General features: G+C 44.8%; 1 protein-coding gene across 1 annotated transcript; it reads left to right on the forward strand.

The window, feature by feature from the left end:
- Positions 1-11255: 11255 nt before the first annotated feature.
- Positions 11256-91483, forward strand: METTL16 (methyltransferase 16, RNA N6-adenosine). The gene is made up of 10 exons (XM_066599630.1): positions 11256-11342; positions 13487-13621; positions 15503-15702; positions 34441-34581; positions 49156-49271; positions 51752-51894; positions 59455-59524; positions 62771-62860; positions 83838-84005; positions 90665-91483. The coding sequence occupies exons 2-10, from the start codon at positions 13494-13496 to the stop codon at positions 91241-91243; spliced, it is 1635 nt and encodes a 544-aa protein (XP_066455727.1). The 5' UTR covers positions 11256-11342; positions 13487-13493; the 3' UTR covers positions 91244-91483.
- The last annotated feature ends 52696 nt before the right edge of the window (positions 91484-144179 follow it).

The raw sequence follows: 144179 nt of genomic DNA on the forward strand, positions 1-144179 counted from the left end.
GTGCGCCCCCCCCCCCCCCCTGCGATGAGATCGCAGGGAGACGTGTGGGTGTCATGTCAGCCGGGGGCTTACTGAAAGGCCCCAGGGCTGCCTTAGCAGACTGCCTATCAAGCCGTCCACGTTGGGTGGCTTGATAGACTGCCTGTCAGATTTCAGTATGATGTAATGCTATGGCATTACATCGTACTGCAGGAGCAATCAAAGCATATATATTTGGTATCGCTGCGCCCGTAAAGGTTTGATCTATCAAAGTAGTTCATTATTTACCCCGCACGGTGAACGTCGTTCAAAAAAATAAATAAATAAAGAACGCCCGAAATGCACTTTTTCAGTCACCCTGCCTCCCAGAAAAAATGCATTAAAAAGCGATTAAAAAAAGCCGTGTGTATCCCGAAATGGTACCAATGTCATTTTTGTTGCAGTTTGTGCGCCGTAGAAACAAGATGCAATCAGAGATGGCGAAATGTCTTTTTTTTTTATTTTTTATTTTACTCCACTTCAAATTTTTTAAAAGTTTTTCACTGTATAATATAGTAAATTAAATAGTACTATTGAAAAATACAAGTCATCCCGCAAAAAACAAGCCCTTATACAGCTACGTCGATGGATAAATAAAGGAGTTACATTTTTTACAAGAGGGAAGGAAAAAACGAAAATGGGGGGGAAAAAAGGGCCGCGTCATTAAGGGGTTAATGCTTAGAATTTATTATTCTACAGCATTTTAGCAGTTTTTAAATAATTTTTAACACTGTGTAACCCCTTTACGTATAAATTTACAGTGTCCTGTAGATTTATAATTTCATTCTCTTCTTCATCTGTCCTACCTAAAGGTGTTAGCCCATCTTATAACCTCCTGATAGGGCAGTGTGGCAACCAGTCAGACTTGGCACAAACTTATGTTATGTGTTCATAGTGTAGTACTACATTACATCTGCAATGACTGCTGGTGCTTTTGCTGACAGTTGTTGACTGGGGGATATTTTGAGCTATTTAAATTGTTCTTGTTTGATTGTTGTTTTGCAAACAGCCAAAAGTTTTTGGCAAATAAACCTAATTTGCAATGGAAGTGTAATCATTTTAATTGCAGCTGTAACTGTTGGATGACTATCATAACCCCTCGGCAACACACCGGCTGTCTTGGGTCATATTTGACTCAGATCTTTCCTTCACTCTTTATATTCGATCACTTGCTCGCTTATGTCATCTGTACCTCAAAAACATCTCCAGAATCTGCCGTTTTCTCACTGTGGAGACAGCAAAAACTTTTATTGTTATTTTTATCCACTTTTGGCTTGACTACTGCAACCCGGTACTGATCGATCTTCCACTCACTTAATTCTCTCCCCTTCAATCTCTCCTGAATACAGCAGCCAGGATTATCTTTTTGTCCAGCCACTACACTGATACCTCCGCCATGTGCCGGGCACTGTACCGGTTATCCGTCAAATATAGAATTCAATTCAAACTCATTACTTTCATCCATAATACTCTCCCCAGTGCTTCCCCTAAATCTCTTACCTCATCTCTGTCTACCTCGCTACCAGTGCTCTACGCTCTACTAATGACCTTAAGGTATCCTTCAGTGCCTAATATTCTTCCCCATCACTAGTATTTTTGTGCTTTCACACAGGAAGTGAATGGAGGTGGAGCAGATGGAAATCTCTTCCAGCTGCCGGTTTCCATTCACTGTAAACAGGCAGCCGTGCAAAGATTGAATGACCCCTGTTTTCAAGGAGCGAGAAGTTGCTTCTCACTCAGGTGCCCTGTTGGTGGCTGTGGGTGTGTGTACATGGTACAACTATCACCACAAATTGCTGTTTCAAGCCATTATTAGAATGATAATCACCCCCAATAAAGGTACCTTTAGACTAAGTTCCCCTTTGATCTGAACCTCCCACTCCCATTTTCAAGATTACCCCAGAGCTACACCTGTTCTCTGAAATGCACCACCCTAGATAATCAGTTTAATTTCTAACACTCACAGTTTTACCCCCGTCCCAAAAACACATCTTTTCATGGAGGACTACCCTATCCCCTAATCTAAGATTTACCCAGCTTCTACACTCCGCCTTGGAAATTTGACCCTCTTATTCACACTGTACCCCCCACAGAGTCTATTGCTCTTCTTAGGGTGGTTTCACATCTATGTTGGAACCTCCATCATTTGTATGCATTCCATAATGTGTTGGTGTGAACTGTGTCCTGTGCTGCTTGGATCATTTACCATTTTGGTAAAGTTAGGTCCTTAGCGTCCAGCGTTGGGCCGTCCCTATTGGGACGATCGCCCCGCTTGCAGGCAGGACTCCTAGGGTAAGTTGTCTTGAGTAGGAACCCACAGACAACGAGGACCCTTGTCTCAGGCTTAATTGGCTTGGCCAAAATATGAACCAATACCTTGTACCATATGCTGGGTGAGTGTTTTGGGTGTTTGTCAGTTGCTGTTTTATGTTTGTTTTCGGTTTTATGTCTGATCCACCCATCCGTTTATTATTGGACGCATGGGTCTTATTTGTTTGTCGTACCCATCTATTGGTAGGCAGACACCCCAGCCCTACCCTGTCCCCTTCTTTCGTTTGTAGGCGAACGCAGGCTCCTCTTGTTTTTGTCAGCTCCTGCGTCTAGCCACCTGTATAGCAAGCTTGATCGCCTGTCCTGGCTGCTGTAGTACCAAGTGATCACTGGGTCTCTTTGGGAGTCCGGGACGAACGTAACACCTACAGCTTTTTTGTTCCTCACTCCTTTTGTGCAAACCTTCTATCAGTTTAGTTCTATATTATATTTTATTTTGGGTGTGTTCCTTTGTAAAGAGCTGCGGAACATGATGGCGCTATACAAATAAAGATTAGAAGATTATTATTCTGATATTTATTTAATGTAATTGTTAAATTAACATTTACTATCAGTAAGTAATGCTGAATGTGGGGAAAATATTTTAAGACAGCTTTAATTAATGTAGAATGCTTATTGACAGGCTGGTATATACTGTATCTACTACAGACACCAGCAATAAGGCAGACATGGAAGTATTTGATCAACATTGAATAGGATTGCTAGGTTTAATTGGGGATAGCAATCAGCAGGGCAATAACCAATGGTCAAGCTGAGAGTGGCAGACGCTGCAACAGAAGCTCAACACCAGGGGCTTTATTAACAGACCGTTAAGCAGCTTTATGTGGCTAGCAGTTGGGCAGTCTGTCCCAGGTTCTGATGTAGTGGATCCCCTTTGTACTGCTTTACGCCAAAAAAAGGAAATGATTAAAAAAAATAATGTTTCCTTTCTTATTCTACTGGATGTTTTATAACACCTACTGTAAGGGGATCCGGCGGCTGAAGGCAAAGCAAAGCTTCAAATGTTGCATTTGATGCAAAAATGCCATGGCTGAGGTCTTTAGCCGATATATATGTAGATTTAAAAGGAAATGAAAGAGAAATCCACAGGATGCAGAGCTTCTAATACAGTACTAGTTCTGCTTCAAAAGCTCGCACAGCAAATACAAGACTTATGACAGTGATTGACAAGACGACCGCCAAATAGGATTTACATCATCTTGTACAAGTGGTGCCTACTTGAGCTGTTAGCATATATCATGGATCAGCAGGCTCAATTTCACACTTGCCCTTCAAAATGTTATAACCTTGTCCATGGTGGAGCAAAGAATAAAAACTAACTAGAAGAAATAGAAAAAACAATTAGCTCTGGTGCACAAGTATACACTAGTATTGGGGTTCTATATTGAGTGCTGCATGAATCACGTTCCCACTACACGCACTGAAGAGTTGCTGTCATGGAAAGTAAAGCCCGGGAAATGACATCCGATGGACTGCATGATGCAATTTATTTGAAATGAACAAGTCATATACTGCTATTGGAGGTATCACAATGCAGATTCAGGATATGATGCAGCAGAAGGAGTTACAAAGATATGCAATATCTATTTACAAACAAAGGAATAAAGTTGAGTAAGGTTATAATGGATAAGCGATTAAATTGTTACCGCAGAATCACCTGTTGCTAGTTATGACTAAGGCCGGGCTCACACGGGCCGATTTGGATTGCAGATTCCGTCATCTCCGTCTGAGCAGTAGATCTGTGGTAAAGCACAGGCATTGAAAGGCATGCATTTTTGCTTTTTCGTTGACACTCACGGATACAAATTGAAAATTCCGCGAGCGGAAGATAAATCGCAGCATGCTCTATTTTAGTGCAGATTCTGTGCGGATAGCCCCCATTGAAGTCAATAGATGCAAGTGTTCCATCGCCCATACGCAATTAACATTGCGTATAAGCGGCGGAGATGCTTGCAACTTCAATAGAAAAGCTGGAATGCTGGCTGGAGGGGAGAGAGAGAGCTTTTTTAACACACGAATGATACGCTGTGCATAGCGTATATCCGCGTGGGAAAAGGCTCACATTCGCAATCTTTTACAATTATTTTCTACGAATGATTGCAGGTCTTCCGCTGCGGTAATCCACATGTAGAATCCGACCCATTTGTGTGATCTCGTCCTTAGAACGGTTTCACATCTGCCTTGGGGATTCTGCTTTCCTGCTCTGTTTGAGGAGCAGGAAAGGGGAATCCCCACGGCCGAATGGTTCCATTTCTGGACAGAACCAAACAGCGCCGGAAGGACCACATGAGGTCCGCCCACTTATTGCACAGCTGCTTGGCTTTTGGGCGAAAGAAAAAGCGCTGCTTGCAGGAGCTGTTTGCAGAGCCCAGCCTGCAATTAATCACACGCCCAGCTCTGCACACAGCTTCATTGTTCTCACCATGGCTGCCTGCAGAATACAATGTTATCTGCCGCCTCCCATGGAGATAACAGCATGCGGTCTACTGAGAGATACTTTCTCACTAGCTGAATGATGGATTTTAACTTCACTTTAAAGTCATCGTTCAAACGAAAACTGCACGATGCCCGCTTTTCATGTAACAATTATCGCTTATTTTCGGTCGTTTGGACAGATTTTGAGCAATAATCGTTACACATAAATGGGCCTTAAAGGGGTTGTCCCGCGCCGAAACGGGTTTTTTTTTTTTTCAATAGCCCCCCCGTTCGGCGCGAGACAAACCCGATGCAGGGGTAAAAAAAACCAAAAACCGTCCAGTACTTACCCGAATCCCCGCGCTCCCGCGACTTCTTACTTACCTTAGTAAGATGGCACCCGGGATCTTCACCCACGATGCACCGCGGGTCTTCTCCCATGGTGCACCGTGGGCTCTGTGCGCTCCATTGCCGATTCCAGTCTCCTGATTGGCTGGAATCGGCACACGTGACGGGGCGGAGCTACAAGGAGCAGCTCTCCGGCACGAGCGGCCCCATTCGGAAGGGAGAAGACCGGACTGCGCAAGCGCGTCTAATCGGGCGATTAGATGCTGAAATTAGACAGCACCATGGAGACGAGGACGCTAGCAACGGAGCAGGTAAGTGAATAACTTCTGTATGGCTCATAATTAATGCACAATGTACATTACAAAGTGCATTAATATGGCCATACAGAAGTGTATAACCCCACTTGCTTTCGCGGGACAACCCCTTTAACCCTTTTCAATCCACTGTCTGACGTCTAAAGACATTACGATTTAAGGCTGTACAGCGCCGATGTTGGAAGACGTCCGTCGGGGTTCTCTTACTGCATATTGCCAGCCTTTCTGCTGTTGGAGCCTATCCAACGTGTCGCCTCTTGTAGTACTGGCTTTAGCCAGCAGATAGCGCCGTTGTATAACGGCAGAAAAAGAGTAAGATCCCTAGGAAAACCAGGATACAAATTGGATTGGAAAGGGTTAATCTGACTCCCCCTCTGGCATTATTTCACAAACTCCCTCTCCCTGCCAATGCCATTGTTTAGCTAATGTTGCTAATCTCACTCCCCCTCACATACACTTCTATAGCACTCTTTTTTCAGCTAGTTGCGTTTTTCAGTCAAAACATAGGTGAAGACCTATATTTTTGCACAGCCGGGAATTTTAGTTGCTGAATTTCAGTCACTGATGTCCTATCTTTTTAGGTTTGCATTAGTTATGAAACCATTGGCTAGCCTTATTAGAGCTAACCCCAATGTAACAAGCATTAGTTGTGGAGCAGGCGAACACAAGGCAGACTTGTTTGCTGACAATATTCCTCTCACCTTGACCAGACCTCTAACATCACTCCCAAATCCCACAAAACTATTAGACTCCTTTACATTGGTATCAGGACTAATAGCAAATTCAGATAAAACTGAGGCTCTACTGTATATCTAAATATCACCCCACAAACACAAAAACTAAGAGAACTCAACTTTGAGCTTCAAGCTCACTCGCACAAAATATATTTAGGGATCAAAATCACCCCCAACTTGGCCTCGCTTTATAAATGGAATTATCCTCCATTAATCACCGCCCTCAAGTCTGAAAAAGTGTGAACAAGTCAACCTATTATGGATTGGACGGATTAACTCAGTTAGGATGACTTTACTACCCAAAATTCTATATTTGTTCAGATGCCTACCCCTTAATGTCCCCATATCTGATATGCAAAATCTTCAGCAGGCTAGCTTCCGATTCACATGGAAAAACAAGAGAGCTAGAATTAAGCAAAATACAATGTATTACCATTGAAGAGTAGGTGGTCTGTCAGTCCCCAATCTACTAAAATACTATACAGCTGCCCAATTATCTCAACTTCCACCCATTTTTGTGGGAGCCATACCACCATTTTGGGTTGAAATAGAAGCCACCTTGGTGAAACTAAATTCAATTAACGCCATTTTTGAGACAAAAACCTAAATATTGCAATTGTTCAACTAGTAGCATCCCTAACATATCACTTATTTCTCATTTGGAGGAAAAACAAATTCAAATATTCATTAATATCAAATTTACCGCCTCTATTGTCTATTATCCCCAACCCAGCCTTCCCACCAAGCATACAACAAGGGGGATACTTGTGGTGGAGAAACATGGGCTATTCCCTTCTTCATCATTTTCTAATACAGAATAGGCTCCCCTCACCACAACAACTCAAATAAAACCTGTCGGTACCTGACCACTTATGGTTTGAACTGAACCAGATTTATGGCTTCATGCGTACCCTAACACCTAGTACTCAGACCAGATGCAACCCCTCAGCTTTTGAGAGATGATGTCTTTGGAACCTATTACTCCCAGGCCCTATTTCCCTTCTATATTCAATAATGGATCAATCCCAAGAAGGAGTCAAATTGCCATTTATGTTGCGATGGGAGGAGGAATTGAATAGCCCACTTTCCATGGAGCGATGGCAGCATTGTTGCAACTTCATATCAAAGAACAGTCATCAAGTCACTATGGCAGAAATGGTAGTGTTGTATCTTGTCTCCACTGGAAGTGTGGGTGGAGAGAAAGGTTTGTCCTGCTGCAGTACTATGCCACACCCACAGCGTGCGATTGGCTCCCTACTTCCAGGTAACTTCCCCGCAGCCCTCATCTCACCTCCTCGCTCCTGTCAGTGTTCCTTGCACTTTTCGGCTCCCCACTCACTGTCTCCTGTACCGATTGTCCCTGGCGGCCTCCCAGCAGCGCTGACATATGTTTGCTACACCACAAGATCATAGGTCAGTGCTTATTGTGAGGTCAGCACGGGACTCCCACGGCTTAAGGCAATATAGAATTAGACAGAAGATAAATTGATGGGAGGGGAACTGGAGGAGGGGAGTCCCAGCTGGTTTATAAACCAACTACTATCACCCATTTCTATACTGATACTTGCGGTTTTTCATATTATCTAAGGTGACCAGAAGTCCTGATTTAGGCAGGACACTCCTGCTTTGGGAGCCTGTGTCCCACTTTCTGCCAGGACCCTGGCAGGACAGCCATTTGTCCTGCTTTTGGGACGTCTGGTCATCATTATAGTGATTAACAGCTGGTAGTTCCGCAAGAGGAAAGAAGGGATGAGGCGCTGCTGCAGGTGCACACACTTCCTCCCACAGCAGTGCTGAGAAAAGGTTTTTATGCTGAAAAAGCCCCCCTCGGCTAATACTCGAGTGAGGTAAAAAAAAACAAAAAAAAAACCTGCAATACTCATGTGCGTCTGTGTTCCCGGCGTGGTTGTCTCCTCGGCGGTGCGGCAAGCTGCTTGAGACTTCTCCCTGCTATCATCTCCCTGTTCAGCTTTGAATTCCCACGCCATCAGCACTGTGTAGGTAAGCGCTGTGATTGGATCAAGCGCCAGCCAATCACAGCCAGCGCTCGATCATTCACAGCTATTCAGTGGATGACATCACTGAATGGCTGTGATTGGTTTATTGCTTTGAGCGCTCAGCCAATAACAGCTAGTGCTTAGCTATTCATTCATGAATAGCACTATCATAGCTATTAATGAATAAATAGCTAAGCACTATCTGAGCCCTCAGCTAATCAGCACAGCCCTTTCAGGAGGCGTGGATTATTATTATTGCAGAGCCAGACGGAGGACGTGTGTGAGCGGCTGATAGGTGAGTACTTTTTAAAAAAAAAAATTTTTAACCACTTATTGATGATTTTCCCCGAAAATCATACTGCAGGGTTTGCCAAAAACCACTGCATTCAATGGGACCGGCAGCAGCGCCAATCTCACTGAAAGCAATGGGATAGCATACTGCACTTCTGCCACAGCTGTCACAGCTGTGACAGAAGTCTGCGGTATTCTCCATATCTTTTCAATGGGGCTAGCGCTGCTGCCACTGGACCCATTGGAAAGACTGGCGATATCCCGGTGTCATCCTGGTTTTTTTCTCGCACTGCAAGGCGAGTTTTTTCACTTGCTCTCGCAGCGCAGTGGAGAAGAAAACGCCAGTGGGTGTCCGCCCTTACGCCTCTGACCATCCATAAACTACACGGACAGCACAGGACAAAAAATACGCCTGTGTGACTAAGCCCAAAGATTTTTCCATAAGAGTATGTTCCAGCAGGGTGTAAATGCTGTGGATTTTCTGCGTAAAATGTACAATAGTAGCATTGTGGATAAAAGTTAAAATCTCATTCGCAGAAAAAATCTGCACAAAATCCACATGGAAATTGACCTGCGCTGTGGATTTGAAATCCAATTAAGGCGGGCTTCAAATGGGCATACTTGTGCCCGCAAAATTTGCGTGTGCAATACGCAGAGAATAGAAACAATTGATTTAAATGGGTTCATTCACATTTACGCAGCAAAAGTCCCCATAAAGGATCAATATGCAAGGAGATGCGTGAAACGCTGCGAAACTCCGATGGAAAAAACACATCTGAAACTCATTAGACATTTAAATCTGTGTCTTTGTTTGCCGCGCGCAAATGAACATGCCTTGGGGGCTCAAAAGGTACAGTAAAATACACCGATGTGTGCGCAATAAAGTATCACAGATTACGCAAATACGCATATGCTTGTATGAAGCCGGCCTTAGGGCTTATTCAGACCTCCGTATATCGGCCGGGTTTTCACGCCCAGCCGATATACGCTGTCCCTCTCTGCAGCGGAAGGAGGCGGGACGGGACGGGAGCAGTGCTCTGAGCTCCCGCCCCTTGCTACTATTTGCAATGGGAGGGGGCGGGACAGGGTGGGACTTAGCTTCGCCCCCTTCCTGCCCCTCCCACTGCAAATAGTGGTGAGGGCTGGAGAAGAGCAGAGAGGGGAGGGGAGCTCAGAGCACTGCTCCCATCCCATCCCACATCCCCCCCCCCCTGCAGAGAGGGGCAGCGTATAACGGCCGGGCGTGAAAACCCAGCGGATATACGGATGTCTGAATGCGCCCTTATGCTGAGGCTTTCACCTTTTGCTAACTAAAATCTGCAGCATTTTCACAACTAAATCAGAAACAAAACGGCGCCATTTAGGCCGGTGTCACACAGGCGTATGCAGACTTATGCGCGTATTTGCGCAATGGGCGTTGCATATTTAGTCCGCATTTGTGAAAACATATTTGCGCTGCATATTACACACAGAAAATTGGCCCGGGCAATACACAGTGAATATATCCCACAGATTCCAATGAGTTCGTTCACATAAGCGTATTTTGCGCACACATTTTGTTTGCACAATAAAATACGCAGCACGCTCTATTTTTCTGCATATTTGCGCAGGAAAAAAGCACATATTGAGCTCGTTACACTAATTGCCCATTTCAATAAACGGGAGCATGGTTGTGCGTTTTTTTGTGCACGCAAAAGGAATAGTAAAACACACATATGAGCATGTAAATACGCAACGCACATTGTGCAAACACGTGGCGCAAATGCGAGCAAAGACTCTTTCGCCCGTGTGACATCGGCCCTACTGCGGGTTGTGCTGCTGCAGATGGGGGGGGGGGGGGACACATATGTTTCGGCTATTTTCACAAGGTGGAATTCAGAATTGAAAAATTCCACATGAATTCCGCCTCTAAAATCTTTGCCGCGTTTTTTCACAAATCCAATTGCGTAATTTGCCTTGTCAAGGAGCAAAATCTGTGCGCAGAATTCCAATGCGGAAAATCTCATTTCCATGGGCTTCCGCATCAAGAAGTGAAATGTCACTTCTTTTTCGTTTCCGTGTTGAAAATATGGATTTTGATGTGGATTTTAGGGTGGGAATTCCCGTGTAATTTTTCCGCATGTGAACACCCTCTTTGCGGACGCCCACACGATGCTAAATCCACATCGCAAAATGACAATCCGGACTCCCCTCATAACCCATCGCAGAAATCCGAAGCAGCGCCTTGAATTTCTGCTGCAGATTTGGATTTCACAATGTCGCCGATCCCCCACGGATCGCCCCACGCGTGCATATTTTTTATCAGTGACATTGATTTCAAATCCATGTGTGCGAAAATCCACACCTTATTCCATAGGGCGCAGATTCCCATTGAAGTCAATGAAATGCTAAAATGCCGCAGATTAACACGGAATCTACGCATAAAGATGTCCGAACCGCCAGAAAGAAACGTGCTGCTACTACAAAGTGAGGTGTAGCACGTCTTTCCTTGAGGCCTCAACATATCAAATTCCAAATGTCCTAAATTCACTTTTCAGCAATTAAATATTTAAAATGTATTAAACCTTGAAGATACAAAAAAAATGGGGTCCTACATGGAACATAAATATTAGTGTTTACACATAGAATTCCATTTTATTTCTGACCAATCAGTGAGACAGAAGCGAAGCCACTAATGACACTGCTTCAGTATGACATTGCTTACTGGAAGGATATGTAGATAAATCAATTTGCTGATGCAACATCCGAAAAACGCGATATGAGAAAGTTTGTCCCAAACTTCACACTGTACAGTACCTTCTCGGTCACGTGATGGATCGAGCTGCAAGTGTTTAGAGCCGCACGTGAGGCAGGCAGAGCAGAGAGCAGACACCGGAGAGAACTAGACGAGTCATGTGAGTGTGTAACGTCACCGCTGCACTAGAAACCGACGTCTCCGGCGGGCAGACTCGGTGCGACACTGATAGTTCACATCTGTACCCCCCCCCCCATGTATAATAGTAGTACAGTCCAAAAGTGGCGCAAATGCCCATAAAGCAGCCAATCAGAGTCCGACTTTCATTTCAGCGCAGGTTAGACCATGACAACAGTGATGTGACTGGTTGCTAGGGGCAACTGCTGGCTTCACTGTACTAGTTCTTCTTCATAGGGCGCCATGTGCTGCAAGAGGAGCTGCTACCCTACAAAAGTGTCATGTGTCAGTGTTTATTATGGCGCCCCACCGCTTCCCTAACTGGAGTGGGAGTTGTATTAACCGTTGTCCCTCTGGTTCTGGGCGCTATTTTTGGTTTTCCAAGATGGCGTCCGCAATCTTCTGACTACCTAACGGTACGTTCACACATAGCGGATTATGGTGGAGATCTGCGCCATGTGAACATACCCCGAGACCTCATTCACATAGGCATATGCGATTCTGGTCAATGATGAGCGCACCATTTTCACGTGTATTTGGCACGGAGGCTCATTTTTTACGTCCGTGTTACATCCATATTCATTGCTTTCTTCATGTGCGCAAAAAAAAAAAAACTAATGCAAGAAGGCCCAAGAAATGTCAGATTTTCACCCGCTGTCTCCTGGCATCATGGGGGGAAAAAAAAAGAAAAAACAGTGAATATTCGTGCAACTCCATATTTGCGGCAGTTTTATACGATTCCGCAGACTTTAATGGGCAATTTCGATCTGTGCCCAAAATAGGACATACTGTGATTTTTTTTTTTTGCGGATGTAATACGGGCAGCGTATACTGCCATTGAACGCAGTACAACACAGTCGGGAAAAAAAAGTATACGTAAAAATACACATATAGTGGAAAATGGTGATTTTTTTTCATGAACCAAGACGGCATGTGAATGTGGCCTTAGGCCTCATGTCCAGGAGTAAATTAATATTTAAAATCCGCAGCGTTTTTCCCGCACGCTGATCCGCACCCCATAGGGATGCATTAGACACTCGCAGGTAGTTAAATACGTGCGGATGTCATTTTTCCCCTCAGGCGCGGATCCGCGTGCGGGAAAAAATCTGGACATGCTCCATTTTAGTGCGGGTCTCCCACGGGAACGGCTCCCGCAGGCTTCTATTGAAGCCGTCCGGATTTGCGGAACACCCGTACCATAATTAGACGCACCTGTCCTGGACGCTGCAGGTCTCCCTTCCTTCCCGGCCGGATCTCCTTTCTTCGGCCCGGCGGATGTGCCCGGCTCATGCGCACGGCACGCAGCTGGCGTGCCGAGCAAATCCGCCAGGCCCAAAGAAAGAAGATCCGGCCGGGAAGGAAGGAAGAACCACAGCGTCCGGAGAGGTGAGTTTATTCTTATCTTTTGGCCTCATGTCCGCGGGGCAGGAGGGACCCGCTACGGATTCTCCATGAAGAATCCGCGGCGGGCCTGATTTTCCCCATGGACATGAGGCCTAAGGCACATTGTGCCTGTTTAGTCTGGGACACTTGCTGTTCTCTGATTGGCCAGTGCTGATCACATGAGCAGCCACGGCCAATTAGTGCAGCGATAGTTTAATACACTACTGGCGCACAGGGTGCGTTAGTGGTCAGAAGAGTTCAATAGCCATCTTTGAAGACCACAAATGAGCCCCGTAAGTGGTGGATCTGAGGGACAAAAGTGCAGAGGACCAACAGCAATGATAAAAGGTTCCCTGGACACAATTGTATCCTGGAATCCTCATGTGGCTATGATCAGGAGAGGCATAAGCTTCTGTCTGGGATTTTAATGGAATTCTGCAATGGAGCCTCCCAATGTCGATGTGAGCAAAGCCTAACCTGAGCATATGTGTGAGTGTAACAATAGGAGCCATTTGTATTTTAACCTCCCCCATCATCAATCAGACAGCATATTTACTCTCTGATTGTCACATATGGGTTTTTCCCAGAAAAAGAGTGAATTGATGAGGACTAGGTCATCTAATCACTCCTCTACAATGTGTAATCCCCGCAGATGCTGCAGTTATTGCTGATCTCTGCATTGTGATACATAATACATGTATATAGATTTATAATGTAAATGTATTTTGTACTCTGTCATTTCAGATAAGGAATGGCCCTTAATAAATCCATGCACCCAAGGAACCGCTACAAGGATAAACCTCCTGACTTTGCCTACTTGGCTTCCAAATATCCTGAATTTAAACAGCATGTCAACGTCGGCCTCTCTGGAAGACTTGGGTATGTGCATTCCTTCTCATGCCTACTTAATTTGATGCAAGAAAGAAGAGTTTACTTCTGGCAATGACTGTATTCACAAGTAATACTGCGTATGGACGATGTAATAAAAACCAGCAGTATTGTAATATAAATCTGAAACCTATACATACTGCGTTTCCCCGAAAATAAGACACTTTTTGCCCCAAAAGAGGTACAGTGTCTTATTTTTGGGGAGAAGGGGGCCTTATACTTACCTCAGCCCCCGTCCTGCGCCCTCCCATTGAAACAGTGGCAAGGGGCAGAGAAGAGAAGGGGGAGTTTAGTAGTCAAGCTCCCTCCCAATTCCCTTCTCCGGACGCTGTTATTGGCTTCCATAGGAGTCTAAGGCAGCGGCTGTAGTCTGACCAGGAACATAATTCCAGGACTATCCTTCCTGCCCAGGGTAAAAGCGCCCAGCCGGGCGCTTTTACGCCGCGGGAATACACCTGTGTGATCTGATGCATTGGAATCTATTGCATCAGATGGTAGCATATATCGGCCGGCCGTGAAAACGCTGGCTGGTAAATGCTTGTGTGAATAAGCCCTCGGGCTGTATTGCAGATAGAACTTTGGTTATAGTCTTGTCTTAAAGCTAATATTCTTGGCTTTCCAACAATCTTCAGTACGGCCTGAGATATTGCTATTTGAAGTCAGAGTTTCATATACCTGCAGCCCTCCCTTCTATTTTCAATCTTTATATTTGAGATTTGTTTTTGACAAAAAAAAACATATTAATCGGATCTCGCAGGACCGAGTATAACAAGTAGCACCTGAAATGATTAAAATAGCGTAACATTCAGAAACCTTACACGCCGGAGCAAGACCATTGTGTCAAATGAAATCTAGGCCTGTCTTATCACATGGTTTGTCTTAAGAGCACGTAGGCAACAAATGATTGTACCATGTCGCTGCAGGCCTATCACTGCAGAGAGAGAAAAAAGAGAGAATGTGTTGGTCACTGCTCCATGATAGAAATAGGGGTGGGGGAGGAAATAGGGGGATTCCTAGTTCAGATGTAGACAAGTACATTTTGTAGGTAAAATAAGGAAGGGAAGAATAAACATTTGCCTAAGGATGGGGTATAAGGGTGTAACAGGAGTACAAGATGGGAACGAGTAGAACCACTCCATAGTTGGTCCTCCAAAAGTTTCGGATCTAGGCGTAATGTCACCGCAAGCTTCCCACTGTCCAAGAAATCTGCATTTATGCAAACGGGGTCTCAAAGTCGCAGCCCTCACGTCTAAGGCCTCATGTCCACCAGGCAGGTCGGATTCCTTGGGCAGGAACCCACAGCGGAATCCCACCCTCTCGGCAGCGGCTCTTCTGCATCCCGGCTGGGTCTTCTTTCTTTTGCATGGCGGATGTGTTCTGGCGCACATGCGCAGAAGGAGTTTTTATTTTTCAAACTCCTGCTTTCCCACGGGATCCGTGGCACTTCTGCAGTGGCAACTGCGGGTGGCCAGCGGATCAGACTGCTTCCATTGACTTCAAAATGGAGCATGCTGCAATTTTGTTTTCCAGGATGAAAAGGTCCGCAAAACAAATCCGCATGCTTTAATTATTTTGCGGGTGCCCATGATTCCCTATTGGCAACTTGATTTGCGGGTGTCTCGTGCGGCTTCCGCAAATCACACCCACCCGTGAACATGAGCCCTAACCGTATTTCTACAGCCTGTATCTTGTGCTGCATTTTAGATAGCTTATATCCAAAGCTCAAAGAATCTTGTTTTTAAATCAAGTCCAAATGGAGAGTTCCATCAGAAATATAGCCTGAGATATCGCAAGTAGAATTTGAAAGAGGAAGTTCATGTGAGTTTTTGGGTGCAAATGTATGTATTTTTTTTATCTTTCCCCCAAATCTAGCTTGAATTTCAAGGACCCGGGAGCTGTCCGTGAATTGACCTGCACCCTACTGAAGGAAGACTTTGGTTTGACCATTGACATACCCCTGGAAAGACTCATTCCCACAGTGCCACTTAGGCTGAATTATATTCACTGGGTGGAAGATCTCATCAACTTCCACGATTCTGACAAAACAACCATCCGACGAGGGATTGACATAGGTAATACAGTACTTAGGTTGAAATTACAATTAGTCTCCTGGTATTTAAATAAATTGTCTAGGAATGGCATTAAATGGTGTCCATGAGTGCAGCCTTTGGAAACCCATCCTACTATGGAAAAACTCATATGCAGATTGGAGGGGAACTCTGAGAGGGCGGAGCCTAACTTTCCAGAGGCTGCACTGACAGGAGACAATTTATGCCATTCCTGGACAACCCCTTTAAGAATTGAACAGCTTTGCAATTGGTAAACAACAAGTCATACTCTATTAGATGATCACTGCAGGTGATACGGGTCATTTTGGGGGCTTTGCTCACTATTCCAGAGACTGGATCATCTTGTGTTCCTTTGACCTATGTATAGTGACTCTCATTCATGTCTCTTCCTGCTGTGCCATCTACACGGAGTTGCTGATGCTTCTACTTGCCCACCATCTGCTGCAAGAGAGGAAACTGCAGATCTATGTTGCTTTTGTTGAGTCGACAGTTGTTTCTAATTGATGATTAGCTGCACTAACGTGTTTGCTGGATCAGAATATGCCTGCATGCAAATGTTTGGATTGTTTTTCTACATTAAGCTTTAATGTTCTCTGATAGTTGTCAGAATTTCATGTCATTATATTACCAGGCCTGCTGTTTTGTGACACCGGTTTAAAAAAACAAAAAGATCTAAATTTGTAATATAACATTGTCAAAGTAACAACTAAACATTACTTTGATAGGACGGATGATAATAAAAGAACTGTGTTCTTCAGAATCATAAAAAGGGGTTATTCAGGTTTTTAAAACTGATGGTCTATCCCAGAGGTGTAACTTGAAGCTTCTGGTCCTCAATGCAAAACCTGTAACAGGGTCCCAAACTATATTACTTTATTCATACTACTAGGCTTACTATATGGGAAATATGGGCCTTATGGGCCCCCTAAGGCTCCTGGGCCCGGAAGCAAATGCATCCCCTATGGTTACGCCCCCGGTCTATCCTTAGGATGGGCCATCGACATTTGATTGGTGTGAGTCTGAATCTCCATACCCCTACTGATCAGCTGTCTAACCCCACTGATCTAATATAGGTGCCCTATCCTAAGCATAAGCCATCACATTTGAAAACCTGGATAACTGTTTTAAGGTCGCAACCAGTTTTGGCCTTGAGGACAAGGGCAATTTTTTTTTTTTTGTCTTTTTTATTGTTGCATTCCAGGAGACTTTATTATTTATTTATTTATTTTGGTGGTTAAACAAACAGCATTATGCTTGATAAATAACAACAAGCGTTTATATTATGTGTCTAATACATTTCTGTACATGGCAAATCTGGAAGCCATTGTTAGGCCTCCAGCCCCAATAGTAATGCATTGGCACCCTACAGTTGCATTGCGTTGGGAGTTGAAGGGGGGCAGTATCCTCCCTCTGTCTAACAATTTAGATGCCATAGTTTCTGTTGACAACGGCTTCTAAGGGCTCAACGGATTGAGATTAGGGCTAGCTCCGATCCTGGACTTTGCAGCAAAGTGTTAAGGATTAAGTAGGAGAGTCCGTAAAGTTAGAAGGAAGGAAGCCGGTGGGGACAAGTGAGGGGAGGAAGCCAGTGGGGACAAGTGGGGGGAAGAGGGGAGGAAGCCGGTGGGGACAAGTAGGGGGAAGAAGGAAGGAAGCCGGTGGGGACAAGTGGGGGGAGGAAGGAAGGAAGCCGGTGGGGACAAGTGGGGGGAGGAAGGAAGGAAGCCGGTGGGGACAAGTGGGGGGAGGAAGGAAGGAAGCCGGTGGGGACAAGCGGGGGGGAGGAAGGAAGGAAGCCGGTGGGGACAAGCGGGGGGGAGGAAGGAAGGAAGCCGGTGGGGACAAGCGAGCGGGGGGAGGAAGGAAGGAAGCCGGTGGGGACAAGCGAGCGGGGGGAGGAAGGAAGGAAGCCGGTGGGGACAAGCGAGCGGGGGGAGGAAGGAAGGAAGCCGGTGGGGACAAGCGAGCGGGGGGAGGAAGGAAGGAAGCCGGTGGGGACAAGCGAGCGGGGGGAGGAAGGAAGGAAGCCGGTGGGGACAAGCGAGCGGGGGGAGGAAGGAAGGAAGCCGGTGGGGACAAGCGAGCGGGGGGAGGAAGGAAGGAAGCCGGTGGGGACAAGCGAGCGGGGGGAGGAAGGAAGGAAGCCGGTGGGGACAAGCGGGGGGGAGGAAGGAAGGAAGCCGGTGGGGACAAGCGAGCGGGGGGAGGAAGGAAGGAATCCGGTGGGGACAAGCGAGCGGGGGGAGGAAGGAAGGAAGCCGGTGGGGACAAGCGAGCGGGGGGAGGAAGGAAGGAAGCCGGTGGGGACAAGCGAGCGGGGGGAGGAAGGAAGGAAGCCGGTGGGGACAAGCGAGCGGGGGGAGGAAGGAAGGAAGCCGGTGGGGACAAGCGAGCGGGGGGAGGAAGGAAGGAAGCCGGTGGGGACAAGCGAGCGGGGGGAGGAAGGAAGGAAGCCGGTGGGGACAAGCGAGCGGGGGGAGGAAGGAAGGAAGCCGGTGGGGACAAGCGAGCGGGGGGAGGAAGGAAGGAAGCCGGTGGGGACAAGCGAGCGGGGGGAGGAAGGAAGGAAGCCGGTGGGGACAAGCGAGCGGGGGGAGGAAGGAAGGAAGCCGGTGGGGACAAGCGAGCGGAGGGAGGAAGGAAGGAAGCCGGTGGGGACAAGCGAGCGGGGGGAGGAAGGAAGGAAGCCGGTGGGGACAAGCGGGGGGAGGAAGGAAGGAAGCCGGTGGGGACAAGCGGGGGGAGGAAGGAAGGAAGCCGGTGGGGACAAGCGGGGGGAGGAAGGAAGGAAGCCGGTGGGGACAAGCGGGGGAAGGAAGGAAGGAAGCCGGTGGGGACAAGCGGGGGGAGGGAGGGAGGAAGGAAGCCGGTGATGAGCTTTGGGAGGCCTTCAAGTAATGACAGAGAGGGTTCAGGAGGGCCTCTTTCTCTCAGCCTCTATGCACTTAGAAAATGGGACTGATCGCTGTGCTGCAAGAGAATGATTCATTCTGAGTGTATCTTCCATGTCTTTCAGCTTGTGTAGATCGAAGGGATGTTTTTTTTTACCAGGAGAAGCATTATTTATAACCAAAGATGTAGAGTAGTTCTAGCAAAACCTGCTTCTGCTTCTTTCCTCCTGCCATACAAGCCCAACATTCAGCTTAACAAGTAGCAGTAATAATGTAGTTTCACCAGCACTGGGAGAACACAACTAGTACTTAATATTAGTGACTCACAAAGGAAGCCCGATGGAGAGATAATGGCGTCCTCTTCTAGTGTTTAGGAGGGGAGGCAAAATGCAGCAGTCAATTGGGGGGATGCAAGCCTTATGGGCCAGTCCTCTTAAAACTGACCTAAGGTAACAAACTTAAGGTCAGCTTTTAGGATGGCTGTTGGGTGTCGGAGTATTTCCCCTCCAGCACACCGCTAGTGCCTGCAGTGCAAAAAGAAGCCACCTCTTCAGTCAGCAGCCACACAGCAAGTGCAAGTCTTGGAAACATGGCGGCAGCCTTTATATTATTGGACCAAACTCCATGTGGCTGGACAGGCACAGTAGACAGCCGGGATGTTTGGTGAGAGGGAGTCATCTACAGACACAAACAGGACTGATTGCATTTGCTGGGAATAGCTACAGTAGTCTAGAAACACGGCACAGCCAGGATCAAGATGGCAGCAGCTGTGGAGTCGCAAGGCCTTTCCATCAGTCGGTAAGCTTTGGAAAAATAGAAGTGTTCTTGTATCCACTGATGATGGATAGTCACTGAGGTTCAAAGGAACAGATGAAAATCTATTACAGGGCATGATAGTGCGGGTATAATGCAGGATTACTGAGCATTCCCAGGGAGCTCGGTCACTACACATCCACTCAATAACACCATGCCCCCTCTCTGCATTCACTTCCATGGGATTTTTGTGCCATTTTGTAGAACTGGCTTATATTTACGCCCAAGCTTTTGTTGCTGATTGTGTTCCCAACAGCCAAATCCCGATCTTACGAACAACCTTGGGTCCCGGTGCCATCATTGAGACCACATTGGTTCAGGGCGCAAACCTACCATCACCATGGCAACCAATCATGTACAGGAAAAATTTGTTGAAGCAACAACTTTTACTGAGTTCTAAGTTGTAAAAAACATCCTTTCTCTTCTCTTGTGTCCGGTCAGAGTGCGATTTGGAGGGGGGAGAGAAGCTTTTACACCTACATTTAAGTGGAATTCGTTTTTAACACTTTTCTGCCCGCCTCACATAAATGAATAGGCTAATTACGCACTGCACTGTTCCATGTGCTCTATTGGACGGCATTGCTCACTCCTGTGCACAGTACCACTGGCTGGCTTGGGAAGTTATGCCATCAAACTACTAGTGTGATAGTGAAGGAAAATATAATTTCATTCTCTGCAGAACTCCTGGAGAGAGCACTCCTAATAAACTAAAACGGAGGCCCTGTATTTGTAGCGCTATATTGGAGTCATATGTTATACAATGTACACATATTTGACCGCTTTGAGATGCTCCGAGCCCCGAAAGCGGCGGAGAGGTGTGTGTGTGTGTGTGTGTGTGTGTGTGTGTGTAAAGCCCTTCCCCGAACATCACTGCAGGGGTAGCCGGCAGCCCATTGCTTTCAGTGAGGCTACCGGCAACAACCGCTGTCCCATTGAAAGCAATTGGCACGGAGCTTTGTTCATGCGTTTTTCTGCGTTTTGCGCAACATGCATGCGTGCAAAACAACGCTCGTGTGAACGAGGCCTAAGGCTACGTTGGTGTTATTGTATCTTGACGTCTCCGGAAGCTATGGCTGTGACAGGGCTTCAATGGAGGAACGCCTCTGTCACACTCCTAGCTCTCGATAGGCTGCCAGTACCTCTCCTGTGCCCCCCTCCTTCCTCAGTGCCCCCCTTCTCCTGCTGTGCCCTCTCCTGTGTCCCCACCTTGCTCAGTGTCCACCCCCTCCCCCCTTCTCCTGCTGTGCCTCCTCGTATGTGCTGTCTGTCCCCCTTCTACCACTATCGGGCGTCCCCCAGTCAGCTGTCTATTTCCATCTTCCTGCGTAGCCGGGTATAGCCCCAGTTTCCCCCCGTTTTTTTTTTTTTTTTAACTGATCCACTTTTCCTAAAATCGGAAATCGGCAAAACAGAAGTGAAATGGAAAGTATTCCTTCCAATTTAATTTTTTTTGGAGTATTTACACAACAGATATGTTAAAAAAAAACAAGATAAAATTCTTTTTGCTTATCTGTTTTTAAGCATTTAAAGCAAATGTTTTCTTGTGCAGCCTACTGGACGATTGGAGCTTTTTCTTCTTCCCTTAGGATACCTGCATGGTGGTGGTGGTAGCTCTGCAATAAATGTGGCTCAGATCTCATCAGCAACATCATCAACTGTGAAAATCTCCATACAGATGTCACCCGTGGTCAGATGTGAGCCTAAAAGTCCAGCATTGCAAGGCAGTAGTGCTAACCACTGAGCCACCATGCTTTCTCTTTCTTCTCTGCTGGAGGAGAATGGGAAAAACAAAGAGAACACAGGAAGGCCATGTAGATGTTGCCTTTGGTCAAATTTGAACCTAGGACCACAGCGTTGCAAGATGACGTTGATGATGACTGAGCCATCAAGCTTGTTATGCCTTCTCTTTTTCCTCATACTCCTTCTTCCTCCTCAAGAGGAGAAGGAGAAGAAGAAAGTGAAGTGGGAGGAGGAACAGGAGAATAAGATCTCCTATTCCTCCTCTTCCCTCCTACATCGTCTTCATGCAAGAAAAAAAAGCAATGGAACCGCAAAATGGAAAGGGCCCTTTTTTATATACATAAGTATATCTGTGTGTATAATATTTGTTGGTTTTTTTTTTACGTATTTTTTTTTTCCTCCAGAGCGATAGATGTCTTATGCACGTATTAACATCCCAGAAAGTCAAAGTAAGCAAAACAGATTGTCAGGCAGGGCAGCTCTGCATCTGGTGAGAGTTAATGTGCTGTGTCTTTTATCATTGCGTGCTGCTTCCATTTCCCGTGATCCCCGCACTATTTTAGAGCATACGGAGTGCGAGGAGCACACAGCGCTGTGTATTGATTTGCATAATCTTGCAGTCTTTCCTGCTGTACAGTATTAGATAGAGCATTTGGCTCCTAAACCTCCCAAATCACAGTTCAGTGCCTGTGCCGAGGCAATGAAATCAGTCACGGAAGGGGCAGTGCCCCCCTTTAGCACAAGCAGCCATGTGTGAAAAGTATCCAGGTTGTGCGTCTGTGGAGAACGCCTGGTTTATGTGACTTCCACCTCTCATCCCATTTGCTGTGTCAGAAATGCGATGTCACCACATCGACTGTGACTGCGAATAAATTAATGAATCGCTGTCAACTAAGAAAATAACTGACTGCACAATTAACAATTCTTATATCATTGATCTGTTGCTCCAGACCACAACTGCTTTTTTTTTATTGACGGAGTTGTGTTCAAACAAGGTCACTGCCAGGGAATGTTTTACAGAAGGAAAAGGCTGATTTTTGTAAAGAATTGTTTTCTATTCTTTTTGTCTGGGACTTCCTTTTTTTTAATTTTTTTCTTCTAGCTTATAGGTAAAAATGTTTTTGCAAAATGTGCCTCACCTGTCTCTATACTACAACTATGATTTGTCTGGGGCAGTGTTTACTTTTTAGATGTGTTTTATAACATTTATTTTTAGTCTTGCGCTTTTTTTTTTTTTAAATCAAAGGTCTAAAATACTTTTTTTGCACTATACTTTTCCTGTATGCTACAGAAATCCCAATGGGAAGATGGAACAATGCCTCGACAGCGCCACCTATTAGAAGGTGGCATTCTTGCAAGTCAATGTCAGACCTTTTAGCAAGCATTGTATCAATGATTGGGGATATAAGCCAAAGTCAGACTCTTCAGAAAGAAAAGATAAACCATGAACAGACTATTTTTGGTTTTTTTGCCCCTCATCGGTGTGCAGTAGGTTGGTGGCATGGCTGGGTGAGAGGCCTTGACATGGGTCAGGAAGGATATGGTCTGGTCTCCCATTTGGGAGAGCAACTAGAAGTGCACTGATGAGGGGCAAAACACCTGAAACAGTCTGTGCATGGTTATCTATTCCTTAATATGACACCCACTCTACACACTTTTTATGGTGTTATTCCCCACTTGTTTTAATAGGGGTTGTCCAAGGCATACAAAGGGCATCCTAAGGCTGGGGTCACACGGGTCGTATTTCTGGCGGAAGTCTTACGGTTCTGCTGCACTAAGCCACGGGCTTTGGAGCGGCTTGGCTGCATGATTTTCTGTTGCGGATGGTGCTCCCATACGGCAAATCTGCCCTGTGTGAACCCAGCCTAAATGGTTCTCCATAGTGTAAAATAATAAAGCAGGCAATACTCTGGTTCAGGTATTCACTGGTTTATTATGGCTCACTTGGTGAGGGGTAATAAATAAATTACCTGAAAGCGCTTTGGAATACGTTGGCGCTATGCACATAATAGGATTTATTTCCTGCACTGAGCAGGGGGTTGGACCATATGACGCTGGAGGTCCCTTCAAATCCTACCATTCTATGATACTCGCTGCTCCCCACTTCCCGCTCATCCCCTGCCGCCGGCTGCTGGGCTCCTTGCTAATGCCAACTTTACAGGCGCAGTCAGCCTGAGCCGTCTCCAAAGAAGCTTCTGCAACTAATGACAGCGCTCAGTGTAATACTAAGCAGGAAACCTTCAAAGAAGATTGTAAAAGTAACTGGGCACATATAACAATATTATGTAGTGATTTGGGAAAACTCTTCATGCAGTGTTACTGTTAGCAGCTGGGAGAGGTAAGAGCTTGTCCTAGCAGTCAGAGTGGAGAGGGGAAAAGCATCCAAGTTATCAGGGGTGGCAGATCACAACAGCTGTACTCTTTATAGTGTTGATAGGGAGGAAAACAAATGCACGCACTCAGAATTGGAGTGAATCACATAGGCTGTGTAGAGAAAGGAAAGCTTCCACAGCAAAAGGGAAGGAATATAAATTCACATACTATCCAGCATCAGTGTCTGTCGACACCATGGGTTATAGAAGGGATGAAGCTGTGCTGATATATGAAAGCTAGTGATGGTAGAAGCATCCTGGACACGGAGACCTCCCATCCGGAGTGTATTACTGGGAGGAAGACGCCAATATGAGCTAGGTTTGAAACTAGAAACAGGTTCTAAACTGCATATCAGAGGGTCTGAAAATGAATCAAGGAAAATAGACTGCAGCCTGAAACGTAGTACAACATATTAATTCCAGCTAACCAATAATATATAATGATCTCCTTCTTGTGCATTATCATTCACTTCTGTTCACAATCATTCATCTCCCCATAAAATTCCAAAAGGAGAGGCGGTCCTAGAAATACTTCTGTAGATGTCCATGTTAGTGTCTATGTGGAAGTATTATAGATAAACACATATAAGTATCACCCCTCCCCACAGTAGTACTGCCTATATTGATGCCAATATAATGTTAGTGCTTATTAAAGAATATCTGAAATTACCTTCTTTGTAGCCTTTCTAGTATTGATCATAACAGAGAAATGGCAGTACACTCCTTTTGTGTCTTGACTTCGAGTGGTCCCCATTATAGAGGTAGCTACATTGTCACATTTCTGCTTCACTTTGTGTTTCTATCTTGCTTTTACACCTTGGCTGTTACATTTGTTCCTGCTTTTTGATTTAGATCAATTTACTCCTCTTTCCTCGGAATTTGGTGCATTAGATTCCCCCGTGATACTTCTTATTTTTGTTTCATGGCTGAAGTCTCCACATAATCCATCTGGCATCAGATTCCTTCCTTCTCCTGCTTGTCTACTTCATTTGGCTCCTTGCCCGCTGCTTCCCACAGCTATTCCTTGCAGGATAGAAATTAAACCGAATGTCAATGTGTGATGAGACTTGATGGGGGTACTACAGCTTACAGACGGCTGCTCCCCCCCTCCGTCCTCTCCTGACCACATCACAAATGTAACTGGGGCACACGTTTCCCCTTATAATACAGCATCATGCAATTGGAAAGCATTTGGTGAATAATTTATAATATTTTACTCATGAGAGAAATGTAATAGTATTGCTATTTTTAAAATTGTCACTTTGTCGGTGAATGTAGAAAAATTTGAGATCCAATGCAGACAAAAAATAAAGCAGTTGCCTGTAGCAACTAATTACATTGTAGCATCTACAGTACTTTTCTAAGGCTCCTTTATCGAATGCAGGCTGCAACACAATTACCGCTAGTTCAATTAAAGGGATTCTGTCACCAGGTTCATAAAGTTTGACTTGTAGACGAGCTCCGAGGCATGGAGGCGGGTTTTTCCTCGCCCCAGACTGATAACACTTTCCCCATTTGTATACAGGGAGAGAGCTTTAACTCTAATATGGGGTAATAATATGTATGTAGATCCGCATCGTCTGCAAATGCAAATCCATGTTAGAGATCCAAGACTGGATAATAGATTTTTTGCTACAGATTATGTAACATTCTGACATATTTCCTGGGTTTATTATGTTATGTGAGCATGCACAAAGGTTAGGCTATCGGTTTAGAGAAGGAATCCGGATGGGGATTTTTTTTGTGTAGGTTCTGTCCTTTTCAATGGGAAATCTATACGCGGAATTCCCGACACAGACGCTGTGTCGTCAAGAAGTGACCTGTTATTTCTTTCCTGCACGCAGATTGGAAAGTGTATACAGAGCGGATTGCCGCCATTGGAGGTAAAGGGATTTCCATCAATCACTTCCATGGCAAATTAATGACAAGATGGAACAGACCGTTAAGGTATACCCTCACTGCAGCGCTCCTGTCCCATCTGATATTGGGCATGGAGAGATACTACTGCTCGCTGGGTGGTACACTTGTCATGGCCGCCATACAACACCCAACGAATGTTGTGCACAGGTCCTTTTAATTAGAATACAATAGCAGTCACTATACAGTTGTCTTGACAATTGTGCCACCTAGCGTACAGTTGTGTTTCCATGTCCGTTATCAGATAGCATGGGAGTTCTTCACTTTTTAGGTATGCTTCAAAATGTGTTTTGATCATGTCAAGCTGACACAGGTTCATGACCTACGGTCCATTCACATGCGTATATTTTCTGTTCTTATTCAATCCATATATGGGTTCTATTCACTTGTTACGCAAAAAGACTGTTGTTTCAATAGCAAAAATGTAAAAATCGCCTCACATTTGCATAAAAATGGTGTCTATACGTGCAAAAGCGATGCAATGTTTTTTTTTTTCCTCCTTCTTTATTCACTCATAGGAAATAATAGGCAAATGTTCTGCAGAATCACAGAGAAATAGCATATTCTGTGATTTTTTTTTTTTTGCGACAGAAGTTGCCCCAGTAAGTATACCCATGCAAATAATTGGTTCTATTACCGTGCAAGTTTTATGCATCTTGCAACACAGGAAAGTTGCACGAGAAAACAAATCCTTAGGCTTCATTCACATGAGTGTATATGAGCCACGCTTTCACGGCCGGCCAATATACGCTGCCCATCTGATGCATTGGTTTACGCCAGCCAGGAAAGATAGTTCAGGAATTATGTTCTGGCCGGAATACGGCGGCTGCCATAGAGTCCTATGGGAGCCTATGGCAGCTGCCGGAGAAGTGTGTCTGCTAAACTCCCACCCCTTTCCCTCCTCCTATGCGCCCCCTGCCGGCTGTTTGCAATGGGAGGGGACGGGACGGGAGTTAGGAGAAGTAAACGGTGTCAGGTTTATTTGGCAAGGTGGCCCGAAGAAGGAAATAAAGTAGCTAACCTGTCTAGTAAGTGGCAACAAAATTCTGCCCCATTTTTGCTAAATTCAGATATACATTGTTCAGCTCTATTGATTATCCTCCCGGAGTATTTTTCAATTGATGATCCAAAACACGGGGTAGTTTTATCAATTAAGGATGTGCTTTTAGTAAACGTCTTGCATCTTGTAATCATCTCTTGTTAAAAATTGTGAAAATGCGGCAACGATGCCCCAGCAATGGAGATTAACTTTTAACTCTGTGGCTTTGATTAGCGCTGCAGCAGGTGAGCAGCCAAGCAGGGCTATCCTCAGCCGCAGACAGCCTCTCCTTGTACAGCGCTCAGGACCAGGCAACACAGGATTAATCTATAGAAACACTTAGTTCTATGCGGCGCGCGGGCTTCATTCAGTCTGTCAGTCATGTGTAATTACACCGAAAATAGTTGAATTATAAACCCCTTGAACACAAGTGGGCTGATAATTGATTTTTTTTATATGCATGCCTTAAGCATACTAATAATTAATTGTACAGGCAACAGTTTGCATAGATTTAGTACTGACACAATAACTGCTTGGATGTGAATATATTTTATTATATATAACCACTTTTTACAGGATTTTTGAAGGTTATTAGGTGTCAGGCCGGTTGCACATTTGGTTCGGAACCTCCAGGCGGAGGATCCGTTTCAGGAGCGTCTGTGAATACCAGAAGAAAAAGCGCTACATGCCGCGCTTTTTCTTCTGTCCAAAAATTGGGCTGAAAGTGAGCGGACCCCATTATAGTCATTGGGGTCCATCCGACACAGTTTGGTTCCATCCAGAGACTGAACCATTCAGTCGCAGGGATTCCCCTTTCCTTTACCCTGAACGGAGCAGGAAAGCAGAAACCCGAGCGCAGATGTGAAACCACCCTTAGTTATTTAGTTTGCTGCTATAGTTCCACCAAATCAATAGAAGAACTTGTTCAGACTAAGGCCGTACTCACACCAGCATGTCTGATTTCAGTGCTTCGAAAAACGGACCAATTTTAATGCGCGTATGACCATGTAACATCTGTATGTGTTGCGTGTGTCCCCCTTTTTTTTTTTTTTACATCCATGTGTGTCATCTGTTTTTTTTTTTTTAAACGGAGTGCTCACAAAAATCATCTGTGTGTGCTCCGGTGTTTGGCGCACCCATTTTCTTGAAAAAGTCATCTGAGAATTTGGACCAGAATATAACATGTTGTGTTTTTTTTTTTTTTTACAGTCGCTGTAAAACGCACACATCTGTATAGTCCCATTGTCTGTAAAGGCTTTGTGCAGTCATTTACAAATACGGTCAGTGCTCTGTCCTGAAAATCACTTGCATGTAGAAGTCCTAATGATGATCCAATGCTAGTGAGCACTATAGAAACTTCCTGTAATTGCTAAAGGCCCATTTAGACACAATGATTCTCGCTCAAAGTTTGCTCAAAGCCGCCTTTTGAGCGAGAATCGTTGGGTCAAAATGCACGGACATTGTGCAGTTTTCGGGCACAATTTTTTCCTCGCACAATTCTAGTTTTCTTGAATTGAACAATGAACTCTTATCAGCGGTGCAGCCTATTATCACAGTCGGCAGCGCTGATAAGATTCTTTCAGCTTGTGTCCCACTGGTAGTTCACAGCAGGACAGGAGCTGTATTCATGGGGAACAATACAGCTGTCTGCTTATGCAAAACAGCTGTATTGTTCGCTGAGCGATAGCCCTCTCCGCCTGCATAGCTCTTAAGTAGCTTCTTTTCTACTATAGACTATGCAAAGATGATCGCTCAAAACTGTCACTGAAACTGGCATTTGAGCGATCATCTGTTAGTGTAAATAGGGTCTAAGTCTTTATGCTATTCTTTCACAGCTATTTTCTTACTTGATATCTGAATAGACACCACAATTGTAGAGTTTATAAAGCATCAAACAGGAAATTTAGTTCTATAAACATAAAAAATTCTGTCCGGGGTCAGTAGGGGAGTATTGCCTGCAGTCGTTCTCCAATCCGTGAGTTTCTGGCCCTGTTTTTACCCTTCCAAGATGGCTGCAGCAATTTTTTAACTACTGAATGCACCTTGTGCCCTGCTCTCTGATTGGCCATGTGAGCAGCACTGCCCAATCAGAGAACAGGTATAGTGTATTGACAGTCTTACACTACCAATGCACTGTGGAGATTAGGTAGTCTGAAGATTACGTTGGCCATCTTGGATGCCTGACAAGAGAACCTGGAATCGGCAGATTGGAGAGACCCTAAGGAAGGACAACTGCAGGTAATATACCCTCCTCTGGCCCTGGGACAGAATTTTGTCCTGAAATCGGAGGGTCGCTTTAAATATTTCTGTCATTGGTGTCTGTTTAGATAGACTGCGAACAATTGCTGGAACTGAAGGACTGGATCTGTTGGAAAGCGAGGTGCCCCTTAGATGTCGGTCAGCTTCGGGGTTCATGCATGCTTCATTATTCTGGTCTTGTTGCTATTTCTATGAATGAAGTTGATGGACATTTCAGTCCCCTCTTTTTCTTAATTGGGATCACTATCAACGTCTATTGGCGCCATGCCAGAGCGTCTCACCCCTTCCTGCTGGCGATCTGTGGTGGTCTTGGCTCATGGCTCTTGTGACATGTGTCAGAAGACATGATGGTTGAGGCGGCACATGTCCGCTAACGGAGCTGCACTGTAGTTAAGCTTTATGTTTAATGTTTCTGCAAATTAGGAATTGAAATGTGGACTTTGCTTCATCTTTCTCAAGGAGCCGCCCTAATCATACAGAGCCGTATTAACTAATGAGATCTCTTCCTGGGCCTTCCAAGGACGTATCTGCTGCTGCTTTTCGCTTCCCATAGACTCGTTTATTATTATTTTCAGCCCAAACTCCCTGCTGTCTATTGATTTTTTTCTCCCTCATTAATTGTGGGAACATCATTTTATTTTCTGAGAGTTAATACATTTCATTACTTATTACGTTCGGCAATATAAGTTTTGTTTTTTCTTGTCCAAAAAGTTTTAACGAAGTTACATATTAATCAGATGTTAAATTAGTAAATGTGTTGATTAAGAGAGAGTTAGCGGAGCCGGGTTATCTGTAGCACAGTCAGCGTGAAGGCAGATTAATGGAGCGTAGTGAGCAGCTTTTCTCCATGCTGTTTCCTTCTTTCTAGAAGGGAAATCCTGGAAGGTCGTCTCTTCCTTTGTCTGTATGTCTTCTGAAAAATGACACTGCTGTAACGGCTATAGCTCCGTAGTCCGTGTTAAACTTCCAGTTTGAACGGTATTTTTTCAATTCCCTTTTCTGCTGCAGAATATGATGAAGGTGCAAATGTTATCAAAGCAAATACCCAATATATTGTCTTCAGAATTCTGAAGGTTCTATCAATATGACCGAATAAAAATAATGTAACCACTTTTATATTTAATAGTTCATATTTGCTTACTGTGCTAATTATACTATATCAGGTTTTTCTGCTTTGAAAGATGTTTTGCTTCTTCCATTTTATTTTTGTTACATTTTTGGAGGGTGCAAGTATGGCGCCCCTCATGGACGACACAAACAAAACAAGGCGTAATTTAAATCCTCAAAGGATCAATTTAGATAATGTGTCATAATTCGAGATGACCGAGTATACTGGCTAAGGCACATTACTCGAGCGAGTAGTGCCTTAGCCGAGTATCTCCCCGCTCGTCTCTAAAGATTCAGGGGCCGGCGTCGGTGACAGGTGAGTTGCGGTGGGGAGAGAGGGAGAGATCTCCCCGCTCTCCCCCACCGCTCCCCGCCCCCCGCCGGCCCCCCGAATCTTTAGAGACGAGCGGGGAGATACTCGGCTAAGGCACTACTCGCTCGAGTAATGTGCCTTAGTGAGTATACTCACTCATCTCTAATCATAATACCAAAACGTAGTTAACACAAATTTTAAGCAGGGCAATCGCTCGAATAGGGGTAACCCCACGTCAGGAATCCAGGGGGCCTAATCTGTCCCTGGATGGAAGGCAGAGAAGAAGGTTAAATACAGAAGGAAAGGACTATAGGATAACACTGTTTAAGCTACAGGTAAATAACCACATGTACCTAGCTGATAGGAAACTGTGACTTCACCACCTCAGGGAGGACAATAACTGGCGCCCATGTAGAGGCGGACCTGGGACCAATCCACTGCAATTATGGCTGATTGGCAGGCTAGGGAACACACCTCCTTGTCAGCCAATCAGTCCATACACCACAGGAGATGTTGTAGCAGTTGTGAAGAAGGGCACCTTATACACTGAGCCCACTAAGGGATTTCTGACAGATGACGCCAATGGGGCCTTCTGCAGTGGCAGGTAGAAGACAATCATCGAACCCAGCACCGATTGACAGCGCGCATGCTGCAAAGATGTCAGTACATGGGACAGTTGGCATTGCGCAAAAATTTTTATAAAATTTTCCTTGTGTTTTTATAAATAAATATGTCCACATATGCATTTAAAACCTCCGTGAGTCTTTCGTCGACCTTTCCAGTATTTTTTATGATAATGACAGTCTGCAGTGCTAATCCTACCGTCAGAAATGCCTGACATACCATTACCCAGTCTCGGGCAATGAATGGCATAATATTGTTGCCAATATGCCACATATCTCTACCGTTATTCCATACATATTTTCACAATTATTGTAAGAGTACCCCCCTTGCTACAGCGTAAAATGTAACGCTCATACCGGTACACACACACCATTTTTTGCTTTGGAACTGCAGCATGCCCATATGTTATTGAGCTTAATTGTGTTAACAATTAGTGAGACATATTTAATCAACTTCTAATATCCAGATGTGTATATTAGGTTGTATAGTTTCCATTATTTCAGACATGGATATGAAATTAGGTACCAGTAGAGCTTTTTATGCTGCTTGGAAGACAATATTTCAATTTTGGCCCTCAGAGGAAGTACCAACAGGATCTTTGTGGTTTTCTCAACTTCTAATTACTATTAAAATTTACACTTTGTTTTATTTCTCCTTAACCCATTAGTGACCACCCATATGTGCTTTCACGCCATGGGACATGTCACACCTAGCCCAGAGCAGGATGATGTCACCGGGGGGCCGCGATATCCATGTGTATGTAAAGTTAAAAAAAAGTTTGAAAAAAAACATTAAAGTTTCTTCTACCCTCATGGATCGTATCCATGAAGTTAGATGAAATTACTTACCTACGTTCTCCTGGATTTGTCTCCCAATGGGATCTTTATCTATGGACCTTTCTCCAGCTTCTGCACATGTGCCCCTCGACAAAATGGCGGACGCATGTGCAGAAGTTGTGAATTGCCTGGGAAATTTAAAATCTCCCTTTTCCTGGCTACCCCCCGACGGGGGGCTGCTGTATGCGTTCCCTGGTCACGTGATTGCCGTTATCAAACGGATAACGGCAATCATGTAAAGGTTAAAAAAAAGAAAAACAGTTAAAGGGGTTGTCCCGCGAAACAAAGTGGGGGTATACACTTCTGTATGGCCATATTAATGCACTTTGTAATATACATCGTGCATTAAATATGAGCCAAACAGAAGTTATTCACTTACCTGTTCCGTTGCTAGCGTCCTCGTCTCCATGGTGCCGTCTAATTTTCAGCGTCTAATCGCCCGATTAGACGCGCTTGCGCAGTCCGGTCTTCTTCTTTTCTAAATGGGGCCGCTCGTGCCGGAGAGCGGCTCCTCGTAGCTCCGCCCCGTCACGTGCCGATTCCAGCCAATCAGGAGGCTGGAATCGGCAATGGACCGCACAGAAGACCTGCGGTCCACCGAGGGTGAAGATCCCGGCGGCCATCTTCACAAGGTAAGTAAGAAGTCACCGGAGCGCGGGGATTCAGGTAAGCACTATCCGGTTTTTTTGTTTTAATCCCTGCATCGGGTTTGTCTCGCGCCGAACGGGGGGGCTATTGAAAAAAAAAAAAAACGTTTCGGCGCGGGACAACCCCTTTAAAGATCCACTTACCTAAACCCTCTGGCGTTGCCCACGCTGGGATCTTTATCCACGGTCCTTCCCTGGCTTCTGCACATGTGCCCATCAGCAAAATGGTGGCCGCCAGCGAAGAAGTGAAGGAGGGCCTGAGAAATTTAAAATCCAAAGGTACCCGAGGGCCCAGAGCAAAAACCGGGGGCCGTGGTGAACCATTAGCAAATTGTATAAAAGGGTAGCGATCTACCTTAGGCCAGTCTCACAGGACTGGATGCGTTTCATCCGCGGTAATTCGCAGATCAATCAAATGCACTGGATTACACAATTCTGCTCACATTAGCCATTCGGAATTACTTAAAACAGAACGCAGCATGTTTTTTTTATACATTGCGTATGGGCTGCAGGTATCCACGTCATCGCTAAGCGTTCGTAGTTAACCCTAAGGGAGGGATTATTTTTAGAGAGTCAATTTTTTTTTCTGTACGAGTGTGCAACAAGGCCTGGAATTTATTCAGTTATGCCCTGAAATCCAATGGGTGGTCCCTCCATCATAGGCCAAGCCATGTGTCCTATAAGTAAATAGGGGCTACAATGGGGGTATTGCCAAACACAAAAGAACCAGTGCTATAAAATTTGGGGTGCGTCGCTCCAATTTTCTCTGCTTGAAACTCAGAAACTGTTATGATAGTGACATTAATGAAAAACATTTAATTTTATTTATTTTTCACATATAATTTATAATAATTTTTGCAAAAAACTGTGGGGTCAGAATGATCAGTATACGCCTAGATGAATTCGTTAAGGGGGTCGAGTTTTCAGAATGTGGTCAATTGTGGGGGTTCTCTATCGTTTTGGCAGCTTGATGGCTCTATAAGTGAGCGATGGGGCCTGGAATTTATTCAGTTCTGCCCTGAAAACCAGTGGGTGTTCCGTCCATTATGGGCTTAGCCATGTGTCCTGTAAGCAGATTGGGGCCACAATGCGTATGTTTCTAAACACAGGACAAACAGGGGTATCCATTTTGGGGTGCAAGTCTTCATTCATTTGTGCTGTACAAAAAAAAATTTTAATGACACAATTGCCAAAAAAATCATTTTTTCTTTCTGGTTTGCTTAGCTTTATTCAAAAACTATGAGGTCAAAATATTGATTTGACAAAATATTGATTGTGACGAAAGTCGGCATTGTGCTTCGTCAGAATGGCAATTAGTCAAATTATTTAGATTGATTGCCTAGCCGTACTCTAAGGCTTGGGGGGGTCACATGGGACGGAATTCCAGCACCGAAAACCCGCAGCTTCAAAACCAACGGTCATCGGCATTCCGCTGCGACTCTCTCTCCCCATAGAGAGGATAGTGGCCGCTGCGGAAACGACAAAAGAATTGACAATTCCGTATTTGCTTCAGAACTGAATTCCTCGCTGCATGTCAGTGTTTTTTTTTTCCCTCTTTCCTTCTTATTCGTGCTGCTCTCCTTTTTTATTTCCTGACCTACTTCTAGATTCCTTGTTAATTTTTGAAAACCCTGGGGCGGTTCCAGGGGCTGGGGTATAAGCCACCCCAATGCTTTCATTTTACGGAATGGTTAGTATTCTTTACACTTCTCCTATTTGATATTCTATGCCAGTGCTGGTATTTATGTCCTTTGCTTGATGATCATGATATAATTGTTTTAATATTATGTCTATTGTCCCCCACCACCCCTCCCTAGTTCCCTCTTGTTCCGTCTCAGTTCTTAAATGAAATAAGGAATTTGAATATAAAATAAAGAATAAGATGGGTAGACCCAGCATCGAAATTGAAGGGTTAAACAGCTCTTCTTATTTATAACCCGTTCTAAGTAAAGCTAGTTTTTGAATCCTTGGATTTTGGTTCCAGATCTACCTGCATATTCCCAATGTATACGCAAAATTGGTATGAATGTAGTTTTGTTGTTTTCTGACTTTTATAGCTTTATGGTTCTTGTTCTTTTGTCTTTTGTTAAAACTTCAAAGTCTTTTTTTTTTTTTCATTGATATTTTTATATTCACTCAGTAGGTCCACACAAATAGAATGTGAAATGTTCTGTTGTCCACAGGTACCGGAGCATCCTGCATATATCCATTACTAGGGGCCACTCTGAACGGCTGGTATTTCCTTGCGACGGAAGTGGATGACATCTGTTATAATTATGCCAAGAAAAATGTTGAGCAGAATCACTTGGCAGATCTCATTAAAGGTATTTATCACTCACTCTAGATTGTCACCATCTTGACTACAGTTCAACAATGACTTAGTTGTTTGTGTGTTCTTTGCCAAAAAATGCATTTTATCCTAATTTTTAAAGGCTATAAGGGACTAGCTTAAAGGGGTGGTCTCGCGAAACCAAGTGGGGTTATACACTTCCGTATGGCCATATTAATGCACTTTGTAATATACATCGTGCATTAAATATGAGCCATACAGAAGTTATTCCACTTACCTGCTCCGTTGCTAGCGTCCTCGTCTCCATGGTTCCGTCTAAATTCGCTGGCAGCTTGCTTTTTTAGACGCGCTTGCGCAGTCCGGTCTTCTCCTTTCAGCACGAGCCGCTTCAGTGTGCTCCCCGCTACAGCTCTTCTGCGCATGCGCAGACGAGCTGTCACTGCTCGGGAGCGCGCTGAAGCGGCCATTCTGCACCATCCTCTGTTAGAGGAAGGTGCAGAAACTGGAGCTGCCCAGCGGAGAAGACCAGCCCAGCCCAGCCCAGCCCAGCAGCCCCGAGAAGCCTCCCAGGTAAGTGATGGGTCGGGGGGGGGGGGGGGGGGGGCTGTCGCTGCGCCGGGGGGGGCTGCCGCTGCGCCGGGGGAGGCTGCCGCTGCGCCGGGGGAGCTAGCGCTAGGCCGGGGGGGCTGTCGCTGCGATGGGGGGGGCTGTCGCTAGGCCGGGGGGGGCTGCCGCTGCGCCGGGGGAGCTAGCGCTAGGCCGGGGGGGCTGTCGCTGCGATGGGGGGGGCTGTCGCTAGGCCGGGGGGGCTGTCGCTAGGCCGGGGGAGCTAGCGCTAGGCCGGGGGGGCTGTCGCTGCGATGGGGGGGGCTGTCGCTAGGCCGGGGGGGGCTGCCGCTGCGCCGGGGGAGCTAGCGCTAGGCCGGGGGGGCTGTCGCTGCGATGGGGGGGGCTGTCGCTAGGCCGGGGGGGCTGTCGCTAGGCCGGGGGAGCTAGCGCTAGGCCGGGGGGGCTGTCGCTGCGATGGGGGGGGCTGTCGCTAGGCCGGGGGGGGCTGCCGCTGCGCCGGGGGAGCTAGCGCTAGGCCGGGGGGGCTGTCGCTGCGATGGGGGGGGCTGTCGCTAGGCCGGGGGGGCTGTCGCTAGGCCGGGGGAGCTAGCGCTAGGCCGGGGGGGCTGTCGCTGCGATGGGGGGGGCTGTCGCTAGGCCGGGGGGGCTGTCGCTAGGCCGGGGGAGCTAGCGCTAGGCCGGGGGGGCTGTCGCTGCGCCGGGGGAGCTAGCGCTAGGCCGGGGGGGCTGTCGCTGCGATGGGGGGGGCTGTCGCTGCGCCGGGGGAACTAGCGCTGGGGAGCCGGGGGCTAGCGCCGGTTACCTGCTGTCTGGTCGGCGGCTGCGGGGCGTCTGGTCGGCGGCTGCGATGCGTCCGGTTGCCATGGAGACACAGCTGGCGGCGTCTCGGGAGCGCGCACGTCGGGCTGCAGCGAGCGACTGGGAAAGAACCGGCGGCCATCTTGAGGAAACTTTTATAACTTGCTGAAACGCTGGAACGGTAAGTACGAACCAGCTAGAAATGTCATTTACAGGGGGGCTTAGTAATGTATGTTTAATGGGGGGGACTGGGCAAAAAAAAAAATTAACTGCTTCCTCGAGACATCTCCTTTAAGTTTTTAACAGAGCAAATACAATATGCAGTGCTTGGTGTTTCTTTTAGGCCTCCTTCACACGAGCGACATGGCATCACCATGATATCATAGTGCTAAAAAGTCGCACGACGTTGTAGCACCACATGCGAGGATTTTCGGGAGGGGTGGAGGGTTTGAAATATAAGCCCTACCTGGAAAATATGCCCTAGCTGCAGGGGAAAAATTTTTTTTAAAGGATACGTAACCTTAGAAGCGCTGTTTGGGGTTCTGACGCAGCTTCTTCTCGGTCCCCGGCAATCATCTTTTTGATTTCTTCTGGCTGAGGATTGAAAAATCCCTGCCCCCTGGAAGCGCTTGCTGTGATTGGCTGAGGCTTAGCCAATCGAAGCCAGCGCTCAATGAATGGCTGTGATTGGTTCAGCAAGCACTGGCTGTGATTGGCTAAGCGTCAGCCAATCACAGCCAGTGCTTCCAGGAGGTGGGGATTTTTTTAATCCCCGGCCAAAAGAGATGAAGCGAAACAGTGCCGGGACTGGGGGAGGGGGGGGGGGGGAGCTGCTTAGGTGATGTATATTGTTCTTTTTATTTTTTTCTGCAGCTAGGGCTTAGGTCAGGGCTTTGACAGTAGGATTTCCTACTGTCAAAGTTGCACAGCACGAAAAGCGCGTTTTCATGCGATGCAACAGAGAGGAAAGCTCCATAGGGGAAACACGGGCTACAAAATCTCACGAGTCATAGGCATATCACCGGACCTGCGAGGTTTTTTGTGTCGGGATGTCGCATGCTACAAAACATCGCATGTGTGAATTAACTCATAGGAAAGCATGGGCTTCACATACATGCGATTTGTAGCAATGCTACAAAATTGACGACTTTGTCGCCCGTGTGAACGAGGCCTTAAAGTTTGGAAGTTTAAAAGTTTGAACCCACTTTAATAATTATATGGGCACTTGTAATCGGTGTTGCTCCTTTTTAAAAAAGGTGTACTTAACAAAATATATTTGTAAAAGAAAAGGAGCTTAGTTAGCAGCAGGGTTTAATGGCATGAGATGCATGCTAGATCACTTGACACGTGCAGTTCACATGACCGATGCGAAATGTGATCCTTTTCACATAGCGCATGTGTATTGAACTGGCACATGACTTATGTTAATGCTGTTGCCAAAAGTCAACAGCATTAACATGTACCAAGTTAAATGTGGCAAATTTCATACCTGCCAAAGATCTGTTATAGCCAAAGCATTGCATCGCATCCGTATAAGGCCTCATGTCCACGGCTGTAGCAGTAAAACGCTCCGTGATGCGCCAAAAAATAGAGCATGCTGCGCTGTATTTCTCGTGCGGAACTACACGCAGTGTCTACAGTGTCTACTAGTGGGTTTGGCCAAGAGAACCGCCAATGGACTTATAAGTAGAGATGAGCGAGTATACTCGCTAAGGCACATTACTCGAGCGAGTAGTGCCTTAGCCGAGTATCTCCCCGCTCGTCTCTAAAGATTCGGGGGCCGGCGCGGGTGACAGGTGAGTTGCGGCGGGGAGTGGGGGGGGGGGGAGAGGGAGAGAGAGAGAGAGAGAGAGATATCTCCCCTCTGTTCCTCTTCACTCTTCCCCGCCCCCCGACTCTTTAGAGACGAGCGGGGAGATACTCGGCTAAGGCACTACTCACTCGAGTAATGTGGCTTAGCAAGTATACTCGCTCATCTCTAATTGTAAGTCCATTGGCGGTTCTCTTGGCCAAACCCACTAGAAATAAGGTGGTAGTAATGGTCCTGTGGCTCAGCAGTTAGCACTAGGTTCAGATCTGACCAAGGTCAACATCTGCATGCTTCTGCTTCCTCCTTCCTTCCGCCTTGCAGCACTGGGGTCCTAAGTTCAAATTTAACCATGGACATCATCTGCATGGAGTTTGTATTTTCTCCAAAAACATACTAATAGGCGAATATGGATTGTGAGCCCCAATGGAAATATCAAATGATGTAAAGCACTGTATATTATATTGCTATATAAATGTAATTATTCTGAAACACAAGCAGAACATATAAACTCCATACAGATGTTATCCTTAGTCAGATTTGAAACTAGGACCCTAGTAGTCAATGACCTGTACTATACTAATATTCTACAACTGGCATGCTCCTTGAGAGGAGATAAGCACTCACTATCCAACAAATTCTAGTACTCTCTTTAGCAATACCCCCAATCTTAAACAGATTATACCAGAATGATAAATTAGCCCCTATCTACCTCTGAGATCCTCAGTAATCCAGAGAACTGGGGTCCTGTGTCCCCCACCCTCCCACAGCAGTGAGGAGAAGACTGAATGAAGCGATAGTCAGGTAAGCACGCTGGCATGTCCATTCACTTTCATTGGGACTCTGAAGATAGCTGAGGGGCAAGAACTTGGATATTTCCATCAGCCCCATTGAAATGAATGAAGTAGAGGCTGTACATGCTTGGCCAGTGCTCCATTAATTCTGACTTCACTGCAGGAGTAGAAGTGACCCCTACAGTGATATGAAGATAGGGACACGACACCCCAGTTCTCTAGATCGGTGAGGGTCTCTATGTATAAGGTATAACTTGTAATCCTGGAACAATCTCTTTAACCCATTAAAGATGCAGCCTTTTTTAGTTGTTTTTTTTTTATCCTCCCCACATTAAAAAAGATAATTCTTTTATATATTCATCAACGTAGCCGTGTAAAGGCTTGTTTTTTGCAGGATGAGTTTTATTTTTCAATTGTACTATTTAATTAATGCACCATATAATGTACTGAAAAACGTTTAGAAAATTTCTAAGTGGAGTGAAAAGGGATTAAAATGCAATTCCGCCATCTTTGAGGAAGTCTTGTTTCTATGGCTTACATACTACAGCAAAAAAGAGGTGATAATTTTATTCTATGGGTCAGTACGATTACAGTGATACCAAGTTGATATAGTTTTTTTCTGCTTTTTAAATACATCTTTGGAAAAAACTAAAATTATTTCCTGTAGCCGTCTTCTTGCAGCCATAAGTTGTTTAGTTTTCCATTGACATAATTAAGTGGGAGCTCATTTTTGCAGGACTGTAGTGTCTTTTGGTACCATTTTAGAGTACATACAACATTTTTGATAGCTTTTTATTAATTTTGTTTCTTGAAGACTGGGTGACCAGAAAAATTCTGACGTGAATTTTAATTATTATATTTTTTAACAACGTTCATCATTTGGTATAAATAATGCGTTTCTTTGATAGATCGGACTTCTACAGAAGCAGCAATACCAAATATGTTTCTGGGTTTCTTTAATTTTTTTACTTTTATTACCGTTTTATTTTTTTTTAATAATTAAAAGTTTTACTCATTTCTACAGTTTATTTTTTGGTACCCCATAAGGGACTTGAACTTGCTATGGTTTGATAGCATCTGCAGTATAATGTAATACCATGGTATTACATAATACCGTGATCTGACAGGCAGTCTATCAAGCCACACCACAGGTCTTGCTTCATAGCAATCTGCAGTGAAAACCAGGGAAAGGGGAGCGTTTGGGACAACTTAACTCTGATTGGGGCATTTAATTCCGCTGTCAGAATTGACGGCAGCATTTAAAGTGTTAGCAGATGTGATCAGCATGAAGACAGCAGACACCCGCACCATACAAACCCCGAACCTCCATGATGTAACATAACCCATTTTCAAATATCCTGATAGGCTCTTCTAAAATAATACAAATTGCCCTCCGCTCAGGACCCCTCTCCGTCTATGAGAGTGGCTATAAAGTCATCTTGTCTGTGGAGAACACAACATGTCCCTACGTTGCATGGACAGGTCAGAGATTTCGGTAGTTATCTCGTAATACTTCATTTGGCCTGCGGGGGTGCTGCGTGGAAATGGAACTGCTGCTTTTAAGTTTCCCCACATTCTACAGCTGATTGCTGGCGGTCCACCTTATAGTCAGTAAAGAGACTTGTTGGAGGGCATCTTCTAATGAAAAGAGGTTTGTCCACAGCAGATGACTCTTTTAAGGATCTTCTCCATGTGTTTCTACTATTTTGCATTTTAATATTGTGCATCAAAGCAGGACAGAAACTGAGCAACACAGAAAGACCTTGTGGGTTGTATGAGGTCCCGAAACGGCGGGTTGTTCATGTGTGCTTCAGATATACAAAGCTACAAATATACTATATATATTTTTTCTTTTTATGTTAATAAGAGTCATAATTAAAGTAGAATTATAAGGGTGCCTGCGTGTCGCCATGGAAACCAGAATAAAAACCTCCATTGTTTATAAGTGTGGCTGCATTCGGAGAACTGCAAAACTGTTCACAATGGAATAAAAGGTTTATATTACAAACTTACCGCTGCTTTTTTGTATTTTTTCCAGTAAAAGAGCTTATTAAAAAAAATGATAAAAAGCTCTTTAAAGTTCTTTTCGTAGTCAAATCTGAAAAAGTGCTGATTTTTTTTTTCCAGGTATGTTTTGCATTTTTATGTGAAGAAAAAAAAAACCACTACAGTATGCCATTTACATAGGCCAACATTGGCAGAAGAATAGGTCATACTGAAAAGTTCAGATGCTTTCCATTCAGCTCTTTCATAAGACACAAACTTTCCAAATTAGCTGTTGATCTGTTTGTGTGAATTCACACACAATAGACTCGCGGAAGACATCTCTCAGACTGAAAATCAGTTTCTGACATATGAATGGGGTTGTTTCTACAGCAAGCACACGGTTTTCTACAGACCTCATTTAGATAAATGGGACAATTGTTGACATTTTGAAGTCCTCTTTAACCCCTTAATGATGTGGCCTAGTTATGTACTTAAAGAGGTTCTGTCACTAAAGAAGAAAAATTCTATACTTATCTATTCCTCCCCCGTCAGTCTATTTACCAGATCTTCATCTCCCCCATCTTCTTCTGTCTCCTGCCGTCTGGAAGGTCACTTCACCTTGAGTTGCCTGATTCTTCTCCTTCCTGCGAGGTTACGTACATTGGTTGGCAGTCTTCTGCCTGCCAACCAATGTACGTTTTGTCACAGTTCACAGGCCAGCATGAGGGCTGCTTATCTTCTTCAGAGATTGCTCATGCGAGCTGACTCTGAAATAGATTACAATGCCTTCCTAGGCAGTGAAGCTACAGCACAAGGATGTGACCTTCACTGACCCGGCGGCAAGGAATTTGAGGAATGCAGTCTTCATAACAAGCTGGGCCCAGCGTACAGTGAGGTGACCCGGGTCACTGCAAAAGCTGAGCTAGGAGATGATGTGCTAAGGAAACTGACAGGGAAGAAATAGGTAAGTGTAGATTTTTTTTTTTTTTTTTTAAAGGACAAAACCCCTTTAAGGACATGATGATTTGGGGGGATTTTCATCTCCACTTTTCAAAAGCCATAACTTTTTTTCTTTTTCACTTCCCATCGACGTATGTGGTGTAACAGGGCAAGAGGAATAGTCTGGAGTGGAAGGTATGTGTCACAGAGGTTATTAGCCTCTGTGAGGTAGTCCGGTCCTCTTCCACTCCAGGCCAGATCTTACCACCTGTCCAGCCTGCCATTTAAGGAGACAGGTGGAAGGTAGAAGGAGGTGTGTGTCTAGGAGATACAGGCTACAGTTGCTTGGTGTGAGTTCCACTGTGAACAAAGAGAGGCGCTGTGGACGAGGCGCTACCTGATTGCAGCAGGAGCCCTGGAGGGGATACGCCTGCCCTTGGACTAGAGCCACAGAGAGTGAGGGCATAAGGACCAGCGGCGCTCTGGACATCCACAGGTCTGTGCACCTCTAAGGACTTGTATGGTTTCCTCAGCTGAGGAGTTTACCTGCGTTACCTCCGGACTGAGTAGGGTTAAATCTGAACAGAGACTTTTTGTTGCTATCATTTACCATTTATCTGGAGACCCAATTATTTATGTTCCTGTTAAAGACTGTGTAAATAAACCTAAATAAAAGTGACGGTTTGGAGTGCTGTTTAACCCCCGCGGTGCTACAAGTGGTGGAGGATGCGCTGGCATTAAGAGACTCCCCGAGGGAAAAAAACGAACTGTTTCCATAGCTCTGGAGGAGTTAATAAAACAGCTCAAGGCACTGAGAGTAGTAGACTCCCCGAAGAAAAAAACAAACTGTTGCCATAGCCATGGAGGAGTTAATCAAACAGCTAGTAGTAACTAGCACACAGCAGCAAGAAACAAATCAATTGCTGATTCGTCAGATGGCAATGCTAATGGAGACTAAAAGAAAAGAGGAGAAGTCATCCACTAGCATGGATGTGTTAAAAACTGTAAGGGGGTCGTTACAAAAAATGACCCCGGAGGATGATGTGGAAGCTTACCTGGCCATCTTTGAAAGGGTGGCAGTGAGGGAAAAAACTGCCACCAGAACAATGGGCGGAAGTTATAGCCCCATATCTCACTGGGGAGCCGCAAAAGGCATATTATGACTTGCCCCAACAGGATGACGGGGAATATAATAAGCTAAAAACTTAGATTTTGCCTCGCCTGGGAGTGAGCATGGCAGTCCGGGCACAGCGAGTCCATCACTGGAAGTATGGCCAAGACAAACCTTCCAGGTCACAAATGTTTGATCTCTTGCACCTAGCCCAAAAATGGCTACAGCCGTAAACCTCCTCGCCTACACAAATAGTAGAGAAGGTTGTGATGGACCGGTTTATACAGACTCTGCCCAGGACTATCCAACGATGGGTGGCCCAGGGAAATCCCGAGAGTATCGACAACCTGGTGGGCGTGGGCTTGGTCGAACGGTATGTTGCAGCGGAAGAGACAGCAGCGGCTGTGAGGCCTCCTGGTCGTCCTGCAGATGCTCGGAGAGAGCGCCAAATCCATTTCAGAAAGGAAGCAAAGGAACCAGAGAGGTTTGGAGCCCGTACAAAGAAACCCGGTCAACCCCGTTACGTGCTGGGAGTGCCAACGTCCTGGGCATATCGCCGCTCATTGTCCAGCTCGGGTTGAACCCATGGAATGCTCCTATAGCCGGGACTGTTCTTTGGTGGCACATTCTACCTGCGCTACAGGGGTGGACAGAGACACCCAGCCACAGATGTGTCAAGTGACAGTGAATGGTGTGGAAGTGTCGGCCTTGCTGGACTCAGGGAGCATGATTTCATTGCTGGACTCAGCCATCGCCACTGGACTGGACCCCGGGGCAGATTGGGGGTGGTCTGTATACACGGTGACACTAAAGAATACCCGGCTGCCCAGGTGACCATAGGCACAATATGCGGAACCTATGTACACCAGGTGGGGGTGGTTAACAAATTACTCTACCCACTGATAATTGGGAGGGACTTCCCATTGTTTTGGGAACTGTGGGCGGAGGTGCCGCGGCCTTGCGGAGCCGGCGCGTCGAGCACCACGGGAGGTGTTCAGCATCAGCATAACGAATTTCCCTTTTGGAGGACTGACTGATTCTGAGGAACCCACTCCGGAACCCCAGGTACCTGACCTTGAGGTGAACAGGGATCATTTTGGGACTTAACAGCTTAATGATCTGACTTAAAGGAATGCACGAGAAAATATCTCTATGATTAATGGTGTACCCCAAGAGGCAGGGGGTGAGGTGCGATTTCCTCATTTTGAATTGATTAATGAATTGTTATATCGGGTAACGAAAGTAAATAATGAAGTGATAAAACAACTTCTGATACCTTGTGGATATAGGCGTATGGTCCTTGACCTAGCCCATACTCACATACTGGGCGGTCATTTAGGGGCAGAAAAAACACAGGAACGCATTCTACAGAGGTTTTTCTGGCCGGGGTGCCATAAAGAAATAGAGGATTTCTGTAGTTCCTGCCCTCAGTGCCAGATATCTGCTCCTATCTCGCACTTCAGAAGCCCGTTGGTACCATTACCAATAATAGAAATACCATTTGAGCGAATCGCAATGGATTTGGTGGGACCCCTGGTGAAGTCAGCCAGAGGTCACCAGTATATCCTTGTAATCGTGGACTACGCCACCAGGTATCCAAAAGCAATACCTCTGAGGAACACTTCCTCTAAATGTATAGGTAAAGAATTGTTCCAGATGTTCACTCGGGTGGGGCTTCCCAAGGAGATCCTAACAGACCAGGAGACCCCATTCATGTCGAAGGTGATGAGGGAACTGTGCAAGTTGCTGCGGATTAAGCAATTGCGCACCTCCGTCTACCACCCCCAGACAGATGGGTTGGTGGAAAGGTTCAATAAAACGTTAAAAAATATGCTAAAGAAGGTGGTAGAAAAGGATGGTCGAGATTGGGACTGTTTGCTTCCGTACTTATTATTTTCCATTCGAGAGGTACCACAGGCCTTCACGGGGTTCTCTCCTTTTGAGCTATTGTACGCACGACAACCCCTTGGATTACTGGATATAGCAAAAGAGACATGGGAGAGCGAAGCCACCCCACATAAGAGTGTCATTGAACATGTGGCCCAAATGCAGGAGAGACTTGCCAAGATAATGCCATTAGTAAAACAGCTCCTCCAAGCGCAGGAAAGGCAGGCTAATGTCTACAATCGGACAGCCAGAGTCAGACAGTTTAACCCAGGGGATCGGGTGCTGGTGCTAGTCCCCACCGTAGAAAGTAAATTTCTTGCCAAGTGGCAGGGACCATACGAGGTGGTGGAAAAAGTAGGGACGATCAATTATAAAGTCCTCCAACCAGGTAGGAGAAAGCCCATCCAAATTTACCATGTAAATTTGTTAAAACCCTGGAAGGAGTGGGATTCACTGGGTTCTCCCTACTTGGTCACAGAGCCGGAGGGTAATATCCAGGACGTGATTATAGCAGAAACCCTGTCGAAATCCCAGAGACAAGAAAGCAAAGAATTTTTGTAGAGGAATAGGGATCTGTTTACCGACCGACCCGGTCACGCTAGGGTCCTGGAACATGAGATCCGGACAGACCCTAACGTAAGGGTCAATATAAAACCCTATAGAATCCCTGAAGCCCGCAGGGAAGTAGTGTCCCAGGAGGTAAAAAGGATGCTGGAAATGGGGGTCATTGAGGAATCCACAAGTGGATGGTCAAGCCCCATAGTCTTAGTGCCGAAACCGTCAGGGGAATGGTGCTTTTGCAATGATTACCGGAAGCTTAATGAAGTTTCCGAATCTGATTCGTACCCAATGCCCCGGGTTGACGAGCTGATTGGCAGACTCGGCTCAACCCGATATATGACTACACTGGACCTCACAAAAGGGTACTGGCAGATTCCCCTGTCAGCCGACGCAAAAGAAAAGATGGCTTTTTCTACCCCAGAAGGGTGTTTCCAGTATGTGACCATGCCTTTTGGACTAAAAGGAGCCCCCGCAACATTCCAGAGGGTGATGGACAAAATCCTAGCTCCCCATAAGAAGTACGCAGCCGCGTATTTAGACGACATCATAATATTTAGCCGGGACTGGGAAAGCCACCTCAGCAAGGTTCAGGCAATATTAGACTCCCTCAGGAGGGTGGGGTTCACGATAAATCCAAAAAAATGTGCAGTGGGAATGGAAGAGGTCAAATACCTGGGCTACATAGTGGGTAGGGGGCTAGTTAAACCCCAAATTAATAAAGTAAAAGCCATTCAGGACTGGCCACGACCCCTAACAAAAAAACAGGTGCGGCCGTTTTTAGGTATAGTGGGCTATTACCGATGCTTCGTCCCAAATTTTGCCACGATTGCAGCACCGCTGACAGAGCTTACCAAGGGGAACAGGTCGGTAATGGCGCAGTGGACACCAGAAGCGGAACATGCGTTTAAACAGCTAAAACGTGTATTGTGTCCACAGCCCATATTGATAGCTGCCGACTTTTCAAAAGAGTTCATAGTCCAGACGGACGCGTCGGAAGTAGGGCTGGGGGCCGTATTGTCCCAAGAGATTAACGGAGAAGAGCATCCCGTGCTGTTCTTAAGCAGGAAAATGTCCCCTTATGAAAAAAAATTACGCCATAGTTGAGAAGGAAGGGTTAGTAAAATGGGCATTAGACTCCCTAAGGTACTACCTCCTGGGCAGGAAATTTAAACTTATCTCAGACCATGCTCCCTTGAAGTGGATGTATAAAAATAAAGGGAATAATGCCAGGGTGACAAGATGGTTCTTAACATTACAAGATTTTGATTTTGAGGTGGAACATAGGCCGGGAAAATTACATGGTAATGCAGATGCCCTGTCTAGGATTTATTGTGCAGTTTCAGTTGGTGCCCAGCCGGATGGCTTGGGGCAGAGGGGGGAGGTATGTAACAGGGTAAGAGGAATGGTCTGGAGTGGAAGGTATGTGTCACAGAGGTTATTAGCCTCTGTGAGGTAGTCTGGTCCTCTTCCACTCCAGGCCAGATCTTACCACCTGTCCAGCCTGCCATTTAAGGAGACAGGTGGAAGGTAGAAGGAGGTGTGTGTCTGGGAGATACAGGCTACAGTTGCTTGGTGTGAGTTCCACTGTGAACCAAGAGAGGCGCTGTGGACGAGGCGCTACCTGATTGCAGCAGGACCCCTGGAGGGGATACGCCTGCCCTTGGACTAGAGCCACAGAGAGTGAGGGCATAAGGACCAGTGGCGCTCTGGACATCCACAGGTCTGTGCACCTCTAAGGACTTGTATGGTTTCCTCAGCTGAGGAGTTTACCTGCGTTACCTCCGGACTGAGGAGGGTTAAATCTGAACAGAGACTTTTTGTTGTTGCTATCATTTACTATTTATCTGGAGACCCAGTTACTTTATGTTCCTGTTAAAGACTGTGTAAATAAACCTAAAGAAAAGAAAAGTGACAGTTTGGAGTGCTCTTTAACCCCCGCGGTGCTACAGTGGGCCTGTTCATTGCATGATGAGTTGTAGTTTCAAAAGCTTCGTTTTTGGAGGGGAAAGTGAAAATGCAGATTAATTCTGCCACCATTTTTTTTTTTTTTTTGCAGCATTGTTAGCATTGTATAATTAACATGGTAACTTTTTTTCTGTGGGTTGGTAGAATTATGCCGATACCAAAATTATGTGTCATGTTTTTATTAGGGTTTTCCACTTTTTATTTTTTTAACTCTGTTTTATTGAAATATTTGTCAAAACCTAGTGAAATTAACAAGTGCAAAATTGTACAAAAATCAAAATACAAGATTACTATTTCAGAACATATAAATTGAGTCCCACAGACCAATACATATGGGTAATTTGTCAGGTAGTAAAACAAGTGTCAACGCCACCTCCAACCACTGAAGTAGCAGGTATTAGAGATGCCAAACCTTTTTTGAGATATCAGATACGAATCATAACAAGCCCCCCCACACTGTACCAAATTCTTCAGGGCACTTTCTATTAAAGTATACAATCTTTTCATTCATTAGGGTTGTGTTTACCATGTTTTTCCACTGAGTAAGGCTGGCTGCACACGACTGGGTCGGATTCCAGATGTAACCCTGTGAGTACCTGGGATTTCTTTTTGTGTGCAAGCGGCCTTCTGTACTGCGGATGATCCGGCTTGCTCACCGTTGGACATGTGCAGTACAAATTTTTATTTGTTTTTTAAACCCCTGCTTTTCCCGCATCATCACCTAGCGATGACGCAGAATCCACAACTTTTCCTCAATGTCAATTGCGGAAGGGCAGCTGATCCGATGGCTTTCATTGACTTCATTGGAAGCCTTCCGCGCAAAAATGGAGCATACTGAGATTTTTTTCCCCTCAAACGGAAAATCACAACTAATTTCTGCTTGTGTGCAGGAAAAAGCGCTTTTCCATAGCATGCTATGGAAAGTAGTTGCTGCGGAACCCAGAGGTGGACTCACGCTCTTGATTCCGCAGTGCATATCCGGTCGTGTGCATCCGGCCTAACAGAAGGCGTTTTGGGTGCCATCCATTTGAGGACTATCGCTTTGTGAGCCAAAAAGAGGGAGCTCCTTATAAAAGTTTTTAGGTGGTGCGTCCAGATTTCATCCCCACGGGTGCCCAAAAGGCATACCTCAGGAGTGCCTGGTATCTGCATGCCCAGCACCTCTGACAGCACTTCCAACACCCTCTCCCAATAAGCTGCCACTATATGAGATGCATAAAGTCTGCCTTTTGTTCAGAGCACCAATGGCACCCTGCATGTGACAAGTGACCCATATGAAAGAATCGAATTGGGGTGAGATAACACTGATGAAAGATATACAATTGGACCATTTTATTATTAGCAGCAGGAGAAACAGAGATTTGATTCCATGACCGCCTGAATATCATCTCCAGTAAGGTGAGGGGGGATCTGTTGCCTCCTATCAATGATCCCCAAGGGTGTTAATGTTATACAAGTATTTGTGAGGTGGGCATACAATATTGAGAGAAGTCCTCTAAGACCCTGATGTCTTAACAGCAACTTTAGCCTTAGGGGTTTCTGTTTATACAGGCCGCAAAGAGTTTGTAAATTTCGAATATGCAATAAATGATGCTCAGCATTAGGAAACTCCTCATTATCCATGATTTAATGTATCCTGTCTAGCCAGATAACCTGGTATGGCTGTTCTTGCTGATCCCCGCCATTGCAACAGGATGCTGTCTGTCTTTGACAGCTGACTCCCACTGTGGATGGCGCACGCTCAGCTCTTGAACCCATACCATCCATACACCGATAATGTACGGCATTCTACAGGAATTCTTCCTCACCCATAATGTACATGTATGTCATGGGGCAGGAAGGAGTTAAAGGGATTGTGCCAAGATATACAATTATTCCCTGCCCTGTGGATATAGGACAACTTGTTGGCACAACCTTTAAATGCCCATGCACCTTCAACAGCTATTTCTCCTGACTTCTCCAAACACATGATTGTTCAGCCGAGCATTCATTTGTTTCCAATTGGCAGAGGGAGATAAGCCAATTGGAAGTTAAGCCAAGGAGAATAAAAGGATCGGGCATTGAAATTTTAGAGGCAATGGATGATTCTGCACTCTGATCTTCCATCATGGGTCATCATCTGCTATACACACGTCTCCAGTGAGACGGTCCAGTTTGTTTCACCTTAATGCTTGCTTTTATGTCTTTTAGTGGTTAAAGTCCCACAGAAAACCCTTCTGATGGACGCATTGAAAGAGGAGTCCGGCATCATCTACGATTTCTGCATGTGCAATCCTCCTTTTTTTGCCAATCAGCTGGAAGCTCAGGTATAGCATCAGATCAATCTCTAATAATGGGACTTTCTCAGCTGACTATGTTAGGATGTAATCGCTATGTTTTGTCTATCGCTTGACTTGCTACAAGGCTTCGTCGGCTCTTTACCTGGATCACAGCATACTCCAAAGTAATCTATCACTGACATCATTTTCTAATGCGTCTGTAATTATTTTTTTTAATTTTCAAGAGGATAATTATCACATGCAGATATTCTGCTGTATTGTAGAGTATGTGTCCAGCAGGCAAACACAGGGAATTGTTTAGCGCAGAATTAAGTCAAGATCTAACTAATCCAATCTGTCTCATTTGTATCTGTTGCGTAAAGCATATCTCCTGTACAAGCTGACAACTGTGGTGGCTGTGCGGCACAGGATGCTCCGTGCTGGCTTACTCTTCCTGAGGTTTCCAAGGCAGCTCTCATTAAAGGAAATTAGTTTGTACTTTGAACTTCCCTGAAATAGTCTTCATAGCTGGAACGTCCACAGATTACACAGAATGGGGAATTCAGCAAAGAAAATGCAGCAGAAAAGTGGCATCATGCCCATTTGATTAAACGTGGCATGTACCATATTTATGACCCCATCTTTAATGCCTTTTTGTTACATGTATGACAGGTTAAAAGGGGGGGGGCAACATTAATTTGGCTAGCAGGCACATTCACTTCTAGTAGTACGTTGCATCCCCTCCGCTTGCAGAACCATAGCGGTGTGTTGTGGTATATGTCCTGCAGGGATATTGATCCATGTAGATGGCTTATTGCATTTCCCGCTAATCAGATAGAGGTATTGACTTGCTCTGAAGAGTTGTGACAAGAACGGTTCATGGATTCATGCTACTTACACCAAATTCTGACCCTCCCATCAGCATTGTTCAACAGGGATCTGGAGTCATCTGACCTGGCGATGTTTTGCGCTGCTCAATGATCCACGTGTTGCGCTCTTTTGCCCACTGGAGTCTATTTCAGTTTCTCTTAGCGGTGCTCCAGTTGGTCATCTGCTGTTCTAGCCCATTCCAGTTATGAGGAGCGACAAGTTGTGCATTCCGACACATTAGCACCATAGTTGTATTCGGCTGCCATTTCTTGTATTCAGACGCTTGTTCATGGGAACAATTGTTGGCGTTCTTCTCTGCCCCCTTTTGTTGACGAGCCGATTATGTCCATGAGATCCCCTTTTGCTGGATGTTTTTCATTGATCACACCATTCTTGGTATAGTCTCATCCCTGTTGCACAAGAAAACCTCAGAAGGTTGCCAGTTTTTTAAATATTAGCCCTGGCGACCATGCCTTTTTCACTCAGATCACTCAATTTTCCCATACTAATGTAGATTCACACCAAAAGTGATCTACAATAAGCCGTTCAGCGTATTTACATATATAGTAAGCTTTTAGATCGCTGCTCTGAACGAAGATTCAGGGGGCAATTCCAGCAGATTTAAAGGGGTTGTCTGCATATACCTTGTTAAGATGAATGGAACAGAAAGGGTTCATAAAGCGATTATCACTCAAAATTCGTCCAAACAATGGCTTTTAAGTGGTAGCCATTGTGTGTAAATGTGCGCGCCCATCGTGCACTTAGGGTAGACACCCGCCTGCGATTTTTTTTTGTTTTTTTTTTCTCCCCCCTGCGATCCGACAGCGATGATTATGAAACCAATGATTTTCAATGGTTTCATACTCATTTGCGATGTTTCAGTAGAGCTTGGCATCGCAGAGAAGAAATCTGCAATATCGCTCAGTGTTTTCGATGGGGCCAGCGGCAGCAGCGCTAGCCCCATTGAAAACATAGGGAGTATATCGCGGACAGTGTTTTCACTCGCTCTCACAGCGCAAGAAAAAAAAAAACACTAGTGGGTGTCCACACTTAACGTGCACTCTTCGTTCATCATTGACTTCGAGTCAGCATAAAATCCTGGTCCTTGATAAGACGGGTGGCATGCTGTGTTCTCCGTGGGCAGCGTTGATAGCATTGTATGCAGCTGGCAGCCCATGGCAGAACAAACCACATGTATTTAGAGAACAGACCGCCCGCTGGTCTCTAAATACATGCAAATGAAGCTAGTTAGCTACTAATGGGCTGGTTAGTGTCAGTTTCTGACGAATTTTGAGCGATCATCTTTGCATGTAAATGGGGCTTTAGTTAGAGAGCCAGATCGGTCAAGCATCAATACATTTGCACTAAACATTAAAATGCAATTACCTTAGTGATTGGGTAGTATTTAGAACAATACACCATCAGGTTTTCTATTGGTCATCAATATACTATCCTAATGGACACAATTTGCTACTTCTCACTATGTCATGTTAAAACTCTGCAGAATAACTTACTGCCTTGGATAGACTTGGGAGGCTACGATCTTCTGATTTATAACCTTCTGCCTTCATTTCACATTTCTTTTAAAGATAAGTAATGGCTAGCTATACGATCAGTCTTGCTCTTAGTAAAATTGAAATGCTCATCTACCTTCATAGGGAGTGAACTCTAGAAACCCGCGACGGCCTCCCCCAAGTTCTGTGAATACTGGGGGCATTACAGAGATCATGGCGGAGGGGGGAGAGTTGGAGTTTGTTAAAAGAATCATCCATGACAGTCTCCAGCTGAAGAAGAGATTAAGGTGAGTCATTTTATTTTTTAGAAGAAACACCCACATGTAATATAATAGAACCAAATGGCAAAAGGCCTAGAGCATTGCATTCTCCGTTAGGTCATTATAGCCCATCCATATTGTTAGAGCAGGGTATAACCATCGGTATTGTACTAAGGCAAGTGATGGATCCGAATAGTAGAGTACTCGGTGCTGTACAAGTTTCTTTGCTTTGCTGTTAGATGGCCATAAACGCTCTTAGACTCGGTCTGTGTACGGGGAGATTTTGAGTATGATCTTGTCTAAGACGTCTGTCCAGCATAAGGGTATGTGCTCACGTGGCGGAAACCTTCTGCCATACAATTTACTGCAACAACGCAGCAAAATCTGCAAGTGTTAGGTTATTTTCACGTGTAGCGGAAATATGGCGGATTTTCTGTTGCAGGATTGGCTGCAGAAAATCCACAGCATTTTATAGTAATGTGTGTGAGATTTCAAGAAATGCCATCCACACACTGCAGAACAAACTGCAGTGTAAATTAACCCGCGGTCTGGATTGCACCCGCAGCACATCAATGTATGTTGCAGATTTTTGGCACAGAATTCACCTCTTAGAATGATGGGATGAAATCCGTTTTAAAAATCTGCACTAAAATAATCATCAAAATGTGGATTTGCACCAAAATCCACAGCAGGGTTTTTGAGATTATGAGGATGGAGGAAATCGCCACTTCCCTGTGAGACACTCGTGCCTTTTTTTTTTTCGGCAGCTCCTGGACTCCCTGTGTTATGGGTCCTTTTACACGGAATATTGTCGGGCTCTTAAACACCTAACAGTCATTCCAGCTTTAACACAGGAATAATAATTGTTCAATGAATGGAGGCGGAGCGCACTGGATATTGCTTCCAGCTGCCGACCTCAATTCACAGTGAACAGGCAGTTGTTCATAGATGAATACTGCCTGTTTACATCGCCTACTCATCATTTGCTATGTCTGACTCCATAAGCTGAACAATAAGTGAATGAATTATCCTTTGTTGTTCAGTCGCTGGCAGTATTTACACTGAGCAATTATCATTAAAGGGGTTGTCCCGCGAAAGCAAGTGGGGTTATACACTTCTGTATGGCCATATTAATGCACTTTGTAATGTACATTGTGCATTAATTATGAGCCATACAGAAGTTATTCACTTACCTGTTCCGTTGCTAGCGTCCTCGTCTCCATGGTGCCGTCTAATTTCAGCGTCTAATCGCCCGATTAGACGCGCTTGCACAGTCCGGTCTTCTCCCTTCCGAATGGGGCCGCTCGTGCCGGAGAGCTGCTCCTTGTAGCTCCGCCCCGTCACGTGTGCCGATTCCAGCCAATCAGGAGGCTGGAATCGGCAATGGAGCGCATAGAGCCCACGGTGCACCATGGGAGAAGACCCGCGGTGCATCGTGGGTGAAGATCCCGGCGGCCATCTTACTAAGGTAAGTAAGACGCGGGAGCGCGGGGATTCGGTTAAGTACTGGACGTTTTTTTTTTTTTACCCCTGCATCAGGTTTGTCTCGCGCCGAACGGGGGGGCTATTGAAAAAAAAAAAAAAACGTTTCGGCGCGGGACAACCCCTTTAAGTCTCATATGATCCATCGAGAAATTGAACAATAAGCCTTCCATGTAAAAAGGCCCTAAATTTCAGGGCAAGGATGAGTAAGGGCATGGATGAGTATAGGCTATTCTGAATGGAGATGACTAATTGATGGTTCCCCCACTCCCCCCCCCCCTTTTCTTTTCCCTCTTCCCTTCTCCTTCTTATACCTGTTTTCTTCTATTCTCTCATGCCTTTACATCTAGTTGCTTAGCCTGTGATCATCTCTGTTTTTCACTTTTGATTTATTTTGCCGTTACCATGGTTTTATATAACATTGGGTCTTCCCTTGTGTGAGAAGCCCCTTTTTCTGCCCCCGCTCTTGCCACAGTTTTAGGGCTCTTTCACCTGAGCGTATATCGGCCTGCGTGGATTCCAATGCATCAGATCACATTGCCATATTCCCACAGCGTAAAAGCAACCCGCCGTGCCAATACAGCGCCGGACGCTTTCACGCGGGGCCGAAAAAATAGTCCTGGAACTATATTTTGGGCCGGAATATGTTGGCCGCTGCATGAGCTCCTATGGGAGCCAATGACAGCGGCCGGAGAAGGGAGTTGGGAGGGAGTTTAGCAGCGTGACTGTTAAACTCCCTCCCTCTTCTCTCCTCCCCTCCGGCTAAGCTTCGCCTCCTTCCATTGCTGGCTGTGAACAAGGGGCGGGGAGGGGGCTTTTGCGGTGGTGGAAGACTCTGGGCCTTTCTCTTGATTATTGTTTATTAGGTGGCCTTTATTCTTGCCTCTATATCACTCGCTCCTGGTCTCCACCATATTTGGTTCCTGTATAGGTTTGTCAATTTAAAAAATTCCAAAAAAATGAATTTTCCTGTGGATGGAACCTGATGTCAGTTTTGCTGCAGATTTACCACATGCTGCACCTGTGCTGCATAGAAAGTGGGGAAATCCGCAATAAAAATCTGAGGTTTCCACAACAGAATGAGAACGCTACAGATTTGTGAATTTGCAGCAGGCTCACCCACACCCACAGCGCACCCGAGTACTTTTCACCCGAGTAGTGAAGTACTCGAAAATCGCGGTGCTCGATTGCGAAATCGCCCTTACAGAGTACGTTCGCTCATCTCTACCTACAATCAGAAAAAAGGTCATCAGTAGTAGATCAGCAGGGGTCTGTTGCACGGGACCTCCAGCTATCAGCTATGCGCAGGGCTGGTATGTTCATGCACTGAGCTTATTTCTGCAGGGAGCAGACAGCTTTGTTCTCAATGTAGTGGCCAATATTGGCATTGAAGGCAAAGTCTCCATTCACTTCAATAAGAGCTGCCTACAATACCAAGCCTATCCACTGCAGGGGGAACAGAGCTGTTTTGCTTCCTGCATAAATTAGCTCAGTGCATAAGCATTCCAGCCCCACGAACAGCTGATTGGTGGAGGTCCCTGACGATGGACCCACGCTGACTGATAACTTCACAACTGGACAACCCCTTTAAGGGAGCTAGCTAGCTATAGATTATGGTAATATATCATGTACATCTGAATGAAGCTTGGAACAAATAAAATTAGTTGAAGAGATTTTTCCACAATAAAAATTTCCTATCCACGTGATAAATAATAGATTGCTGGGGACCCCACCAACCACTGAAATAAAGGTGCCAAGACCCCCACTGCTCACCTATAAGACTGTTGTAGAATATAGTACTGTGCTAAAGTTTTAGGCAGGTAGGGAAAAAATAGTGCAAAGTAAGAATGCTTTCAAAAGTAGAAGTGTTAATAGTTTATTTTTGTTATTTAATAAAATTCAAAGTGAATGAACAAAAGAGAAATCGAAATCAAATCAATATTTGGCAAGATCGCCTTTTGACATCGAAAAAGCATCAATTCTTCTAGATACACTTGCACACAGTTTTTGAAGGAGCTCAGCGGGGAGGTTGTTCCAGGCATCTTTGAGAACTAACCACAGATCTTCTGTGGATGTAGACTTGCTCAAAGCCTTCTGTCTCTTCATGACAGATAGACTTAATGATTAGGGCTCCATAGGGGCTATATCATCACTTCCAGGACTCCTTGTTCTTTACACTGAAGATAGTTCTTAATGCCATTGGCTTTACATTTGGGGTCATTATCCTGCTGCAGAATACGTTTTGAGCCAGACGCCTTCCGTTTAAAAAAAAAAAAAAAAAAAAGTCTTTGCTGAATTTTTCCCACACCTGCCAACAACTATTGCACAGTACTGTATATTTAAAGAATGGTTGTCCCATCCTAATAGATTCGATCAACCTTACTAATAGTGAAATGTTGCTTCATTTCATGAGATATTGTCTTTTCATTGGACTTCCCACAAGACAACTGTGCCCCCATGTGTATGCATCATGTAACTACACGCTACGCCTCACTCACTCATCATCACCATAGCATCTATAGCAAAATTATTGCCTCACCTTATCTACATCCAGACGAGCGACACAAAGCTGCCTCTTAATCAGACACACAAACCTACATCATAAAACATACACTTGTCCATCAATCATCTGCTGAGGTTTCACAATGACGGATTCACATGGTGGCAAAATCTGCATTTAACAAATTCCAAACTTAAGTCCTGTGAAATCATGGCCCGTCCTCGAGTATATAACAGCGAAGAGGAACGCCTGAGCTGCGCAAGCGGAGAGAATGAGACAGCAAAGGGACCTCCACATTGGTTAATTCAGAATATTAAGGGGTTGTCCCGCGCCGAAACGGGTTTTTTTTTTTTTTTCAATAGCCCCCCCGTTCGGCGCGAGACAAACCCGATGCATGTGTTGAAAAAAAAAACTGGATAGTACTTACCCGAATCCCCACGCTCCGGTGACTTCTTACTTACCTTGCGAAGATGGCCGCCGGGATCTTCACCCTCGGTGGACCGCAGGTCTTCTGTGCGGTCCATTGCCGATTCCAGCCTCCTGATTGGCTGGAATCGGCACACGTGACGGGGCGGAGCTACGAGGAGCAGCTCTCCAGCACGAGCGGCCCCATTCAACACGGAGAAGACCGGACTGCGCAAACGCGTCTAATCGGGCGATTAGACGCTGAAAATTAGACGGCACCATGGAGACGAGGACGCCAGCAACGGAGCAGGTAAGTGAATAACTTCTGTATGGCTCATAATTAATGCACAATGTACATTACAAAGTGCATTAATATGGCCATACAGAAGTGTATAACCCCAACTTTGTTTCGCGGGACAACCCCTTTAATTGGAAATAGCTGACGTTTTTGCACTGTAACTATTATTCCAAATTCCAATATAGATTGCAGTCGCCATCCTGGCAGGGCTTTCTATTAGTATGTAAAAAAAATGCCTATATTATTGCATACTGCTCTATGATCATAACTAGACCACAGGCATGTTTACAAAGAAATGCCTTCTGCTTGACGGCTCACGTGTAATACGTTGTGTCGGCCTGGTAGCGTATCAGTATGGGGTATTTTGCCTAATTACTAATAAAATCCTAGAGTTTGACAGGTGAGCTGCCCAACCACTGTGACCATTTTCTTTGCATTTTGCTAAACCACAGGCCCCATGTGATTCTTCACTCTTCTCTTCCCTTGTAGCAGTCAGGTGTGGTAAAGCATGATTTGAGAAGACAGCCTTGATATTGACACCACACTGACAGTGAGCACAAGTGACTTCAGCGCTGTGCGATTAGTAAACAGATGGGTTCCCCCACTTAAATCCTGAGCATGATGGCTGCACTGAGAGCTCAATCCTCCAGCGGTTTGCATTCAAAGGAACGGCCCACAACATGCTACCCGGTGCTACTACATTGAGCTGTCAACAGCTTGATCAGCGGAAACTGATATAGCCAGCGCTTTCCACTATGAAGTGAAACGGAGATCTGCTTCTCAAGCCTAATTAGTTTTGTGATGGAGGTATACCCCATACGAAAAAGGAAGATTGGATGCAAAGCATTGTGTTTTTAACAATCCGGAGGCCGATTTAGGAAAATGTCAGTTCTAGAATAGGATTATTTCTAGTCCGATTCCCTTCTGACTGTTTTGCAGAAATTGCTGGATGAGTTCGCCCAAGTCTAGGTGAAAGCCTAATGTGTTTATAAAGCTTAAAAGGGTATTCTGGTGACATTAGGTTATCCCCTATCCACAGGATGGGGGATAACTGGTGATCAGTGGGGATCCAACTGCTAGGACCCCCGCTGACCTCCATAATGGGGGTCCCATGTCGTCCAAGAGACTGGTAAAATGAATGGAGTAGCAGCGCTCATGCATGGCCACTACTCCATTCTATTCAATGGGAGCGATGGAGATTGCGAAGTGCTTGAATTCTGCTATTTTCGGTGCTCTCATTGGAATGAATGGAGCAGTGGCCAAGCATGCGTGCTGCTGCTTTGTTCAGTTTGCCTGTCTCTCGGGAGACACTGGAACAATATTCTAACGATCGGTGGGGGTCCCAGTAGTTGGACCCTCACCAATCCGCTAGTTATCTCATATGCTGTCGTTATCCCATATCCTGCTTAATGTCACGAGAATGCCCTTCTAAACTCATAAAAAATTTATTTGGACCTTAAAGCTGTTCCCTTCAAAGATATTTCTCCATTGAAAATTTGTCTCCTGGCTCAAGGTCTGACCGCTGGGGCCCCGAGAACGGTGTATCCTGAAAGCCCCATACGAATGAAGTAGTAGTACATGTGTACATCCTCCACTCCATTCACTATGAGACGATGGGAGACAACCAAGCACATCAATATCCCTCCGTCCCATGGAAGTAGATGTAGCCTTGGTCACGCATGCACATCACTGAACCATTTACATGTGGCATTAGAGGTGCACCATTCTTGGGATCACCTACATTGTATTATGCCTATCTGTGTTAGCCTATTAAAGCGACCCTTCAGTTTGAGGCAAAATTCAGTCCTGGCACCGCAGTGGGAGCAGACGGAACAACCTGCAGTTGTCGTTCTCTGCTAGCCCTCTGATCTGCTGGTTCCAGGTCCCCTTTTTGACCATCCAAGATAGCCAAGGCAATCTTCGGGCTATCTAAATTGGTAGTGTCAGACTACTGACGCGCTATACCTGTTGTCTGATTCGCCAGGGCTTCTCACATGATCAGTGCTGGCCAGAGAGCAGTGCACGGTGTGCATTAGGTGGTTGGAAAACTGCAGCGGGCATCTTGGACAGCAGAAAATGGGACCTGGAACCAGCGAATAGGAAGGAGAGCAGTGGACACCAATTGCAGATAATATACCCCCGCCCCCTCCAGTACCAGGACAAAATTTTGTCACAAAACTGGAGGGTTGCTTTAAGTGCTGGAAGCAGTTGTGAACCTCAAATTGCTCGGCACCACTCAATAACATCTAGAGGGAGCTGTACTAATTGGGTGACAGAGGGAGCTCCCCACTTCTGTCTAACCACTTAGATGAGGTGGTTGCTGCATCTATGAGGTTAAACTGTCGGGATCAGAGTTATCGCCGATCAGGACTGTTGCAGGTGGGTGTCAGCCATATATAACACAGCTAGCAACTGCCCCTGTGCACATCCATCATTTATATACCATGGATGTCGCTAAGGGGTTAAAAATAAATGGGAAAAGGTTTAAATGAAAAAAAACCTCCAGAATGGCCAAGATCTACAGTATAGATTGTACTGCTTTATTGCACCACAGTGTTTGAGGTTGTAATGTACCAGACCAGTTATTTAGATTTTGGCTTGCGTTAAAAGCCCCAATTGTGGTACCTGGAGTCTTTGTCTAACAAAGCGTGCAATCAATTATCCCCCTGTGCCCAATTTCCACAGTGTGACATCAGAATGATTCAGCATTGATTAATTAATGCAAATCAGAACTTGTGTTTCCCATATTCATCTTGTTGCAGGGAGAAATGTCAAGATGCCTGAATCACTAGCTAATAATGTATTCATAATGCAGGGATGCTGGGCTGCCTCTGCCTCCTGCATCTTCCTGCAGTCATTTAAAGCTCCCCAATTATGTACCCTGTTGGTTATTTCTTTCTAGATGGTACAGCTGCATGCTGGGTAAGAAGTGCAGTTTGGCTCCATTGAAGGAAGAGCTGAGAATACAAGGGGTAGGTTTATTCCTACAGGTATTATTTCGTCATTGCCATTGTTGTTACTGAGTTAGAATGATGGTAGATTTCAGGTGATTCACCAGCTACATGGAGGCTGCTGCACCTCCCCTATAAAAACCGAATGCTGTTTCTAAACTAGATGTTCATCCATATGGAAGATAATCTTCTAATAGCAATATTCCCTAAATCCATCTAATAGTCCAGTAGGTAAAGGAAACATTAAAGGGGTTTTCTGACTTTTTATTTACATTGGTGGCAGTGAGTGGACAGGTTGTGTATAAAAGGAAAAACATACATACTCGCCTCCTGCTGCATGCTGCTCTAACGCTGCCGTCACTCCGGTGCTCTTTTTACATCGGCAGCAGTGGTCATGTGGGTTGTTTACCCACGTGACCACTACAGCCAATGGAAGGCATGTAGGGACGTCATTAGTGACGTCTCGTAAACCTGCCTTGGGGATTCTACATTAGATGCCCACGTGACAGGTTAACGAGACGCCATCGGGCCTTCGGACCAGGTGACATCACCTTTCAGATTCTGCAGCACCGGACTGCCGAAATGGTGTGATGTCTGTGGATTAGCACAGATAACACTCAGCTGAAAATACACTAATGTGCCAGGTGCCGTACGGGGTGGCCATTTGCCATTCAGATGAATGGACATCCAAGTAATACATGGATGGGGCAAGTACGCAAGAGCCACTACTTGGTAGCGGCCCTCGGGTCTGGCAGATATAACAATCACAATGGCTAATCCTTGAGGTTTAGGTCAATTTCCTTCATCTAATCTGCATCTGTCTTTGCTGTGTACCAGAATACACTAAAAGACACCTTTTAATCTCCCGGAAATAACAATTCTAACCCTGTCTCTGTCAGAATTGTCTATTTCTGTATTATGCATTTAATGAACGTATTACACAGCACTGCATATTTATTGGCTCACCAGGGGTCATCTGGTGATACCAGCATGGAGAATAGTCATGGATCCTGGCTGTAATCACACCTATACTACCTTGATTGACATTAAGGCAGAATACTCATGATTACCTGTGGAGCGGCTTTAAAATTTGCAATATGGGAATTTATGCTGCACATTAGTCATGGATTTGTTGCCGATTTATCCCCTTGAGTTCAATGGGGAAGGCAAAAGTCGCTGCAAATCCCAGTTGCTGTGGATTTTGCTGCAGATCACCGTAGATCCGTAGCAAAATCCTCGGGTAGCAACACTTGTTAAATAAGAAAAAATTGTTTTAATAGTTAATAAAAAATGTTTTTTTACTAACTTTCTCCATCTTCTTCCTACTTCTGTGACGAGGCTTCTCTGGTTCCCTACCAGTCTCTGGATCCTGGCCTCCATCATGATAGACACACTAGTACTGCAGTCTATCACAGGTTGCAGCGGTCACGTGGGAGATGTCATTGCTATAGGCCAGGAAAGACCAGCAGGGGAGCAGGCAAGCCCTCTACATGGAAATGGGGAGATGAATATATGGATAGATAATAAATAGAGATGAGTGAACGTACTCGGTAAGGCCGATTTCACAATCGAGCACCGCGATTTTCGAGTACTTCACTACTCGGGTGAAAAGATTCGGGGGCGCCGTGGGTGAGCGGTGGGTTGCAGAGGGGAGTGGGGGGGGGAGGGAGAGAGAGAGAGCTCCCCCCTGTTCCGCGCTGCTACACCACGCCCCGCCCCCCGGCGACCCCCGAATCTTTTCACCTGAGTAGTGAAGTACTCGAAAATCGCGGTGCTCGATTGCGAAATCGGCCTTACCGAGTACGTTCGCTCATCTCTAATAATAAATAAATATATAATTTTTTTTTTTTAAGGATGGATGGAATTTCTACAGCAAATCCACCCTGTGTGAATATACCTATAAGGCTAGGGTCACACAGGGCGGATTTGTTGCGGTTTTGCTGCGTTTTGTTCCGTTGCGGTTTTGACGCAGAAGAACTGCTTCTGCGGCAAAACCACTTCAAAGGTTAATTTGGGCTTGCGGATTTTGCTGCGGATTTTCGTGCGGAAAAATCCGCAAGTGGTTTTTTCCGCAGCGCTTTTTTTACTTTTGTCGCATATTTGTCGCATATTTGGTGCGGTTTTGGCTGCGTCCATAGAGGTCTATGGACAAAAAAGCGCTGCGGAAATGACCAAAGAATGAACATGCTGCATCTTTTAAAACCGCGACGCAGTTGCATTTCCGCACTGCGGCTGTGCGGAAAAAATCCGTCCTGTGAGAACAGCTTTTTTGGCAAATCTCATTTGTGCTGCATTGCACTGCAAACGCAGCGGTTTTGCCGCAGTGCGGATATGCAACGGCAATCCGCGGCAAAACCGCAGCAAATCCGCCCTGTGTGAACCCAGCCTAAGGTTGCTATTAAACATCAGGATAAATCTGACCGTGTGAGCACTTCACACTGGCTGGGATGATGTTTGCTAAAACAGCTGTTACTCGTGCTTAATATTTATGATCTGGTTATAAACTTTGGGAGCGCAATGTAATTTGTGGTTTATATATTTGTTTAAAGTTCTATCATAAAAAAAAAAATCAATACTTACCCCCTCTCCCCCCCTCCCTTATTCCTCCTCGGCAGTCTGCTTACCAGATATTTACTTCGCCTATCCTCTCCTGGCTCCTCCAGTCCCCCTGGTCAACTCACCTCCAGCCAACCAGATTCTCTTCTTCCTGTGACGAAGCATACATTGCCAGCATTCTGCTTCCTGCAGGGCAGTGTACTAGTGTCACTAGTGATGTAGCCTTCACTGCATAGCACGGAATACCGAATTTATGGCAGCCTGCTGTAGCTAGACTGTGCATGCGCAATGTCTCGCCGCTTGTTTCATATACTAAATGAACACTAACAGCGAGACCCCACACCTTTGTGCTAAGGCAGGCTGCCGAGGATTCAGCATTCACTGCCCTGCAGGAAGTGAACTGCATCTAATGGACACTCCAAAACAGGAAGAGGAGGATCCAGCCGGGTGGAGGTGAGGTGACCCGGGGGACTGGAGGAGCCAGGAGAAGGTTGGGGAGGAGAAGATGTGGTAAGAAGACTGCCTGGAGAGGGAAAGGTAATTTTTTTTTTTTCAATGACAGAACCCCTTTAACTCAAAGTTAGGAATATTTTATATACCCCAAATATAATTAGAAAGTGACCAGGAGATTTGGGGGAAGATACTTGGTCGTCTTGTGATTTAAAACTAATCAAAATGTTTTGTTTTGTTTTGTTCTTGAATTCATGCCAGGTTCCTAAAGTAGCTCACACTGAATTTTACCAGGGGCGCACAATGCGTTGGGCACTGGCATGGAGTTTTTATGACGATGTGGTCATCCCGGTAAGTATAAAGCTTAATGTACATGTTTGGTGCTAACAAGATTTTTTTTTCTTAATCAAGTAAACAATAACATAATTTCCAACATCATATTCATTATATAGAGATTACAAATATTAACGAGTTTTTCCATTTACGTGCTGTTTAAGAAAATGGTCCAGCAAAAAGTTACAACATTTACTTCCATAGTATGGCATCACCTGGTGTTCAGCGTTTACAACAATGCACACATCCGGCAGGACACACATGCAGAGTCACTCTCACCACAGCCATAATCATACTCTGTTCACTGCTGAGCAGCCAATAGAAATAGCTTTTTACCCTGCTTAAGTGGAAGAATGAGATTAGCGCTCCAATGTGAGGTGGAGAAAATGACAGAGTCGAGAGAAGTAGAAAGAGAAGAAAAGGGAAATCCAATTGGACTCACCCCAGACGTACCGGACACTGTGTAAGGTCACGGTGCGTCTAATGATCCTGGAAGGCAATGATATCCACGGTAGAAGCTATGGTGTCATCAAGGAATCCTGATCACTGGTCAGGATGACATCCCAATGGGGGAGAGCATCGCAGGGTGACTCTAGGTAGAATGTATACCAGAGGCAGCAAAGGCAGTAGACAACAAATTAGAAAAAAAAACCCGTGCTCCAGTAACCGGATAGGTGGAATGAGAAGGCAGAAGGAACTTACTTAGCAGGGGTGTCAGTGCAATTGACACCCCTGAAAATCCAGGTCAGCTTGTAGAAATGAATCTTGTCCAAGTTATGACGAGAAAGGTTCTTTATTCACAAGGTGCAACGCGTTTCGGCTGAAACATCAGCCTTTATCAAGCATACAGGATGGTTAAAAACATGGTTACATTTATAGTGAACATAGCTGAATGAGTGGAGGCAGTGTCTCCTGGTTACCGCCCTTTGCGGGTCACGTGAGGTGAAACGCGTTGCACCTTGTGAATAAAGAACCTTTCTCGTCATAACTTGGACAAGATTCCTTTCGACACTCTGACCTGGATTTTCAGGGGTGTAAATTGCACTGACACCCCTGCTAAGTAAGTTCCTTCTGCCTTCTCATTCCACCTATCCGGTTACTGGAGCACGGGTTTTTTTTTCTAATTTATTGTCTACTGCCTTTTTACCCTGCTTGTAAGGGTAGGCACAGAACTACTGCAGTAACATCGCAGTATAGCTGAGAAGACTCCTTTTACAGTAAAAGTAAGAAGGGTCTATATTGTCAGCTTCCAGAGGAGGAAGGATACTGATTGCGTCCAGTCTGCCCCCAGCAGCACAGACCAGCAGTAGCACCAAGGAAGCAAAAAAGTATGAAAAATATATTTATGCCAGAAATGCTGCACATAACTTTTAAAACGGCTATTAACCCTTTCCAATCCACTGTCTGACTTCTTAAGACATCATTTAAGGCTGTACAGCTCCGATGTTGGAAGACGTCTGTCTGGGTTCTCTTCCTGTATATTGCCAGCCTCTCTGCTGTTGGACCCTATCCAACGTGTCACCTCATGCAGTACTGGCTTTAGCCACTGTTGTATAACGGCAGAAAAAGAGTAAGCCCCCTAGGAAAACCAGGATACAAATTGGATTGGAAAGGGTTTCCAGCATTTCAGGACATTTGGTATTAAATGATTCATGGGATACAACATACTGCAAAATATAGGAAGGCAAATATTTAGCAAACCTCCCTTTTTTACCTTTGCAGCGAGCTCTTTGTCTAATTTTGTAGTCCTATAAAAATGAGGGGCTTACAATACAATAAGTATATAATTGAGGAGGCACAGTACAGCGCTATTATACTTACAGTTTTATTAACTTTTCAGACAGATTTTAGTAATCTAATAACCTGTGTCATCAGTCTTGTTACTATCATTACAAATGTTACTGTTTTACTACTGTAAATCAAGTTTAAAGTGGCTGTTACTAACTGTCCCGGAGCCCTTCTGCAATCCACTGCCTGTTATTAGGTATTCAGCTTCTGTAGTTACAGGGATGTGAGGGAGAAGATATCATCACAGGCTGCTTCCCTGCAATCACAGCCTAACAGATCTGCAAACACCATGTCTGCATTCTCCACAATCTTTGCCACTGCTGCAGATACCGCATGTTTCCAAACAGAGAATTCATTGCAGAAGTTACTGCTAGTAATAGCTACTTAAACCAAACAACAGAGCGACTGTTGGAGCATGGCAACATGCTTGATATAAAGTGTGGTTGTTTTAAAGGGGTTGTCCCGCGCCGAAACGGGTTGTTTTTTTTTCAACCCCCCCCCCCCCCCCCGTTCGGCGCGAGACAACCCCGATGCAGGGAAGTAAAGAAAGCTTACCGGAGCGCTTACCTTAATCCCCGCGCTCCGGTGACTTCAATACTTACCGCTGAAGATGGCCGCCGGGATCCTCTGTCTCCGTGGACCGCAGCTCTTCTGTGCGGTCCATTGCCGATTCCAGCCTCCTGATTGGCTGGAATCGGCACGTGACGGGGCGGAGCTACACGGAGCCGCTCTCTGGCACGAGCGGCTCCATAGAAGACTGCAGAAGACCCGGACTGCGCAAGCGCGGCTAATTTGGCCATCGGAGGGCGAAAATTAGTCGGCTCCATGGGAACGAGGACGCCAGCAACGGAGCAGGTAAGTAAAAAACTTTTTATAACTTCTGTATGGCTCATAATTAATGCACAATGTATATTACAAAGTGCATTATTATGGCCATACAGAAGTGTATAGACCCACTTGCTGCCGCGGGACAACCCCTTTAAGTGTCTGTGACTTAAAGTCGGGTGGAATCGCTGCTTATTTTTGTTTGTATTTATTTTTTTGTGTTTTATATCAAGTTACTGTGGTCTTTATAGCTTATATATTGCAGTTTTATTTGTTTCCTAGAGTTGGATACATTGTGCTGAGTTTTGTAGTGTGTTCACTTTTCAGTCCGCTGCACAGGTGATTAAGGGCAGGGTTACCTAATTAAGGTCTGATAAATTGCACCTGCTGAACTTGCTGGGTCCTTCCCACATAGAGGATTCATTGGATCTGCTGTTGATAGCCATTTAAACCAAACAACATCATGGAGCTGTTCAAGGGTGCCTACAGCTGTATGAAGTGTGAGCACGTTGTACATTTGGAAGCCCAGATCCTGGATCTAAATGTGCAGCCTCCAACACTGAGATCCTTTGGCAACCTGGGGGATTTGCTGCTCACTGATCAGATACTTGCCGGGGTAGATGGTAGTACGGAAGTGCAGGATGATCCGGCACTAAGCTGGGTGACATTTAGAAAGAGTGATAGAGGGAAGAGTGCCAGGGAGGCTAGTACTGAACTGGCACATCCCAACAAGTTTGCCAAGTTGGTAGATGAGGGGATGCTATTACAGGATTAGCATTGCTGCAGCACAATATAGTGTCTGACCGCTAGGGGGATGTTTGCTCCAGTATGAAGGGGCAGTAGGAGCGCAGGCCAGGCTAGACGGGTCCTGGCCATGGGAGACTCCATTATTAAGGGGAAATATAGGACAATTTGTCACAAAGACCGGATTGTCAAACGGTGTCTTTTCTTCCTGGCATTTCATGGAACTAGGATATAACCTTAGGGTAAGGACCTCCAAAGTAGTATTTTCTGAAATACTGCCTGTACCACATGCTACACTAGAAACTCAGCGGGAGACTAACCAAGTAAACTCGTGGCTCAAGAGTTGGTTTAGTAAGGAGGGATTTTGGTTCCTGGAGAACTTGGCCAACTAGACTGTTGGCTACAGGTTCTACTGTAGAGATGGGCTGCATCTCTCTGTGTTGTGGGAGAAGATGGCTAAAAGGTTGGAGGATTGTTTAAACTAGGGATTGGAGGGTAGAGTAATCAGAGAGATAGAGGGGAGGATAGTGTAAACAGTGATCTGGGGGAAAGAAAATGGAAATGGACATGAAGTGGTAGGAGGGGTTAGTATAGTTAGATCTGGCAGAACAGTTATTAGGCATATGCTTAAGTTAAAAAAAACAAAAATGTCTAAAGTGTATGTTGATTAATGCTAGAAGTCTGACCTAGAAGGCTGGCGAACTGGAAGAAATTGTGTCTAAGAAAAACGATGACATAGTGGGAATAACTGAGACAAAAGCTGTGACTGGGCGTTTAACTCTACAGGACGCTTTATAGCTCTTAAAGCTGTAGGACGTACATTTATGTCCTGCAGCATCCGGGTATGTATGAAGGGAGAGTGCGCAGCAATCTCTCTTAATATAATGCCGCGCGGCTCATCGGAGCTGTTAAACCTTTAAATGCCACTGTGAATTCTGACAGTGGCATTTGAATCCCCCGGCCGATGTTTTGGGGTCCCGTACAGCTCCCCGCGATGAGATCTCAAGGAGCCATGGCAGCTGGGGGCCTTCTGAAAGGCCCCAGGGCTGTCATAGCAGAATGTCTATCAAGCCATGACCGTGGGGGGGCTTGATAGAGCGCCTGCCCAATCGCAGTATGATGTAATGCTATGGCATTACATCATACTGCAGGAGCGATCAAAGCATCGCAAGTTGTTGTCTCCGCTGGGGACAACGAAAAAAAGTTAAAATAAAATCAATAAGGTTTTACTATTTATTTTAAAAAAAGTAATAAAAGCTAAAGAAAAAAAACAACCCTTTTGCCATATTTATAATATGACATAGGACTGCTGTATGTATTTGCAAACGTTTCTCTACTGTACTCATCTGTACAGTACAGTACTTACATTTTGCAGTATAGTGGGGATTCAGGAGGCAGGCAGCGTTCAGCCGGCACTTTGGGGATTCGGCTGTTGTATTGTGTCAGGAGGCAGGCAGACACAGCAACGTTCAGCCGTCACTGTGCACTGTGGAGAGGGGAGGGGGGGAGTAGGCGCGCGCTGATGCAGGAGAAGCAGGAAGTGACCGGCATTAGCTGCACGCCGGCTCACTGAGCGGCGCCCGGGGTCATGGAGTGGTCGGCGCCCTTATCTGAGGAATGCAACTTTATTTGAGGGACCGCCGCTACCCTGACACATTGACTTAAGTTGAAAATAGCTTTATTTAAGAGCAATGCTACTCAAGGGTTTATGATTGAGACCTTAACCCCTTAATGCTGCAGGGTGTATGTTTACGTCTTGCAGCGTTGCGGTATGTATGAAAAAAGATCGTGGGGCGTTCTCGCTCCATACAACGCGGGCTCTGACTGTTTCTTACAGCCGACACCTGGCAGCAACAGCTCCGATAAGCTGTGCGGCTCATCAGAGCTGTTAACCCTTTAAATGCCCCAAATGATGAGATCGCAGGGAGCCGTGCAGGTGTCATGGAATCCTGGGGCCTTCTATAAGGCCCCAGGGCTGTCTTGGCAGTATGCCTATGAAGCCATGCACGTGGGGTGGCTTCATAGACTGCCTGCCCGATAACAGTATGATGTAATGCTATGGCATTACATCATACTGCAGGAGCGATCACGGCAGCGTAAGTTGTTGCCCCCCGTGGGGACTAAAAAGAAAGTTAAACTAAGAACAATAACGTTTTATTAATTATTAAAAAAAACAAAAACACTTTTGCCAAAAGAATCTTAAGATAAAACAAAAATACATATTTGATGTCGCTGCGTCCATAAAAGTCCATCTATGGCCGCCTGCAGACGGCCGGGTCAGATCCGGCAGCGAGAATTCTCGCCGCAGGACCCAACCCGAGCGCCTGCAGAGAGCAGCGCATACTCACCCGCGCCCCGCAGCTCCGGATCTTTCATGTGCTGGCTGCTGGGCAGCAGGCGCATGCGCAGACCGGAGCCAGCGGCCGGTGAGTGACGTTTCTGTACGTAGATAGATTTTCTGTACGTAATAGAACATGCTGCGGTTTGTTTGCCGCGCGAGATTTCGCGCGGACAAACCACAGCCGTCTGCCTAGGATTGCGTTTGCTAACGCAATCCTATGGCAGCTTCCAAGGGCGGAAATTCCACGGGAAATCCTGCCGCGGAATTTCCGCCCGTCTGCAGGCAGCCTATCAAAGTAACGTATTATTTACCCCGCACGGTGAGCGTCATCAGAAAAAATAAAGAATGCCAAAAATTCTTTGGAGACAGTCACCCTGTCTCCAAGAAAAAAGGCAACAAAAGCTATTAAAAAGTTGTATGTATTCCAAAATGGTAGCAACGTAAACTACAGGACATCTTGTAAAAAATGACTCCTCTCACGACCACGTCGATGGAAAATAAAGTTATTGCGCTCAGAAGATGGAGACAGAAAATAAGCTTAAAAAATTAAATATCTTTGAAAAAAAATACAAGTAGTACAGCAAAAAAAAACAAAAAAAAAAACAACCTACATAAGTTTGGTATCATAGGAATCGTACTGACCCATAGAATAAAGTTATCAGGTCATTTTTCTTGCAGTTTATGCGCTGTAGAAACAAGATGCACCAAAAGATGGTGGAATTTCTTTTTTTTTTTTTCATTTTACTCTACTTAGAATTTTTAAAAAGTTTTTCAGTACATTAAATAACACCATTGAAAAGTACAACTCGTCCCGCGAAAAGCAAGCCATCATACAGCTACGTCGATGGATGAATAAAGGAATTACGATTTTTTTATTTTTTTTTAAAGGGGGGTGAAAAAAACAAAAATGGGGGGAGAAAAGGACTATGTCCTTAACCCTTTCCAATCCACTGTCTGACCTCTGAAGACATTTTGATTTAAGGCTGTACAGCTCCGATGTTAAAAGTCATCCGTCGGGGTTCTCTTACTGTATATCGCCAGCCTCTCTGCTGTCGGAGCCTATCCAATGTGTCACCTCATGTAGTACTGGCTTTAGCCAGCATATAGCGCTGTTGTATAACGGCTGAAAAAGAGTAAGCCCCCTAGGAAAACCAGGATACAAATTGGATTGGAAAGGGGTTAAAGAGGTGATTATAGCTTACTTTATCTTATAGCTATGCAAGTATGAAAGAATACCCCTGGACAACCCCTTCAAGTGACTGGGCAGTTACTGAAGTCCGCAAGCAAATGCATTAAAGGGGCTGTACCAGATTATCAAGCAGGATAGGAGAGACCTGCTGATCACCACTGAGAACACCTCCAGTCTCGACAATAGATCTGTATACTGGTCCGATCTGCGGAAAGCTGAGTGACCACCGCTCTTGTAGTAGCATCTGTTATCCCAGGATAGGTTGGAAATGACCAATACGATGTTATTCATGTCCTAACAATGCACTATATTTGGGTTAAGTGGAGATGGTCTCTGCAATGAATCGGTTTGGCACCCCCTTACACGGTACTCCAATATTTCAGCACTGCTACTGTCGATGTGTTCAGACTATTGCATCGCTGTGCGTCTTACACGGCCCAACCTCTACTCCTATGGGGATACTCCAATCCTTGCATATAGCCTCTGGGTGAACATGCTCCATGCCCGGAGTCTGATAGCTACCTTTTGTACAGCCGCCTTGTGACAGACTGCCCTGCTAATGCCCATTTGTCTTGAAGGATTAGACATGCACACTGATTTTTCTGGGCTTAACAAATTAAAAAGGCATTAGCTGACAGCTTCTATCACACTATCGGCATAATCACGGGCCGGTGAGAAACAATGAAAGTACAGGGGTGTCTCGGGCGACCCCCTCAGACCCCCTTTTGTCACCTAAGCTAAGCAAGTATGTTGTCTATCGATTTCAAGGCTTTTTTATTTTCTTCACGTGGGCTGGGGGTAACTGCAGATGTCTAGCCTGGCAATTACAATTCACAGAGTTGGCATTAAATTGGTAAAATTGTAAGCAGGCAGTGAAAGGTCTTAGAGGATGACTAACTGTGATTTCAAGCCGAGCATGGCTTGATAAAATTGATTGTTTGCGCAGCCCGTCTCGCCATTTAAAGCCGCAGTACTACATTTTATTCTTACTTTTTTCTTATTTGTATTTGTTTAATGCGTAATCTTAACAATGTCACTTCTAAACGCATTCCGTTTGTAGCTTTAAAAGGGAAAACACGATTGTGAAAGCAAGTCGTTTGGCTTTGTAGCCTCCATTCAGACCCTGTATGTCAATGACAGACGCCGGCTGCTTTCTAAGATGCACCCCTGCAGTTCTCAGTAAAGGGAATACGGCATTACTGGGGATTTGCAGTATAATTTGGATGTTAAAAGGTGACCTCAGAATGGCACCTGCTAATGCCTTTTATTGTCCTGGGTTAAAGAGCTCTTATAGATTTACTCCAGTGGTTTTACACGAATTAAGTAAGACAACGAACTCTTATTTTTCTCGCCTCACATGCTTATCGCGTAGAAATAATCTCTTTTGGTAAGGGGTTATTAGTGGTATGCAAATTTAGGGAAAAGTACAGGGTCTAAAGTTTTTATTACTATTACTGTCAATTCTTCATCTGTCGGTCGTAACATTAAAACCACCTCCCTAATGTTGTGTAGGTCCCCCGCATCTAACCAAAGCAGCTCTGACCTGTTGAGACATGAACTTCACTAGACCCTTGAGGGTACGATCACACAATGCCCAGTAAATAGGCGCGCAATTTTTGGTGTAGATTTTCACAATGGGATTCACTCATTGCAATCAACAAGTTATTTTGTGAAATATGGTGACATTTCTGCAATAAATAGAAGGTAGCTTTCCTGGAAGTCAGTGTCCAACCGTTTGACAGGTCTTGTAACTAGAGATGAGCGAGCGTACTCGTTAAGGCAAATTACTTGAGCAAGTATCGCCATTTTTGAGTACATGCCCGCTCGTCCGAAAAGATTCGGGGGCTGGCGGGGGTGATCGGTGAGTTGCAGGAGTGAGCATGGGGGAGCGGGGGGAGGAGATCCCCACCACCACCACCACCCCACGTCGGCCCCCTGAATCTTTTCGGGCAAGCAGGCATGTACTCGAAAATGGCCATACTCGCTCGAGTAATTTCCCTTAACGAGTACGCTCGCTCATCTCTACTTTTAACATGATTGGGAATACAAGCCAAAACCAGAGTCTTCTCCAGAAGAAAAAGATAACCATGTACAGACAGACTGTTACGGGGTTTCTGACCCTCGTCGGTGTACAGTTGGTTTTTGGCTGGGTTGGAGGCCTATAACACGGTTGGTACAATTTTTCTGTGTGGAGACTACCCCTAGCCAAAAACCTTCTGTACACTGACTAGGGGAAAAAAACCCCCATACCAGTCTGTCTGTACATGGCTATCTTTTCCTTCTGGAGATGACTCTGGTTTTGGCTTTATTCACAGTCATGGTAAAAGGCCTATTAAAAAGTTGGATATTTACTTGTAGGAAAGCTGCCTTCTTATAGCTGAGGCATTGTAACCTCTCCCATTTACATACTAAATTTCCAGGAGCAGCATTGCATGGCCTTTTAAAGGGAACCTGTCACCCACCTAAAGCACCATAAGCTAACTGAAGGTGCTGTTAGGACAGGTGACAGGGAGCTGGGTGATGTGTTTTCTTTTATACTCCTGGTTCCTATGGTGTCCACCGCTGAAGTCCACACACTAGATGAAAATCTGACTCTTCCGAGTCCTGTGTGCGTGCTTAGACTTAGACTTGTATGGGAGAGTCTGTGCTCGGGACTCTGAAAAGAGTCTCCCTGTAGCTTGGTTTATGGTTCTTTATGCAAATTCTCTTTAAGTCTCCTCCCGCCTACTAGGTGCTCTTCACAAGGAGAATCTGTACCCCCCCCCCCTCCACCCCACCAACACAACAAATGGAGTTTGCTGAGAATTTTAAAATCTGCAGCATGACTATCTTCCACTGTAGATTTTTTCAGCTGTATGTCAATAGGGTTTGTTAAATTAGTAACGTTCCCGTTCCAAGAACAGCGTTTTCTTCACTTGCGCAGAATGACACCCATCAACAATCATTGTTCGTTGAATGAGACATGCGGTGAAGGTGTCATGGACGTGAAAAATGTGAGAACGAACTAAAGGAGCCTCGCCTACTCATCAGCCGATCCAACAACATGATCGCATGAGTGGAGCAAGTAGTTATGGAGGACTGCCGATTGACTATGGCAGAGATTCCCTGCAAAGCCGGTATTTCTGTAAGATCTGTGCACACCATCCTACTTGAAAATGTTGAAAGCTTTCCCCACGTAGCTGTAGCGAATGTTGACTAACAATCTTAACTGGCGATTTTGACACATAATAACGATGGCTAAATGATGGCTTCTTTCCATCAGTTGCCACAATGGATAAGTCATGATTGAAGATCTCCATGGTTGCACATTTTTCAGTTGTGCCGCTCTTGAATCAGCGATTTTCCAGTGGGCCAAGCAGACCCCCTAAAGAAGTGTACGCAGCGCTCATGCAAGCATGGCAGTGACGTTGTGAAGAAGTCAAGAGGTAGACTATGTTGGGAAGTGACAACACTTTCAACTTTCTAGGGTAAATTTTGAAAAATAGGTGACCCTAGAACTTGAGCGCACCGCGTACTCCTCCACTGTAGCAGTTTGTATCTCTATTAAATGCCCTAATAACACCAATGAGTGCAAACGGACCGACTGAATATCTGGCCCTTCAGCCACGGATCGTAGTCTGTAAGGAAGTACTTTCTGTACATAAAAAAAGAAAATTTCTCTAGCTGATTGACCAAGAGCGATCAAATGACCCTTCTCCAAAGGGAATTACGGTGTCCGTTTATTGGCCCTAGATTAGTAATAATAGCTGTCCTAATTGAAAGAGATCTGTTTCTGAGAGATAATCTGCAAAGAAGACTGACATACGTTGTGACCTTGACTTGTTCAGGCGGGCGCCCATTACACTACACAGATGACTAAGCTTTTCCTTCACATTCGGAATCTGTTTATTCCTGAACTCCCGTTACAGACGCTTGGCTTATCCCCGCCTGGCAGGCTTACTGCTGGAAAATCTCTAGTACTACTTCAGGTATTCCAGGAAATGGAAGCTTTGAAGCCTGCGTATATTCCAGCTCTACATACTAATGGGGGATTGTGAAAGATGTGGGCAAGCGTATTTGATATTCTGGGTATTTCAGTAGCATGTCCTTAGTATGGTCATCACTCTCTCCGTTCATAGAACAACTCTCAAAGGTCCGCAGTCATGTAAATGTAAACTTATAACAATACTAGGCTTTAAAGCAATATCCCAGCAAGCTTTACGCTCACTTTCCAAGCTTTTGCAGAGCATACCAGATGCCTGTTGATGTTGTAGAGGCTGCGAAATGGGAAGTGAACAGAAATTGTGGTTCAAGAGTGTTGTAAAATGGACAAAATTTACTGCTAACCTTCAACATATTCTCCTTTTTCTTGATTCGATTTTATCTTAAATTGCAGCCAGAAGTGACGGCATCCTCTATGTAGCCCCTGATCATGGGCGTAACTATAGAGGATGCAGGGGATGCGGTTGCACCCGGGCCCAGGAGCCTTAGGGGGGGCCCATAAGGCCTCTCTTCTCCATATAGGGAGCCGAGTAGTATGAATAAAGCATTATAGTTGGGGGCCCTGTTACAGGTTTTGCATCGGGGCCCAGAAGCTTCAAGTTACGCCTCTGCCCCTGATGGTATTTATTTTGCCTGCTGCTTCTCCTGTGCTACATCCATGTTAAACAGAAACACTGACCAAACACAGCATTAAAAATGTTCATAAGGCTGGTTTCACACGGGCAAAAATGCAGAATTATTAAATCAATGATTTTCAATGGTTTCATTCTTGTTTGCGATGTTTTCACAAAATAAATTGTCCTATCTTTTTTCGCCCAATGCTTTCAATGGGGTCGTTGGCGGCGGCAGCTCTGGCCCCCTCGAAAGGAATAGGAGAACTCGGCGATCCTCTCCTTCGGCTGTGACAGCTACGGCAGAGGGAGTCCCTTCATACCCGTGGGGATGGAGGGATTCCCCATAGTGATGCGAGGCTGTTTTCACATTAAAACGCCTCACATCCACAAAGCTTTCACATGGTGAAAAGTGCGAAATCGGGCCGTAAAGACAAGCATTTAATTACTTTGAGGTTACTGAATGGACCTAATGACTATAATTGGATCCATTGCGCATGCGGGGAGACATTTTCTTTGTGTAGGATCACATGGTGTGGATAGGGCACGACATGTCATTGTGGTTCAACCCCTTCAAACTATACTGATAAGGGATAAACCCCTTTAAAGTCTATAGTGAAATCTAAAGCACACCACAAACAATGTATCCAGTGCATTTTGGGGACTCCTAGCATTTTACCAATAGCCTTCTCTATAGAACTTGAAGAACACCAGGAAAACTGCATATTATGAATGTAATCGAATTAGAAACCTGCTCCACCAAAACGCCTCAAACACTCGTTTGTTTCAAATTGTTTAAAAACACGGAAAAAATTGTATGCGAGAAAGACCCTTTATACGTTTTCCTCCATTTGTATTCTGGCTTTAATAATGATTCATGTTTTTTATGTGCTCTGGACTCAGACGCCCGTATGGTAATACGCTGTGCAGAAATCGCGGCATTTTACCAGCGCAAGGAACTGCGTATCCCAATGTGTTGTGGCGTTTTTGCACGCGTATGTCTGCACATAAACAGCGTATTTTATGATCACTGACGTCCTGGTTTCGTTTTCTTTACTTCTCATGTTTCCTAGCAACATGCGTAAAAAAACGCAGTACATATGCAATGTAATAACGTATGTACAGCATTCCGAAGTCCCCCATAGGAAACAATAGGGCTGTAGGGGTGTAATACGTGCTGCGTTCTTATTTACGCTTATAATGCATGCAATAAATAAATGAAACTGTGAAAATCAATGTACTTTCATTGGCGCCATTCACAGCGTAAATTATGCGCAGAATACGCAATTTAATAGCAACTGAGCAGAGCTAAATCACCCACTTTACCCAGGAGTTAAATGAGTTTTCTCATAGAGCACTTTCTCTGTACTGACTATAATGGACCCCATTCAGCTTCCGTTGTGCCCTCTTGCGGTTTCCCAGACATAATGGCACCGTTCTATGCGCTATTTTGTCTGGCATCTTGCTCCAGAGACAGGAGCCTCCAGCACAGATGTCAACGGAGCCCTAGATGTATTTCCCACAATGGCACCGTGTGCTGCATTTTTTTTTTTTGGCACACTCTCCCCTTCATCATACAAAAAAAAAGGGATATATATTACATAGAAAGCAGCAAGATAACAGCAGAACTGCTTAGTGAATAAATACTATACCAGAACCAAGCTCATAACATAAGTACAGTAGCGGAACTAAGCAATTGTGTTTTGGGGGTGATGATGCGCTGACAGGGGCACCTTGAAAAATCACAGGGGAGGAGCCAGAGCCAGGAGGAAGATGATTCATGCAGCTTCGCATAGGAAGATCATCTAGCCAGGCCAATGTTAGGGGGTAGATCACCTCCAGCCTACACCTGCCTGGTTCTCTCCTACAAACTACTGGCTGGCACCTTGTGTGACCACACGGGTCGCACGTAGCTAAAGCCAGCCATGCATAAGACAATGAAATCTGTTTTTATACAGTGCTCTCTGTTCTGACATGTGCAGATTACCTTCATATTGCTATGTTGGTGTTTTCATCCAGTGGGAATAGTATACAGATGGTAAGAGGGCCCGTTACATGGGGCACAATGAAGTGGGAAAATATGCCATGTGCACATTTTTAGTGAAAGCTCTGGGGATCAGTACCTGAGCAGTGTGCTCTGCGCCAATGCCAGCTGTGTTACAATGTGCCCTAACAGCAGATAACCCGGAATGCTGACTGCGGAGGCCAGATCTAAGATCTACTTCATACCACAGTAACCACTAAGTGCAATTCCACCTCCTATCAGCAAAACCATCAGAAAATAAACCCCCTGTCGGCTGTATGTTTGCACAAGGGATGGGGGGAGCAGACGGAAGCACTTATGTTCTGTTGGATCCATTTCTTCCAGACATTCCATGCAACATAGTGATTTATTTCTGTTGGAATAGACTTACTTCCCCGAATAGTTGACTTCTGCTAAATGACTCCTGAAGAAAGTGATGCCGCTCTCACCCAGGGGTCACAATGTAACGGGTAGAATTGTGTGACCCGGCGCACACGCGTTCTGCATGAGTATTAATGATCCACGTGTGCCGATGTGCTTCTGCATTACCACTTTGTTGGCCTTTGTGTGATAGCTGAGAGATCAATCACCTGCATAGTAATCCCATCCATTCACCCACCGTGCATTATCCAGCGTCTCTAGGTAAAACTAGGACAAAGCTCTAGACTGTGCGCTACTTGCAGACTGATTTTCTGTGCATTACTCTATTATCCTATGGGTTTTGTTCACAAGGATGGGTGGATTCAGCCATAGTCCTAAATATGGTAGTTGTGTAGAGCCATCTAGTGGCAGATTTAAGGAACTTCACCTGTAAACAGTTTAATTTCAACTACCTTTTACATTCTGATGGCTGGAAATAATGCGCAATTAGGTTAGATGTTATTGCAGCCTCTTCTGCATATGGAAATGATACTAGATTGTCGTACAAGGGGTAAAACTAATGATGGAAACCTTTTAATGTTTTTGTTGCTGTCCCAAAGCATCTGTAGTACTCAAATATTGAGTTAGGTAGCAAGGAAAACCTCTGTGGTGCTTGCAGCTTTTGTGGACATGGTCACTGACCAATTAAAAAGGAATTTACATTATTATTTAACTAAAAGTTAATCTTTGATCATTTTTAAGAAAAATCTGCATTTTTGTAATGTACAGGAAATGAACTTGCTGTTAGTGACTGGAACCATTCTAGTGCATCCTCTTCAGAATAAAGAAGGACCTCTTTCCTATGATGGACTACATACAGTTACTACATTGATGATAGTAGGTTGTATGTGGTTGATGTGGTTAGCTCACATTGGATTGCCTCCATGAAAGCCCTCAGCGGTGAACAATGTTGGGTTTGTATCAGTTTTCAGCCTCCTGGGTATCAGAAGAAGGATTCCATTCATTAACAGCAAGCAGAGATTATGTATATGGTAATAGACAGAAACTGCTGAATGACAAATTTAGCGCAGTTTTAGGCTATCTAGTTTAACTGTATACCACCTATTGATTGGCTGGTATATTTTGCACTAAAGTTTTGGTGGGAACAGTCCAATTTGGGTCTCGCCCTTTGCCTGTGAAGCCATGCCCCTTTTTTCAGGCTTGGTACAAAAAAGTATCAAAAACATCATAAATGTGGCGCAAAGCATGCGAGACAGTTTTCTGGTGCAATTTATACCAGAAAATGGTGGATTTTCAATAGTAAATCGACCCCAATGTATTTTAGAAAGTTGCAGAACTTTCAAAGAGTTGTCCAGGATAAGGAAAAAAGAGTCCTCCTGCAGATTTTCCATACACTAATCTGAGACAGAACATATGCCGTGTATCTACTATGCGGGTATATACACAAACAGAGCCACGACCATCCATGGGCTGTGTCTGGTATTGCAGTTTAGATCCATTCCCTCAATTTCGTAGGATATTTGATCAGTGGGGGGGTCCAAAACTCGGCACACCCACTGATCCGCTGTTGGATGGAGCCCGCAGCCTTTTGTCCAGCAGTGTGTCCCCTTTATGGTTTACATAGCTTTGTACGTTAAACCGCTGTGCCATTACTAAAAGTACAAAGCTATGGCTGGTGAACAATGCAAGGGACATGATGCTTGCAGGAGCACCCCAGCCCCCTCAAACTGCTGATGAGCAAGGTTGCCAGGAGTCAGACCCCCACCAATGTAATATTTATTGATGACTTAGGCCGCCTGCACACGGGCCGATTTTTACTGCGTAATCCACAGCGGGCGTCCGCCTCCAGATTCCGCAGCAAATGCTGTCCATAGCATGATATAGGGAGGTGATTCTTCCTGCACAGGAGCGGAGATCAATCGTCATTTTCCGTTCGCGGGGGAAAAATCGCAGCCTGCTCCATTTTTGCGTGAATTCCATGCAGACTGCTTCCATTGAAGATAATGGAAGCCGTCTGATCCGTGGCCCTTCCACAATTGACATTGATGAAACAGATGAAAAAGTAGCGCAAGGGGAAAAAGTCGTCGTGTCTGGTCCCCCCCCCACCCCCCCACCCCCGTGTGCAGGCGGCCTTATTGTAAGGATAAAAGCAGATAAACCAGGCAGCATCAGATGTTTCTTAAATATTCAGCTTTTTATTCCTCCATAAAAGACTGACGACGTTTCGAAGGAAACCCTAAGGGATCTGTGGATATCCCTGAAGTGCTGCAGTTGTTCCAAACATGTTCTATTTATTGTAAGGATAGGCCATGAGTTTTAATGTCCCAGAAAATCGCTTTAACCCATAACAATCACATTAAATTGAAATCAGAAAGATGGAAAAATACCTCTACAGCGCCATCTATTGGGTGGCAGCATTCCTTCAATTCCTTCAATCCCCCCCCCCAACATCATCGCTCCACCCTGCTCACTCCCGAAACTCACCGCTCACCCCCGTCGGCACCCGAATCTTTAGAGACGAGCGGGCAGGTACTCGCAAAAGGCAATACTCGTTGAGTAATTTGCCTTGGCGAGTACGCTCGCTCGTCTCTACTTCTGACCCATTGAAATTTGGAAAAAAAACCCTCCCAGAAGTTTCCCTTTTTTTTTTATTGTAGATGTTGAATTTTTTCCACATATATTTGGTGCAGTACTCAATCACGTGAAGTCCATTTTTTAACCCCTCAGTGACATAACTAATTTTAGCCTTAAGAACCAGTATATCGTTTCCCCTTCTCTGTTCCTGCCGTCGTAACTTTTTTTTTTTCATCAGTGCAGCTTTATTACGGAACTTGTTTTTTTGTGGGACAGGAAAAAAAAGTCACCTTTTTTTCCCCTTAAGATTCATTTTTAAACTGTTCACTTTATGGTATAAATATTAAGTTGACTCCCTTTTATGGGTCATTATGATTATGACAACACCAAATCGCGCTCAATATTAACATTTTTCTTTTGCAAAAAGATTTTATGTGGCACTACATTCCAAGTCCAGAGCATTTCCATTTTTCTGACGATAGAGCTGTACGAGGGCTTGTTTTTTGTGTGATTAGTTGTAGTTTTTATTGGCACCATTTTGAGGTGCATTTGACTTTTTCCTGGCATTTTATTCCTGTTTTGGGGGAAATGCGATGAACAGAAAACAGCTATTTGGCTTTTTTTTTTTAAATAGAATTACTAGGCTGAATAAATAATGTAATAATGCCATGACAACCCGTTGATTACAATACAGAGGGAGCTCCCTCCCTCTTTGAAGCCTTTACACGTTTCCTTTACACGAGCTCTCGGCAGCTGCCAATCAGCAGCTGTGGCGTTCCATGTACTGCAGGCCGGCCAACCCATGTCTCCACCCATAATTCAAGTTGAGACATATTGCACTAATATCAATTCAGTCCACCCGACCCCACTTCAAACGGCTGTAGCTACAGTTCTGTCGTGCTACGGACAAGCGTTTGGTCTCATTTGTAAGCCAGGAATTGTCTGTGTGTTTAATATCGTTCGACTAGAACACATCGCCAGCTCCTGTTTTGTATACATTAGCCCATATTTTGATTTCCTCTACTTTTTACAGATGTGCAGTCCTGAGTGGCTCCGCACACTTGTCTTTGCCATGCAGAGATCAGGAAGCTTACGCAAGTGCCTTGGTGTTGGCATTGTGTCGTCTGTATTTGTGGAGTGTTTTGCCTGCTAAGTGAACCAACGCTGCTAGATGTTATGTAAGCTATAAGCCCTGCAGCAAATACAAGCATGGACGTACTTTTATAGTTGCGGTACACTTCAGGGGAGAACACGAGGCCAGCACAGCAAAAACAGAACATGCTGCATATATCCTATATATTACTCCATCAGATAATATATTTAAACTGTTCTTTAGTACAAAAGAGGCTTGTGCGAACCTTACCTTAGGCGCAGCGGCTGGGGGAGTCACAGGGCGCTTTCCCTACCGTTCTGCCATTAATATGGTTGCCTCTTGTATCAAGCTCGCACACCGGAGAATGCACAGAGCTGTCAGGTGTAACCCCATACTTGTCAAAGAAATAGTAATAAAGTAATCTAGCTGGGACACGTACCTGTAATGAGGTATTGTTGATAGAATTATTGGGGTTTATACTTTCTGAGCAACAGGAGCCGAAATGAAGCAACTAATGAGTGATTTCTCGCTTTGTAGCCTGCCTGGTCCCGCGTTTACACAGGACAACAGTTGGTCAAAATCACCCGCTTAAATGATTTTTCGGCCAACAGTCGGTCCGTGTAAAACGACTCTAAGGCTTCATTTACACGAGCGCATATACACCACGTTTTTACGCCTGACCGTATATATGCGACCATCTGAGGCATTGGATTCTAATGCATTTGTTCAAATGGGCGATGATACTGCGCGTAAATACGTCGGCACCGTGAAAAATGAAACGTACAAGGCTGAAATATGTCCGGTGTATATACGGTGGCCAAAAAGATAGTTCTGGAAGTATATTTTGGCCAATATATGCTGGCAGGTCCCATAGACTCCTATAGGAGCAGGGAAAGAGAAGGAAGGAGGGTTACTGGAGGTTGGCGATCTTACTGAAGAGTTAGCTTTGTAGGTTGCTTTGGAAGCTTTCCAAGGTGGCAGAGAGTCTGATATGTTGAGGCAGCGAGTTCCAGAGTATAGATGACGCACGGGAAAAGTCCTGGAGACGATTGTGTGAAGAGCAGAATAGAGGAGGAGGTCTAGCAAGGACTGGAGGCTATGGCCGGGGGGGTATTGGGATATTAGATCAAAGATGTATGGAGGAAACCGGTTGTGGACGACCTTCTATTTCATTGATCATATCTTGAACTGGATTTGCTGAACGATGGGCAGAAGTGGTGGAGTAACGAGGGGAGATGTGGATTGGCTGGGCAGCAGAGTTGAGGATGAACTTGAGGGGCGCAAGAGCAACTGGATGGGAGGCTGCAGAGAAGGATGTTGCAGTAGTCTAGATGGGAGATGATGAGGGAATGCACTAGCATTTTGTTGATTCAGGGTTGAAGAAAGATTGTATCTAAGAGATGTGATTGAGCTGGAGGTGGCTAGGGCTTATATATGTGGTTTACTGGAGAGGGTGGAGTCATATGTTACACTGAGACAACGGACTTGTGGATGTCGGACCGCTGGGACCCCTAGAGATCCTGAGTCCGACGCATCCGAAAGCGACAGTGCGCATGCTTGACCACAGCACTGTTCTCTTTTATGGGACTGGAAGAGACAGATGCACTGGGCAATCTCTTCCCGGCAATGAATGAAGTGGCGGTTGAGTTTGCACACCACTGCTCTTGGGGCATTTGGTTGGGCTTGTCTCAGGATTACCAGAGGGCCCTGTGCTTGGACTCCCAACGATCAGACATTTTTCCGTTATTTCGTGGATAAAGGTCTTTAATGGGAAAATCCCTTTAATTAGCTTGTCATTTGCTCAAATGTATGCAGAGAATTAGTGCTGCATCTCCCATTCACAGCTGTGGTCGGTGCACATGTATGGCTTATGTAATCACTCTTTAATTCAGTGTGTCTATTAGCATAATGTGCTATACTGTCAAAAGCTGGGGCAAACCCGCATGTGATTAACTGCAAATTACTGCAGATCTTTTCGGTGTGTTTTTTGCCACTTGGATTTTAAAGGTGCTGGAGAGGTTTCAGCTGTAACATAGTGTAAGGCTTAAGGAAGACATATGTCCACCCAGTTCAGCCTATTATCCTTCAACGTTGAGAAGATAAAAAAAAACAATGAAGTAGAAACCAATTTTCCTCATTATAGGGATAAAAAATTATTTTCTGAGTCTAAATCTGGCAATCAGAATAATCCCCGGATCAGCGACCCTTCTGCAGCAATTAGTGGCTATAACGTAATATGTTTGCACTCAGGAAATGCTTTCTGGCCCTCTTGAACTCATTTAGCGAGTTCATAACCACCGCATCCTATAAAAGCAGCACAACTAAGCTGCATCGGAAAAAGTGTGTGAATCCTCTAATGCACTCTGATATTCTTTGCATTATATAGTACCTATTAACCCCTTCAGTGGCAGGTTTATTATTACCATGTCATGCCTCACAGGCAACAATGCAATTTAATCTCGCAAGTATTTGAAAGTCCTGTACTACTTTAACAGTTGGTATTACGGCAGGGAAATCTCCGTTGCTTGCTGCGCTGAGTATGCAGTAAAAACCCTGGAAGATTTTAGATGACAGCTCAGTGCTCTGCACATTTCAGCACTAGAGCTGTCCACGGAAATCTTCTGGGGTTTAACTGCATGGTCAGTGCAGCAAGCCCCGGAGATTTTCCGGGCGTGCCACTCAAGGGGTTAAAGTGCTTCTTGGCATTTGCAAATGAAGCATCTTTCAGCATATGAAGCACTGAAACTTTCTAATGCCTTTTCCGTGTATGCACTCATTACAGTACCCAGCAGTGTAAACAGACCCATGGCCATACACCATGGAGGAGTGAGTGATACTGTTTTACAAAGGTCTTGTTTTAAAAGTTTACACGCTGAGACAGAGATTACTTAATAATCTAGGCTACTCCTACATAATATTTCCAACAACGCTAATTTATAGGAAAGCTGTTTTCCAATAGGTGGCGATGTGGGGTATTGTACCACATTCCATTTACTTAAGTCCCCTCACGCCTACTTGGCAGTCTCCACAAGGAGAAACTGTACTCAACCTTATCTAGAACATACAGGTGACGTGTCTCCATTAGAGATGAGCAAGCATACTCGCTAAGGCAAACTACTCGAGCGAGTAGTGCCTTATTCGAGTACCTGCCCGCTCGTCTCTAAAGATTCGGCTGCCGGCAGGGAGCGGCGGGGAGGAACGGAGGGGAGATCTCTCTCTCACTCTCGCTCCCCCCTGCTCACTCCCGCAACTCACCGCTCACCCGCGCCGGCAGCCGGATCTTTAGAGACGAGCAGGCAGGTACTCGCATATGGCAGTACTCGCTCGAGTAGTTTGCCTTAGCGAGTATGCTCGCTCATCTCTAGTCTCCATCTTTGGCCAGTTTTTTAATCTGTTTTATAAATGTTTGATGGAATTGTTGTTTTCTTTTTCTTTAACCATTCAGAACCCTCCTTCTAAGAAAAGGAAACTGGAAAGGCCACGCAAACCAATGATGTTCTGTGTGCTGGAGACTACAGTGAAGATGCTGAAAGAAAAGTGTGACTCCTCAGGTGACTCGGAACATACCTCCGTGGTCACAAACTGCTTAAAAAGGATACTTACTGATCTGAAGGTAGGTGTCAAGAAAGCTGTAACAAAGTGTTTTAGAAAGGGTGTCATGTATAAGTCTCAGGATTAACCCCTTAAGCGCCACCCCCCCATTTTTCCCCAACTTTCGTTTCCCCCCCTTTTAAAAGAACATTCATTCGTGATCATCTGCCTGTGTAAGAAGCCTTTATTTATTTTAAAGCGCTATTATTTATCCATCGACATCGCTGTATGAGGGCTTGTTTTTTGCGGGACGAGTTGTAGTTTTAAATGGTACTATTTAATGTACCATATGATGTGCTGATAAACTTTCAAGAAGTTTTTAGTGGAGTGAAATAGAAAAAGAAAAAAATTCTGCCATCTTTGGGTGTGTCTTGTTTCTACAGCGTAAGGCTGCAACAAAAATGACCTGACAACTTTATTCTGTGGGTCAGTACGATTACTACTATACCAAATTTATATTGTTTTGTTTTCTTCTGCCCCGTGCTGACGGCTATAACTGTTATTTTTTCGTCGACATAGTTGTGCGACATCTTATTTTGTGCAGAATGTCCTGTTCTTTCCGTTGGAGTACATACGACTTTTTGATCGCTTTTTATTACATTTTGTCTTGGCGACAGAGTAACCAAAAAGGCGCGACTCTGGCATTCTTTATTTTTTCTGACGCTGTTCACCTTGATAGATCGGACTTTTATGGACACAGTAATACCAAATATGTATTTTTGTTTTATTATTTAGATTATTTTCTTATAAATATGGCAAAAGGGATGTTTTTTAATTACTTTTTTTTCGTTTGTTTAATAATTAGTAACATTTTATTGATCTTATTTTAACTTTTTTTCAAGTTGCGATGCTTTGATCGCTCCTGCAGTATGATGTAATGCCATAGCATTGCATCAAACTGCGATCGGGCAGACATTCTAACAAGCCACCCACAGGCCTGGCTTGATAGGCATTATGCCATGACAGCCATGGGGCCTCTTAGAAGTCCCCCGACTGCTATGACACCCGCACGGCGCCCTGCGATCTAATAACGGGAGGCTGTACGGGACCACTGAACATTGGTTGGGGGATTTAAATGCCACTGACAGAATTGAGCTGCATGGCTTATCGGAGCTGTTGCCGCCAGCACCCACGTTGCATGCGATCTCCCTTTATATACACCCCAAACGTGCAGGACGTAATCTTACGTCCTGTGTCGTCAAAAGGTTAAAGTGGTTGTCCAATTGATTGTAGGGGGAAAAAAAACCCGCAAATTTCCTAACATTAAAAACATAAAACAATAGTCCACTCCACAATCCTCCACTGATACAGGGCAGATGCCTCCGTGGATCTGCCTTTCTTTACAAGCTGCTAGCGATGACCAAATCAATGGCATCAGTGCTGATAGTCCATACTGATGTCCCAGTGAGGGTGCCTCCACGCGGGCACTAAAATGCAGTGTTTTTTGCTTTATTCAAGCATGAGTAAAAGAGCAGATTTCTGAAACCAATGTCTATCCATGGTTTCATTTACAGCTGCGATGTGTTCTCTGTTGTGATGCTGTGATACCAAAAAATCGTGGCATGTTCTATCTTTCTGCCTTTCTTGCTTTTTTTAGCCGCCCATGTATCCATATCGAGCCACGGTTTGCTCGAAAAAAGGCACGATAGCGCACTTTACAAAGCAGGCACACAGTTGCCCTATCGTCACGTTTTTTGCCCGCCCAACAACGCAAACACCCGTGTGGAGGCACCCTAAGTGCATTACATGACCGCTGAGGCCACTAAATAGTTTACAAAGGCCGGCCCACAAGAAATTTGTGTTTGATTGTGTGAGATTAAAGAGCTCAGTACTTTTTCTTTTTTTAATTAAACTATTGGCCATTACTGTAAACTTTCATCCAGGAAAAATTTATAAAAAATGTCAAGCTTCCCCATCATCCTGCACTCAGTACCCCATAATGACAAAGTGATAACACAATGTTGCAAATCTTTGAATCGTCCTGCAAAAACGTCCTCAGACATCTAATGTTTATTTACTGTGAGCTGCAAGCTATAAAGTAAAGGGCCATTTGCACATAATGATTATCACTCAGAAATTCGTTCAAACGACTGAAATGAGTGATAATCGTCTATGTAAACATGGCCATCGTGCACTTTTCGTCTGAACAATGATTTCAAAGTAAGCTTAAAATCCATCTTTCAGCCACAGAGAGAGAAAGTCTCTCTCAAAAGACCACTTGCTGTGTTCTCCACAGTAGTCTCGAGATTATAGTGTAATTTGCCTGCAGCCCTGAGGAGAACAATGCAACTGTGTGCAAAGCTGGGCGTGTAACTCGGGGCTCTGCAGACAGCCCCTGGAGGCTCACTTACATGCAAATGAAGATGATAAAGTGTTAATGGCAATTAGTGGCTATTAACACTTTATGCAAAAAGATCACCTAAACTTTCAATCTTTCAATTGTTTGAAAGATTATCTTTGCATGTAAATGGGCCTTAACATGAACAGGAATTCTACACATATGAACGGTCACTGCACTCCTCTATTGATATTGAGGTTTTAGATGAATGACCCTCTGTGTCTTGGGTGAGTGAAGCTGTGCCTGGAGGAAGCAGAATACAGGATCTCCAGATCCCGTTATAGACAGTTAACTCATTGCATAGTAAGAATGGCTGATGTGTGTAAATGGAGCAGGGAGACGGAAGTGGAGAATGCCATGTACAGTGGTAGGGACGTTAATGGTGGAACATAACCCGGTACACCATTTGTGAATTAGAGGGAATGGCCCATAGATTTTATCACCTATCTACATGATATATATGTGTATGAGCACTGGAGGTCTGACCGCTGGGCCACCAGCCATCACAAGTACAAAGAGTGTTGAGTCCTCTGTGTGCATGGAGCAGTGGTCACGTATGGGCACAAGCACTACACCCACTGTCTATGGGACTGATGTAGATAGCTGAGTACAGTGCTTGGCTATCTCCGTCAGTCCCATAGACTGTAAATCTATAGGACTTCTGTTCCACAAGAGCTTTATGCCCTTCCGGAGTTTCCTTTGTCAGTCCCATAGACAGTAGTGTGCTTGTGTGACCATTGCTCTATTCACACAGGGACTTTGTTCTCATTGGACCCATTGGACTTTGTTCTGTTGGACCACAAACCACCACACATTTATCACTATCCTGTAGGCGGGTGATAAATGTCATTTATGGGCCAACCCCTTTAAGTTATCTATGGTAATAAACAAATCTGTTCAGAGAGATCTGCTCTTGAGCCGAGGCAACTAATCAAAAATCAAGATAGCTATGGCTATGATAGCTTCAGCCTAGGTTTACATAATAGAAATACTTGTTGTCTTGTAGATCTAACGAGTCTGTCATCTGCACAAGTTACACACATACAGCCTTGTCACACCGATGCAGACTTTGCTACGACGGAGAGGACTTGCGTCTCTTTGTTCTTCCTGTCCCTTTCCCCCCTCTTCGTTTAGTATGGGCGCAAAGTGACAAACCAAATGTGTGTTTTTTTACATATTAAAATGCAGAATGACAGATGGAAGAACAGATGAATTTGTGAAATATTATAGCAAGTTTACCCAATTTGCAAATAGTTAATTGACAGTAAACAGCCAAGCATCTTCAGTCTTTACAAAGAATTGCCAGCAATGCTTAATTAGTATGGAAAGATGGGGAGGTGTCAGGGGAGCATGATTAGTGGAAAAATCCCTAGCATTGCCATTAACCGAGCTTTTTTTTCATTCATTTTCATTTTTCCATTTTCGTTTTTTCCTCACCCCTTTAAAAAAAATCGTAACTCCTTTTATTTATCCATCAACGTCGCTGTATGAAGGCTTGTTTTTTGCGGGACGAGTTGCATTTTTCAATGGTGCTATTTAATGTACCGGATAATGTACTGAAAAAATTTTAAAAATTCGAAGTGGAGTAAAATAAAAAAAAAAAAAAACAAATTCCACCATCTTTGTGTGCATTTTGTTTCTACGGTGCAAAAACGGCAACAAAAGTGAAAAGATAACTTAATTCTGTGGGATACCAAACTTATATGCCAAACTTTTTTTCTTTGCTCTACTGCTTTTATTTTATTTTTTTCCGTTGACATAGTTGTGCAACGGCTCATGTTTTGCAGGACATCCTGTAGTTTGCGTTGATACTGTTTTGAGATACATACGACTTTTTATTGCATTTTTTACAGGGTGACCAAAAAAGACCATTTCTGGCATTCTTTATTTTTCTTTCGGGCTACGTTCATCTTGCGGGGTAAATAATGTGTCACTTTGATAGATCAGACTTTTACGGACGTAGCAATACTATACTTGTATTTTTGTCTTATTATTTTATTATAAATATGACAAAAGGCTTTTTTCCCCAACTTTATTACTTTTTAAAAATAATTAGTAAAATTTTATTGTTCTTATTTTTACTTTTTTGTCCCCAGAGGGGCATGAACATGCAATGCTTTGATTGCTCCTGAAGCATGATGTAATGCCATAGCATTATAACAAACTGCAACCAGGCAGGCAGTCTATCAAGCCACCGCAAGGGCATGGCTTGTTAGGCATTCTGCCACGACAGCCCTTTTGTCTTTCAGAAGGCCCCCAGCTGCTATGACACCTTCAAAGCTCCCTGTGATCTCATCGCGGGGGACCGTACGGGCCCCCGGAACGTTAATTGCCGCTGTCAGAATTGACAGCGGCATTTAGTTGAAGTCACAGCTCCGATAAGCCGCACGGCTCATCGGAGCTGTTGCCGGTGGATATTGGCTGTAGGAAACAGCCAGCGCCCATGTTATCCGGAGGGAGAATGCCACGCAATCTCTCTTCATACATAGACCACCAATACAGGCCGCCAAAAGGCATATCGGCGGTCGTTAAGGGTTTAAAGGGGTTGTCCCGCGGCAGCAAGTGGGTCTATACACTTCTGTATGGCCATATTAATGCACTTTGTAATGTACATTGTGCATTAATTATGAGCCATACAGAAATTATAAAAAGTTTTTTACTTACCTGCTCCGTTGCTAGCGTCCTCGTTCCCATGGAGCCGACTAATTTTCGCCCTCCGATGGCCAAATTAGCCGCGCTTGCACAGTCCGGGTCTTCTGCTCTCTTCAATGGAGCCGCTCGTGCAGAATGCCGGCTCCGTGTAGCTCCGCCCCGTCACGTGCCGATTCCAGCCAATCAGAAGGCTGGAATCGGCAATGGACCGCACAGAAGAGCTGCGGTCCACGGAGGGAGCAGACCCCGGCGGCCATCTTCAGCAGGTAAGTATGAAGACGCCGGACCGCCGGGATTCAGGTAAGCGCTGAGCGGGGGGGGGGGGGTTAAAAAAAAAAAACCCCGTTTCGGCGCGGGACAACCCCTTTAAGAAAGCAGCTACCTATTCTCTGTAGTTCTTTTATTGGAGTAAATGTAACCAAATAGCATTAAGACGGGATCTACACATCTATTGTGTGTGCAGACTAGGAGACTGTTTCTCTAAGGCCGGTTTCACATCTGCATCGAAACCTCCAGTCGGAGCTTCCATCACAGATCTGGCTGAAAATATCAGATGGGAAAATGCTGCATGCTGTGTTTTTTCTCCCGTCCAAAAGCCGGGCAGCTGGGTGGAAAGCGGGCGTGCCCATTACAGGCAGTGGTGTTCACCTGGTGCTGTTCAGTTCCATCCAGAGACGGCTGAGTTCTGTTCTGCCGAGGGAATTCCCCTTTCCTGTATCCCCGACCAGAGCGGGAAAGTGGAATCCCTGCCCTGGAACCGTCCTAACTCTATGTTGCGAGACAAAAAAAAATAGCTAGTTGATTTTAATCTGTATGGTTCAAAAAACCTTGAAGTAATCCTGCCACTTGGGAGTGATATTTTGGAACCCTAGCCTAATCTTGGCTCGAGGATGTTAGCAGAGATTGATCCATTACAGGGTTTTCTCAGATACAGCTCTACAACAAAGTGAAAGCCATGCGAGGGAACCAAAACTGCTTATTTATTGATTTCTTTAGTGAGACGTCAATTTATGTGTCACGTGGACATCATCAAGGGTAGCTGTTTGCTGTGACATATTTCTAACACCCCTATCAATCAAAGGAAAAAAAGACTTTTCACCCCTCCTTCGAGAGAGTCATGGATATTTTTACATTTTTTGAAGCATGATGGTCCCCCAAATCCGCATAACTCCCCACACACATCCTCCTCTCTATACATGACATTCAGAGTGTTTGGAGGGATGACCATCGTCCAGTTGCAATGAAACTGCCTTCTGTAGGTATCTTTATGGTCCTTTTCCACAGGCCGATGTAACGAGTGCCAATTAACTCTTATGTTGATTGGTGTTTGTTTAATTTTCTTCTACATGGGCTGAGAATTGGTTAATGGGGAGAAATGTTTGTCACCATAGGCTGGCTGTATAGCTCCTTGTTCACATGGGGAGATGTTTCACCAATCACTGGGCATTTTTATACTTGCTGAAACTGGACAATGAACTCATTCGTTGTCTGATTGTTGGATCCTTTACGCAGCCCCATTGTTGGACGAATGAGTGTTCGGAGGAGTGTTCAGGCCTGATAGCTGCCAGTGTAAAAGGGCCTTTAGTATTGATCACCATGTCCTTGTGCACATGAAGTTTGTATTACTTTAATATATATGAAACGTTCATGGCTCTGTTCATACGTAATTCAGAAACATTATTTCCTTCCAGGTACAACATAAACCTGTGCCCTGTGGGAATGAGGAAGAAAGTTTATTTTTGACAGCAATTGAAAACTCCTGGGTGCACATCCGCAGAAAAAAGAGGGATCGAATGAGACAACTGAGAGAGTTACCCCGAGCTCCTGATGAAAACTTCTCATTAGCTCAAAAGGATGAAAGACCAACTGAAGATGAAGTCACCGAAAAAACAGCATCCTCTATTGAGAAGAGTCTTTGTACATCAGATATAAGTAATGCTCCAGCTTTGACCGAGGAAACCATTCCTGAATCTATGGAGGAGGACTCCAGGACAGTGCCAGAAGAAGTGGAGGACTCCTCTGCTCTCGGTCCGAACACTGAAGTTGATGAGCATGATTCCTCTGAAGAAGTCAACCAAACCACAACTGAAGCACCACAACCTGCTTGTAGCAGCAACTCTTCCTTTCTTTTTAAGTGTCTGGTGAATATTAAGAAGGATGGTAGTAATGTCTTGGTAGAGATGCATTGGGTGGAAGGCCACAATAGAGACTTGATGAATCAGCTATGCACCTACTTGAGGAACCAAATTTGTAGACTTGCCACCAGTTAGTTCTTCTGTAACCAATCATTGCTCATATTCTCATATTGTGTTTTTTAAAAAAGTTTTTGTTTTTTAAACGCTGAACTGTTAAATACCTTTTCTCATCTTCCTTTGTACAAGTTTAACCAGGATTTTATACCTTACACACGGTTCTAGCAATCTTTCTGCTCTATCAATCTGAATGTCACCCCATTGGGAGGATTTACTGAATTACGCAGTGTCATTTAAATAAAACCGGACAAACAATTACTGGTGTGGTTACACATTAATCTGTAGTAGGGTTTGTGTTAATATTTTACTTTTTGTTATTTATCAGCACTGTTACTTTAGATATGTAAAGCGTGTATAAAAGGGTGAGAACACAAAAAAGCTCAAAATGTTTTTTGCTGTGGTATTTTAATACTGAAAGACAGGAATCCACTCTGAAACACATTTGGGCAATACGAACCGTCAAAAAACCTAGGAGTTTCCATTTTGCTGTAAAACTCAGCATGCAGTTACATCTCAGAAGGAATAAGAGTTGTGTCATGATTAGATGAATGGTCTTGGCACCTGAGCCCTAAAAGTGGTTTTACCATTTGCCTATAAAAAGTTTCTCAGAGGCTCCTTGTGTGTAGTTACCTCTTTTTTTGCTTCTGTAGAGCTTGTTGACCACTAGATGCCTCTACAACCCAATTGAAGAGATTTCGCCCAGTTAAGAGTTGGAGTGGGGGCGTATTATTGCAATGTGAGAAGCTGGTTGGCCGTTTCGATGAATTGTCCCCCACCTGGACCGTTCTGCCCAGTTAGGAGGTGGGTACGTGAGGGTACACACCCTTGACAGACCACCAGTAGACAGGGTTATCTGATCAATCCCACAAGCATGAGCAGCTCCAATTGTTTCATTGAATGCCATCCGGGGACAAGTGGCACTGGTGTAACATCTTTACAGGCCCCTGTGTCTGTAGGAACCATTTCCAGGCATTTGGCTGGAGGATATTTGGTCTCATGATGCCCATTACATGTACTGCCTTTGACACCCACTGTCACCTCCATTTGCAGCGGTGTAGTGAACGACGAAACTGAACCACAATCACAGTGTCTTCTTTCAACCGGACAACTGTCTGTGTCATCAAGCTCAAGATTACTAGGTACTGGTTTGAGGAAAACGACAGTGGATTCTCCACACTGCCTTGGTCCCCAAAGTCACCGAACTGTAACCTGTTTGGGATATGCTGGATAGGACTGTCAGATCTGCTCGCGTTTTATCTGCAAAATGTGTCCCAACTGATTACCCAAAAAGGTGGACCTGCCCATTATTGAGTAGGTGTTTCTAATGCAATGATTTTCAGTGTATAGTGAGGGCTGAGAATGATAGGCAGCGTGAAAATGTATCGTTTGCTGATAAGATAATTATATTAGAAATGCTACATTTTTAATCCATTAATGGGCTTTTGCAGAACGTTGATATTGATGACCTATCATTATGATAGACCATCAATCTTAGGCCTCTTTTACACGGGTGAAAGCGATATCGCCGCTAAAAAATCGCAAGATTTTTGTAGCAACAGCAATGCTTTTTCTTGTGGAAAATCCCGCATCACTGTTGCCCGTGATAAACTCGTGATTTTTATCACGAGAAGGTAAGACCTACCTACCCTGAAAATAAGCCCTAGCTGCATTCCAAAAAAAAAGGAATGCTTATCTAAAAGGCGCGGTCCGAGTCCTCCCGCTGCTCTCTGGAGCTCCGCGGGGCATCCTGCAGTCCTCGTTCACCCACAGAAGATCACTTCCTGGTTGCGGGATTCATATATTCCACCTCCAGAAAGCAATGGCTGTGGCTGAGTAGCGCTGGATGAACCAATCACAGCCATCGCTTCCTGGAGGCAGGATGCATCCCCCACCACCACCAAACCTAAGGATCGGCCATCAATATCAAAGTCCCAGAAAACTCCTTTAACCCCTTAGTGACTACCAATATGCATTTTTACTGACCTCACTAATGGGCTTTTAATTTGCACATACATCTTATTACGGCGGTGGCTTGGCTGAGTACTGACAGCCAGGTTTCTGCTCTAACAGCCAGTAGCAGAGAAACCTCTGATCCTGGCAGTTTAACCGCTTATATGCCACAATCAATAACAACTGCAACATGTAAGCAGATGACAGAAAGTGGGTACTCTTTCGGTCAGCCATCTGCACCCCGTAGAATGATCACAAGTTACCAATGGGTTCCCATGGCAGCCAGAAGGCTGACATAGGCCTTCATGTCTGCCATTCAACTCAACCTATTAAACCTCTCCTCTGGCGGAGTCTAATAGGCTGCTGTCATAGTCTTAGTAGAATGCACCACATAAGTAATGCAATCATAGCAATCAAACTATCACATTTTCAAGTCTCCTTGAGGGACTAAAATTTAGCATAAAAAAGGTTTTAAGACAGTTTAATTTAAAGTAAAAAAAAAAACAGTTTAAAAAAATTAGCATTTTTTTTCCACAAAACCCCTTTTCAAATGGATAAAATATCAAAGAAATTTTAAAAAAACAACACATAATAGATATCACTGCATTGATTACGACCCAGACAATGGAAATATTTTGTTATTTATCGCACAAGGTGAGAGCTCTAAAAATAAACTTAAAAACTAATGCCAGAATTGCTATTTTCTTTTTCTTTTCCTCCCCAAAAATGCAATAAAAAGCTATCCAAACGTCATACGTACCTCAAACTGGTAATAATGAAAACTACAACTCTTCTTGCCTAAAACAAGCCCTCACATGGCTGAATTGCCGGAAAAACAAAAATGGTATCGATCTTAGAATGGGGAAATGCAGATTTAATTGTTTTCCTTTAAAAATGTGTTTTAATTGTGCAAAAGTAGTAAAAAAAGTTAAAAAATCCCCCCCCCCCAAATGTATAAAACGTTATACAACACATTATATGTACCCAATGTACCCATGAGTCATAGAGAAATGTCAATGTATTGATCAGTGGAGTCTCAGCAGCGGGACCCCCCATTGATCAATAAATATGACTATGACTTGTCAAAAGTTTTCTGAAAGTGCAGGTACTCTTTAACCCTTTGCAATCCAATTTTGGATTCAGGGTTTCCTAGGGTGTTTTCTCTTTCTGCCGTTATACAATGGCGCCACCTACTAGCTAGCGCCAGTACTGTGGTATGGGACATGCTGGAGAGGCCCCCAACAACAGAGCGGCCAGTAATATACAGTAAGAATACCCTTCCGGACGTCTTCCGACATCGGAGCTGTACAGCCTTCAATCAGAATGTCTTTAGACACTAGACAGTGGATTGGAAAGGGTTAAAACAGTTATTCGTACACCCTAGAAAACTCTATTATCAGACTATTAGCATTCAGTGTATGGGCTCTTTAAAGATTCACTGGACCATAGTTGGAGTCATTGGGGGAGATTAATGAAAACGTCTTACAGAAAAACTGGCTTTGCCCATAGAAACTAATCGCCATTCAGCAGTCCTTTCACCAGAGCAATTAAAGAATTGAAAGCCGAGTTTTTCTGTTAGACAGTTTTGATAAATTTGCCCAATTATCTCCAAGTAAATACTTAGAGCAGTAGTCTTTATCCCGAGAGGCAGTAGCCTAGGCAAATTACTCCAAGACAACTCTTGTAGAAAGTCACAAAACATCCACAAAGAACTGCAGGCCTCCCTGTTCTCTGCTGCGTTCGGCATCCACAGTGAAAGAGACTAAGCAAAAATACAGGGGATAATAGTATGGAGGAAGCCACTGGTGTCTAGGAGTAAGAGCAATGCTCGTCTTAAGTTTGTAAAAAATGCCCCTGAGGCATGCAGCATGGCATGGATGTATACTTACTTTTGTGTTTTATATCAAAGTGAGATACAAAATTACATTTCTTTACCGGCCTCCTATGAGAAGACTTGAAACAGGCTGTTCATTCTTCAGCAGGAACACGAAGCTGATCTCATGAAACTATAGTGATTGGTAGACTGCAACCATTCAGTGTGGTGTATAAGCAATGATAGTCGATATCTGGAAGCAGTGTGAATACTTGTTCACAACGCTAAATTTTGTACACCCGTTACCTTTATATCATTGTACCTGGACTGGATAGCCGGATCAGCTGAATTAACCCCCATTTTAGCACAAGCTCTGTTCCATTAGGACATAGATTTGGATGAACAGAACTCATTTTACCTGTAGCTCCGGTTTTTATTAGCGCTATCAACATGCTTTAGCTTCTTCGCTTTAAAAAAGGACACCAAAACCATGTCAGTAGCACTTACAGAAGCGGAGCTACAGCCACTTGAAGTAGGGTCGGGAATATTAAATTTACAGCTGTCACTTTTCAGTTAGTGTGTAAAGCGGAGAGAGAAAGAGAGTTAGGACCGGTGGCAGCAGAGATCTGAGATTCTCCTGCCTCTCCCCCTGTCCAAGCTTGGGGTGACATTGACTTTTCTTCATGTTATTATCCCCCATCAATCTGTGGTAAAACTGCAACATGACAACACTGTCTGAAGTAACTTTAATGCAACTTCAGTACCCTTTCAGAAGACTGGTCAAGACTCATAGTTTTGCCATAGAAACATTTGCTTTCAGGCTCCACTTAAAACTAGAACACAGCAGACATAGTATAGGAAAAAGGTCCACATGGTCTGCACTGTGCGCACCTATGGCAAAATTTACACGGAACTATTGTCGTTCAAACGGCATTATACTTATAAGTCATTACTGAACTTTTGCCATTTCCATTAGTGCCTGCTTCCCAAGTGCCCTACACTATACACAGCAGAAAGGACGGGCAGGTCACTGATTAAGGCCATCTGCACACGACAGAGCCAGATTCATCTGTGCTGCGGATGGTCAGATTTTTTTTTTTAAACTTCTGCTTTTCCCACATCATCACATAGCGATGACGCAGAATCTGCAACCTTTCTGCGGATTCTGTCAATTGTGAAAGGGCTGTGGGTCGTACAGCTTCCATTGACTTCAACAGAAGCCGTCCGTGCAGACTCCGCCCCAAAATAGAGCATGCTGCGATTTTTCCTCCACGAGCAGAAATTGCAATTAGTTTTGGCTCGTGTGCAGGAAGAATCACTTTTCCATAGCATGCTATTGACTGTATATGCTGCGGACGCCCATCCTGGATTCCGCAATGCAAATCTGCCCATGTGCAGGTGGCCTAAGTTAGAGGTAATGGAGTTTCTAAATACTGAAAGTACAAAGATGCTCCTCATATCATCAGATACCTTCACATGACCACTGAGGAAGAGTCAAAGTAAGGTTGAAACGTGTTTGGTCTTAGAACATCAGAACCGAATCACATTGCGGTAGTGATGGGGAGATAAAGCATAGGTTTTAATATCTGTCATCGATCGCGGACTGCTTATTTGGAGTGATTAAATCTTGGACCTCATCCCTATTGTGGTGTTCTGCCACCCCGCTCCACAGTTGAAGGCACTCTTCGAATTACAAGGCTCAGCTGACCACTTACAATGTACATGAAGAGTTACCCGGCATGCGCTCCATACTTGACTGTGTTATCTGAACCACAAGGCTCGGCTGGCTGCTTGCGGTGTTATCCCGGCATTTACAGAGATTACATCTTGGACCACATTCCTATTATGTTGTTCCGTCCCTCACTTCATAGTTGACTCTGCTATTTACACTACAAGACTCAGCTGGCCATTTGCCACATGCTTGCTGTGTAATTTTCTATGTTCTCCATCATTAAAATCTCATCCACATGGCTTGTGCTGTGAAGGATACTAACTTTCTGTGCGGAAAGTCGGCAGCATTTACACTACCTGTGAACATACCCTGGAGGGAGGAGACAGAATGAGAAAATGACCTTAGGAAATATTCACAGAAGGAAGATTTGTAGTAGAGATTTCTGTGACTGCCCCATTCATGTGAATGAAACCTGCAGTAATCCATTCTGCAGAAATAACCCCATTTGCATATAAGGACTTGCAGTTGTAGAAATGTCTACTACAAATCTTCCATTTCTGAATATACCCTTACTGGGGAGGTTTTTAGAAGATACTCCCACTGTTGATCGGAGGGCTGATAAAGGTAACTGCTGTGAAACGACTCTCCAAGCCAGGGGCGTAATCAAAGGCTCAGGGGCCCTGATGCAAAACGTGAGCTGGGGCCCCCCCTCTATCTGTATCTGTACCCGTACCCATACCTAAACCATGCTGCACAGAGACATAACTTGAAACTTCTGGGCCCCAATGCAAAACCTGTAACAGGGCCCCAACTATAATGCTTTATTCATAGTACTGGGCTCCCTATATGGAGAAGAGAGGCCTTATGGGCCCCCTAAGGCTCCTGGGCCCGGGTGCAACCGCATCCCCTGCACCCTCTATAGTTACGCCCCTGCTCCAAACCCTTCCGAAGGAGCAGCATTTAACAGCCTCTTTTCTGGTGTCCTGACAGGCAGAAGACACAAGTCCAAAATCAACCTAATTATCCATAGATAAGATTGCCGAGTTTATCATCTCTTCTCATATGACAATTTTCCACTATGCATTATTGCGGTATCAACTAATAAATACAGTCACGTTGCCAGGTTGCCCCGTAATCATCTAGTGCGGTTCAGATCTTTGATTGTGGTGTTATAGTGACATTTTACAATTATTGGTGATGCATTTAATTGCATGTAAAGTAGAGATTTTCTTAGCATTCATCTTACTGGTGGATGATTGTTTGGAATCCCTCAAGGGTTTTTTTTGCTATTTTTGAAAGTTTAAAACATTTTTTTTTTTAAAGTGCAAGTCTGCAGTTTGCCAGTAGGTGGCACCTTTTGTCCACATAACCATGTTTCACCAGCTGTAATTGCATCTGTATAGTTTGGTGTCCAAAAGTAAAAAAATTATTTTGTGCCTGTGACAAGTAGTTTAGCTATATGTTTTCTGTTTTTTTGTTGGGTTTATTAAAAAAAAAAATAAAAGGTGTATGGAGGGTTTGAAGCATGCGTTTACATTTTCTTAAAATTCCTAAAAAATGACTTTTTAGAATAAGGTGTTGTACATGTAAATGAGGAATAACATGATTTCTGGCCATTATATGAATTGCATGCTATGTTTTTCACCACTTTGCAGTCTGTGACTCAGGTGAGATGGCACCCTGTCCAGAATTTATTTTAATGCCCGCCTCCATAAGAAAAAAAAAGCGCGCTCTCTCTCTCGCTCTCTCTTGCGCGCGCTCTCTCTCTCTCGCTCTATGGATATATATATATATATATATATAAACATTCCACTGATAGGCAGACTGACTCTATTCTGTATTGTGCAGAAAACAGCACAATAGCAAAATACCCACACCAGAAAAGCTCAGGGAATAAATACTGTAACAGAACCAAGCTGGTAGCATAAATACAGCATCACAACCAAGCTCATAAACACACCACCGGACCCAAGCTCATGACATGAATATAGTAGTAGATCTAACCAAGTGTGTTATGGGAACGCCGATGGGTAGATAGTGTCACTTTATAACATAAGAGCAGAGGGGCTAGGGGAACCTAAGGGGGATGCAGCCTACATCTGTCTTGTGCTCCCCTACAAGCTGGGACCACCTGAGTTGTATAAAGCTAAGGCCAGCCCTGTGTATCTGTGATTTTCCGTTCTCTCTGAGGTGGTGGGAGGAGTCTAGGTGCTCTGCTGTGTTCTACAACTGTACACAGAGACAATTGCAGATTCTGCTCCATAAGTAAGGCCACTTTCACATTTGCATTTAGGTTTCCATTTAGATTATGTTTTCCTGTTCTGTTAATGGAGCAGAAAACCTGAATCACTACCAGAACAGATCCATCCTCTCTGCCAGAGGCTTTGAATGGAGCCTCAGACACAGATGTGAATGTGACTTTACACACACAGAGACATTTCATTGTCATAGAGGAAACTAGAGAAATGCTGAGCAGTGAAGATATGAATACATAACCGCAACTAACTCACGTTCTATTGAACAGCACATCCGTATAAGGCTGCTCTCACACAGGCATCTGTAAAAACACTTTTTAAATGTGTCGTTTTGCAGCGTTTTCGAATGGCGTTATCAAACGTGTTCAGCATTTTTTTAAACACACCCCATCAACACAATGGGTGATGATGTGCGTTAAAATTCGCTGAAACGCACATGGTAAACGCTGTAAAAAATGCCAGTGTGAGGGCAGCCTAAGTCTCTGTTTCTCTCCTCCTTCCCCTCACTCTCCATAGACTTCTATAGCCAGCAGGAGTCGTCAACCTCCTCTACTTTCTGCTGTCCATCTTCTTATCTCTGCTACTACAGATAGGCATCACTCGACAACAGGCAGTGGACAGCAAATCAGAAGGAAGGGAGACCCCTAGTAGCCAGCAATTTATTTCCAAAGAAACACATTAAAACATTACTGTATATTTTGCTATACTTTTTTTTGTTTCAAGAAGGGATCCTTTTAACATAATTATAAATGGGCCATGAACCTCTCTGTACCCCGGTAGATACATCGTAACACACTTCCTTCTGTGCCAGCTTTGCATAACAGAGCGAAAAAAAATGATAAAGATGGAGTCTAGTGAACTTACTTATAAATACAATGGTACAATACAACGAACACATTGAGGAAACTCCTATTTTACTTGGTTCCCTTTATGGATACAGACAGCCCTCAGTGTTGTTTCCTTATTTTGTATCCATGCCAAAAATACTTCACCGCAGTCTTGAAGTAACTGCTGTGCCCCCGTGGAGCGGGTCCATACTTACTGGTTTGTGCAGATGTTTCATATTGAACATCTCAGTGTACGCCGCAGAATACTGCAACCTAGATCACAGAATCAGCTGAACGGGCTCCAAAAGCGTTCCGCTCCATACTGTGCGCCATGTGGTCAAGCTGCATCTCATGTTATTTTTGCAGACGCACATGGCATTCCTTTGAAGCATGGATGACACTGACTGTGCAACTGAGGTTTCCGGAAACCATTTCAGCTGAGTCACGTTTTCCATCTTCCTATGTTCTTAATGGATTTTCTAATGGAATAATTGGATTCTGGTTTCTCCATTTTTCAGATGCTCTTGGAATCAGTAGGAGTTGTAAAATAGTATTTCTTAAAAAGAAAGAAATGAATATTTTGCAGAGTAGTCCTGTAGTCCGGTGGTAAAGCTTAATCATTGGCTTGGAGGAAGATCTTCTTCGAAAGGCTTATGTACATGGCGGTATTATAAAGTTGTGCAGAGATACGAATCTGATCAACTTATGAGGCCTTAACTTTACCTCCTTGTTTCACTGATTTCACAGAGGGATTAAAAAGGCTTTTTCTTAACATGTTCCATCCATTGTATTACTGGGATATTCTGTCCTAGAAGATCACTATCCTACCAAACGTAATTGGACACCTGAGCAAGAATCAAACGCAGTACTTAGTTCCATATGTTAATTCTTAAGGCCCATTTACACGGGACAAATGTGTGTATTCACTCCCGTGCTGCTGCACAGGAGCGGGTATCCCAGAGCGGTCGGCAGGGAAGGAGATTTCACTGCATAAAATCCTAAAAAACGATGATCCTTCAGTACTAAATGGCCACTATGTTAAGTGAATGAAGAGGGGCGGGGGAGAGCGAGAAGAGAAACCTCCTCCAGCTGCCTCGCCTCTCTGCTGAGCGAGCCAGCGATACTCGCTCCTGTGTAATAGCACGGGAGCGAGTACATCAGGGACGAGTCTCTGGCATCGTTTGCCCGACATTCGTTCCGTACAAATGGGCCTTTAGTGGGTCTCCTTTGGTCCTAATGACATCGGATGCTCTCTGTGGCATACTTTCTACTAACATCTGATACGCTTCAGCTGGTATTTTCCTCCATTCATCATGCAAATGTCTAGCGAGTTCTCTCAAAAATTATGCATAAAAAACAAAAGTCCACACATCCAACAAATAAATTAAGTGTGAAACTATTAGCTATGGCTGCAACAAAATTTAGTAAAAAAATGCATGCTTCAGCACTCGTACATTTTCAGGGGACTGGGGTCCGGGTACTGGAAGTCCCTAAAAGCTAACCACAACCCCTGTCCCTACCTACTTGCCCCCCTGGGCTAGGCACCAGGGCGACAACTGGGCGACGGTCCCTATACTCACTAGGGAAACGGGGCAGGGGGTCAGACTTACAAACAAATACAGAGACAAACAGACACAAAGGCAAGTCAGGAAATCCGGGTCGGCAACAGGAGAATACGCGGTACCAGGGATAGGCGAGGTCAAAGTCAGGTCCAAAAGCAGAGGGTCACAACGGGAAATCAGATCAGAATAACGCGGGAGTGGCCTGGAGACAAACATACACTGGCAATGCTGGAAGGAAACAGGCACGTTTAAATGCTGTCAGAACTCCCGCCCCAGCAGCTGAGCATCAGGGGAGGTCACCAAGACCGGGGCTCCCCTGTGCCGCACCCGATCAGCTCGGGTGATAGGACCAGTGGTGCGGGCACGGAGACCCCGAGAGCCGCCGGTCCTGACATACATCTTCACATCTGCATAAAAATGCACACCTGTCGTATACACTAACCGCATAGAAATGCAAGGTTCTTCGCACACAATTTGATCAAACTCATGTGTGCCCATCCAACACGTCAAGGCAAACCTTAAAGGGGTTTTCCAGGGAAATACTATTGATGACCTATCATCAGGATAGGTCATCAATAGCTGATCAGCTGGGGTCCGCCACTTGGGACCCCAGTTGATCAGCGCCACAAATACACAGAGGTAGGAGCAGAAGTCTCTATGTGCCGACCTCTGTGTAGTGGCCGGCGCTTGTGGAGCATCCATATCCTCGAACCAATGTAAAACAGCGTTGGACAGCATGTGACAAGGCCGTTGTCTTGCTGAAAGTATGGCCGACCATTCTCAGAATATTACCAGATTGTCGGCAGCACATTATGGTCTAGAATGTCAAGGTACACCTGCACTACAACCAACGGACTGAAACCGTGCCACATGGAACATCCGCAGACCATAACAAAACTTTCGTCATACTTAACTCTGGGCACAACACACAACTAAAAGTTGTTCCCTAGACATCTGCCACATCCAGGTATGTCCATCTGAATTGATTCATCACTCCATAGAACATTCTTCCATTGCTCAACTGTCCAATGATGGCACTCCTTGCGCCATTGTAGAAGGGCCAATGCATCATCTTTGGGAGAACTTGCAAGACATTTGTAGGTTGAACATATGGACATACCAGCTGAAGTGTATCTGAACTATCTTGTATGATCTCAGTAATGTAGATGACACTATGTGTTATATTTAGCAGAGCTGTTTGGTATCAGATTCTGAAAGGTTACCATTACTGTATTTTAAAGAAATTTTTCCAAAATCGACATTTATCATTTATTCACAGGGTAGATTATATGTGTCTGATTACTGGGGTTTCTAGTGCTGGAAGCCGTAGCTATCATGAGAATGGGGGTCCAGGGATCCATGTTTGAATGAGCTGGCGGTCAGGCAGAGGACTGATAGAGCATAGCTTGAGCTCTGTGGATAACTGATAAGGGGTTGATTCTGCAAAACACCTTTAAAGGCATTGAACCAGAACTACAAGTTGTCCTCTATCTACAGCATAGGCAGATAACTATCCCCACTCAGACCTCCACCAATCCTGAGAACACGGGTCTTGTGTCACCTCATCTTGTCCCTGCAGGACTACTTCTCCAACCCTTCATGATGTCACACTGAATGGCGCATACCATTTATTTCAGTGGGGCTGAAAGATACTTTGTTATAGACATAAATTAGTTGATAAGAATGTTTAGGAGAGCAGACGGAAAATAAGAAGTCAGTTCAACTTCACTGCCAGATTTCCTATTGAGATGTAGACTGCAGTTTCTATATACAGTGAGATGTAGAAGCTGCAGAAATCAAATTGTGCAAGTTTTTAAATGGAATAGTATTTCAAAAATGATTGTCAGCCCAAAATACATGCATTTAAGTGCTAGGAGGTTTCCTTGTTTATATGCCGCATGTTTTAAAATAACGAGAGTGTAAGCAGGTCTGTCCTTACATCCACTAACAGGTGCGAATCTATGCCAGTCCACTCCTCCTCATACTTGGTCTGGTATAGCTGCTCTCAGTGATATATTAATAGGGTCTACCCCTGTATTAAATTAATGCAGACCCCTTTTAATGACTGAACAATGTGCGTTCACATAACAGATGTAACTTGTGTCTACAAGAAAAAATATTTTTTAATAAAAATGTAAGAAAAATTATTTCTAATAAAAATGTTGATTTTCAAATTGGATTTCACCTTAAAAATTCGATCCGAATTCACCCTCCCCTCCCGTAACATGTATCCACAGAGCGTGAACTAGTACTATATATTTATCCAATTGGCATGCTGATTTCTGAGTCACTTACTAAGGGGAGTATTGGCTCTGTGGATGAGCTCTCTCTGCTGTGACCTAGTTTTATCTCCTCCGCGTTCATTTTAGTGAGGTGTGAGTCACTGAGCTTTGGTGCTTCGCTCTATGCGTCATAAATACCCAGCCTGAAGCTGAACTTCCATCGGATCTCTGACACCATTCCCGAAATTTGTACATTTGTAATTTTAGCTTCCTTTGTTGTCTTTTCCTTGTAGCCAGCACTAAAATAATTCTTGATAATATTCACTACAAGCCACGAGTATTACCAAGGCAGAGTACTGGTGGCACATGGCTTCGATATCTGGGGGGCAGCGGTCATAGTTTCACCCTAGTCCTGTGAGGGACAGTGGTAGTAAAAAAAAATATTAGGCGATGGTTAGGGGAGCCAGATCCAAAATTTGTCTTGGGGGCCGAGGTTCAAGCTACAGCTTTGGTGGATAGTGATATGGCAAAAAGTTGAAGAGGATCTCTGAATTTTTAAAATTGACCACTGACCCCCCTTTTTGTCGAGAAATTTGGCAATTTACTTACAGACCCTACGATGCACCCGTTCTTCTGATGCTTCCATAGCATTGCTATGGAAAGCGCCGGCCCGTGTGTCCAGTCAGATAGGCTGACCAGCGGAGATTCATCTGCCGGCTCCTGTTCCTTGGCGGCGGCTCCCGTGGTGAAGATTCGCCACGGGACATCGCAACGCCCGTGGACAGGGGGCCTAATTGCTGTGGGTTTTCCTTTGCAGACAACCTGCAGCGATTACACTGTGTGTGAAAGCACCCTTATGGTTTTCAGATGTAATTTTCACTGCTCAGAGTTTTCACTATTGAGGACATTGATAAAGTTTGGTAAAACCGTAAAAAAAAATTGGTTCCAGTTCTAACTGTAGCACGCTCTAAAAACCATCAGCAACCAAAATGCTGGAACTGAACAATGACACTTAGAGGGCCAGATTCTAAAATATACTAACCTAGTACATAGAGCCGTTTCCCTTGGAGGACCACGTTGTAGTAGTGTCTGTTCACGCTACAGATAAAGTCCATTCGGCCAGGATCTATTGCTTTTTGATGGCCAGAATGGAATAGTCAGCTAATATGAAAATCTGACAGCCTATTATAAGTCAATAAGTCCATTATAAAATGTCCAGTTCTGGTAGCTATGACTCTAGTGTGAATAGAGCCTTAAAGGGAACCTGTCACATCCCTACAGCACCATAAACTAAGTTATGGTGCTATTAGGGGACATGACAGGGAGCTGGGTTATGTATTTTTTATACACTGCTGCCATCCAGTGCTGTTATTCGCTGAAGTGGGCATACAGCACGAAAATCCGACTCTTTTCAGAGTCCCGTGCGAGCGCTGTCTCATAGACCTATATAGGAGAGCGAAGAACGTCACATTTTTGTGCCATCTGCAGACTTCACCTTGATCACAGAAGTGGGTAGTATACAAAATACATCACCCGACTAACTGGCACGTCCCCTAACGACACCTAACAGCTTCCTGTGAGCCAATGTGGTCCAAAGAAGGGTAGGGCAGGTGCAAGAAATGAAATTCCCTGCAGGTTCCACACAGCCCAGAAAAGGCTATAATCTGCATTTCTACAGTCTATAGCCATTTTTTGTAAATTTTTTGTAAATTATCATCTGTCCTTTTTGCAGCTAGGCTCCAAAGGCAATTTCAGGGAACCTGAATTCCTTGTGGCTGTCTTTCTCTAGACCAGAGGTTCCCAAACATTTTTGCTCCGTAGACCCCCTGCCTAATATTGAATTTTTGCTTAACTTAAACTGAAATGTTTTTTCCCAGCAGACAATGTGCTGGTTTTTTTGTAGAGCAGACAATTGTAAAATAAAGAAAAACATACAATTTTTATTCAGATTTTTATTGAAAAGACACAAATTGCAAGTAAATATTTGGATTTGGGACGAAACAAATCAGAACCTACCCTGTTTCCCTAAAAATAAGACATACTCTGAAAATAAGACATAGCATGATTTTTCAGAATTTTTGAGGATGCAAAATGATGTTTCAGGCTTTTTGATGATGCTTGAAATATAAGCCCTACTCTAAAATTAAAGGGGTGGTCTCGCGAAACCAAGTGGGTCTATACACTTCTGTATGGCCATAATAATGCACTTTGTAATGTACATTGTGCATTAAATATGAGCCATACAGAAGTTATTCCACTTACCTGCTCCGTTGCTAGCGTCCTCGTCTCCATGGTTCCGTCTAAATTCGCTGGCAGCTTGCTTTTTTAGACGCGCTTGCGCAGTCTGGTCTTCTCCTTTCAGCACGAGCCGCTTCAGTGTGCTCCCCGCTACAGCTCTTCTGCGCATGCGCAGACGAGCTGTCACTGCTCGGGAGCGCGCTGGAGCGGCCATTCTGTACCTTCCTCTGTTAGAGGAAGGTGCAGAGCTGCCGAGCTGTCCGGAGAAGCCGCCCAGCTGTCCCGCCGTCCAGCTGTCCTGGTAAGTGATGGGCCGGGGGGGCTGCCGCTGCGCCGGGGGGGGGGCTGTCGCTGCGATGGGGGGGGCTGTCGCTGCGCCGGGGGAACTAGCGCTGGGCCGGGGGGGGGCTGTCGCTGCGCCGGGGGAACTAGCGCTGGGCCGGGGGAACTAGCGCTGGGCCGGGGGAACTAGCGCTGGGCCGGGGGAACTAGCGCTGGGCCGGGGGGGGCTAGCGCTGGGCCGGGGGGGGCTGTCGCTGCGCCGGGGGAACTAGCGCTGGGCCGGGGGAACTAGCGCTGGGCCGGGGGAACTAGCGCTGGGCCGGGGGGGGCTGTCGCTGGGCCGGGGGGGGGGGGCTGCGCCGGTTACCTTCTGCCTGGCGGTGGGTGACTGGTCGGCCGTGTTCACTCCAGGGGTCCGGTCGGCGGCTGCGGGGCGTCGTGTTGTCATGGAGACACAGCTGGCAGCGTCTCGGGAGCACGCACGTCGGGCTGCAGCGAGCGACGGGAAAAGAGCCGGCGGCCATCTTGGGGAAACTTTTATAAGTTGCTGAAACGCTGGAACGGTAAGTACAAACCAGCTAGAAATGTCATTTACAGGGGGGCTTAGTAATGTGTACTTAATGGGGGGGACTGGGCAAAAAAAAAAATTCACTGCTTCCTGGAGACATCTCCTTTAAGCCCTGCTAACAGTTAATTAAAAAAGTCAATTTAAATAGTGTCCAGGCAGCTATACATGTAAAAAAGTTAAACCTTTTTGAACAAAAATTAATATAAGACACTGTCTTATTTTCGGGGAAACACGGTAGTAAAATCTATATATATAAAATTGAATGTATGTCTGCGTGTCTGCGTGTCTGTTTGTCCTTTATGCGCTACTACACCATTCATCCGATCGCCATGAAACTTTGGGAAGTTGTTGAGTACACTCCTGGGAAGATTATAGGCATAGTACATTTACGCTATGATAAATGGTGCGCATGCGAGCGTCGTCGGCAGTTACGCCCCCCCCACGTAGATCGCGCTGTGATTGGTTGTTATATATTATACCACTGAGGTAACCTAAAAAAGCTGCGCTGTGATTGGTTGTTATCTAGATATATAAAAACGAATGTATGTCTGTCTGTCTTCGCAGCAACGCGCGACGGGTAATTGAAAGATGACCTGTATTTAGATAGAGTAATTAATAACGAACCAAGAATAATATATAGAAAAGATAAAATCATCTATATATATAAAATTGAATGTATGCGTGTCTGTCTGTCTGTGTGTCTGCGTGTCTGTCTGTCTGTCTGTGTTTGTCCTTTATGCGCTACTATACCATTCATCTGATCGCCATGAAACTTTGGGAAGTTGTTGAGTACATTCCTGGAAAGATTATAGGCATAGTACAACTATCCTACGATAAATGGCGCGCGTGCGAGCGTCGTCGACAGTTACGCCCCCCCACGTAGATCGTTCGATTTCCATCACTGCCACTAATTCTCTCACTTCCCAATGTCGTAGAAACATGAAATTTGGCACGAGCATTGATTATGTCAAAAATAGGAAACGGTAATGGGTCCCAACTCAATTATTCAATTCTAAGCGCCAAAGAATTAGCGTCCAAATTTTACGTACGGAATCTAATTTTCTCGCTTCCCAATGTCATAGAAACTTGAAATTTGGCACAAGCATTGATTATGTCAAAAATAGGAAAAAGCTAATCGGTCCCAACTCGATTATTCAATTCTATGCGCCAAACAATTAGCGTCCAAGTTTTACGTACGGAATCGAATTCTCTCGCTTCCCAATGTAATAGAAACGTGAAATTTGGCAGGAGCATTGATTATGTCATAAATAGGAAAAGCTAATGAGTCCCAACTCGATTATTCAATTCTATGCGCCAAAGAATTAGCGTCCAAATTTTACGTACGGAATGTAATTTTCTCACATAGAAACTTGAAATTTGGCACGGGCATTGAATATGTCACAAATAGGAAACGCTAATGGGTCCCAACTCGATTATTCAATTCTATGCGCAAAAGAATTAGCGTCCAAATTTTACGTACGGAATCTAATTTTCTCACTTTCCGGAGTCATAGAAACGTGAAATTTGGCACAAGCATTGATTATGTCATAAATAGGAAAAGCTAATGGGTCCCAACTCGATTATTCAATTCTATGTGCAAAAGAGTCAGCGTCCAAATTTTACGTACGGAATAGACTTCTCTCGCTTCCCAATGTAATAGAAACTCGAAATTTCACACGAGCATTAATTATGTCATAAATAGGAAAAGTTAATGGGTCCCAACTCGATTATTCAATTTTAAGCGCAAAACAATTGGCGTCCAAATTTTACGTACGGAATCGAATTTTCTCGCTTCCCGATGTAATAGAAACTTGAAATTTGGCACGAGCATTAATTATGTCATAAATAGGAAAAGTTAATGGGAAGTTGCTGAGTACACTCCTGGGAAGATTACTGGCATAGTACATCTATCCTACGATAGGTGGCGCGCGTGCGAGCGTCGTCGACAGTTATGCCCCCCCAGACAAAGATCGTTTGATTTCCATCTCAAGCACAAAAACAAAAGGCATTACGAGCAACGGGATGCGTGTTCAACTACAAAATGATGCATCCGCCGAACGTATCACAAGACAATTCCTGGATATTGAGAATGCTGAGGTAAAATAAAAGCTGTGCTGTGATTGGTTGCTATATATTATACCGCTGAGGTAACATGAAAGCTGCGCTGTGATTCGTTGCTATTTTTTATATTGCTGAGACAGAATAAAAGTTGCGCTGTGATTGGTTGTTATTTCTCTTATTGCTGACGTAACATGAAAGCTGCACTGTGATTGGTTGTTATATTTTATACTGCTGAGGTAACATATAAGCTGCGCTGTGATTGGGTGTTATATATTATAAAGCTGAGGTAACATGAAAGCTGCACTGTGATTGGTTGTTATATATTATACCACTGAGGTAACCTAAAAAAGCTGCGCTGTGATTGGTTGTTATCTAGATAAATAAAAACAAATGTATGTCTGTCTGTCTTCGCAGCAACGCGCGACGGGTAAGCTAGTTCTTACATAAAATGAATCCACAAATAATACTGTTAATGGGAGGGATGAGTGGGATGCTCTGATAGCAACTGGTCAATATTTGGCTTCAAATGAGTGAGGTATAGTCTCAAATCTCCACGTTTAGAGATTTGCAATTAATTTCTTTTTGCAGCCGATATGAAAATGTGTAAAAACTTGCACATGAACATGTCACACCACAAAGCAGATAGGTATAGTTCGCGCAAAACCTCTTGGGCTCTGGTGGATCACATGAAAACGATATGCAATAGAAACTCTAAAGGTAAATTAGCTTCTGCACAGGTCTGTTCTGTCTGTCCCCAGAGCCCAAGAAGTTTTGCATGAACTGTACATAAACAACTTTATGAAAGATCAAAGAGGTAGGTAATTTCTATGTCTGTTATAAGCTTAATGTACACAATATAGGGAAGGTGTATTATGTCACTTACAGAACGCCTAAATGTCATCATGGCCTGCCTAAATGAGGTCCGCTCACATGGACCCTCATTTACATCTCATTCACCCCCAAATTTGTTTCTTGCTGACATGGACCCTCAGAAAGACAAAATTGACCCCCAGGGGTCCATATAGACCACTTTGGGAACCTCTGATCTATACCCTTCCTAACCCACATCATAGGCATCTCACCCAGCCAACTCAGCAACTTACTGCACACTGATGAGGGGCAGAAAGCCCTAAACAGCCGGCCTATACATGGTTATCTTTTCTTTCTGGAGAAGACTGGCTTTGGCTTGTATTACCAGTCATTGTTACAAGGCTTGTTAAAAGGTCTGACATTGATTTGTAGGAATGCCGCCTTCTAATGGGTGGTGCTGTAGAGGCATTGTTCCATCTTTCCATTTGCATACATTTCCCAGAGGAGCCTGCATGGCCTTATAGGTCTCCTCACACATTCTAGGTGCTCTCCCTAAGGAAAACCTATATCCTTCTTGACCCAAGGAATATTTTCATCAGTAGTGGTATAGCTAATGAAATTCTAGAACCGCACATAAATGCATTCAAATTTCTTCATATTTAATCCTGGGTTTCACCTTCTATGAAGCTAATGTTCTAAGGTTCAACCTTCTGCACGTTTGACATAAAATAGAGCTAGACAGAAATCCGTATCCTAGGCCCAGACATACAAACTATCCACGCAGCATAATAGGTTGTGGGCAATTTAAAAAGAATTAGAATATTTGCCATTTACAAGGCACTCCAAATTTCTGCTTGTTTCTCCGTCATTAGAAGGACATAGGAAATACCAAGAATGCACCTATTGCACCAAACGTAACTTAAAGCTCCTGGGTCCCAATGCTAAATCTGTACCAGGGCCCCCACTTACCAGGAACATATTGCTATATAACTGGTGTCTTCTTATTCCCTGGCACATGAGAGTGTCTCTCAAGCACCACGATGAGAGTGCAACTGCTATATCTGCATCCTTTATAGTTACGACCCCATACCCCACCTCACCACTCACAAGATGACAGAGGTTGACAACGAATTTGGCCATTCTTTTTATCACAGTAGTTAGTACAGTACTATACTTTTTGACTTCCTCTCCCTTTGTCATGAAGACTTTTGTTTAATTTACTGGAAACAAGGAGACTCTGCCTTCGGTTCCTGGGCATGTGACCGCTCAGCATGTGGTTGCACCAGACACATGAAAGCTCTAATCAACTTAACCAGTTCTTCTGAGGAACAGCTCCACACTTGAAGTGAAACTCTTTCATGCCCACCCTTTGATCGCCTGTTTGTTGCTCAGTCCTGTCAACAACCTGATAGAAGAAGGAAATACGAACCCAACAAGATGAAAATAGATTCTAGTTCTTAAGAGAGGTCAAAGTGTAAATCCGGCCAAAGTGATCTTCTGATATACCATAGATACATGTGTGAAGATTGCATTGAAGTCTATGATCTCCTCCACCAATGATTTACAGACTTAAGGGCCCTATAGAGGGCTCAAACTCTATGGACTTCCTATGCTGGAAATCCCGAACAACAATCTAAATATGCAGCAACTGATTTGAACGGACCTGGGATTCTAGGGTAGAATTTACAGTAACTGAAGGGGTGCCCTATAGATTCCTTCCATTCTAGGAATCAGTCACAGTTCATTTTGCCAATGTTACCATCTTCCATGTTTTTATGAAAGATCAAAAAAATCATTTGAAAAGATTTGCTCTTTAAACGGGATTGTCCAGGACTTTTACTATTGATGACCTATAAAATAAATAAAATCTTGGTATTTGTATAGCGCCAACTTATTCCGCAGCGCTTTCAGGTAATTATTACTTATTACCCCCCACTAAGCTGGGTTCTCATTTTACCAACCTCAGAAGGATGGAAGGTTGAGTCAACCTTGAGCCGGCTACCTGAATCACGCGGGGATCAAACTTGCAACCTTCAGGTTGTAGGCAAGAGCTTACACTCTGCGCCACACGAGGCCCCTACCTATCCTCATCAATCGTCGGGGTTCGGCCACTTGAGATCCCTGATGATCAGCTGTTCGCAGGCCCTGTTGTCAGTGTAGACATAAATCGAAGCAGATAGCGCTGTCTGTATTGCAGTGGCCTGGTTTGGTTCTGCAACCAAAGCTCCCATTGAATTCAAGCTCTGCTGATAGTACCAAAACAAGCCTCTGCAAGACAGACAGCACTATCTGCTTCTATCATGATAGTGAGCCCGGCCGAACAGTTGATCGGTAGGGATCCTGATCCTAACCCCCACCAATTAACTATTGATGACCTATCTTGAGGATAGGACATCAATAGTAAAAGTCCCAGACAATGAGTAGTAAATAAGGATGAGTGAGTATACTCGCTAAGGCACTACTCGTCCGAGTAATGTGCCTTAGACGAGTATCTCCCTGCTCGTCCTTAAAGATTCGGGGGCCGCTGCGGGGGAGAGCGGAGAGGAACGGAGGGGAGATCTCTCTCTCCCTCTCTCCCGCCCGCTCTCCCCGCCGCGACTCACCTGTCAGTCGCAGCGGTCCCCGAATCTTTAAGGACGAGCAGGGAGATACTCGTCTAAGGCACATTACTCGGACGAGTAGTGCCTTAGCGAGTATACTCGCTCATCCTTAGTAGTAAAGCTTGGAAGCTAATAAATATTCATACCAATGGGGAGCCCATATAAGTGTATTTTTCTACCCTAGGATGTATACTTTTCAAGGTGAGGTAATATTTTGGTACATTTGTCGTGTCATCCTGATAATCTGTAATGTTTCATGACCAGGAAACAGATTATAAGATTACAGGAATTGACTGTTTGATTTTACACAATGCAGTCGTCTCGTTGTATTACTTAACATATGATTTAATTTGCTTAATTAAATGTAACAGTAAAAACTACAGGCTTATATTATATATTCGTCATCGCTTTAATGACTAGTTATATAATATATGTTCTATGTACATTACCTATAATTAATTTGATGCAACAGATTGGACAACAGCAGCGATGAACCAATCACAGCCATTCAGTGATGTCATTCACTGAATGGCTGTGAATGATCGAGCGCCGGCTGTGATTGGCTGGCGCTCGATCCAATCACAGCCCTTACTTGTTGACAGCGGGGGAATTTAAAGCTGAGCAGAGAGATGACAGCGGGGAGAATTACACTGCAGCTTGCCACACTGCCGGGGACACAGACACTAGCTGGGAGGTGAGTATTGCGGGTTTTTTTTTTACCTAGCCCCTCACTCGAGTATAAGCCGAGGGGGGCTTTTTCATCATAAAAATATGTGCTGAAAAAGTTGTCTTATACTCAAGTATATACAGTAATACGGCTTGCACATAGTAATAATTCACCCATATCAACCAACCACAAGAAAGACTCTGCAGTGTGCCAGGTCCCTGAGCAAGTACTGCACTAACACCAGAGGCATCCACCTTCACCACAAAATGTCTAGACGGATCCGGCTACACCCGAATTGGAGCTGTTGAAAACATTTCTTCAGAGCCTGAAAAGAAGGCAGTGGTTTTGAAGGCCTGTTAGAAGTTAAACAATCCTTCTTGGTCATGTCCGTAAGTGGTGTAACCACCTCCGAAAATCTCTAAGTAAATTTTCGGTAGTAATTAATGAACCCCAGAAACCTCTGAAGGGCTTTCACATTTTCTGGCCATACCCAGTCCTGCACAGCATGAATCTTTACTGGATCCATCTTGAAACCCTTTAGGGTGACAATATGACCCAAAAATGTAATCTCTTGAACGACAAAGACACATTTTTCTTTTCTAACAAATAAATCATTTTCCTGTAGTACCTGACGAACTTGCAAAATATGAGTCATAATCAGGCAAAAAGATAAGAATTTTGTTAAGATAAACTAGTACAAAACGGCCGATAACCTTGTGAAGTACTTCATTGATAAGAGCCTGAAAAACAGCAGGAGCATTTGTCAGACCAAAGGGCATCACCAGGTTCTCAAAATGTCCCTGAATAGTGCTAAAGGCTGTTTTTCACTCATCACCCTTTTTGACCCAAAATGAATTATACACTCCATGTAAATCTAACTTTGAAAACCCGTAGGCCCCATTCAATTGACCAAACAGGTTCGGAGTGAGTGGCAACGGGTATAGGTTTCATTGAGCTCTCTGAAATCCAGACAAGGCAGCGAGATCTTACCCTTTTTTTAACAAAAAAAATGGGGGCTAGTGGAGAGTTAGATAGATGTATATGCCCTTTTTTCAGACTGTCCTGAGTATAAACCTTGAGGGTCTGTCTCTCAGGAGCCATTATGTTGTACATATGACTTTTCGACAGCTTTCAGCCTGGGATAAGAACAATATAGAACAATCCCCTTCTCTATGAAGTGGCAACCTGTCTGTCCCTTTCTAAGAAAATACGTCCGCAAACACCCTGATAAACTTAAATAACTTATCCACTAGAACCGAAGACACATTTTCAGACATACAGCTTAAGGGTGCATTCACACGAATGTATATCGGCTCGGTTTTCACGCCGAGCCGATATACGTCGTCCTCATCTGCAGGGGGGGAGGATGGAAGAGCCAGGAGCCGGAACTGAGCTCCCGCCCCCTCTCTGCCTCCTCTCCACCCCTCTGCACTACTTGCAATCAGGAGAGGCGGGATGGGGGCGGGGCTAATTCTAGGCACTTAGCCCCACCCCCATCCCGCCTCCTTTCATTGCAAGTAGTGCAGAGGGGTGGAGAGGAGGCAGAGAGGTGGCGGGAGCTCAGTTCCTGCTCCTGGCTCTTCCATCCTTCCCCCCCCCCCGCAGATGAGAACGACGTATATTGGCCCGGCGTGAAAACCGAGCCTATATACATTCGTGTGAATGCAGCCTAAGACTGTAGGAAGAATTCCATTTTGTAATGTTCCCTTTTTCCCAATCCACCACTGGGTTGTGCATCCGTAGCGAAGGCAAACCCAACACCACCTGTGTAGGAAGGGACTCCATGACATACAAAGCAATAGTTTCTGTATGAAATAATGCAATCTATAAACACATATCCAGAACAAAATATTTCAAACACTTCTGAGACAGTGGAGTGGTATCAATAGCAGACACAGGTATAGGAAAATTCAAACATCTCACCTCTAAACCCATGCGATTGACTGCCCCTATGTGAATTCAAATAACTCTAGTTTCACAGTCCAGAAAAATCTCGAAATTAGAAAATTACCACAAGCACAAAGGATCTCAGCATGAAGGAGCAGCCTGGAGGATGACATCCAAGCAATCTGTGGACGTAGAGGAAACCTCCCTCTAACATCCAGTCCATCTTGTTTTTCTGGCTGAGATCCACGGAGAGGACAAACCTGAACGAAATGCCCAGTTTGGCCGAAAAGAAAACAACGACCCCAAATTCTGCCCCTTTTTCTGGTACTATCGGAAACAGAACCCAATTGCATGGGTTCTTCCACATCCATAAATTCCATAGCTGAGTTTGAGGACAGCTCACCATGCCATTCCCTTACTCGCTGCCCAATTATGATGGCCAAAGACATGGCGTCATCTAAACTGTGAGGAACAGGAAACAAAACCAACAGATCTTTAATTTTGTCACTTAAAAGGGTTGTCCCGCGAAAGCAAGTGGGGTTCAGCACTTCTGTATGGCCATATTAATGCACTTTGTAATATACATCGTGCATTAATTATGAGCCATACAGAAGTTATTCACTTACCTGTTCCGTTGCTAGCATCCCCATCGCCATGGTGCCGTCTAATTTCAGCGTCTAATCGCCCGATTAGACGCGCTTGCGCAGTCCGGTCTTCTCCCTGGTGAATGGGGCCGCTCGTGCCGGAGAGCTGGTCCTCGTAGCTCCGCCCCGTCACGTGTGCCGATTCCAGCCAATCAGGAGGCTGGAATCGGCAATGGACCGCACAGAGCCCACGGTGCACCATGGGAGAAGACCCGCGGTGCATCGTGGGTGAAGATCCCGGCAGCCATCTTAGTAAGGTAAGGAAGAAGTCGCCGCAGCGCGGGGATTCGGGTAAGTACTAAACTTTTTTTTTTTTAACACATGCATTGGGTTTGTCTCGCGCCGAACGGGGGGCCTATTGAAAAAAAAAAAAAACGTTTCGGCGCGGGACAACCCCTTTAATCCAACACAAAACTGACTTCGGAGTCAGTACTCTTATTTATTGTCAGTACTCTTATTTTTGAGAACATTATTCCAGACAATAATGTTAAGGGCATCTCTACATTGATTGAACTTTGTGGCCCACTGAAAAAGCACCCTATTGAAAAACAATTGGGAATTTATTATATTATGGTCTTCCCTCTACCTGTCATTCTATCACTCAGCCAGCTGCCTGATCATCTTGCACTTTCATGCTACCATCTACCACAGTGAGTGTCTATCCATGTTATTAGTGGATCTCAATGTTGCAAGTTGCTCATTTAGATCCAGGATAGGGGCTTCCAAATGTAAAACGTGAATACATCTTGTACAGCTGTATGCACCCTCGAATGATTGTTCAAGGACTGTATACATGGCTAAAATTGTGCATTGGATAGCACTGTCATCCATGTAGCACATTCTGAATAGGGATAGTACGGATAAAAATGAAAGCAATTTATAGAAGTGAAAAATTACAGATAAACAGTAGATAGATATAACTGATTTTCTAAAATGTGTGAATATAAAGTCACTTCATCTTAAGTCACAAAATCTCACCTATACTGTGCTAAAAATTGCGTAAACGGGCAGCTGCTCACTGGAGGAGAGAGGGAAGAAGCCCTGCAGGGCTAGGGGATTTCCCCATAGCAGGGAAAGAGAGAGTGGGGCTATGGGGGATTAACCCATAGCCCTGCCCTGTCTCTCCCTGCTATGGATTAATCCCCAATAGCACCTCCTTGTCTTTCCCTGCTATAGGGTTTTAACCAATAGCCCCGCTCTCTCTCTCTCCCTGCTCTGGAGATCCCCGAGGAATATCCCCATAGCGCAGAGAGAGAGGGCGGGGCTTGAGAGAGGGGGATTCCCCATAGCAAATAGAGAGGGGGTGGGGCTAGAGGGGCAGGGATAGAGGGTGGATCCCTCTAGCCCTGCCCTCTCCTCCCACACTCTTAGGGGAAGCCCTGTAACCTCTTCCCTCTCTCTCCCTTGGCGAGAGAGGTGGAGAGAGTCCTCTACTTCCCCTTGCTGCTGAGGAGTTGCCCAGCAGCGGGGCTGGAGGAATTCCCAGCTGATTATAGCGGTACATTTAAAACATGCTGCCGAGAAACACATTTTAAATGACCCGCTGTAAATTCCTGTTAGTCCCCACGGGGATTAACCCATGGGGCTTCCCCTCATCTCCACAGGGAATAACTGGAGTTTACAGCAGGACATTTAAAATGTGTTTCTGGGCAGCATGTTTTAAATGTCCCACTGTAAGCAGCTGGAATTCCTCCAGCCCCGCTGCTGGGCAATTTCCGTCGGCAGAAATCCTCCTAACGAGATTTATAATCTCATTTTTCTGCGCAGGAGTTTCCATAGACTCCTGCTCACATAGGAGTCTATGGAAACTCTTGCACACCGCACCCCAAAGATAGGTCAGGTCCTATTTTTTCTCACAGCACGGATCTTAGATGTGATCATTGTAGCCACGTATGTTCTATCTTTGATTGGTGCAAGTATTTTTTGCGTCTAAAATTCCTTCATGTGAACGCTTCTATAAGAACCAATGGTTTCCTATAGAAGCGCTTTTCACGCGCCTCTAATGCACGAAAACAGCGTTCGTGTGAACGAGGTCTTAAGACACAACACACTTCAAAACTCCCACACTCACTTTTTTGTATGCTTATATAGCTCTCAGCAGCAGTAACTCCTCCAATGAATCCTCTGTTTGGAAAGGAATCTTCTGTTTGTGTTAATAATTGGGAAGGCCAAGATTAAGGTCCAATGTCCACGGGGAAATTAGAACTACGAAATCCGTGCGGGTGTCCCGCACGCACGATCCGCGCCCATAGGGATGCATTGAACACTCGCAGGTAATTAAATACCTGCGGTTGTCATTTTTATCTGCCTCGTGGCTTGCACGTGTGGAAAAGCACCCGCAGCATGCTCCATTTTGTGCGGGTTACCCGCACGGATGTCTCCTGCGGCTTCTATTGAAGCCTATGGAAGCCACCCGGTATCGCGGCACACCCGCAGCTGTCACGGCATCCGTGCTGCAGGAAAGCAGGAGTTTAAAAAAAAAAAAGTGTGCGGGGCAGAAAAGAAGAAAATCCGGCAGTGACGGACAGGTAACCGAAGCGTCCTGACAGGTGAGTATAATCTATTTTATGGCCTCATTTCTGTGGGAAAGGAGGGACCTGCTGCGGGATTCTGCATGGGGGATCCGTGCGGGACCGAATTTCCCCGTGGACATGAGGCCTAAGGGTGGGTTCACACAAGCGTGTTTTTGTGCGTACTTAGGTGCGTACATACGTGTGCACCTAGGTACAAGCAAAAACATGGGTGAACACAGCTGCGTGCTTGTAGTCAATGGAGCCGCGGCTGCTGCCGGCGGCTCCATTGAAAACAATGGTCTGCCGACACCCCTGCATTCTTTTTCAGGGAAGGGCTTTAAATATAAGCCCTTCCCTGAAAATCAACTAAAAGTGGTTAAAAAAAAAAAAATAGATACTCACCTTGTGTTACCATGCAGGGCAGCACAGGGTCCCGCGGTCAGCGCGTGTCACCCCAGCGTCGGCTCCGGCATCCTGGAGCCCTGACGTCGGGGCTCTACCGGCGACGTGGAACGGCTGGTGTGCGGCGGCATGGGCGTGTCCGCCCGTAGGGTGCCGCCCGCACTCCTCCATCTCTCTTGTGCAGTAGTGGGGGAGCTGGCTCCTCCCACTCTCTGCCCGGGGGCGGAGTCTTTCGTTTATAAGGCTGGCAGTGACCTGAGATCACTGCCAGTTGTTGGTTCTGTTAGCCACTAGTCAGTCAGTACTAGTTGCTAGTCAGTCTCTTTCTAGTGTGCCTCTTACTCAGTCTGTTCTGGTTCTGTCTGCTACTAGCTAGTCTGTCAGCAGCTAGCCCTAGTTTGCCAGTCAGTTTCCTTCAGCCTGCCTGTAGCTTTGTTTGTTCTGTTGGTCTTTTCCATCTGCCTCTCTGTCGGCACTCTGTCCCCCCATCAGTTAGTTTCTCTTGTCAGTCGCCAGGTCCCTAGCCAGCGCAGGGACCGCCGTCCAGTTGTCCGCCTGGGGTTAGCCAGGGCCGAGGCAAGTAGGCAGGGACAGTGGGGTGCGGGAAGTTCAGGGCACCCCACCTGGCGCTCGGGGGGCAGAGTGCCGTAACACCTTGCTTTAGCTGCCTGGGTTCAGCGGCGTCTTTTCCTGCTGTCCTCAGCACTGTGGTGCTGATCTATCAGCAGCCAGGGATTTAAAATCCCCGCCTGCTGAAATATCTGAATGTGATTGGCTGAGGTGCTCAGACAATCACAGGCAGCTATCCCCAAATGAATTACGGGTGAGAGCTGCCTGTGATTGGCTGAGCACCTCAGCCAATCACATTTAGCTCTTTCAGCAGCCGGGGATTTTAAATCCCCGCTTGCTGATAGATCAGCACCACAGTGCAGGGGACAGCAGGAGAAGACGCGTCTGAGCCCCGCCAGCTGAAGCAAGGTGAGTATCTATTTTTTTTGCTTTTTAAACCACTTTTACTTGATGTTCAGGGAAGGGCTTATATTTAAAGCCCTTCCCTGAAATCAATTGCCGGCAGCAGAATCCTCTACCACAGCTGACATGTGTGACAGCTGCAGTAGAGAATTGAAGAATTCCTCTGCTGCATCTGTCACAGATGTGGCAGATGCAACAGCAGAGAATTCTTTTAACTAGCGGGGATGAAGGAAATATCTGCCGCATGCGGCAGATGTGTTCTTAACCCCCGCGGGAGTCACGGCAGCGGCGGACAAGTAAGTAAGTATATATATATATATATATATATATATATGGGGTTTTTTTACACTAAAATTTTTCTTTTTCAGGGAAGGGCTTATATGTAAAGCCCTTACCTGAAAAAGAATGCAGGGGTGCCAGCAGACCATTGTGTTCAATGGAGCCGCTGGCAGCAGCCGCGGTTCCATTGAAAACAAAGCGTGCATTCCCTATGGTGCACGCATGTCCTATCTTTGCAGGCACGCACCTGCAAAGTACGGACATGTGCACACACCATAGAGAATGCATTGTTGCAAATAGAAGCGTGTTCTTGTGCGTGCATATATACGCACAAAAACACGCTCGTGTGAAACCACCCTAACACAGGAACAACTAAATGGTCTGATATCAATACCTAATGCTTGCATTAGGACTGTAGATCTGCCATTGCAGTTACTCACCTGATTAAGTTAACGGTACAGCTGATGATGCAGTAACTGCATGCGCCCAAAAGCCTGCCCACTTGCAACAGCCAATAGACGCATGATCTTGCGTATAATGCCAGCAATTGTGCTGTCATTGGCTGCTGCAGGGTTGCAGTAACACGTGGTTACGGCATCATGGGGCCACATCCTAATGTGGTACTCAAACCCTCTGGGCTGCCTTTTCACAGCATTACGATTATGCATTCAAATGACCAAATAGAGACATGAAACAACATTGGATGCCACAACAACAGCTTGTTGACTACGAGATTTGATAAGAATCTACTTTGAGCTGTTAAAAAAATGATCCAACACATGATCCTTCTAAACATCAACATATCCTAGGTGCAAAAGAAACCGCAAAGAAAAGAGATTGGATATTACATGGAATAGAATCAAAATCATGCTTCACAATCCAACGTGAACTACCTCAAGAAACCGTGATGGTCTTAAACTAATCTTCAGTCTCCAAGCATGCAGAAGAGCCAAAGAATATATCTAGATGGGTGATGAGTTCTACAAGGGATTCCTAAAGCAAGAATAAAATACAGTTGGCAGAATACAAGACACATTTTGCTGTGATCTCTGCCAGAGGCTGCTATTAAGTGGTAACTGACAGCATGCCCAAACAGCAAAGTGGCAGAGGCGTATGATAATGCCCGTCCGATTACTGCACAACTGTCTTCTTGAATCCCTTTAAAGCATTGCCTCATGAAGTCAACCCCTGTTCATGTACCCCGATTTGGAAGCCCCCTCTGAAAGCAGCTCCTGTTCTGGTGGGCTTGTATTACATATAGACGCCCATTCATCTAAATGACTGAATGGTCCTCTACTAATACTACGTATATTTCTCCTGCAGTGGATACCTAGCGGGCCCCAGCTTCCCCAACAAAAAGTAGCTGCAGCGGCCACTTAAGGCCGGCTACACACAGGCAGATTTGCATTGCGGAATCCTGAGCGGGCGTTCTTCTCCGGATTCGGCAGCGAATACTGCCCATAGCATGCAATGGAAAAGCCATTTTTTCTGCACACGAACGGAAATCAATTGTGATTTTCCGCTCACAGAGGGAAAGGAAAAAAAATGCAGCATGCTCTATTTTTAGGCGGATGCCAATGGAAGCTGTCCGACCCGCGGCTCCTCCACAAACATCATTGTGGAAAGGTGGCAAGATCCGCGTCATTGCCTAGCAAGATTCGGGACAGGTACGCGGGGTTACCGGGCGAGCACAGGGTCGGATTCCACTGAGGGAATCAACCTGTTTGTGTGCAGGCAGCATTATGAAGGCAGTGTCCCTAATGAGACCACCCCTTACAGGGAAATTTTAAGGGGATTCTTAAGGGGATTGTCTTAACCCCTTAGTGTCTTTTCGTTTTTCCATTATCGTTTTTTCCTCCCCCCTTTTAAAAAAATCGTAACTCTTTTATTTATCCATCAACGTAGCTGTATCAGGGCTTGTTTTTGGGGGGACTAGTTGTATTTTTCAATGGTACAATTTAATGTAGTATAGAATGTGCTGAAAAACTTTAAAAAAATTCTAAGTGGAGAGAAATGGGGAAAAAATGACATTCCACCATCTTTCGGTGCATCTAGTTTCTACTGCGCAGAGACTGCAACAAAAATCACATGATAACTTTATTCTATGGGTCAGTACGATTACTATGATACCAAACTTGTATAGTTGTTTTTTTTTGCTGTACTACTTGTATTTTTTTCAAAGATATTTAATATTTTTAAATTATTTTCTGCCGCCATCTTCTGTGCGCAATAGCTTTTTTAGTTTTCCATTGACATAGTTATGTTAGGGCTCATTTTTTTGCGGGATGTCCTGTAGTTTGCGTTGGTACCAGGTTAGAATACATATGATTTTTTGATTGCTTTTTATTGCATTTTTTCTTGGAGACAGGATGACCAAAAAAGCGCATTTCTGGCTTTCTTTATTCTATTTTTTCTGGCGACATTCACTATGCGGGGTAAGTAATGGGTTACTTACATAGATCAGACTTTTTGGGACGCAGCGATACCAAATATGTATTTTTGTTTTATTATTTAAATTCTTTTATTATAAGTATGGCAAAAGGTTTTTTTTCACTTTTATTACTTTTTTTTCTTTATAATAATTAGTAAAGCTTTATTGTTCTAATTTTTACTTTTTTTTAAAGTTCCCAGAGGGAACAACAACTTGCAATGCTTTGATTGCTTCTGCAGTATGATGTATCGCCACAGCATTACATCATACTGCGATCAGGAAGACAGTCTATCAAGCCACCCCATTGGCCCCCGGCTGCTATGACACCCACACAGCTCCCTGCGATCTCATCAGAATTGACAGTGGCATTTAAAAGGTTAACAGCTCCGATGATCCTCGCAGCTCATTGGAGCTGTTGCCGCCAGGTGTCGGCTGTAAGAAAGACGTGATCACTCTTCGTACATAGACCGCCGTCATCAAAAGGCGTATCGGTGGTCGTTAAGGGATTAAAGGGATTGTCAGGATTAGAAAGACATTGCTGCTTTCTACCAAAAACAGTGCCACACCTATCCTCAGGTTGTGTGTGATATTGCAGCTGAGCTCCATTAAAGGGGTTGTCCCGAGACAGCAAGTGGGTCTATACACTTCTGCATGGCCATAATAATGCACTTTGTAATGTACATTGTGCATTAATTATGAGCCATACAGAAGTTATAAAAAGTTTTATACTTACCTGCTCCGTTGCTAGCGTCCTCGTCTCCATGGTGCCGACTAATTTTCGCCCTCCGATGGCCAAATTAGCCGCGCTTGCGCAGTCCGGGTCTTCTCCTCTTCTCTATGGGGCTCCGTGTAGCTCCGTGTAGCTCCGCCCCGTCACGTGCCGATTCCAGCCAATCAGGAGGCTGGAATCGGCAATGGACCGCACAGAAGCCCTGCGGTCCATGAAGACAGAGGATCCCGGCGGCCATCTTCAGCAGGTGAGTATGAAGACGCCGGACCGCCGGGATTCAGGTAAGCGCTGTGCGGGTGGTTTTTTTAACCCCTGCATCGGGGTTGTCTCGCGCCGAACGGGGGGGGGGTTTAAAAAAAAAAAACCCGTTTCGGCGCGGGACATCTCCTTTAAGTTCATTCGAGACATGGACAGATGTGTTACTGTTTCTGGAAGCAATTAGACATGACGTTCCAATCCTAGAGACCCCCTTTAATGCTGTAGTATACACAACTGTGTGACTCCAAATTATGAGGAAGTGTTCAGTTTCCATCCAACACCATCACAGTGGAAATTATGCATTATACTGTTCCTACTAAAATGAATTGCCTGTCCACGTCATATATAGATATGCTGTACCCTCCGGAGTGAGAGATACTCTTTGTAGCCACTCCCGCCTCTGACTAAGGCATTAGTATTACTAAGGTATTTCTTTATATAAAAACTAGGCTTTCTATACTAGATAAACCTTCTTTAGGGCACATTCACACGTAGCGGAAATGCTTCCATGGTAGAAGATTCCACGGCAAACTCCGCACCACTTCAGCCTGCAGAGAGCTAACCTCCGAATACTTAGCTGCCAGCCACACGTGCACAACGCACCCCGTTAACTGCTATTGAGTGCACCACTAATCAGGTGATGCCATGTCTGCATCACCTGACCAGATGTGGCAGCATTTCCAAGCGGCTGCTGGCTGCCAGGGTGCAAAGTATTCAAACGTGAGAGGCACACTGTGCAAATTGAAGTCATCTGCGGATGCAAAGCTGAATCCTAGTCAAAATCTGCACCAACGGTATGGATTTTGACTTTGTTTTTGATGTGGAAATGCTGTGGATTTTGTTGCATAATTTTTGGTTGCTGAAAATTTGTAGCATTTCTGCTACGTGTGAATATATCCTCAGACCGGTTTCACATGGTCACGAAAATTGCGCGAGATTTCTGCATTGCGAGACGCACAAATCTTGTCTGAATATGAACCCTATTCTTTTAAAAAATCGTGTCATGCTCCAACTTTGTGCATTCCTTGGGACGCATCGCCTATTGATTACAATGGGATCTTTAATGCATCGCATGGCTCACACATGTGTGTGTTTATGCGGGGAATTTCTGGCCAGGAGGATTTTAATTAGTATGATGATAACTAGAGATGAGCGAACGTACTCGTTTCAAGTACTTACGCACCCGAGTACCGCCATTTTCGAGTACTTCAGTACTCGGGTGAAAAGATTCGGGGGGCGCCGGGGGGCGGGGAGAGGCGTGGCGGTGCGGGGGGGGTAGCAGCGGGGAACAGGGGGGAGCCCTCTCTCTCTCCCTCTCCCCCCCCACTCCCCACTGCTACCCCCCGTGCCGCCACGGCGCCCCCTGAATTTTTTCGCCCGAGTACGGAAGTACTCGGAAATCGCGGTATTCGGGCGAAAAAGGGGCGTGGCCGAGCACGTTCGCTCATCTCTAATGATAACCCATTGTATTGCCGGAATGAGTAAACAAGTTTTTTTACAGAAGTGATGTGGAATATTTTTGTGGGTAAAACGCACATTGACAAGCATGGTACCGGGTTTTTCGGCCCAATAATACGTTCGCCCCTGTGAATGTAGCATTAGGGTGGTTCCATACTTACACTGAGAATACTACTTTTCTGCTCAATTTTGGTGAGCAGGAAAGGGGAATTCCCTCAGCCGAAAGGTTCAGTCTCTGGACGGAACAGAACAGCGCTGGGTAGACCCTATTGACTATAATTCGGATCGCCTGCTTTCCGCCCAGCTGCCTGGTTTTGGTATTTGCAGCCGGATCTGCGACAGATCCTCCGTCTGAAGGTTTCCAACGCAGATGTGAAACCACCCTAAAAAGCCTAAATCTGCTTTCAGCCAGTGAACATTGAAAATTAACATTGCAAGGGAATCTGTCAGATTGAGGGCTTAACCCCTTCATGACATGGCCTATTTTGGGCTTAAGGACGCAAGGATTTTTGGCAGATTTTCTTCTCCATTTATCAAAAGTCATAATTTTTTTATTTTTCTGTCGATGCGGCCAAATAAGGGCTTGTTTTTTGCATGGCGAAGTGTAGTTTCTATCGGTGCCATTTTTGGATACATAGACTATATTGTAAAACTTTTTTTTTTTTTAATGATAGCAGGGAAAGAAAACACATCAATTCTGCCATAGATTTTTTTTTTACAGCGTTAATCATGCAGCATAAATAAGACAATCCATTTTTTCTGCGGGTCGGTATGGTTACAACGATACCAAAATTCTTACATTTTTTTTAGGTTTTTCCACTTTTCTGCAATAAAAACCCTTTGTTGGACATCTTTTTTTTTCTAAATTGCTGCATTCAAAGTCCTGTAACTTTTTTATTGTTTTACGTACGGAGCTCTGTGAGGGCTTATTTTTTTCGAGATGAGCTGTAGTTTTTATTGGTACATACAGTTGTTGGGGTACATATGGCTTTTTTGATCACTTTTATTGCGTTCTTAGTGAGGCAAAATGCTAGAAATTAGCATTTTGCCTCAGTTTTTAGCATATTTTTTAACGCTTTTTTCCGTGCATAGAAAGAAGCATGTGCAACTTATTGTGTGCGTCGTTACTGACGCGACAATACCAAATATGTGTTTTGTTTTTTCCCTTTTTTTATGCTAATCTGAGAAAAAGCATAAAAAAGGGTTTTTTTGACTATTTTTTGAAATTTTTTTAATTCATTTTTTTTATCTTTTTTTTTTTTTTTTTTACAACATTTGTGTCTCTCTGGGGGACTTTCACCACAGCCCTGATATGCCTTATCGCTTATACAGCGATCTCAGGCACTATCAACACAGGACGCCAGTGTCTGGCATCCTTGCCATGGCGACAGGCCGGGCTCTCGCGATAACATCGCGAGAGACGGCTAAAGACACAGAGAGAGCACGCTCCCTCTGTGAACTCTTTCCCTGCCGCGATCTACTTAGCAGCGGGACGCCGGCTGTGACTGACAGCCGCCTCCCACTGCGGGATAGCGCGGGATCATATGTGATCCCACGCTATCCCCAGGACGTAAGTTTACGCCCTGTTGTGGAAAGTACCACGCTCCCAGGACGCAAACTTACGCCCTGGAGCGGAAAGGGGTTAAACAGACGGGTGTGATTTTGTTCCATGTTTGTCACGGCCGCATAACAAGCCGAAAATGAAACCATTGATTTAAATGGTTTCATTTTTACTAACGGTATTAGTACTGGCAAGGAAAGATAAGACTTGCTCTTTCTCGCACCTAGTTAATACTACGTGTGTAAACAATAGGGCAGGACCTACCTTTCCGCTTTTTTTCTTCAAAATCGCACGTACTAACGCGGAGTATGAAAAGTCGGAGAAAAAAAAAAGAACTCAGTTCAGGCACAACTATGCCCCGTAGCGGCAAGTGCCCATCTATTTAGGCTCTGAACCTGCAGTCCATTCTGCAGACATCATGTTATGGAGCAGAAGGAACTGGGTTTGAGGGTGGGTTCACATGGGTGGGAAAATCACGTGATTTTGTAGCAATGCGACAGCACTACAGAACATATGTATGTGAAGCCCATGTGAAGCCCATGGTTTCCAAAGGGTTCTTTCACATTAGCTATGTTTTATCTGATGCTATCTATGTTGCCACAAAAAAAATTGCAGCATGCTCTATACAGCCACGATTTGCGATGTTTTGTAGCCCATGTTTCCCTGTGGAGCCTGCCTGTTTATCGCATTGCATGGCACAAAGTTGCGATTTTTGTGCAATGCGATTTTAACATTAGAAGGTCCTATTAACTTTCTTGTGATTAAATCGGGCAATTTTATTGCATGAGAAAATCTCATGTAGCGCCGATATCGCTGTAGCCCATGTGAAAGAGGCCTTATATATTGGTCTATGAGGAAAGATTCAGTATAAGGGCTCCTTCATATGTGTATATTTGTGTATGCAATACACAGAGAATAGAACCCAATAATTTCAATAGGATCAAAAACGAGGCAGAAGCCAATTTAGCCCATTTTGGGAGAAAAATGCCTGGATTAACATTTGAAAGTTCCTACGTGACTCCAGGACCCGGATCAACAACCCCACTGGTTATTTAATGTGTATATACTTTTATATTGTAGCACTCCAAAAAGGCATCTAGTTCCCTCTTAAACTCCTCTATCGATTTTGCCATCACCACGTCCTCAGGCAGAGAGTTCCACAGTTTCACTGCTCCTACAGTAAAGAACTCCATTCTGTGTTTGATTAGGGTGACTACCCACTTTTTTCTGCAGGAGTCTATGGGACTTGTAATGTTAAAATCGCGGTTGCGCGAAATCGCAATTTACCGCGAAATCGTGATTTTAATATTACAAGTCCCATAGACTCCTGCAGAAAAAAAACGCTGCGAATTTCGCAGTGAAAAAAAACTGTACTGGGTAGTCACCTTTAAAGAGTAATTTAAATTGGGGCATGGTAGTGTCCGTATGCAAAAAAACATGCCCTGCTGGCGCAAAACTACAGTAATATACGCTGATACACTTACAAAAAAGCCTCATTCATAGTGCAAATGTGTTATGCACAATTGTGCATCTGCCATGTGCAGGAGCCCTAACTTGTAATTTATTCCTTTGTTTCCCTGCTCATTCTGAGCTGAACAGTCCCATGGGCAGAGCTATCAGTGATTGACAGCTCCTTGAGTATGACTGTACATACAGGGGTAGCTGTCAATCACTGATAGCTCCGCCCATTTGACTGTTCAACTTAGAATGTGCAGGGGAACAAATGAATAAATTACAAGTTATACTGAATCTTTCCCCATAAAACTACGGTATATACAATCTTCTCAGCTCCTCCTGCTCTATAATACGATGCCTGCAGTTTGGACAACATCTTTGAGCTGATAGATTCCCTTTAAGGGTGACTACCCACTACAGTTCTTTTTCACTGCGAAATTCGCAGCGTTTCTTTTCCTCCAGGGGTCTATGGGACTTGTTAATGTTAAAAGGCTCTACATTTTCTACCAAATCTATCCTATTTTCTTCCAAATAAGAGTAATGCTACATTTAGACTGAACAGTTATCATTCAGAAAATCATTAAAACTAGCAAAACTGAACGATAATTGTAGAGTTTAGACGCGAGCCAACGACTAGACGGCGACCGAGAATCGTGCGGTTCTTGTTCGCCGTTCAGTTGCAGCCGACATAAAAATCAGGGCCGGCTCATTCACTTGTAGGGCAGTTTAAACAATGATCGTGCCCATAAGTGAACGAAAAGTAACCTGTCCGAGTGCAAACGAGCTGGTGATGATGTGAGATTCTCGTTCTATCTAAAAGGGCCACAGCACAGAAACGTGGGCAGGGTTGTGTTTATTCTTACATTATACGACTTTCAGCTTCCCGTCTCCAGCCCTCAGCCAACCTACGAAGAAGCGTAAAGGCCACTGGCATTACATAAGTCAAAATCCAACTTTCTAAATGAGCACATGCTGTGTGGCGAAATACAGGAACACATGGTAGAATATGCCAGACATTGTACTAGCACAGGACTTGGCAGAGAACATAATGACATTGTTCTGTCCTCTCTGGCTTCAGCCTCGCCCATCATTATTCTCTAGGTTACATCAAGTCATAATATTTGGAGAAGAGCCACGTGTTCTGCTAGTTACGCTAACAATTTCGTTCAGGCATGGATTTAGAACTGAACCAAAGTTTCACGCAGGTGTTCTCTGGCAGTGAAATACTCTTTATATCATGATGTTCTCTAAACACCATCCAGATGAATGAGGCAGTCAGAAATGTATGCAACAAATGTGAATACAGTCTTAAATCTCTTTTCGGACGATCTCACACGGACTGGTCAGATTCCGCATTGCGTACCTGTCTTCTTTCTTCTTCTTTTGTATTGCGGATGGCCACGGACGCTCACCATAGAGGACAGATTTTTTTTTCAAATCTGTTTTTCCCACTCCGGCGCTAGGCGATGATGCAGGTACCCGCGGCCTAACTGCAGTGTCAATTGCAGATGGGCCGCGGGTCGGATGGCTTCCGTTGACTTCAATGGAAGTCGTCCATGCAGAATCCGCACAAAAATGGAACATGCTGCCATTTTATTTTTGCTTGCAGAAATCACAATTACTGTCCGTTAAAGTGAGCGGATATGCAAATGTTCTATTCTTGTAACGGATGCAGAATACCGCGGATTGTCCTCGCGGGTGACGATCGCTAATTTCGCAATTCAAACCCGGTTGTGTGAGACCGGTTGTTGTTCAGTTAACAGGTTACATTGTTGTAATAACTCCAACTGCCTTAAAATACTAAACGGAGCAGTGCTTACTGCAGGGATCCAGAGCTGTTGCCCCATTGTCCTCATTGTTGTGGAAGATGATGTTAGCTGAAGTCACCTGACCTACAGCGTCATGGCCCATTCTCCTGGCATCATGTTACCCAGGATGTGAGTACTGATGCCAGGAGAATGGGTCGTGAAGCTGCAAAAAGGATCTAGAGTCCATGATTCAACATTTGGAGTCCAGGAAGGACAGGGCCATTGCAGCTTTTAAAACAGAACTCTGTTCAATTGTCCGTTACAAGGACATGAAGGTGGGTATTTGGTTTTTTCTCCCGTTATCCTAACACTCCATTTTTGTTCAGCTCACCATATTAATTAATTGGCTGTTTGGAAGTGATTCCTCATTTATGCATTGTTGACCTCGAGTCTTCTGTCCCTTTTACCTATCTACCAAAACACATAACACAACGCTATCTTCATCTGGATAGTAGGTAGTATTTACCCCGGTTTAGCTTGAAGGTCTTCATCTGCTCAGGCTGACTGAGAGTCAAATGGCTTAAATAGCAAGAACAAAGGAGAAAAGCCGGCTCATTAAAAACACTTCTCCTATTCGTCTTCTAATTTTAAAAAATCCCCCAAATCACAAATGGTAGGTACCGTGCAGCACCATGTCCACACACAGACGCCTTTCGAAAGACACTTCTTTCTTGATCACAGCCAACAAACTGACATGGTTCTTCCCCTTAAAATCAATTACGTATTAAATTTAAATCATATTTGCACATTTCCACAAGCTGTATTGCGACACCCAAAACCTGCATCTGTCCCTCTCCCTCAGATATGACTAATGCCCAGATTACAGTAATCCATAAACAAGGTAGAGATCCTACTCTTTGTTCAAATTACCATTCCATCTCTCTACTCAATACTGACCTCAAAGTGTTTACGAAGGCTCTAGCAATGCGCCTTTTACCATTATTACTAGAGTTGGTTCACTCCAATCAGGTCAGGTTTGTCCCCTGTAGAGACGCTGGTGGTAATACCACTAAAGTCCTGAATTCAAAAAAACTCCAATTTTAAAATAAATTTTCAGAAATCAGAGGCTATAAATATATCCCTACCCTAAACATTACAAGACTCCCTTTCCTCTTTGTTCCGGTTTAAATAGTCCCATGATGCCATTAAATATTGGGGGGCATAGATCCAAAGGGACTTAAGGCCTATTTACATGCAAAGGTGAACGCTCAGAATTCATTCAAAAGATAGGGAGATTGACAGTTTTAGCAATCGTTTTGCATAAGCTGCTAATGGGCACCAATGCCCACTAGCAGCTTATTACCTTCACTTGCATATAAATGAGCCTCCAGGAGCTGTATGCAGAGAACAGCAGGTGGTCTGTTCTCTGCATACAGCTCCTTTGTTCTGCCATAGGGCTGTAAGCTGAATACAATGTACTCTCTGCTTCCGTGAAGAACACAGCATGTGGACCCTGTATCAGCTCTCAGGCCGAACAATGAATTTTATGCTCACCTAAAATTCATTGTTCGGCTAAAAAGTAAATGATGGTAGCATTTACACACAACGATTATCACTCAAAACATTGTTTGAGTGAATTTTGAGCGATAATCGTTGCATGTAAATGGGCCTTTAGATGAGCTTTACACACACAACTTTGCCCCATTTCTCCAAGAGGACTTAACTTGATGGTCCAAGAGCCTATATACTTGGTTTGGACAGTGCACCATTTAGAAAATGAATGTAATATCCCGCATCCTGTACCTCTTCCAAACCCTCCCAATAAAATCCCGGGTCACTTCTTTAAATCTCTCTTCTCAGATCTGATCAAATTTATCAGGGTTAATAATCCAGCACGGCTAACCCGCTCAATTCTCTATCTACTAATTCTCAGTAAGGGGTGGACTTGCCCAATCTACAGAGCTACTATCAGGCATCAATGTTACGAGTCCTGGACCGGTGCAGACATGAATCCCTTCACCATTGAAGATACCTTTGCCCCAACTCCTTCTACTCCCATCTACTTCTCTGGGTACCTATTTCCATTCCACCTACTCTACAAACACACCCGATGATCGGACCTACGCTTTCCCTTTGCAGGATATAGTTACCAGGGAAAGCGTTATCACCCTCCCCCTCTTCCTGTTTTCCCTATCCTAGGAAACCCATAATTTTGCGCAGGTCTATCCTCTGGCCCGTTCCAAACATGGCACTCCACCGGTAAATACCGAGCGATACATTTTCTCTCTGGTTCAGAGTAGCTTTCTAGAGTGGATCTATTTGCTACCTTGGTCTCTGTTGCCCTGGGCTTTTGGAGAACCATACAGGTAACACATTTTCTGATCTCCCTCGCTCTGGCAAGATATTTGCAGATCACTCACATTATTTGAAAATGCCTGTATGGGGCTTGGCCACATTCATCACTCTATCACTGATTTACTCCTTCTTGATCTTGCAGCCAAGGAACTATGAACTCCCTTATTTGATCAAATGGGAGCGAGAGCTCGATCTGTCTTCTCAGCCCAGGTGGATAGGATTTATGAGTTAAAGGGGTTGTCTCGCGCCGAAATGTTGTTTTTTTTTTCCATAGGCCCCCCGTTCGGCGCAGGACAACCCCAAAGGATGTGTTAAAAAAAAAATTTTTATTACTTACCCGAATCCCCGCTCTGCGACGTCTTCCTTCTTCCTTCTTCCTTCTTCTTCCTTCACCAAGATGGCCGCCGGGATCTTCACCCACGATGCACCGTGGGTCTTCTCCCATGCTGCACCGTGGGCTCTGTGCGGTCCATTGCAGATTCCAGCCTCCTGATTAGCTGGAATCGGCACACGTGACGGGGCGGAGCTACGAGGACCAGCTCTCCGGCACGAGCGGCCCCATTCACCAGGAAGAAGACCGCACAGCGCAAGCGCGTCTAAAAAAGCAAGAAGACATCAGAATTAGACGGATCCATGGCGACGGGGACGCTAGCAACGGAGCAGGTAAGTGAATAACTTCTGTATGGCTCATATTTAATGCACGATGTATATTACAAAGTGCATTAATATGGCCATACAGAAGTGTATAACCTCACTTGCTGCCGCGAGACAACCCCTTTAATGCATAGATCATCTATTGCCAGTAGATTTCAAGAGGCAGGCTTTAAGATACTCTCAAGTTGGTACACGGTGCCCTCTAAATTGCACAAACTTTTCCCCTCTTCACCCCTGACATGTTGGCGCTGTGGTGTAGAAGTGGGTACCCTCTTACACGTCTTCTGGGATTGCTCCCTTATATGCAACTTTTGGAAGGCTGTCCACTCCATTTCATGAAACATTTTTGCTCCTGCAGGTTCCTAAGTCTCCAAGCCTATTCCTACTACATCTCTTGGATCTGCTTCTATGTACATACCGCAAATCTATACTTGAACATCTTATTAACGCGGCCTGCTCATGTATCCCGGCTCTTTGTAAGGCCCTCTCACCATCCTCCTTGACTCATTGCGTTCACAAGGTTAGAAGACGTCCATCGGGGTTCTCTTACTGTATATTGCCAGACTCTCTGCTGTTGGAGCCTATCCAACATGTCACCTCATGCAGTACTGGCTTTAGCCAGCATATAGCGCCATTGTATAAAGGCAGAAAAAAAGTAAGCCCCCTAGGAAAACCAGAATACACATTGGATTGGAAAGGGTTAAAGGGGTTGTCTCATGTCCAGGGTCAATGGACACTTTAGAATGGGGCCCCCGATTTGAACCCCACTCTACGAGCCGCAGCAGAGAGCCACTCTTTACAAGTGGCTCCATTCTGGCAGACTGGAGCTGTCCGTGTATTATAGTGGTTGGAGATATGTCCTACTTGTTATAGTAACAATGCAATCAGAATTAGTTGGGAAATTCATACAGCGACAGATAGGAATTTAAATGAAGGGCACGATGTCAAGGATCTCACTCGGATGCATTTACATTTCAATGTATTTTAATATTGAGCAGCGTGCAGCCTATTTTTCTTCATTAATCAGTTCTAAGTTCAGAGATTTGGAGGTTAGTGTGGCTCTCTGCGTACTATTACCACCCAAAGTACCTTTATTGTGTTTTTGTTTTCAATCAATAAAAGCTACATTGAAAAAACCTGCATGCTTAACAAACGTAATGAGGTTTTATTAGTAGAGGGTCATTCACACTTGTGCAGAAAGATGGATCTTTTTTTCTCATTTTGTTTTCATATCAGTTTTTATTCCATATTGTGTCTGCAGTTGTCAATTTCTCATCCTTCTTTGTTCCATTTGTTAGTTTTATTTTTTAGAGGTTTTGATAATTTTACTGAAATACGAAAGATAAAATAAAAAAGGTGTATAAAAAACGGAAATATGAATAAAACCATTTGATTACATTGGTAAGTTTTTTTCAATCAAATCCATAATACGGAAGTGTGAGCACTTAGGCCTCATGTCCACGGGGAAAATCAGGCCTGCTACGGATTCACCATGGAGAATCCGTAGCGGGTCCCTCCTGCCCCGTGGACATGAGCGCTGAAAATAAGAATAAACTTACCCGCAGCGGACTGTGCAGATCTTCTCTTCTCCGCGGCCGGATCTTCTTTCTTCGGCCGGCGGATGTGCTCGGCACGCATGCGCCGGGCACATCCGCCGGGCCGAAGAAAGAAGATCCGGCCGCGAAGAAGGGAAGATCTGCACGGTCCGCTGCGGGTCAGTTTATTCTTATTTTAGGTCTCGTGCAGATCCGGACGGCTTCCATAGGCTTCAATAGAAGCCTGCGGGAGCCGTCCCCGCGGGAGACCTGCACGAAAATGGAGCATGTCCATTTTTTTTTTATTCACTTTTATTGACCATCCACGGGTATTTATCTACCCGCGGGTGGTCAATGCATCCCTATGGGGTGCGGATCCGTGTGCGGGTGATTCGCTGCGGATTTTAATTCTTCTTTTCCCCGTGGACATGAGGCCTAAGGGTGCATTCGGACGACCGTATATCGGCTAGGTTTTCACACCCAGCCGATATATGGCGTCTCTCTCTGCAGGGGGAGGAGGCTGGAAAAGCCGGGAGCAGTGACTGAGCTCCCGCCCCCTCTCCACCCCCTGCACTATTTTCAATGAGGAGAGGCGGGGCGGGGTGGAGCTAATTCCCAAAACTTAGCCCCACCTCATCCCGCCCCCTCTCATTGCAAATAGTGCAGAGGGGCGTAGAGGGGGTGAAGAGGAGGCAGAGAGGGGGCGGGAGCTCAGAGCACTGCTCCCGGCTCTTCCAGCCTCCTACCCCTGCAGAGAGAGGCGCCGTATATCGGCCGGCGTGAATACCCGACCGATATACAGTCGTCTGAATGCGCCCTTAGGATGTATTTACACTTCACAACCAACCTAGCACTTGTACACCTTTATTCTCTCTTTACTTGGTGGTTTCGGGTCCGCCCTCGCTCTCCATCTCAGGTTTCTGCATCATGTACTGAAAACAGCTCGGAGATGGAAATGTAGCCTTTAAAGTGTTTCTATCCCTTTCAGTCTTTTTAGAAAGAAAAAGTGTGGTCCAATGCACTTTTTAAAAAAAGACTGAGAAGGACGGAGACCAGAGTGATCCCCATTTCCAATATTTAAAGACTATGTACACCTTTGCATTCTTTTTTTTTTCAATGTGTTTTTGGAAATGAAGACTTTTTGTAATTAGTTTTCATTGAAAAATTTGCGATTGTTTCATTTCTATACTTGTATTCTTTTCCGAGGCACTGCAGGCAGGATGATTGAAAAATTAGCAAATTCTGTCAGTTAACTGACAGATTTTCCCCTAGCTTGCTCCTCTGTTGTGTAGGTGCATTCATTGCTTTTCCAATGATCTATTAGAAAGGGCTGTATGACAGTTCTGCGGGATGGTGGAAGAGATCAAAAGAGCAGAGAAAGCTACTATTACAGAGGGTTGTAACTCACTCCGGTGAATTATCTACTCGTATCAGCAGTACATGGAAATGGGACCAGTAGTTACTCAAGGAAAGGATGAGATAGATGGAGAGGTAGCTGTGTAGTATTGAGGGACAGTAGTTATACTACACAGCCTCCGAAAGAGGAGGGGTGGAGATGAGCTTGTGTACATTCATGAGAAAGACCTGCTGATCAGCACAAGGGGTGCCCCCAGCCTGAAACCTAAATGTAGGAGAGCTTGTAAATCAAGTATGATGCTTTATAAATGCAAAAAAAGGAAAACTCAATGGAAATCAATAAGTTCACCTTTTTTTCTGAAGGGCCTTAGTAAGATATGTGTGTATTGACTTTTCATGTACAAAGGTTTCTATAGTAGAGATGAGCGAACGTACTCGGTAAGGGCGATTTCGCAATCGAGCACCGCGATTTTTGAGTACTTCACTACTCGGGTGAAAAGTACTCGGGGGCGCTGTGGGGCGGGGGGTTGCAGAGGGGAGTGGGGGGTAGCAGCGCGGAACAGGTGGGAGCTCTCTCTCTCTCCCTCTCCCCCCCACTCCCCTCTGCAACCACCCACTCACCCACAGTGCCCCCGAGTACTTTTCACCTGAGTAGTGAAGTACTCGAAAATCGCGGTGCTCGATTGCGAAATCGGCCTTACCGAGTACGTTCGCTCATCTCTATTCTATAGCCTTTAAGACTATGGTTTTGTCCATGTTTCTATCTCAATGCCATTTTCAGCATGTGAGATAGAAACCTAAGGCAGACCCAAAACTGCTGTGTGAAGAGAGTTTAACATGCAACTAAGGCCAATGTACACAGCAGTTTCTGCATTCATTTTAGGCAAAACCAGGAGTGGATTCTACCAAGAGGATGAATGGCATGAGTTCTGCAGTTTGTGATTCGGGGATCCACAACTATAATGTTCAGATGGAAAAATGTTGTTGAGATGAGAAAACACCATTCAAATTCAATTCCGTATGTGACCATGGCTTAATTCTAGTACTAAGCAAAAACATATAGTGACCCCAACTTTTCAGAGGTGCTGATATGGTCAAGCTGCTGCAGGAAGACACCAGTAGGGCTTTGGGACTGTTGAGAGAATATTGGGAAAGGCTTTCCATCTAGCTCAGTGGTTCACAAATGCGACCACAATCATAAATTAATGCAGCTGCCAACATCTGAGCTCTCCTTGAGAGAGAGCGCGGCTTGTCCTGTCACTTAGAATTCGAGCTGCGGTTGAATTCCTGCAGTTAATTGGAGGTCATTAAAGGTGTTCTCCAGGAATATATAAATAGACTTGAAATAACCAGGCGCTCCATGTACTGCAGTTTTTTCAGCATAATGCTAACAAAATCTCAACGGTTTAATCACCTCAGAACTTTTATTGTACTTTTCTACATGTTGCAGCGTTTACTTTTTTCCCCCATTTACATACATAGGAGATTTGAATATTTTGCCAGTTGCCTGGGAAACGGAGGGATATCCGCATTTCGAGGCTAAATATCTGCCCTGAACTTGATCTTAAGGGCACTTTCAGACAAGCATATTGATAGGGATTAGAGATGAGCGAGTATACTCGGTAAGGCACATTACTCGAGCGAGTAGTGCCTTAGCAGAGTATCTCCCCGCTTGTCTCTAAAGATTCGGGGGCCGGTGGGGGGCGGGGAGCGTTGGGGGAGATCTCTCTTTCCCCCCGCAACTCACCTGTCACCCGCGCCGGCCCCCGAATCTTTAGAGACGAGTGGGGAGATACTCTGCTAAGGCACTACTCGCTCGAGTAGTTAGCCTTAGCGAGTTTACTCGCTCATCTCTAATAGGGATCTATGATGATGTAAGTCCCGGTCAATATCTTCTTCCGTCACTGTATATGGGCCCAACGATCAGCTCACTGGCAGGGGTCCTGCGCGGTGGACCCTTACCAATCAGCTATTCATCACCTCGGGATAGGTCATCAATGATGAAACTCTTGGAGGACCCCTTTCAAAGGGCTCACAGTTCCAATGAAATGGATGGAGTGGTGGTGCGCATTCAAATGGGAAAGCTCCAGACCCTCGTTCTCCCAACTGTTGGGGGTCTCAGCGATTAGCTAGTTACTGATTAAATTTATAGGATAAAGATGAACCTGATCATGGCAAAAACACACGTGTTACATGGCTTTACTGTGATTGGTTCAGCTGCTGCACCACTACTGGTACTCAGCACCAGAGTCCCCACAGTCAGGCCCGCGTCACACGGGCGTATTTGCAGATGAAAATTTTGCGCACGCAATATGCAGAAAATCAAACCCGTCTATTTCAACAAGCGCTTAATTTGCATGCGCAAAAAAAAAAAATGCAGCATGCTTTACTTTCTTGGACATTTACGCAGGAAAAAAACATCTGGAATTCATTAAAGAATTTGGGCATTTCAATGGCTGAGAGCGTCGGTACGCATTTTCTTGCACGCGCAAAAAGTACAGTAAAATTCGCCGAAACACACACAAAAATCAATCCGCAAAAACACATTGCAAGTCCACGCGCAAATAAGCTTACGCTCGTACGACACAGGCCTCATGTACGACTGGCTCGTCTTACGGGTAGTGCGATCAGAACAGCGCCTACACGTTTCCAGAGTTACCGCTCCTAATCATGGCATACAAGTAGATGAAAAAACTTCATACTACCAAAATCAAATTAAAAGGTAATTTTTAACAAAAGTGCTGGGATTTTTATTAACCCCTTAAGGACCAGACGCTGTTTAGGGATTTTACCCATGTAGTGGTGTTACTGCCTAGTTTTTTTTCCTTCAGCTACAAAAATAATGTTTGCTTCTTTTTTCTTCTGTGACATATATGAATATTTTTTCATAGCTTTTTTACCCCGTTTTTAAGTCTTATTGGGAGTAAAAAGCTACAAAAAAGTATTTTTTATTTTTTTAAATTTATAGTTTTTTTCAAATTAGTACATTTATGCTAAAATAAAGTACAGGAACAGGTCATCATTTTGTTTCAGACGTTTTGACATATAATATGTATGGTTTGGGATTACTGGGCGCATACGGCGTCAGTTTATAGTTTTTTTTCACTGTATAAGATGAACTTTTCTTCCCTCTAAAGTGCTCTTATAGAGAAAAAGTACCGAAATTCAAGGTTTCTGGTGCAATCACAAATTTAATGCGCAATCGTGTGAACTAAATCGCAGTCGCGCAGTCACGATCGTGCGAACAAAGCGCCATTATTTACTTGCATCGCTGATTAGTGGTGAGCGCCGGCGGGAACTGCTGCTGCTCCCATGCCTCCACCAGTTGGATTCTTCCTTTCCTCGGCATGAGTGCCGCTGTCACGGAGCTCCGGTGTTTTGAGAGCCCAGTACCATCCTCTGTACTGTCCTCGGGGGGGTTCAAAATATTTACCCCTATTTTCTGTCTCCAAAACACAGGTCCGTCTTATAGAACAAAAAATATTTTTATTCTACTCTGTAGTTTTTTTAACTTATTTTAGTAACTATTTTTTTACCCCTATGACGTCATATATGATCTTTGGAGGTCATTCACAATAGTCGCAAACAGAGCTGATCTGGGTCCTAGCAGATTCTGCAGCTCTGCTGTGCCAGGGGATCCCGGTGGTCACGTGATCGCCGGGTTGCATAGTGGGAGAAACATTTGCACTTCTTATTGTATAGCGCTCATTGAGCGCTATGTACCCGAGAAAGGATAAGGCAGAAGCGGTTAAAAAAACGCTTCTCCCTTCTCCTCCGGGTCCTCAGCTGTTACGAGCAGCTGACAACCAGACCTGATCTTGCTTGATAACAGGAGCAGCAGCTGTAATCCTGCTCCGTATTTTAGCTATCGACGGGGATTAAAGCCCAGGACGAAGCGCTGTAAATTTACAGCGCTTGGTCCTTAAGGGGTTAAGAAAAGTTGGATACAATTCTATATCTCCATTGCAGCATCCGCATGCCCTCGCCAGCATTGGAAACGGGTAGCAACCACGAACTGCAGGATTGGGTGAAGTGACTTTTTCTTCAAGCTTACATTGAAGTGAATGGGCCAGCGCAAATACGCAGTGAATACGTGAGCCTTCTGCGCACTTTCTGGAGTGCACAACTACTTACTGTATTTGCGTGCACAAAACCCGCGTGCATTTCAGCTGTAAAAAAAAAATAGAATACATTCTATTTCTCTGCGTATTTGCGCAACCGAGAGCCCCAAAGAAGACAACGCGAGGATGCGCACGCAATACGCCACAACGTTTGTGAAATACTGCTGGAGAAAGAACACATCTGGAACTCATTAGCTATTTCATGTGCTGCGTCTTTGTGTCCCGTGTGCAAATGAACACACCAGTGCGCAGAAAATGTACAGCGAAGGAGTTTTTTGCGCAAAGATGCAGCGCAAATGCGCACACGCTCGTATGAAGGAGCCCTTAGGGCGATTCTGCTGCAGATTCCGGGCCAAAATCTTCATCAAGTCCGTGTTCCATTCATTTGAACCGGGATCTGGATTTTACCGGCACAGATAGAGACGCTGCCATGTAGAACAATCCGTGTTGGATTTCGCCATCTAAACGTCCCCTCCGGTCAGACAGAGGATTTTTCTGTTTCCGGATGGAATTATCCCTGCGGAATCTGGAGCAAAAAATGATGTCACTTTTTTTTCATTAATGCAGATTACCAATTTGAGGATGAACGCAGCGTGGGGCCCACTGAGATGCATCGGCCACCAGTTATGCATGGATCACCCTGGAAAACGGAGTTAAAAAAACTATATATTTCCCACTTATATATTCCCCAGAGTAATGCCCCTATATGTATATATGCCCCTATAGTGCACGCTTATACACTCTCCACAGCACGTGTCAGCACTTGTAGCAGTTCACCCCAGCCGCTGTGGTGTGGGGATCGCCGCTTTAAGAAGCCGGGCCCAGCGCTGGTGGAGAGGCGGCGGCTCCTCCCCCTCACATCACGCGCTTGTGTAATCCCCGCATCCGGCTCCTCCCTCTTCCACGTTGTTTCTCTCCCTCAGAATGATTGTGAAACGTAGCAGCTCCCGCCCTGCCCACCGCGGAGGGAACACACCCTGCCGTAACCCTGTCAGTGCCGCCGGGGTCACCTCACAGCTAGCCGCCATGATATCACCTGCTGGGAGAGCTCAGACCCGTGCAAAGATAGATGTAGGTGCTGCCCGTGGGAGCCAATCAGGTTGCAGCTCTCGTATTTGCAAGAGATTTGGAAAATGAAAGCAACAACCTGATTGGTTGCTATTGGCAACTCCGCTTTTTTTCATTTAGGCATGCGGGATCCGACCCTGTGCCCGGCCGGTGACCCCTGCGGACCTGTCCGGATTCTTCATAATCTGTAGTGCGGGTGTGCCGGCTGGCGTACATGCGCAGTGCAGATTATGTGGCACCGTCGCTAGGCGATGACACGTATGTTTCCAAAATGATGACTGTGGCTTCAATGGAAGACATTCGCGCTGAAATAGGACATGTTGCGATTTTCCCTCCGTGAGCAGAAAATCACAATTGATTTCCGCTGGTGGACAGGGAAGGGCGATTTTCAATAGTATGTCTATGGGCGGTATTTGCTGCGGGATCCGGAGGCGGTCGCCCGCTCTGGATTCTGCAATGCAAATACGCCCGTGTGCATTGGGCCTTATGTGGCGCTCTGTGAGGCAGATTTCAGCTCCGTTCACCCTGCAACTTGTCAGCTTATACTTATTATAAATGAAGAGGTCATGGTTTGGGGGTGGCTTATCACAGCATGTTGTTACCTTTGTAATTGCAGTGGTCCCAGTACTAATAGTGCCCCCTCTCAGTAGCTCCAATAGTAATAGTGCCCCCTATCAGTACCCCAATAGTAATAGTGCCCCCTATCAGTAGCTCCAATTGTAATAGTGCCCCCTATCAGTACCCCAATAGTAATAGTGCCCCATCTCAGAGGCTCCAATAGTAATAGTGCCCCCTATCAGTGCCCCAATAATAATAGTGCCTCCTCTAAGTGGCTCCAATAGTAATAGTGCCACCTATCAGTACCCTAATAGTAATAGTGTCCCCTCTCAGTGGTTCCAATAGTAATAGTGCCCCCTATCAGTGTCCTGATAGTAGTAGTGCCCCCTCTCAGTGGCTCCAATAGTAATAGTACCCCCTATCAGTGCCCCAATAATAATAGTGCCTCCTCTAAGTGGCTCCAATAGTAATAGTGCCACCTATCAGTACCCTAATAGTAATAGTGCCCCCTCTCAGTGGTTCCAATAGTAATAATGCCCCCTATCAGTGCCCTGATAGTAGTAGTGCCCCCTCTCAGTGGCTCCAATAGTAATAGTGCCCACTATGAGTACCCTAATAGTAATAGTGCCCCCTCTCAGTGCCCTAATATTAATAGTGCTCCCTCTCAGTGGCTCCAATAGTAATAGTGCCCACTATCAGTGGCTCCAATAGTAATAGTGCCCACTATCAGTGGCTCCAATAGTAATAGTGCCCACTATCAGTGGCTCCAATAGTAATAGTGCCCCGATAGACCACTGATAGAGTGGTCAGGAGCAACAGAGCCCCCTTGTTATGGCCCCAGTAGTAAAAACATCCCATCTCAGTGGTACCAATAATAATAATAGTGCCCCCTTTAGTGGCCTCAGTTATAAATGCACCCCCTTGTAAATGGTGCCCTTCTCCTAACAGCAGCCCTATCATCAAGCACTGTCACTTAGGGCTCACTCACGCGGGCTTTTGTGGGCGGCGTACATAACAAGCCAATCCTAAAAGCACATTGAATTACTTTAGGTCACTCAGACCTGTGTTTTCTCATGTGTGTAGAAAAGTAGCGCTTCCTATTTTGGTGCATATTACATGTGTTATTGGCTATGGGGGCATGTTACAAGCATATTTGTCATGTGTAATATGGAGCCCACATACGCCCTTGTCAGCGATCCCTCACTATGAAGCTTCGGTCGGGTCAGGACGCCACTGCAGCTCACAGGAAATCCTGACTCCAACTCCTGGCGTCTGTGCTGCATATAGTAGATGCAGGAACGCAGATGCTGGGAGGAGAAGTCAGGAGCGTCTGTGAGCTGCAGCGGCGTCCCGACCCGACCAGAGCCTCACACTGAGTTACAGCAATGATGACGGTTGCTGCCCAGCGGGAGGCGCTCACACTGGGTAATTATTTTTTACTGACCAGTAATATGGTTGGTAGAACATAAATATCCATGTGAACATGCAAAAAGTACAGAAAATGCTCCGATATGAGCGCAAAAGCACACAAACACATACGCCCGTGTGAAGGAGCCCAAATTCACAGCAGAACAGAGCAAATTGGGAAGTCTGCAGCATGTTCTCACGTACGCACAGATACGTGTAAATGTGATCTCAAGAGCTCGTTCACACGGGCGCTTTAAATTTGGATCTGTGAAAAAAACGTTTTTATTGCGTGTGCGCGTTACATTGTCAGGCACCATTCACATCAGAGTAGGCATTTTTGCGCACAGTTGAGCGCTGCCTATTTGCGCAATGAAGTATACCTTTTGTGTGCGCAGCAGCATATTTTACTGGACTTTTTGTGCCCGCAAGACATGTTCATTTACACACGGCAAAACATACGCACCTAAGTGGCTAATTAGTCTAATTTGCTCTTTTCCTGCGCAATTACGCATTCTTTCACGCATCTCATAGCGTATTTTACATGCATTTGCGCATCCCCATTGACTTCTACGAGAACTATGAGCAGGAAAATACATCATGCTGCATTTAGTCGCGCAGGTAAAATATGCGCATGTGAACAACTTCAATGGAACCAATGGGTTCTATTCTCTGCCTATTGTGCGCACAAATATACCTGTGTGAAGGGGGCCTCATTCACGCATGCAAGAAGGCCCAATTGATGTCACTTTCTTTCACACTGCCCCCTAGCAACATAGACTTCCATGGGCTATTTTGAACTGTGAATGCAAAATAACCCATAAAAGTCTGAATAAAACAGAAAAAAGCAAATCCGTATTTTCCCCCATTGATTCCAACGGGGTTTCAAAGTCTAAAAAAACGGAAATTTGACAGTATGAAAGCAAATGGAAGCCATTGCTTTCGTTTTTTTTAAAATTTTTTTAAACCCCATTGAAATCAATGGGGACAAAATGAATCAGCTATTTTTCCGTTTTATTTCAGTTTCTCGCCTCCAAAAACAGAGCAGAGAGACAGAAGCCCAACACAGGTGTGAAAGCAGCCAGTTGAACATTTTTTGTGCTGCCTCCCAGAAAAATGGGTCAAAAAGTATTCTAAAATTTGTATGTGCCTCAAAAATATAATAAAAACTACAACTCATTCCGCAACCCCCCCCCCCCCCCCCCCCCGAGCTTTCACAACTCCATGAACAGGAAACAGAATGCAGTGTAGACATGCAGGGACTAGAGCTGCCATGCACATCACATTGTCAATGGGGTACACCCAGGGCGATTTCTCAAGGCCCCTGCGGACTAGACCCACAGGATCAACCACAGGCAGCTTTTGCATGGTAAGCATACAAGAGTTATGTGTAATATATACCGTGTTTCCCAGAAAATAAGACAGTGTCTTATATAAATTTTTGTTCAAAAAGGTTTAACTTTTTTACATGTATAGCTGCCTGGACACTATTTAAATTGACTTTTTTAATTGACTGTTAGCAGGGCTTAATTTTTAACTAGGGCTTAAAGGGCATCCTCAAAAAGCCTGAAAAATCATTTTGCATCCTCAAAAATTCAGGAAAATCATGCTATGTCTTATTTTCAGGGCAGCAGGGTAGTAGTATTAGTTGGATACCGATAGAGGTACTACCTTGTTTCCCCAAAAATTAGCCCTACCCTTATTTTTCTGGACTTTCAGGGAGGCTTGAAATATAAGCCCCACCTCGAAAATAAGCCCTAGCAGCATTACAAATTAAAAAAAAGGAATACATTACCTAGCAGGCTCGGTCTAGGCCCCTCTCGACGCTCTCTGGAGCTCCAACGCACTTCTTGCCGTCCATGGCCGCCCACAGAAGATCACTTCCTGGTTCATAAATCCCACCTCCAGGAAGCGATGGCTCTGATTGGTTCTCGAGCGCTGCTCAGCCAATCAATGCAGCGCTCAATGAACCAATACGATGGCTGTGATTGGTTCATCGCACGCTGCATCGATTGGCTGAGCAGCGGTCAAAGAACCA

This window comes from Eleutherodactylus coqui, chromosome 4, assembly GCF_035609145.1.
Source record: "Eleutherodactylus coqui strain aEleCoq1 chromosome 4, aEleCoq1.hap1, whole genome shotgun sequence".
Classification (NCBI taxonomy): domain Eukaryota; kingdom Metazoa; phylum Chordata; class Amphibia; order Anura; family Eleutherodactylidae; genus Eleutherodactylus; species Eleutherodactylus coqui.

Coding starts and splice junctions, on each gene's coding strand:
- METTL16 (XM_066599630.1), top strand. CDS start 13,494: ATGGCCCTTAATAAATCCATGCACCCAAGGAACCGCTACAAGGATAAA. Junction 34,582..49,155: donor CTTGGCAGATCTCATTAAAG/GTATTTATCACT, acceptor TATGTCTTTTAG/TGGTTAAAGTCCCACAGAAA. Junction 84,006..90,664: donor GGATACTTACTGATCTGAAG/GTAGGTGTCAAG, acceptor ATTTCCTTCCAG/GTACAACATAAACCTGTGCC.